The sequence below is a fragment of the Liolophura sinensis genome, chromosome 10 (genome assembly GCF_032854445.1).
Source record: "Liolophura sinensis isolate JHLJ2023 chromosome 10, CUHK_Ljap_v2, whole genome shotgun sequence".
Classification (NCBI taxonomy): domain Eukaryota; kingdom Metazoa; phylum Mollusca; class Polyplacophora; order Chitonida; family Chitonidae; genus Liolophura; species Liolophura sinensis.
In genome coordinates, this window is record NC_088304.1 from 34,519,551 (window position 1) to 34,660,016 (window position 140,466).

General features: G+C 40.7%; 7 protein-coding genes across 8 annotated transcripts; 4 read left to right on the forward strand and 3 right to left on the reverse strand.

Moving 5' to 3' along the window:
• Positions 1-5,176: 5,176 nt before the first annotated feature.
• Positions 5,177-20,967, forward strand: LOC135476811 (thiosulfate sulfurtransferase-like). Its single transcript, XM_064756942.1, has 7 exons — positions 5,177-5,285; positions 7,013-7,144; positions 8,018-8,222; positions 8,827-8,922; positions 10,314-10,539; positions 19,678-19,802; positions 20,471-20,967. Exons 2-7 carry the CDS (start codon positions 7,017-7,019, stop codon positions 20,522-20,524), a joined length of 834 nt encoding a protein of 277 aa, XP_064613012.1. The 5' UTR covers positions 5,177-5,285; positions 7,013-7,016; the 3' UTR covers positions 20,525-20,967.
• A 2,592-nt stretch (positions 20,968-23,559) lies between these two features.
• LOC135476348 (elongation factor Tu, mitochondrial-like) lies at positions 23,560-34,780 on the forward strand. The gene is made up of 12 exons (XM_064756346.1): positions 23,560-23,603; positions 23,855-23,901; positions 24,531-24,681; positions 25,184-25,350; positions 26,800-26,904; positions 28,503-28,571; positions 29,444-29,536; positions 30,290-30,422; positions 31,068-31,172; positions 32,182-32,333; positions 33,103-33,276; positions 34,136-34,780. Exons 1-12 carry the CDS (start codon positions 23,564-23,566, stop codon positions 34,289-34,291), a joined length of 1,392 nt encoding a protein of 463 aa, XP_064612416.1. The 5' UTR covers positions 23,560-23,563; the 3' UTR covers positions 34,292-34,780.
• A 1,011-nt stretch (positions 34,781-35,791) lies between these two features.
• Positions 35,792-44,191, reverse strand: LOC135476709 (protein N-terminal glutamine amidohydrolase-like). Of its 2 annotated transcripts, XM_064756822.1 has the most exons (6): positions 44,142-44,191; positions 42,819-42,918; positions 41,077-41,130; positions 40,112-40,260; positions 39,304-39,428; positions 35,792-37,170 (listed from the first exon to the last, which is right to left on the reverse strand). In XM_064756822.1, the coding sequence occupies exons 2-6, from the start codon at positions 42,873-42,875 to the stop codon at positions 37,067-37,069; spliced, it is 489 nt and encodes a 162-aa protein (XP_064612892.1). In that variant the 5' UTR covers positions 42,876-42,918; positions 44,142-44,191; the 3' UTR covers positions 35,792-37,066. The 2 variants fall into 2 exon arrangements, with proteins under 2 accessions (XP_064612892.1, XP_064612891.1); XM_064756821.1 differs by lacking the exons at positions 42,819-42,918; positions 44,142-44,191 and having other exon boundaries at positions 41,077-41,661.
• Positions 44,192-44,343: 152 nt separating this feature from the next.
• LOC135476525 (isochorismatase domain-containing protein 1-like) lies at positions 44,344-49,374 on the forward strand. The gene is made up of 5 exons (XM_064756572.1): positions 44,344-44,566; positions 45,138-45,185; positions 45,719-45,880; positions 46,636-46,752; positions 47,747-49,374. Exons 1-5 carry the CDS (start codon positions 44,429-44,431, stop codon positions 47,891-47,893), a joined length of 612 nt encoding a protein of 203 aa, XP_064612642.1. The 5' UTR covers positions 44,344-44,428; the 3' UTR covers positions 47,894-49,374.
• Positions 49,375-52,415: 3,041 nt separating this feature from the next.
• LOC135477149 (solute carrier family 13 member 2-like) lies at positions 52,416-63,866 on the reverse strand. Its single transcript, XM_064757305.1, has 11 exons — positions 63,701-63,866; positions 62,675-62,810; positions 61,536-61,694; positions 61,027-61,155; positions 60,008-60,094; positions 57,294-57,398; positions 55,333-55,433; positions 54,593-54,720; positions 54,003-54,164; positions 53,410-53,547; positions 52,416-52,776 (listed from the first exon to the last, which is right to left on the reverse strand). The coding sequence occupies exons 1-11, from the start codon at positions 63,864-63,866 to the stop codon at positions 52,621-52,623; spliced, it is 1,467 nt and encodes a 488-aa protein (XP_064613375.1). The 3' UTR covers positions 52,416-52,620.
• Positions 63,867-88,491: 24,625 nt separating this feature from the next.
• On the reverse strand, positions 88,492-102,967 carry LOC135477150 (solute carrier family 13 member 2-like). The gene is made up of 15 exons (XM_064757306.1): positions 102,668-102,967; positions 97,499-97,648; positions 96,902-97,017; positions 96,028-96,161; positions 95,133-95,265; positions 94,698-94,832; positions 94,072-94,212; positions 93,638-93,766; positions 92,958-93,041; positions 92,586-92,690; positions 91,748-91,845; positions 91,237-91,352; positions 90,781-90,942; positions 90,416-90,553; positions 88,492-89,572 (listed from the first exon to the last, which is right to left on the reverse strand). Exons 1-15 carry the CDS (start codon positions 102,785-102,787, stop codon positions 89,423-89,425), a joined length of 1,911 nt encoding a protein of 636 aa, XP_064613376.1. The 5' UTR covers positions 102,788-102,967; the 3' UTR covers positions 88,492-89,422.
• Positions 102,968-123,865: 20,898 nt separating this feature from the next.
• Positions 123,866-133,290, forward strand: LOC135476523 (beta-1,3-galactosyltransferase 1-like). Its single transcript, XM_064756569.1, has 2 exons — positions 123,866-123,945; positions 130,129-133,290. Exon 2 carries the CDS (start codon positions 130,146-130,148, stop codon positions 131,334-131,336), a length of 1,191 nt encoding a protein of 396 aa, XP_064612639.1. The 5' UTR covers positions 123,866-123,945; positions 130,129-130,145; the 3' UTR covers positions 131,337-133,290.
• Positions 133,291-140,466: the final 7,176 nt, after the last annotated feature.

The following is a 140,466-nucleotide window of genomic DNA, read 5'->3' on the forward strand; positions in this document are numbered from 1 at the left end:
CAATGGGCACCGTGCTGTCCAAGTTTCACTATCATTTACAGAAGAAGTGCTGATTGAAACTGACAAAACCTTGATCATTCGAGATGAACTGATAACAATTGTTCGTCCTGTGACAGATGGCATTAATCAGTTTGGAGGGAAGGAAAATTAATCCCAAACAGAAAATGACTACTTACCCCGGCGTTCAAGTGTATTGGGACCAGTGTGACCATCTGTAGGCTTACCGCTATCGATGTTTATATCTAGTTCGACTGTTTACAATTGTGTAGCTATAAGATCATTGAACAGGTATTCCACATGAGCCGCTAGCCACCTTGGACCGTTTTGTTGTAGCGCAACCCTGAGAGCAGAAGTGAAAAGGAAATCCAAAGTATGGTATTGTGTGCGCACAATGGCAGTTTAGTCTAACCTTTGTGTAAAGACCGAGGACGTTCTGTGTCAGCGACAGAATCATGTTTGAGCCCCGCGTAGCCGTTGACGACGAAAGTGTGTCGGTTTACAGTGAAGGACAACTCACTCTCAGAGTTACAAGCTACTACTTGCTCTTGATACACGCACACCTGTCTCACGGTACTTGAGTCTGAGTTGCGTGTCCATCCGTTCATGCTCTGACGGAATTGATATGTACACGCCTTATCTGCGTTTATATACTGTCAATGTCCAACACAATGTATTGACACGTACGTTCAGTCTGATACTGATGGTGTACATGACTTCCGTCTAAGTCTTATAAACAGATTTGATGACTTCGTTCCCTTACTCTTGAAATGTGTCCTTCCGTTTTTGATCCAAAACTGAATTGATATCCACGATTGATACATGAACTTCAGTCTGTTTTCAAAGCGGAATTTTATACCTTCGACTGTTTCATGTAAGCCTGTTCATGCACAATACGGAATGGATACGTTTAACTAAGCAATTTATAATTGTACTTTCGTCTTTATATCCCACTGCTGCTTTTAAAACATGAACTTTTTGGGGTGTTTAAAAATGCTCCTACCATTGACGTAGGATATACTTCAATCTGTTCGCAAAACAGAGTTGATAAAGAGTATCTACCACAGATACCTTTGCTTCCGTCTAAATGATACGTCCATGTATCATTCCAGTGCCTTGGGTGTACGAGACGCATTAGGTGCCGGTTCGATCCCAGTATTGGACAGGAAATTTGTAGATTTCTCGGCTGTCCCTGATCTTAAGACCTTGGTGACAATAAACGATGACATCGTGTGTGGGGCCGTTAACCAGTTTTTACTTAAAAACATCAAGCGGAAAAACATCACTGTCAAGGCAGACTACAAAGCTAAAGCGGAAAAACAGTTAACCGGCCACAGCGGTTTCGTCCACTCATAAGACTGACCGGCATCATACAAGTGGAAGATCATTTAATATTGCAGTAAACAACAATTAAACAAGGACATGCTCCTACGATTGATACATACGGGCTTTTTGTGTCCATCGAGGAAATGTTAAGACTCATACACGGTGTTCCGTGTGTGTTGCAAGTTGGCTTAGGTTTTTTTCTAGGTTTGGACAAAGTATGTACAATGCCATATATCAGCTGGTTTGGCTGCACTGGTAATATGTTTATTTGCCGATGACTGACGCTTTGAATTAACAGTTATCAGTTGTAGAAACGAACGGAATTATATCATGGCGTGAGTGCGCTTACACGCTGAGGATTTGAACCACAGAAGTCTTAGATTCCATTCCACACTTTTATCATGATACAGACTCAATGGAAATTCCCTCTATTTATTTATTTGATTGATGTTTTACGCCGTACTCAAGAATATTTCACTTATACGACGGCGGCCAGCATTATGGTGGGTAGAAACCGAGCAGAGCCCGGGGGAAACCCACGACCATCCGCAGGTTGCTTCCAGACCTTCCCACTTACAGCCGGAGAGGAAGCCAGCATGAGGCCCCGAAATTCCCTCCACCGCGTACGTATATAGGTATACGCTTATATCCTACAATGAGAAGACATGCCGGGATATATTGAGTATATGGTCAGCAGACATTTCTACGATTTATTACACTGTGTTGTAAGTTTTTTTTATTTGTCTGCTGAAACAATGTAGATGTCAGTTCTAGTCCTTGATTTATTTACTTATAGATCATTCATGTATGGGCTAACAAATGTTGACTTTTTACTCGTGCTCTATTAAATGAGCCAATGATTTACTGATAACAAAAATCCATTTCGATCAGAAACACATAATATAACACAGTAAAGATAGCATTCTTTCTTTGACAGCTTTTAATATCGTAAACAATATTTAATCTTTACTCTTGATGTGAAACATTGCATTTCATGATTTGTTGGCTTGTTTGTTTGATTGATTGATTGATTGGCTGATTGATCGATTGACGTTCTGACTGGGGGATGTATTGTATAGACGGATTCATGATTGAACGATTGGTTGACTTGCAAGATTATGACGTCGTGCGCAAGAATTTTTCACTCAAAATAGGCCACAAAATACACTTGTGCTTTATGAACACAAACTTGTCTTATTTTCAACAAATGTCTTGTATCATATTTAAACAAGTCTATCTTGTGTTGAATTAAGGCAAGGCCTTGAGTTGAAAGAATAAACATAAGCTGTGTTGGACGTTTTACAAAATACTTGTTACATTTTTTTATTGCATAAATTCCCTCATTTGGTTTCAACACAAGTTTAGTTTTATTATTTTGTAACACAAACATGTGCACTTCACATTTATTGAACACCTGTTTGTGTTGGGGTAACATATTTCTAAGAGGTACTCAAGAATATTTCACTTATATAGGGGGCTACGACGGCTGCGAGGAAACCGAGCCCAGCCCGGGGGAAACCCACGACCATCGGCAGGTTTGAGACAAGCCCATTTCTGTGTTGAATGAAAACAACACAAGGTGTTGTGTTAGATCTCAACAGAAGAGGTTTTTGTGTGCGTGTAACACAGGTTCCGTGTGTCCGGTTTCTGATTGAGCATACACTCTCCGCGGATGACTGACACATGTCTGTGCCTGTCAAATACCTTCCCATTTAACAAGTCTGACCCAAATATTCCGACGTACACCATACAGTCCACTTTCTCACAGTGTTGCTTTCTCCACCTTTTCATGGACACGAAGATCTGATAGTTTAACCTCTGACTTGACCCCTCGGGTACCTTTATTACCTCACAGGTTACTTGTCGTTTGTATACGAGGCATTACCACGTATACACACTTACTATATACTATGCCTTCATGCATACAACCAAATGTGTAAACTTCGCTAAATTCTATACATGTAGCCTCTACATAGCTATAGTACATCCGCATGTCTATATTGCATAACGCTTGAACATATGGGGTTAAACGTACAAACAAATTTGGCAAGCACACTAAAGGGTTACATGTGAGGGCAACGCATACAAGGTTTGCCAATCTGAGTAAACAGTGTAAGATAGAAATAAAGGGATCGAGTGAATGAGTGAGTGAGTGAGTGCTTGGGGTTTAACGTCGTACTTAGAAATTTTTCAGTCATATTACGACGAAGGAATCCGTAGAATGCATGTAATGTGCCTCCTTGTTGCAAGACGGATTTCCACCGCTCCTGTCTAGTCCTGCTTCACTGAGAGGCCTTACCGAAGGCAAGTATGGGGCCCCGCCCAAGCCACTATACTGATATGGGTCAACCATCCTGTATCACTATCCACTGTCCCTTTCATGCTGAACGGCAAGCAAGGAAGTTACAACTTCCTCTTTTAAGGTCTTAGGGGTGACTCCAAAAAAGGATTGACCCTGGATCAACCGCTCCCGAAGCGGACGCTCTACCCAGAGTGCTATCAGGGCCGGTCAATAAAGGGATTGAAGGGCTCTTAACGTCGGTACCATGAAACAGGTGCTATATGTTTATTTATTTATTTCTTTGTTGTTTAACATCATACTCAAGATTGTTTCATTTATACGATGGGTGGAAGAAACCGGAGCGCATGGGGATAAACCACAAAATTGCTTACCGAAATAATGGCCAGTTACTGACGCACATCAACATCGTCAACCGCTTCTTAACACCACCGTCTGTTAAGAAGTGAGAGCGGAGGAGTCCAAGGCTAGGTTTGAACCCTCACTTAGAGTGCCATAGCGAATGAATGACAAGCAACGTTAACTTCTAGAAACCCCATAAAATATTGATCTGATATATCATTACATCATTAATCAAGAAACCAGTCGTGATGCGGACAGCTACAATATACACAGCGTACTTAACAATCCATTGCGGTGTAATACTAGTCTTATCTGATGGCAAAATCCAGGAAAAAATCCTGCTGATCGATTCAAATGTTGAAATTCTGGAATTTTTTTGTTTACTTCTGATCAACATGGCTTTCAATGTTAATTTTTAAATATCATTACGGTATTTCCTTGCAGCAGCTCAGAGCCAATGCCGAGATATAATAATGCTGTCTCTCCAGAATACTGTACCGAGGATATATGTGCCAGACCAAGCCAACGCGTTCAATCTCGTCACAGTACACTGTGCGCTGAGCTACGTAGAATTAATGATTGATTGAATGTTGTTTAATATAAAAGACTGCGGCATAAAGAGCAAAACCAGCGGCGGTCATGTGAAAAACGGAAAATCTACCTTTTCCACATATGACGGGCGTCATGCTGGTAATTGCGTGGCGTCCAGTGAACGTCATGCAACGGTGCCACCAAGGTACCGTGATGAGTGGAAGCTGGGAAATCTTGAAAAATCCCTGTCCGTGAAATTGATTGGAGTGGATTTTTTTTCTTTTCAAACTTCTCAGCTAACCAGTTTCTGATACTGATGCTTTACGTTTTAGAACAAAAATATTAGGCATTGTTCATAGGCTGGTGCAAACCATGCGTATTCGAATCTGCATCCCGAAGCTAAACGGTAGTATATAATAAATAACGGGGTAAAAAATGGGAAAACCCACCAAACCATGTTGTATTTTACTTTTAAGTATTGTTAGAACAATGATTGTGATAATTCAAGAGAGGATTGCCATCGTCTTTTTTTTATATTTATTTATTTATTTCTCTTTCTTTCTTTTTTTAGCCCTGGACGAACCACTAGGCATTTATTGTTTGTGGGTGGAAGAAGCTACACATGAAGGAAGAGTTACCTCCCGTTGCTTAGACCTGTATTCTCTTTCCCTGAAAGTAGGTTATGTCTAACGCTACAAACTTTTCTAAATGGTGTGCTAAGCAGTTGTAATAGTAACGGATCGGGAAGTTCTCGGAGGTCAGACACTACACTTTGCACCTGGAAGACCAGGTAATAGAAAACATCAAAAAAGAGGTAGAATAACCCACGGAATGATCTGTTTTACACCTGTAGAGGTAAAGTCTAGCCCCCTTGCTCGGCAGCGGACGGGCGAAGGTATATTAAACAGTGTTCATAACTTATACAAACACTGTGGTGAAACTATGCTATATTATAGTCTATCTTGTGCTACTTGGGATATAACACTGCAGGTGAAGTGATTTACCCGGAGCTGGATTATGCGGTGCTTATCTACATGTGAACCACACTGCTCTTTACACCGTGTAGCAGATTCTCATATGCGACACGTTTGGGATACGGTAACATTGTTCCGCTTGACTGCCTATAGACAGTAGAGCTAGACCAGAGCTAGGACTGCGCCAACAGTCTCTGGAGTGTCGTCCACCGCTCACTGTTATGCAACAAGGCCTCACAAACAGTGAGAGCGTAGCAAAATTCAAATTCCCTGTCGAAGGCCGGTTTTGAAAGCCGTGCCTCAGGGGTTCCGGTGATCAAAAGGTTAGGACTACTAGACCATGGAACGTTTCCCATTTTGATGAAACCGTAGGTACACGACCGTATCTCGGTAAACATAAGCTCCACGTGTATGTTTCTGCTCCATAAGACAGTCATTTACACCTTTGATTTAGCATAAGTAGCTGCACAAAATCATTGCATTCTATGCATTATAACGGATGTAATAATGATAAATGTAACCGAAAATAAATTATTAAAACATAAATTTTTTTTCTGTCCGCTATTGATTTCAGTTATGAATGAAGTCAATCATACAAACGGTAGGCGCATATGTATGTAAATTAAAGCAGAGAAAAAATATGGAATATTTCGTCATCACGTCTATCTATCTCCCTGTGAGCATGACATTGCATACATATCACACGTATGAAAAGATAGTTCTGTAGCTTGACACGTTCAGATAAGTTCAGCGGACTGGCGTGGCTGAGTCGTCGGTGTTTGTATTCCAGCCGGCATGACTAGGACACAAGTTGTGTTAATGCCGCTTCTCCCGGTAGTGTATTCATAATGTTGAATAAGGGCAGCTGAGATAGAGGCCGATATATTTTTATTAATGACCCAAGGCTCAGATTCACAAAGATCTTCTACGTGTACGATAATCGCACATATAGGACAGTGGCAATAGTGACGTACAAAACATCGTACGACAAATGTACGATATAAAAAAAATGGCATCTGTCGCTGTGAGAAGCTGGGCCTAGGAACTCAACATGATCGATACACCTCATGAACATTTGATTTAATTCATTCGCTTAGAATATACCTTGTGTCTTTGTGTCATCACTGAAAACTATTGTCACCTTCTCTTTTCTTGAGTCCGTCCTAATTTCTTACTTTCTTAAGGTATATTGTAGGCCTACAGTGATTTGTGTTGGACGTTGTGTTGGAAATTGGTCTTTCTCTTATTTTCCGGAACGTCCAGTATGGCGGATGGTTGGTGAACAAATGTCTGTTTCCACTCCTAGATTCTGGTCAACATTTAGCAGAGGCCTTCATCGAGAGGGAATCTTTTTAATCAATTGTTAATTCAAGGCCCAAAATCTTCGTTTTGAGTAATTATCAGGATGAAATCCCTGTATGGCGAAATCACACTTTAGAGTGAGATTTGTGTTCACGTGTGAATCTTATCATTTTGAAGACGATTCACGTGGAGAAACGGAGTTTCACATTAAATGAACGATATTCCTAATTATGACTTCCAGCAATATGTCTGTTAGCGAGCTTGTATCGTGTGAGTGGCTGGCTGAGCGGTTGGAAAGGGGAGACCACTCTGATATCCTTGTCGTCGACGTGTCCTGGTTCAGTAACAAAGATGGCAGAGGAGAATATCTGAGGTATGTTTTGGTTGATATCTGTTTAGATTGGGTTATCCTATCACAGCTTCCAGCGCGCTGAATTTTGAGGTATGTAACATTATGACATCAACCACTCGTTAAAAACAGTTTTATTTTAAAAGTTTAAATCATTTGAATAGTCACTGTCACAGACGTTAAAACATAGATAAACCAGTTAGAACGCCGTGACACGCCGTGGTATTTTGTTCAGAGAAAACACCACGGTGAAAAAGCTTTAAAGCCTTTCATCGTGGGGTAAAACCTTCCCTTTTTACATTTTTTAATCTTTCCACCGTGAGAAAAAATTTTATTCTTTGTTAATATTTCGTTATAATATCTCTGTAGGCCTATGTATGCTTGGGGCTTAACGTCGTACTTAGCCAACTTTCATTCATATGACGACGAGGAATCATTTGGTGCGTGTACATATACCGTGTCACTGAGCCAACCAGTCACGTTTCCTTGCCTAACCCCTCAGTGCTGAGTGCTAAAACGAGGTAGCAATAGGTACCATTTTTAAAGTCTTTGGTTTGACCCGATCTGGGTTTGATCCCGCGAGTATCTCGATATTGAGGTGAACGCGCAAATCATCATACCTGTTTCGATGGAATAATTTACATCAATGCTCCTATAAAATTCCAAATTGTTTCAATGTGAAACATTTCCCTCCCAAAATAAGTCTGGTCTAGGCTACTTTTATGCACATTCTTGTCTATTAATTGTTGATTTTTACATGTCATCCTGGCTGCGAACCGAGTCGCCATTGTGGAGGAAAAGTATTGCCTCTGTTAAAAGTCAAGCGACATTAAACATGCTTAAATTAATGAGCATGTAAGTCTACTCATAAAATATATATGTTGATATTGTATGCAGAGAGCACATCCCAGGCGCTGTGTATCTGAACGTGATGGAAGGAGCCGAACACAGTCACGTGTACCCACGGAATCTCCCGACCCCCGAGGTGTTTCAGGCCAATGTGCGGGCAGTGGGCGTGGCCTCTGACACCCATGTGATCTTGTACAGCCGTACGGACAAGCTTGGCTTCATGGCGTCTGGTCGGGCTTGGTGGATGTTTAAGGTAGGAAAACTATTGGAGACAGCGTACATCCGGGCGGTTTATTTGCGCCTACAGGCAATAAACGCGCAAATGCGGAGATGGAAATATTATCTAAATAAGCTGGGAGTTAAAACGACACTCCACTTCAAGACAACATAACTAAAACTACGCTTTAAAAAAAAAAACCAGGAAACCAAAATTAAAAAAAGACTGGTGTTTTACGCCGTACTTAAGAATATTTCACTTATTCGACGGCGGCCAGCCTTATGACGGGAAGAAGCCAGACAAAGCCCGGGGGAAACCCACGACCATCCACAGGTTGCTGTCAGACCCTCCCACGCACGGCGAGAGGGGAAGCCAGCATGAGCTGATGGACTTTAACTCACAGCGACTGCATTGGTGAGAGGCTTCTGGACCATTGCGCCGTGCTGGCACGCTAACCACCTTGGCCACGGAGGCCCCCTGCGATTACTGTATGACTGTGCTACTTCACTGTGCGCTTATATATAAATTTCCTTGTAGAAACTTCAGTATGACAGGATGAACATGAATTGAATCCATATTGACAGTATAGGTCTATATACATGTATAATGGTCACCATGAAACCTGTCTTTTCCCCCACAGTATTTTGGACATGATAAGGTGTCTGTTCTGAACGGTGGCTGGCAGAAATGGTGCTTGGACGGTCATCCCAAAACCTCGGAGTTACCATATGTAAAGGTAAAATCTAAACTGCAAACAAAAGTACAAGTAAACAATTATGGTGTTATATTTAAAGATCAGTCCTTCGGTATCTTCTACCTCTCCAGCTTTCAGATATAATGTTCAAACAAAGAATTTTATATAAATGTACATATAACGTTTGTTTCAAATTAAGGCAAACTGTGGAAACACTACGCATTAAACCACAACAAGTCGAAAGCCTCCTGTCGGCTTAGAACTTAAGTGCTGGCTTATTACGACAATCCGACAATGAGGGCGTGTGTTCGAATCCAGTTCTCATTGCGTCAACCACGGCTTTAAGTCAGGCTTCTCAGGAGAGGTGTTTTTTCTCCCGGCACACTGGGGTCCTCCTTCCAGTAACCTCACTGTCGTCATTTAACTGAATATTCTTGCGTAAATTTTTAATAAAATAAATAAGTAAAATAAATTATAAAACTTTTTCATCACTGAATCCTAACACGTTTATCTTGGTTACGGATGCATTCTGTGCATGTGGCACATCAGGTTTTTCGTTCTTAACTCTCTATTTTGAGAATCTCAATGGCTGACAGCGTAATTTGTGAAATTTGGTAACTCTATCGATCAATGCACTTGCGGTAGTTTCGGAGAGAAACAGCGCTTAATGTGTCGGATTTACTTACTGCTGTTCACGCGCACATTAAGACTTAAACGGCGTTTAACCGTTTATTCCTACAAATGAACTAACCTGTTAATTTTTAGATATCCTAACCAAAAACTATCAATGTCAATCACAAACATTGTTGAATCGGAGTTATGATTGGGAATCAGGTTTTGATGCGTGTGTGAAAAACGGTTGATGTTCCTTATCGTATAAATCCGACACATTTTGGGCTGTTTCTCTCCGTAACACTCGCAATTACGTTGTCAAATGAGAGTCACCCCATGCACTTCGCAACTAACTTGAGCGTTGTTGTTGAAAGTCACAGTCAATCAGCCCATTATATGGTCGCTGCAAGACTCGAGTTCAGCTCTCGCTAAATGTGTTGCGGCTCATAGTCAGGATTTTTTTTTCAGCTAAATTGGGGCGGCTTAGTTTGGCCAATACGTTTCTTTTTACCCCTAGACCTAACCGCCTTAAGTTTAATATAGGTGAAACAGTTTTGAGTCTAGCGTTAGGTACTACCAACAAATCAACTGAAAAAAGTCAGTATAGACATGTATTGCCGGTAACCTGGGGATGGTGGTGGGCTACCCCCGGGCTTTGCCCGACTTCTTCCCGTCATAATGCTGGCCGCCGTCGAAAAAGTGAAATATTCTTGAGTACGGCGTAAAACACCAGTGAAATAAATAAATGAATCAGAATAGGCCTGTATGTATTTCTCTGCATTTGTTTTTATTGGGTTCGTTGTTTTACTTTCTGGTGACAGGAGGGTAATTTCACCGCACATGTGCAAAAGAAGTACCGGCGGGAATATGACGAGTTGAAGGTGTTATCCGTCTCTCCGCCCGATTCTTCATCCGCACAGATTATCGACACCCGGCCGTCCGCAGCATTTCTGGCAGGTCACCTTCCAGGAGCGATCAACATACCCGCCGATTCACTGATGGATACCGGGAGATCAGAAATGAGGGACAAAGACAGTCTAATAGCGCGTTAGTCCATTATGTGTCCATAGTTGCCTTAATTCATATCGGTATCAGGTACCTACATATAGGTATAGTCCAAGGGCCTCCTGCACAGAACGATCGTATAGCTTAAGTCCACTGTAACTTTGGAAACATATGGTTTTACGACGTGTCGCCATAATATAGTTACCGTCAACTTAGCGTAAGATTGCTTTGTACTAGAGACCCCAAGTTCTCATCTTGCAATCTCAAGGACACGCGAGATGCGGCTTCAACGTCAACCTTGAACAGGGGATTTCCACATTACCTGCAGCTTTCATGTATTGAGTGGGGCCTTAGGGACAATGAGTGATCAACAGTACACTCGTGTGACCGCTTGTGTAGTCTAAAGTTCATTGAAGATCAGTTGTCTTTCACCAGTGTGCCGTGCACATCTGTACCACACACGTGTGAAAGTTCGTCAGTAAGTTGCCAAAGGTCGCAGGTTTACCCCGGATACTCCGATTTCTTCCACCAATAATACTTACCGCACATAAAACTAGAAGGGGAAAATCAAAATATGCATATGTGTATGCTTAGGGCTTTACGTCGATCGTAGTGAACAATTTTTCAGTCTTGTGACGACGAGGAGTCGTTAGGTATGTATGGACGCTTGGGGTTTTACGTCGTACTTAACAAATTTTCAGTCATGTGACGACGAGGAGTCGTTAGGTATGTATGGATGCTTGGGGTTTTACGTCGTACGTAACGATTTTTCAGTCATGTGACGACGAGGGAACGCATTAGGTATCCATGTGGGCTTGGGGTTTAACGTTGTGTTGCCCTTCCTATGGTCTGGCGCAATGTAAGGCTGTAACACAGACGAGATGAGACAAATTATTTAGATGGCACAGAACTTTTAATGGAAGATGGCGGACAACCAGTCTCATCCTCCCAATCAACCAATCAGAACGATCGTTTTACTCAGCGTCAACGCACATGTTGGGAATTCCCCTCCTGTGTAACACCTAAGAGTTATATCCCTTAGAACAACATTGCTAATTACCTACGATCGCTACACTCTCCTTCTCTAAATAAATGTCGTCCCGACATTAGCTACGTTCATGGCTCATCCACACTTCAACTGATTCCACCAAATCTATCGCTACATCACCGATGAGATAATAACCTAGGCATATTCAACGCAAAATTTTATTAGATGGCCAGTCTAACAAAATCCATGTCAAATTTCTGTTCTCAACAGATTCATGTGATGCTACTTCTACTCTTAGGTAGGAAGATTACATTACCTTGCCTGTTTTCCAATCTTTCCTAAAACTGTATTGAAAACAGCAACATTTCAGTGGATCACGTCTAAAGTCTCGTGCCCTTGTACTACTCAACAGCTGAATCAACTATAACTGACCATCACTTCTACTAAAATTCAACAATCCCAATGTCCTGGGTCAGTTCAAAATTTAAACAGCAAAATCTACAAAGGAAATGTTATTTAACACTTAACTGCCAGAGTTCACAGTCCCAAACAATCAAGTCTTCAATTTACTGACACACTGGTTACAATGGGGTCCACAACATCGGAAATGGTGAACCTATCCCCAGGGGAAAAAACTGCCATGGCCACGCCACGGTTACTCCGTCACAATTTACTGTCCTCAAACAAGGCGGCGATCGGTACTCAGTGACATTTCCCATTGTGTCGTAAGTCAGCCGGGACGGTGGTTTGATTGTCCTCTTGGATCGTTGTCTCCGTCGCACAGTTCCATTATCTTCGTTGTCACAATCGGAACTGGAATGAACACTATCACTGGCCACATCCGATCCACTGTAGAGAGTGTCCTCGTGTTGTGTCACTTCAGTTCTCGGAATGAAAGACTCAGCCTGAGGGTTAAGCTTGAATGGACTCTGTCGTTGTTCTACAAACCACTCTTGCCAATCAAGATCAGTATCCGAATCAGTCTCTGGGTGTTCCACAGTGTCGCGCTTCCCTTTTTTCTTCACTTTTCGAGGTATTTCTGATTTTGCACGAGTAGGCTTTGGCAGCTCCAATGGAAGATTATCACAAGGCAGGAGTAAATTTTAATCTCCGAACTTTGCCAGTTCCATCCTCAGTTTTCACTTGATAGACAGGACTGTCATCGCCTAGGCGCTGAAGGACGACATGCACCTTGTCTTCCCACCACGATCTCAGTTTTCCAGGTCCACCTCGTTCTGATAAATTCCGGACAAGAACCCTGTCATTTGGCTGAAGGATGTTTGACATCATTTTGCTGTCGTAGTTCTTCTTGCCCCTTGCTGCTGATTTTGCTGCTGTTTCAGAAGCCAGTCTGTACGCTTGTTTCATATTTGTTTCCCACTCATGGACGTACTGTTTGTGAGTCTTGGCATTTTTCGGTGTCTGAATGTCAAACAAGATGTCCACAGGAAGACGAGGAGATCGTCCGAACAATAGGAAAAACGGCGAATAACCTGTAGAATCATTCTTCGTACAGTTGTAGGCGTGTACAAGTTTGCTCACGTGTTCTTTCCAGTTAGGCTTCTCTCTAGACGACAAGGTTTTTAACATGGTTAAAATTGTTCGATTAAACCGTTCTGCTTTCCCGTTTCCTTGTGGGTGGTAGGGGGTTGTTCTCGAGCTAACCATGCCACAAAGTTTCTGTAGGTGACAAAACAACTCGTTCTGGAATTCCCCACCCTGATCGTGGTGAAGACGTGCCGGAAATCGGAAACGGGGAATAAAGTCACTAAAAATCCGTTCAGCCGCAGTTTTCCCAGCCTTATTCCTTGTGGGGTACACTTGCGCAAAGCGAGTAAAGTGGTCAACAACTACTAGCTTTTAGATGGACAAAGTCAATGCACACCAGTTCGAACGGTGAGCTGGTCACAATTGGTTGGAGAGGTGTTCGAGTAGCTTTGGTTGGCACCTTGTCCTTGAGACACCCACACTCACTGTTGACGTAATGTTCTACCTCAGCCGTCATCTTAGGCCAATAGAAGCGCTCTCGTATCAGTGAGATCACTCGTTCAGCGCCCATGTGTCCCATATTGTCATGCAGTTCTTTAATAACAAGTATTCGCCACTTCTTTGGAAGCACAATCTGAGTACGTTCTGTTCCTCCAGGTAATGTGTTCTTCTTCACGAGCACACCATTTCCGTCGAAGCTCAGCTTGCTGAATTCTTTCAGCAGTTGTAAGGGTACTTTCGTCTGTTTGAATGAAGGGCGCTTGCCAGTTTTGACATGCGGTATCACAACACCAATGTCTTCATCGCCCTCCTGCGCTTTAATAATCTCTTGCAAGGGTATTCTTTGCAACGGTGTAGCACAGTCGGTCACCTTGAACTCTGCCATAAGGTTTACATCACTAGACACCGAAGCAATTAGAACATTGTCCGGACGGGTTGCAGTATTTACACCACTAATGATAGCTTGCAAGGCATCCTGAACAATGACCTCTGGGTGCTGTTTCCTGGCTTCATTGATATCAAGAGGCATCCTTGAAAGCCCATCGGCATCACAGTTTGTTTTACCTGGTTTATACCTTATTGTGAATTCAAAGTCCGACAATTCGGCAACCCATCTGTGCCGTGTACTGTCCAGTTTGGCACTTGTTAAGATATAGGTCAATGGGTTGTTGTCACTAAAAACCTCAAATCCAGGAGAGTAATATAGGTAATCACGAAATCTCTCGCAGATCGCCCATTTCAGGGCTAGGAACTCTAATTTCCCCGAATGCAGGTAATACTTCTCTTCTGCAGGAGTTAACGTCCTCGACCCATAGGCAACCATAGCGAACTGTCCATTGTCCCTCGTTTGGTATAACACAGTTCCAAAGCCCTTCTGCGCTGCATCCACATGAAGAATGAACTTCTTACCAAAATCTGGGTACGCCATGACATGTTCGGACAGCAGATCATCAACCAGTTCATCTAGTGTTTCTTGATGTTCTGCAGTCCACTGGATAGTTTGTTTAGGATTTACTTGGGCGTACTTGGACTTTTTACACAGTTTTGACTTCTGAGGGGGATCTTTCCTTTTCAAGAGATCATACAGCAGTTTTACTCGTCTAGAAAAGTTGGCCAAGTATTTCCGGTAATATCCGAGGAAGCCTAACATCTGCCTCAGCTGTCCTACCGTCTGTGGAGGAGTGTCTTTGAGTTTTCGCACAGGCTCTTTCTCAGCCGGGTCCATCCGATAGCCATCCCTTGACACCAGGTGGCCAAGATATCGAACCTCCTCTCGAAACATCTCACACTTCTTTGGTTTCAGTTTTATCCCTCTGCCCCTGAGACGGCGAGGCACTTTTCTAGTGTGCTGGAGGTGGTCGTCGAAGGTATCGCTGAATACGAGTACATCGTCCAAGTAGGGAATACAGATCTTGTCCCGCATGTCACTAAGGATTTCCTCCATAAAGGATTGAAAGACGCCTGGCCCACCTGAAAGGCCGAAGGGAATCCTATTCCATTCGTACAGTCCCCAAGGACTAATAAATGCTGTCATGTGCCGACACTCTTCTTTTACAAACCCTTGATGGTAGGCTTTCCCTTGATCCAGTAGGGGAAACCAGCATTTTCCACCTAAAGTGTTCAAGGCATCCTGGATTCTTGGGATTGGCAGCCTCGCCGGAACAGTCTTCCGATTTAGCTTCCGGTAGTCTATACAAAGACGCAGAGAGCCGTCCTTTTTCCGGACGCAAACCATTGGGCTAGAAAACTATGATTTACTTTTCCTTACCCACTCATTCTCGATCAGCGTTATTAAATAGTCTTTGACTTCCTGGTAGAGAGGAACTGGCACGGATATGCAGTTCTGCTGAACTGGTGAATCATCTGTTAACTTAATGTCTAACTGCAGGTCTGGGGCAAAGCCAATGTCATTTTCATCCCTTGCAAACACGGAAGATTCTTCATACAACATTTGCCTGACTTTACATTTCTGTTCTTCTGTTAGACAACTGTTTGTTAAGTCGATTGGCGGATGCCACAGTTCCTTTCCATGATTATGTGTAACACCTGACTGTGAAGTTTCTACAGACTTTACAACATTTATGGGAATGACCGTTTGAATTTGATGCAATGTGCCAACATGGCAACCCCCTTTAATACTAACTTCTTGTGTTAACCCATTTGTTACAATTACATCAACAGCCACTCTGGTCCCTCTGTTAACAGTCCCCAATGAACCATAAACCTGTACACCTTCAGGCCACAACTGCTCCACATTTGGCTCAAACATTACATCTGAACGATCATCGACTCTGGCTCTTGAGAAACATTTCACTACAACAGTCTCTCTGGCTGGCACTTTGTAGCTTTTTCTACCTGTAGTTACCAAACCCAATTCTGTGTTTGTTTTCTGATTAATTAAGTTAACCACAGCAGTTAATGTTCTCTTATCTATAGTGGGTAAACCTGACTGAATCAAATTAACCTTAAAGTCAAGTCCAGTTTCACTACTGTTGTCCAGATAGAATTTGATCACATTGTATCCTATAATAGGCTCACTCATGCCCTTTACATCGGACACCAGGAATGGGACACTAAGTTCCTGACTACTACTGTCTCCTAGTAAACGGAAGTTTATTGGGATCCAACCCTTGAATGGGATATTGATCCCATTAGCTGCTGATACTGTTAAATTACTGTCTCCAAGGATATCTGCTATTGGTTTTATTTCCGATTGAGGTAAGTGTTCTTTAACCCAGTGAATTGGCAAGAGACACACCTGTGCCCCAGTGTCCCACAAAACTTCAGTTTTTATTCCCTCTAAAGTACACAGCATTTTACACCTGTTGCCAACTAAATTTATCATCTGTACTTGAGTTCTGGTTGTTCGTTCTGGCCGTAAACAATCTCGTGGTTTTCCAGTTGTTGAATGGCTGAACACACATATTTATGACTTGGCCAATGTACTGTTTGACAGTCTATTGAACAGTATGCAACGGAATTACATCCGGTACACTGCAACGCCTTTGTCAGCATTTTGCCACACTGAACGCAGCCTGGTGGAGATTCATTCCTGGCCATCACTCTCCCCTCTGTGGTGACCTGTTGTCGTTTCCCGAACGGTTTCCTTTCCCCACGCGTTTCCTAGCTTTACATCCAGCCTTGAAATGTTCCTCTGATCCACAAATAAAACAGTGGTTACATTTCTCTGCACCAGATTTTCTGCAATTTTGACAGCCCCCTTTTGTCTGACGCTTGGCTAGTTCTTCTCTCATAGCCATAACCTCTGTTTTTAAGTCACGAACAAGAGCAGTCACGTTGTCTACTGTATCATCCCTTGTTTCTCTATCTACCTGTGCTGAGTGTACTCCGGCCTTCTTGATTTTTACTGTCCCACTTTTTGTTTGTCTCTCCTCATACGCAGACATGGACTTTGTAACTGCATCAACAATTTCTTCATCTGTTGGATTTCCCTCCAACAACTCCTTCATGTCCTGACTGACAGCCATATCCCTCAGGCCAGTATGGATAGAACGCAATGTCCTTCTTCGCACTAACAGAGGGTCATACATTAACCCGGAATCATCTTCTCGTGACGCAAAAACAACTTTTTGTCCCAGGTCCAGAATTCTCAAGGTGAAGTCTAAGGTGTCTTCTTTGGTGTTTTGTGATGCTTCACACAACAGTTTATACAGGTCTGTAGCTGAATCTTCTTTGAAGTATCGTCGGAGCAATTTCCTTAACACAGGCAAGTCCAGATCTGTTTTCCCCTCGAGATAACTTCGAAGGCGCTGTGATGGGTGGACTGCTGTCACGACTGCATCAAGAATCTCTGCTTCACTGTACCCCTTCAGTTCTGCGGTTTGTAGCTGACGTATCACATTAGCAAAACTGATACCAGCTGATCCATTTATTTGTCCAGTGAATTTCAAGTCCTTTTTGAAAACCTTGTGGTTGTCTGCTGACTTCTCATCAGCGTGAACTTGTTTGCTACCTTTCATGGCTGTGTCCAAAGTTTTGAGTAGCTGGTCTAGACGTGGTGGTCCATCTTCCTCATCTGCAGAGCATACGGCTATGTATTTTTCGATAGCGCGTAGCCACTCAGTTTTCCCACTGTCTTCTAATTTCACCGGAATCTTCAACTTATTGATGGTATCAAGTAGTTTCTCTGGGGCCTGCTGGTACAATAACGCCTTAATCTCGAACTCGGTCTCCACAGAACCCATTGCCGCACTACCGCTGACTGGCACACATTCGTCTTATCCTGGCAAGCTCGCCAAAATGTTGCCCTTCCTATAGTCTGGCGCAATGTAAGGCTGTAACACAGACGAGACGAGACAAATTATTTAGATGGCACAGAACTTTTAATGGAAGATGGCGGACAACCAGTCTCATCCTCCCAATCAACCAATCAGAACGATCGTTTTACTCAGCGTCAACGCACATGTTGGGAATTCCCCTCCTGTGTAACACCTAAGAGTTATGTCCCTTAGAACAACATTGCTAATTACCTACGATGGCTACAGTTGTACTTAAAAATTTTTCATTCATAAGACGACGAGGAGTCATTAGGTGTGTAAATATATATTGTGGTTCCTCGTGGCAGGGCGAGTCCATGCTGCCGAAGTGCTGCCACCACTGAAGTGTCATGCCGAAGTACACCAGACACGATACCCTACATGTACCATGTCACATTATACTGACACCGAGGCAAGCAGTTCTTTTACCTTCTTCTGACCTCCCTGTGCTGCGCGCCAAGGAAGACATCAACAATTAAGTACCATTTTTAAAGACTTTGGTATGACCCGACCTTGTTTGGTTCTAAATCTCCAGGACTTTGAGGCGAACGCTGTAGTAATTAAGCCACCCAAACGGTCCAACATTCAAATATTTTCTTAGCATGTGCACATAAGGTGTACATATGAAGTGTATCATTTGAGATGCGTAAAGAACTTTTCTGGGTATTCATCAGTCAAAATATAGGGGTTTTTCCAAAAGACTTTTTTATTTATTATTTGATTGGTGTCTTACACAATACTCAGGAATATTTCACTGATACGACGGCGGCCAGCATTGTATGGTGAGAGAAATCCGGAGAGTGCCAGGGGCAAACCCACAACTATCTGCCCGTTGCTTCCTGACTTCCTGACACACCACCAGAGGAGAAGTCAGCATCGAGCTTGACTAGACCTCACAGCAACAGCATAAGTGAGAAGCTACTGAGTCCTTATGCTACGCTATCACGCTAATCACTCGGCCACGGAGGCCGAAAAAAAAAACAAACAAAAAAAAAAAATCCTTGACCAATGGGGTTTTATATATAGCTTACCTGAAACCAGTAAGTGTGTTAGGCGGGTTTGGAGGTACGAGCTTACCTGAAACCAGTAAGTGTGTTAGGCGGGTTTGGATGTACGAGCTTACCTGAAACCAGTAAGTGTGTTAGGCGGGTTTGGAAGTACGAGCTTAGCTGAAACCAGTAAGTGTGTTAAGCGGGTTTGAAGGTACGAGCTTACCTTAAACCAGTAAGTGTGTTAGGCGGGTTTGGAAGTACGAGCTTACCTGAAACCAGTAAGTGTGTTAAGCGGGTTTGGAAGTACGAGCTTACCTGAAACCAGTAAGTGTGTTAGGCGGGTTTGGATGTACGAGCTTAGCTGAAACCAGCAAGTGTGTTAGGCGGGTTTGGATGTACGGGCTTACCTGAAACCAGTAAGTGTTGTAGGCGGGTTTGGATGTACGAGCTTGGCTGAAACCAGTAAGTGTTGTAGGCGGGTTTGGATGTACGAGCTTAGCTGAAACCAGTAAGTGTGTTAAGCGGGTTTGGATGTACGAGCTTACCTGAAACCAATAAGTGTGTTAGGCGGGTTTGGAGGTACGAGCTTAGCTGAAACCAGTAAGTGTTGTAGGCGGGTTTGGATGTACGAGCTTAGCTGAAACCAGTAAGTGTTGTAGGCGGGTTTGGATGTACGAGCTTAGCTGAAACCAGTAATTGTGTTAAGCGGGTTTGGAAGTACGAGCTTACCTGTTAAGCGAGTTTGGATGTACGGGCTCACCTGAGACCAGTAAGTGTTGTAGGCGGGTGTTGAAGTACGGTGCTTCTTCTTGAGCATAGGTAAATAGAAGTATTATATTTTCCGTGACGCAAGTATGAAATATCATATAAATAAGGACTTAGGTTTGGTACACTAACGTACGTCTATATATAGGAAGAGTGGCGTTTGTTACAGTGTACCGTCAGGCAGGGGTTGATCTGGAGAAACCCGTGGTTTCACACTGTAACAGTGGGATGTCCTCTTGTACCATGGCTCTGGCGTTAAGTGAGTGTGGGTATCAGCTCTGGGCTGTGTACATGGTAAGTGGTCTTCAATGATCTCTTTAAGCCACAGAAGAGCAGTTTCAAAAGATTTCAACATAATAGTTAAAGATCTCCGACTAACAATTTCCTATCATTTGGTTTTCTTCAATATTTTAGTTTGAGTAAATTCTGGTCCTATAAATCATTTCGACACAAACCAAACGGGGAACCCCGCCTTAAGTAACCCGTGTCCAAGCTGTATAGACTGTTGTTCATTTCTACCTTTGCGATGACGTATATTCTGAGTTTCGTCATAGCAGACCAGTGATCTGTATATTCAGTGATTTAATTTATTTATTCGATTGTTCTTTCAAGTCATACGAATTGTTTGCTTACAGTTCTGTTTCGCTTCTTTCGGAAAACGTTAACAAACAACTCGCGTCATTTAACATTGGCATTTTAATTTTTTGGAGTTATCATTTTCTTCTTATTTTTTAATCGAGTTTTAATGCTCATGTCTAATTCCCAGGCACTATAGCTCCTGTTTTCTTCACCCAGAAAAGTGACTACCGTTTCGAAAAGTCAAAGTGGGTACTTAATATGTAAACAATCAATCAGTCGGTCAATCGTATACATGTATATAGATATGGGGTCTATATCTACACGAGAAAGAGTCACCACGCAGAGGCACTGACATATAAGACTTTTTGTTCTTCACATTTCAGGGTGGTTACAAGGAATGGCAGCACAAAAACACAACAGACGGCAACAAAGAGTGATTGAATAAAATCTCTATCAAGGAAATGGAGCTTTTGGTCGGCGTGTGATAACTGTGTGATAACTGTGTGATAACAGTTATGCACGAATTTGGATGAAAGTTGGTGCAGAGATTAGCCTTCGGCTAAGGATTGTATTACAGGATATTTTAATGGTTACCTGCGTCTAGGAATTATTTAAACAATTCTTCATTATTGCATGTTAGGCAACAGACACTATGCCAAGCAATTTATTGTCCCATTGTTGGATCTCGTCGTGCGTTTTTTTTTTTTTTGTTTTTATTTGTACATATAATTGTGGCGAAAGTATTGCACTCATGGGAATGCAGAAATTTGCACTCTGGAATGCGATAGAGGTTTTCACTCCTCGTTTGTCTTCTGGTTGTAGATGTAGCATTGAGTTGACCCTGATTAAAAGCTGTACACGTTACCTATCGTGACGTTCCTGGTGGCATATGCTGTATTGTCTTCATTATCTTCTATGGACACCTTATTCCATGCTAAGACAAGCTGTTTGAATTTTCATCATGCGTTGAGAGCCTCGTGTGTATATTTCTTGAAGCTGACATGCACAGGAAGTAGGTGGATATATATTCCACAATGGGAATTAAGTTGTGAGTAGGTCCACATTTAAGAACATTCGACTATGTGTAGGCATATATTTATTTATTTATTTATTTGATGTTTTACACCATACTCAAGAATATTTCACTTAAACGACGACGGCCATCAGCGGCAGAGCCCGGTGGAAACCTACGACCATCCGCAGGTTGCCGGAAGACCTTCTCGCATGGAGAAGAAGCCAGCATGAAACGGACTTGAACTCACAGAGACCGCATTGATGAGAGGCTTCTGGGTCATTACGCTGCGCTAGCGCGCTAACCAACTGGGCCACGGAGGTCCCCTGTACGTATATACACTACACTACAAGTTAGCCACCCTAGATATACTAGTATACATGCAGATGTAAATTTCTTTCCTTGATATTCAGCTGAAACCCATATTTCCCATTTTTCAAGTGAAATTCTCCAAAAAAATTACATGTACTAGAAATCATGTAAGTATTTATATGTTCTATATTTATTCCGATTATAAACAGAAAGTTAAGACTGAAAATGCTTTTTGCATATAAATATAAAAAAAGAACAGGTCTACAGTGCCCACCTGTAGCCAGTTATCGTTCTGTCTAACATTGCTTGAAGATCACTTGCCCTCCACCAATAATTATGGTGTACAAATCTGTCCGTTATCCCTAAAGTTCGTAAGTGACTTGCCAAAGGTTGCTGTTTTACAACGGGTTATCTAATTTTCTCCATCCATAAAACTGACTGTCAGCGTATAAGTGAACATTTCTTGTGTAAGGCGTTGAGGACAATTATCTTAAAAAAAGAGACAATAATCTATTAAACCTAACATCAGCTCTTAAGGATGAATTAGATACATGCTGTATAGTGTGTTTTGTCATTGCAGCAGATTACTCTGTTAAATATACAATGCATGCCTATAGTGTTATAGCACTGGCGTGTAAACCCCTTTTGGCCACGAAGGCACCCAGCATAAAGGTTGCATCACACTAACATGATATTATGTTGAATTTGACATAATATAATTATGCTATAATAACAGAGTACATTCTAGCATCATTCAGACAGGAAGCTTTAAAATTAACCGATTATTATTATTATTTGAGAGTGTCCTTCGTACATCGATCTGTATTGGCGTCTCAACTGGGCCGAATTCTTAATATAATATGACTTTATACCGGTACCAGGATTAGAACAACCGGATCTTGAGCCCCAGACCTTGTACTGGGTGCGTTAAGGGAAATTCGTCGGAGATATAACGTATCTTCTAACAGTTATTTAGTGACCGTCAAGAAGTGAGTGGAACCAACTGTTCCCAAACATTGTATACTTCTAGGTGTGGATCTAAGTAGTCACATAGGTCTCGGAAGCTCCGTGACTATATATTGCCGTAGACGAGATCTCATCCGTTTTATGGCACCGAGAGATGATGACTGAAGAGTAAAGAGGTGTAAAGATGACATGGCGGACTTCGTTTTTTAAAGATTAAAAGTCGCGGACTAGAAATGTCAACTTGAGCACATTAGGAGAGGGCTCAGGGGCTACATATGCCTACATCAAAATAAGCTCCGCGACCCTAGACTAATTTTGATAATTCACCAAACAAGTAAAAAGTGAGGCCACAACACTTGATATATGTGGAAGGGGGCTTAGCCTCTAGCTAGCTCTACCGATTCCGACGTCACTGATGTTTCTTTTCTCTTCTTCCCATGTTACTTTTACGGCTCCATAAGAGCCTTTGGTTGGCTGAAAATAATAACAAGACTCTGAGTTTGAGTAGGCCTGCTTTCTTACTCCAGGTTATATTGGCTAAAGCTCGCATGCGCGGAAGCTAGTGGTACTATAACTTATAGCCGTGAAACCATGATCGGTTAGCGCCGTAGGAACACACACACACACACACATATAAACCATTCGCCAAGGTCCCAATGCTAACGCGGAAGCTGAATTGTACCATTTTACTCCTTGCGGAGCTGCCGAATATCTGCATGTAGTTTGAATTAATGCGCTCGATAGGCCTGCGTTAAAAGAGTGTGTTCACATGAAAAACTCTTCAACGCCGGAACATTTTTAACGATCAAATGACTGATACTACAGCCTCCTCGTGTTAGTTAACGCACCACAAAGGCCTAGATACATATTTGTTTATCTATAAACGTGTACATATTGGGGCCTACATGTAGGCCTACATGTTGATAGTTACGATACAATGCTGTAGCTTCGTTGAACTCAAAATAACAGAAAAAAAATGTTTAATATGGCAGGTTTGCATAATAATAGAAAGGTTATTGTATCACAATCTCAGTTCTAGTCATTTCATATTTCCTTCTTCTTTTCTTTAATCATTTGACGATATCACATGTTGGGATACATGTGTTTTAAGTTGTATTGCGGCCAACAGCATTTCAACCAATCAAATTAGCTTATTCTCGAAAGCCCTTACCCTCAAGTTTGCATCATGGCTTCCTCCGTTATTCGACAGTTCTGCATCGGGCAAGGTAATTTTGTAGTAAATACATAGGCATGGCTTTTTATTTCGTCACGCTGTATCTCAGTTTCATTGATTCTTATTCTGCGTGACTCGGTGCATGTGAATCACTGATCGTCTACAAGGTGATATGGCGTTTCAAGCCGGTAAAACACGTGCCCGCTGCAACAACAACGTCACTGACTGAGACTGTCAGTTGCTGTCAGTTGCTGAGTGATTTAATGGAACCGTTGTTTGATTTTTTTTTTCTTTTTTTTATAGTAAACAAGACATTACTGAAGAATATCTTACGAGATTGCTTGTATCAAGTAAGTACCATGCATACCCTGCCTGAAAGTCACACTTGGTTGTCTCCCCTAATTGAGTTCGAGGCGATTTCTTTCGACGTAATTTATTCTCGTCAGTCTCAGAACCTAAATACACCCTTTTCCTTTAGTTCATTTATATTAACTCACAGGGAATTAATTTTGTTTCTCAACAGCTTGTTGCCAGGTCCAAAGGACAGTTGTAAAGACTAGGTTGATGTATTTGTTAGTCATTGAACCCCTTCAAACCATATTTCAAACCATTCTGAAACCTGGTTTGTCTATGAATTGATGTCACCCTACACCCCCCCCCCCCACACACACACACCTCCCCCCCACCTCATCCCAATTCAGAATATACATTGTTTCACACTGAGCTATGAGCATGAAATCCTTCAATCCTATTTGCTTTTAAACCTTGACTTGGAGCAACTGCTTGGTGGTTTTAGATTTGAACTTGATTCTGGTGCATTCCTGCGAATTGAATGAAAGAATAATGACCTATAGTAACATGCATCTATTCAAGTACATCTACATACGGAATGTCCATCTCTCAGCGATGTGCATTATTAAAGCCATAATCCTTCATTCATTCCATCTCCCTGACATTCACGTCTGAGTTGTTGTTGCAGCAAAGTCGATGCCTGAGTTTATCAGCTTGCCGAGCAGCTCAACCTGTAGCACAGAAAAAAACGTTCACAAGGGACAAACCACATGTCAACATCGGCACAATAGGCCATGTGGACCACGGCAAAACAACCCTGACAGCTGCTATCACAAAAGGTGTGTATGCTTGGGGTTTTATGTTATACTTTGCCAATTTTTAAATCATATGACAACGAGAAGTTGTTAGGTGTGTGTACATGCACGTATATGTAAGCTGTGTCTTCTTATGGCAGAGTGAGTCCATGTCGCCAAAGCGCTGCCGCCACTGAAGTATCATGCTGCAGACACCAGACATGACACCACACCAAGTCACTTTATACTTACAATGGCTGACCAATCCAGTTTCCTTACTCTAACCTCTCAGTGCTGAGCACCAAGCTGAAGCGAGGCAGCAAGAAGTACCATTTTTTAAAATCTACTGTGAGACCAGTCCAGGGTTTGATCTCCTAACTTCGAGGCTGACGTTCTAACCATTAGGCCACTGAGGCAGTCATGTTAATGTTGCAGCTGTATGAAGTGCATATTTGAATGACAGCTATATTACATACTTGATCAGTTGACTAAACAAAGGAGCATATGATTGTATCCTTTTGTAGAAAGGTTCATGGTTTTGTTACAGTTCTAGCCAGTGAAAAGAAAGCTAACTTTAAGGAGTATGCTGAGATTGACAATGCTCCAGAGGAGAGAGCGCGCGGAATCACGATCAATGCTGCCATTGTGGAGTACTCAACGGAAAACAGACACTACGGTCACGTGGATTGCCCAGGGCATGCTGATTATATCAAGGTAAGGCCACCATTAAAGGTATTGTGGTTGGTTGTAACAAGATGGACAGGGTTACATTGAGATATATAATATATTTCATATATTCCATGATAATTTCTTTAAAATCACTGATGACCTTTCCCCTTGTGCCAGAATAAAAAAAGAAAGGACTTCCATGCAGCCAGGCCCTTTTTTTCTGATAGGGTTGTCAACCGGCCCGGATAGCACAGTTGGTAGAGCGTCTGCTTCGGGACCGGTAGATCCAGGATCAATCCTTGATCGAGTCACAGCTAAGACTTTAGACGCTTGACGCTTGGTGTCAGCATGAAGGGGATAGTGCAACAACGGGTTGACCTGTATCAGTATAATGGCTCGGGCGGGGCGGCTTACTTGCCTTCGGTAAGTCGTCTCAGTGAAGCAGCACTAAATAAAAGAGCGGTGGAAATCCGTCCTGCAACAAGGAGGCACATTACACGTACATGCACTTTAAGGATTCCTTCGTCGTCATATGACTGAAAAATTGTTGAGTACGACGTTAAACCCCAAGCACTCACTCACTCACTCTGATAGGGTCAGGTGCCCTAAAAGAAATTTTTTAAGGATCGCCAAAGTCACTGCTTGAAAAAAGATGTTTGACAGTGATGGACTCTCATCCACACTCAACATGGCCGCAGTCTTACATGTACAACTGTAAAACTGTTGAAAACGGCCAGGTGCTAAAATCCAGCTGTCTCTAGTTAAGCTGTTATCCTTATATCAGTGACTTTGGTTCTCACCAACGTAGTTGCTATGACTAAAATCCAAGTCATAAAATTGTTTCATCATCAAATCACAACTCATTTATCTTGGTGGTTAGTGATGTCTTCTGTACTAAGCATATCAGATTTTTTGTTATTTCTCTATTCTGAGTTCGTCCAGCTCATGCTGACTTCCTCTCCGGCCATATGTGGGAAGGCCTGCTGGCAACCTGCGGATGGTCGTGGGTTTCTTCTGGACTCTGCCTGGTTTCCTCCTACCATAATGCTGTCGTATAAGTGAAATAATCTTGAGTATGGCATTAAACACCAATCAAACAAATAAATAAATAAATAAATATTTCTCTATTCTCCGGTCAAATCCAGCTCATGCTGGATTCCTCTCCATTGGAAGATCTTCCAGCAACCTGCGGCTGGTCATGGATACCACCACAGTTCTGCTCGGTTTTACTTCGACCATAATGCAGGCTGCTATCATATGAGTGAAATATTCCTGAGTGCAGTGTAAAACACCAGTCAAATAAATATAGCATATAATAGCATGTAAAAGGTTAGGTACCTTAGAGCTGATTTTAGATCAGCTAAACAAAGATAAAAGACCACAGTTTTTAATTACCATGGAACCCCATCAATGAAATAAATATGACAGCGGAATTACCCCACAAGCTTAGCCAATTTGACACATCGTATCAAAACATGAAAACTTGCCCTTCAGAACATGATCACAGGAACAACCCAGATGGAGGGAGCTATCTTGGTCGTTGCGGCTACTGACGGTGCCATGCCTCAGACGAGGGAACACATTCTGCTTGCCAAACAGGTACGTACATGAATTTGTTCTCTGCATGCCTGTCATGTTTATCCCTACATGGATGCCCCTGTCCTATATCCCTGTTATATCCAATCTTGTCATGTTCATCCCTACATGGATGCCCCTGTCCTGTATCCCTGTTATATCCAATCTTGTCATGTTCATCCCTACATGGATGCCCCTGTCCTGTATCCCTGTTATATCCAATCTTGTCATGCTCATCCCTACATGGATGCCTCTGCCCTGTATCCCTGTTATATCCAATCCTGTCATGTTCATCCCTACATGGACGCCCCTGCCCTGTATCCCTGTTATATCCAATCCTGTCATGTTCATCCCTACATGGACGCCCCTGCCCTGGATCCCTGTTATATCCAATCCTGTCATGTTCATCCCTACATGGACGCCCCTGCCCTGTATCCCTGTTATATCCAAACTTGTCATGTTCATCCCTACATGGATGCCTTTGTCCTGTATCCCTGTTATATCCAATCCTGTCATGTTCATCCCTACATGGATGCCTCTGTCCTGTATCCCTGTTATATCCAATCTTGTCATGTTCATCCCTACATGGACGCCTCTGTCCTGTATCCCTGTTATATCCAATCTTGTCATGTTCATCCCTACATGGACGCCCCTGCCCTGTATCCCTGTTATATCCAAACTTGTCATGTTCATCCCTATATGGATGCCCCTGTCCAGTATCCCTGTTATATCCAATCCTGTCATGTTCATCCCTACATGGATGCCTCTGTCCTATATCCCTGTTATATCCAATCTTGCCATGTTCATCCCTACATGGACGCCCATGTCCTATATCCCTGTTATATCCAGTCTTGCCATGTTCATCCCTACATGGACGCCCATGTCCTATATCCCTATTATATCCAGTCTTGCCATGTTCATCCCTACATGAACGCCCATGTCCTATATCCCTATTATATCCAGTCTTGCCATGTTCATCCCTACATGGACGCCCCTGTCCTATATCCCTGTTACATCCAATCTTGCTCTGTGTATTGTGAGTTCCATGTAACTTGTCCACTGATGTTGAGTTTTAAACTTGTATCCTTATAAATGCCATACAGTTTGAAAGATGATTACAGTTTGAATGATTAAGAGTTCCATAAATGGATACAGGAATGTTTCTTTAAGTGTTTCACAGTGGCTGGTATTGAGATTGATGATTTCAGTAAATTCACTGAAAATCACAGACCAGTGATTGGACACATGTGGATATATTTGCCACAGAGTTAGTCTCCTGGTGTAGATTTTCCTGTGCAGTGGTTGACAGACAGACACACAGATCAGTACAGACAGACAGACAGACCAGTACAGACAGGCAGATGGGTGCAGACTGACAGACTGGTACCGACAGACAGACAGACCGGTACAGACAGACAGACCGACTGGTACCGACAGACAGACAGACTGGTACTGACAGACTGGTACAGACAGACAGACAGACTGGTACAGACAGACCGATTCAGACAGACAGACCGATTCAGACAGACAGACAGACAGACTGGTACAGCAGACATTCTTTGGTGTAGGTAATAAATAAGTAGTGTGTTTTAACTGTTAAGCAGCATGTTTATGTGTTTCAGATTGGGATCTCAAGCCTGGTGGTGTTCGTAAACAAGGCAGATGCCGCAGACAAGGAAATGTTGGAGCTAGTAAGATAATCAGTAACCTTCACTCTACATGTTGTCACATCATGAACAGTTTAGGCCACCATTGAAAATATGTTTGTTCAGGTTAACTCAATCCTCTAAAACAGACCCTATCACAAGGGATTTTGGTGGAATTTCTTTTTATTTTACTCTTAATGTTAGCTTCTTCAAATTAGCCAGTAAAAATTAGTCTTCTTCAAATTAGTCTTTTTCATTAGCCGAAATGAAACAGAAATATTTCCCTAGTGACTGATCTACTGTATTTTTCTCTGATAGAGCTGTGTTAGCAGCAAAAAAGCTTTTTTTGAAAACTAGCCTTAAGTAAAATTATTCCAAACTGTGAGAATTTTGTATTAAATGTCCAAAGGCTTTTGAAGACATAGATACATCTCTGGCAATTTCTCAGCTCGGGATGACTGCTATTTGGTAATTATAGTGTGGAGGGATGAGCAGTTGTTTCAAAAGTCTGGTAACATGTACACGTACGTACACATGTTTATCACAGGTTGTTGTTGATATCTGCTGAGTCATTATAATGTAGTACTCGTCTGAGTCCACTGCACGGATATCATCCATTTATGACAACGAATTCAGTTACACTCATCTTTGTATTGTTTATAATACACTTCCTTAGTTCAAGTAGGGGGCCTACTTAATAATAGTTGAAGCAATGTAGTAAGCTGTAGGATTCACTCAGTCAGTGTATTTACCATGTCCCAATTGACCCTTTAACAGTTTTGTGTCAGAGGCCCCAGTTTCCTGGAAACTGTTTTAATGGTCTTTCACCCGATGTATGCTTCATTTTAGTGTTTTCTTTGCCTTTAAACTCTATTTTGATAATTCACAGTACTGACTCTCTGTTCGTTATGTTTCAGGTGGAGATGGAAATCCGAGAGTTGCTGACAGAGTTTGGGTTCGATGGTGATAATACACCCATTATAATCGGCTCCGCCTTAAATGCCTTAGAGGTGAATGAGAGAGATCGGGGGCCAGATTCATGAAACCTGTGTTACAATGCGAACATGTAACTGCTATGGCAACGTAATGTCAACAGTCCTGGTTGCCATTGTATACCCTAATTCAACCTTTTCTCGTAGGAAAGAGCAACTTTCAGTGCAATTTGTGCACATTTTTAATTTCATTTTGGAGACCAAACTACATTGGTTGGATTGGCCAGTTTCAGGACTTCACACAAAGTTTAGTTTTATCAGTCAACAAAGAATAATGTTTTCAGAATAGGCTTGAATAAACATCTTGCAAACATGCGAAAATTACAGTCATAGATTAGTCATAAATTATAGACATAGTTGCGTGCATGTAACTCCGCAAATGCTTCACGAGACCTACATGTACCCCTGGGGTCCATTGTACAGTGCCTCCCTTACGGGTTAGAACCTGACAAAAGACGGTCTTGATTCCTCACGTGAACACTTGACATAAAACTAACTGCGTTATTCCACTTAATGAACTTTTCCAGTGGAAAAGGAAAAAAGTAGTAGAAATAAAATGGCTTATTTGATGTCGTTTTAATTTCATTTTTGGAGCATACTGGAACCCAAATCCTGAGTAGAAAAATTAACTCATTCTTGTTTTTCTTTCATACAAACTGTGGATCTATATATATATATGTATATATATTGTGTATATACATGTACACTTAACTTAGTTGACCAGGTGGTTGATATTTTTTTAACAGTGCCTCAAACCCATGTTACTTTCAGGATAAAACCCCAGAACTAGGCGTGGAGAAGATTAGGGAGCTTTTGGCCGCTGTTGACACTCACATCCCCACCCCGGTCAGAGAGCTGGACAAGCCCTTCTACCTGCCGATAGAGGGCGTCTGCAGCATTCCAGGTAATCTAACAAAATACTACACAGTCATGTTTGTGTAAACCTTCTGTTCCACTGATTAGTTTGACGTAATATGGGAGTAGTGTAACTCTGAAAAATGAAAGGCTCAGTTTGACTCGATATTTCAGCACATTATTTAGCCATTATCAGGAGAGCTATTTGAAGTTTTCCTGATGTTGGCAAAATGAGCAAAAATATCGAGTCAAAATGAGACTTTTCTGCATTCTGGGTAATGATAGTATATCATCTGTATTCCAGGTAAATGGAAACATTTCAACGGTTAGAGCGTCTTCCTCGATGTTAGGAGACCTGGAATAAAACCCAGATCGGGTCATAGCAAAGACTTTAAAAATGATACTTGTTGCTGCCTCACTTGGCGCCTAGCACTGAGAGGTTAAAGCAAAGACACAGGACTAGTTGGCTGGGTATCAGTATAATATGACTGGGTTGGGTGTCATGTCTGGTGTCATGTCTCGTGGCGTCAGCACTTTGGAAGCGTGCCTGTACTTGACCTGCCATAACTTACAAGAAGACACAGTATACATGTTTATACACAAATCGAAGGAATCTTTGTCGTCATTTGACTGAAAATTGTACAAGTACAACGGAAACACCCAAGCATACATTTTCATGGTTTTATTTTTGCAGGGAGGGGGACAGTAGTCACAGGTAAACTGGAGCGTGGCATCCTGAAGAAAGGAGACGAATGTGAAATTCTGGGCCACAACAAATCCCTAAAATCCATAGTCACTGGTAAGGTTGCAAGTGTTTTGCATTTTGTGAAGTTGGTGATGACCAAGTGAAGATCAGAAAGGTCTTGTTTAGTGCTCGTTGTATCAGTTAAGAATACTCATTATAATGAGACACATAAAACTTTCAGTAAATATCAGGGATCTGTTTACCATATCATATGTGTATGTTGTATGCTCTACATGTGTATGTGGATATGTGATGTATGCTGTACACACAGGTGTGGGGATGTGTTGTAATGTTGTATGCTGTACACACAGGTGTGGGGATGTGTTGTAATGTTGTATGCTGTACACACAGGTGTGAAGATGTGTTGTAATGTTGTATGCTGTACACACAGGTGTGGAGATGTATTGTAATGTTGTGTGCTGTACACACAGATGTGGTGATGTGTTGTAATGTTGTATGCTGTACACACAGGTGTGGAGATGTATTGTAATGTTGTGTGCTGTTCGCACAGGTGTGGTGATGTGTTGTTATGTTGTGTGCTTTTCGCACAGGTGTGGAGACGTGTTGTAATGTTGTACGCTGTACACACAGGTGAGGAGATGTGTTGTAATGTTGTATGCAGTATACAGAGGTGTGGTGATGTGTTGTTATGTTGTGTGCTGTTCGCACAGGTGTGGAAATGTGTTGTAATGTTGTATGCTGTACACACAGGTGTGGTGATGTGTTGTTATGTTGTATGCTGTACGCACAGGTGTGAAGATGTGTTGTAATGTTGTATGCTGTACACACAGGTGTGGAGATGTGTTGTAATGTTGTATGCTGTACACACAGGTGTGGTGATGTGTTATGTTGTATGCTGTACACACAGGTGTGGAGATGTTTTGTAATGTATGCTGTACACAAGGTGTGGTGATGTGTTGTAATGTTGTACGCTGTACACACAGGTGTGGAGATGTGTTGTAATGTTGTATGCTGTATACACAGTGTGGTGATGTGTTGTAATGTTGTATTCTGTACACACAGGTGTGGTGATGTGTTGTAATGTTGTATTCTGTACACACAGGTGTGGAGATGTTCCATCAGCTGCTGGAGAGAGCGGAGGCTGGGGATCAGTTGGGGGCTCTCCTGAGGAACATCAAGAGAGATCAGGTCAGGAGAGGGATGGTTGTGACCAAGGCGGGGTCTGCGAGTATGCACAACAAGATAGAGGCACAGGTAATGAGTTAGGGTACCTGGATAACAACATAGAGGCACAGGCTATGACAAATCAGAGGGTGGATACATACACAAGATAGAGGCATAGGTCATGATAAATCAGAGGCACAGGTAAGGAGAGAGCATACATACACAAGATAGAGGCAAGGTCATGACAAATCAGAGGCACAGGTAAGGAGAGAAGATACATACACAAGATAGAGGCACAGGTAATGATTTAGGGTACCTGGATAACCACATAGAGGCACAGGCTATGACAAATCAGAGGGAGGATACATACACAAGATAGAGGCAAGGTCATGAAAAATCAGAGGCACAGGTAAGGAGGGGTGGATACATGCATAATTAGATAGAGGCACAGGGATGATACATACACAAGATAGACACACAGGGGATAACAGATCAGAGGCACAGATGATGAGGGATGATACATACCAAGGCACAGGCAATGGAGTAATGACACAGGTATGGTCAAACTGATGTGTGTTGTGTATTTCATAGGTGTATTTCCTTTTACAGCATGGTCAAACTGACGCATGTTGTGTATTTCATAGGTGTATTTCTTTTTATGGCATGGTCAAACTGACGCGTGTTGTGTATTTCATAGGTGTATTTCCTTTTATGGCATGGTCAAACTGACGCGTGTTGTGTATTTCATAGGTGTATTTCCTTTTATGGCATGGTCAAACTGACGCGTGTTGTGTATTTCATAGGTGTATTTCCGTTCTAGATCCTGCTCACAGTGATGTGTTGTGTGTGTATTTCACAGGTGTATTTCTTGAACAAGGATGAGGGAGGGCGCTCTAAGCCCATGGTGCCTCACTTCCAGACACAGGTGTACAGCCTCACCTGGGATTGCCCAGCCTTCATTGAAATCCCTGATAAAGACATGGTCATGCCTGGAGAAGATGCTAAAATTTTATTCAATTTGAAGAAGAAAATGGTAAATTATTTGGCCTTTTTATTGTTAAGTAAAAGCAATTGGCTATGACGAGCTGTTTGTATGAGGCTTTGCTGTCAGAGTAGAAGAGCAGATCAATCAATTTTTCACTTAAGATTTTAAACCTCAATATAACACAATTTTTTGGGGTATTTTTCTTAATGTAACACTGGTTAAGTGTTTCCAACTTCATCTCTCATCTCACATATCAGAATTGGTTACACAGTTGACAGTTGATGAAAATCTCTTCATCTATAAACTTGTAATGTTGATACAGAATACGATTTACTAAATGAAAAACTTCGATTCTCAGCAGGAAAATTCCCAGGTAGTGTATTTCACAAGCAGGCCACATTAAACTTTTTTCAATCTCAGTCAATCTGTCAGGATTAAATTAATTCCAGACAAATTGACTGAATAAAACTTGTATCAAAACTGAAGTTTTTTAATTGTATTTCTCTTGCATGGGGCTGAAAAAAGTGCACAAATTTTTTGTTTTACGGGTGAGCCAACGCAAAAAATCCAAAATTGGAATGAGAAGAAAATCAAGAATCCTCCTTTTTATGTTATTTGATCTTAATGTCTTTTTATGATTTCCCTGTTTTTCACGGCTTTCCACTCAAATAAATTTGTCTTTAACAGGAATAATTACTGGATCAGTGGGCAAAATTCCTGCGAATTTTTCAGCATTACTTCTATATTTACTCCTTTTGAAGAAAACAATTCATTCTGCCTGTAAAACAAAAATTTTAATTAGTGTGGCCTAAATTAATAAATAAATGTATATTTGTATGTACAAAGAATTTAAGGATGCATAGTGCACGGTTTATTCTGTTGCATTGATTGCTGTATTCTATACCAGGTGTTAGAGAAGGGCCAAAGGTTTACCATGCGTGATGGAGCTGGCACTTTGGGGTACGGGGTCGTGACCTCAGTTCTCCCGGACATCGACATGGCTGAGTACGAGGAGGATATCAGGAAAAAGAAGAAAGCTGCGATTAAAGAAGCGGAAAGCTGAGAATATTCCTGTGCAAACAGAAAGGTGTTTTACGATGGGGCAGTGATGCTTTGTGCAGGGGAAACTACATATATGTATGCTAGGGCTGCTTAGTTCTTCAGTATAGGAACTGGGATGGTTGTGTTCCCAGGTACAAATATTTCCCCTGCTTTATAAGACTGCGCCCTCGTGGATGTAAAAAAATAACAGACGTGGACAAACGCAGGTGTGAAGGATTCACCTGTTCAGGATGTACACCTGTGCATTTTGTGTGTGTCTCATTATGATGGGGAATTTACCTCAGGTGTGTTTCTTACCTGTGCTATTCTTTAGGATCATCTGCAGTGTGTTTAGAAAGTACATGAAAAATACGGGAGCTATCAGCATGGATGATTTGGAAAAGAATAATATAATACATCAGTCTGCTCACTGATGGGAGCGCATTCTTTTGTAGGTCAACCGACACCATTTATTTTGCTATAAGTGAGAATTAAAAAATATTAGAATGTATTTCCTCATGCATATTTGGTATTCTTTCTTCAGTAATGGTTGCCTCTTACAGTGCTTTTATCATCTGAAAAGTTGATCACCTGTTCATTTTGCAAGCACTAATGGCAAGATACTTATTTGCAAAGTAGGTCATCTCTTTGTTGCAGTTTTGTGTAATATGAAAATATATGGTTTTCTTCACCAAATCTTTGTGTTTTTGTTCCTCAAGATTCTCCTTAAGGATGCACCTCGTGATTTACCACCTTTTGATCATGATGAGGTGGCATACTGGAATCCATGTCAAACTTGCACCTCCACTTTACTGCAGCTCTAGCATGTTTAACTGTGGGGAGATTTGCTTGGGAGGATGTGACTTTGGACACTGGGTTCTTCAAATCACGCTTGTGGCAGCCATTTTATAAGCGATAAATCATGGAGTATATTGTTAAACACCAATGAAATACATGTAAACAAGAAAAATGATGGATCTGTCTTCCAAAGCAGAAAATGCTGTGAGAGCAGGGGAATCTACAAAATTCCCTGTCCAAGTCCGGGTTTGAACCGGTGGTAAGAGGAGTATGGTGTGTGTTACTGGTCCTGTTAATCATACATGTATCTAATAAAACAGATTTTAAAATTCTGACGCGAGATACGTCAACATAAGACAAGTGAATATTTTCTTGAAAATTCACACAGACTGCTTCGGTGGCCTAATGGTGAGAGCGTCCACCTCGAAGTCAGGAGAGCCGGTATCAAAACTGGGTCGGGTCATACCAAAGAAGGAAAATTGGTTGGCCCGGTGTCAATATAATGTGATTTGGTGGGATGTAATGTCTGGTGTCTTCGGTGTGATGTTTCAGTGGAGGCAGCACTTTGGCCGCATGAATTTGCCTTGCACAAGAAGACACAATACATGCACACACACCTAATGACTCCATATGACTAAAAAATTGTTAAGTGCGACGTTAAACTCCAAGCATACATACATACGTGTTCAGACATATTTATTTCACACAAGGACACTTGTGTACTTATCTACATGTATTTTCTATGTGTTCTCCCTTAAATGTTCTTGCCAAATGTATTTATTTATTTCATGTATGTGTTTTACGCCGTACTGAAGAATATTTCACATATAAGATGGTGGGAGGAAACTGAGCAGAGCCCGGGGGAAACACGACCATTGGCAGGTTGCTGGAAGACCTTCCCACACATGGCCGGAGAGGAAGCCAGCATGAGCTGGACTTGAACTCACAGCTACTGCATTGGTGGGAGGCTTCTGGGTCATTGCGTTGTGGTGACGTGCTAACTCCTCGACCACGAAGACCCCCTGCTAAATGTATGGCTTGGTTCATAAATGCACTACTGCAAACAGCACAGTGCCCTCTGATTAACATGGTCCAGAGTTCAATTCCTTGGGTCGTCAGCAGATTTACATCATGTCCAGTTTCACTCAACCTTTTTTCCCCAATAGTCCAATATGGAGATTTTCTTGAAAAAACTTTATAATCAGTCAAATACTGGACTGAACTTTGGTGAAATTTTATGTAAACTGACACAAGTACGATATTCATTTAGATTGTTTTCACCGACTTGTCATGCACTCTCTAAATTCAACATATACATATTTTAAATGACTCAAATACATATAAATATATAAGTAACAAAATACAACTGTCATCACAAAATGGACACATAACCACAAAATTTAAGCAGGCAGTCTAGCATTTAAAAATGGTCAATAAACTGATGATTTTTATAATCATTATGATAAAAAATGGACCACTAAAATGAGGACGGAGTGTAAAATATAGCGCAGCGTAAACTCAGAATGACGGATAAGTCCCTCAGTGAGGTGTGTAGCTGGTGTCAAGATGGTAGAAACCCCCTTGTGAATTCACCGTGTGATAACACAGTCCCTCAGTGAGGTGTGTAGCTGGTGTCAAGATGGTAGAAACCCCCTTGTGAATTCACAATGTGATAACACAGTCCCTCAGTGAGGTGTGTAGCTGGTGTCAAGATGGTAGAAACCCCCTTGTGAATTCACCGTGTAATAACACAGTCCCTCAGTGAGGTGTGTAGCTGGTGTCAAGATGGTAGAAACCCCCTTGTGAATTCACCATGTGATAACACAGTCCCTCAGTGAGGTGTGTAGCTGATGTCAAGATGGTAGAAACCCCCTTGTGAATTCACCATGTTATAACACAGTCCCTCAGTGAGGTGCGTAGCTGGTGTCAAGATGGTAGAAACCCCCTTGTGAATTCACCATGTTATAACACAGTCCCTCAGTGAGGTGCGTAGCTGGTGTCAAGACGGTAGGAACCTCCTTGTGAATTCACCGTGTGATAACACAGTCCCCCAGCCAACTGACGGATCCATGCTGATGAAATCGGCAATGTTGTTGTTTGACTCTGAAAAACAGAAGTTTGGGGTTTGTATACAGGGATAAGGTGAAGGTGTTATAATTACACATACCTGGGGTTTGTATACAGGGATAAGGTGAAGGTGTTATAATTACACATACCTGGGGTTTATTCCGGCATACAGGGATAAGGTGGCGGTGTTTTCAGTTACATTACCTGGGGATTGTATACAGGAATTGGCTGGAGGTGTTTTACTTACACATACCTGGGGATTGTATACAGGGATAAGGTGGAGGTGTGTTACTTACACATACCTGGGGTTTATTCCGGCATACAGGGATAAGGTGGCGGTGTTTTCAGTTACATTACCTGGGGATTGTATACAGGAATTGGCTGGAGGTGTTTTACTTACACATACCTGGGGATTGTATACAGGGATAAGGTGGAGGTGTGTTACTTACACATACCAGGGGTTTGTGTACAGGGATAAGGCAGAACTGTTTTACTTACACATACCTGGGGACTGTATACAGGGATAAGGTGGAGGTGTTTTCAGTTACATTACCTGGGGATTGTATACAGGAATTGGCTGGAGGTGTTTTACTTAGACATACCTGGGGATTGTATACAGGGATAAGGTGGAGGTGTGTTACTTACACATACCGGGGGTTTGTGTACAGGGATAAGGCAGAACTGTTTTACTTACACATACCTGGGCATTGTGTACAAGGATAAGGCGGAGGTGTTTTACTTACACATACCTGGGGATTGTATACAAGGATAAGGCGGAGGTGTTTACTTACACATACCTGGGGACTGTGTAGAAGGATAAGGCGGAGGTGTTTTACTTACACATACCTGGGGATTGTATACAGGGATAAGGTGGAGGTGTTTTACTTACACATACCTGGGGATTGTATACAAGGATAAGGTGGAGGTGTTTTACTTACACATACCTGGGGATTGTATACAGGGATAAGGTGGAGGTGTTTTACTTACACATACCTGGGGATTGTATACAAGGATAAGACGGAGGTGTTTTACTTACACATACCTGGGGATTGTATACAAGGATAAGGTGGAGGTGTTTTACTTACACATACCTGGGGATTGTATACAAGGATAAGGTGGAGGTGTTTTACTTACACATACCTGGGGATTGTATACAAGGATAAGGCGGAGGTGTTTTACTTACACATACCTGGGGATTGTATACAGGGATAAGGTGGAGGTGTTTTACTTACACATATCTAGGGATTGTATACAGCGATAAGGTGAAGGTGTTTTACTTACACATACCTGGGGATGGTATACAGACATAAGGTGGAAGTGTTTTACTTACACATACCTGGGGATTGTGTACAAGGATAAGGTGGAGGTGTTTTACTTACACATACCGGGGGATTGTATACAAGGATAAGGCGGAGGTGTTTTACTTACACATACCTGGGGATTGTATACAAGGATAAGGCGGAGGTGTTTTACTTACACATACCTGGGGATTGTATACAGGGATAAGGTGGAGGTGTTTTACTTACACATATCTAGGGATTGTATACAGCGATAAGGTGAAGGTGTTTTACTTACACATACCTGGGGATGGTATACAGACATAAGGTGGAAGTGTTTTACTTACACATACCTGGAAATTGTGTACAAGGATAAGGTGGAGGTGTTTTACTTACACATACCGGGGGTTTGTATACAAGGATAAGGTGAAGGTGTTTTACTTACACATACCTGGGGTTTGTATACAAGGATAAGGTGAAGGTGTTTTACTTACACATACCTGGGGATTGTATACAAGGATAAGGTGGAGGTGTTTTACTTACACATACCTGGGGATTGTATACAGGGATAAGGTGGAGGTGTTTTACTTACACATACCTGGGGATTGTATACAGGGATAAGGTGGAGGTGTTTTACTTACACATACCTGGGGTTTGTATACAGGGATAAGGTGGAGGTGTTTTACTTACACATACCGGGGGTTTGTGTACAGGGATAAGGTGGAGGTGTTTTACTTACACATACCTGGGGTTTGTATACAGGGATAAGGTGGAGGTGTTTTACTTACACATACCTGGGGTTTGTATACAGGGATAAGGTGGAGGTGTTTTACTTACACATACCGGGGGTTTGTGTACAGGGATAAGGTGGAGGTGTTTTACTTACACATACCTGGGGTTTGTATACAAGGATAAGGTGGAGGTGTTTTCTGCCAGCTCCCATCCTCGCCCAACATATGGGTTCTGTCAGATGCAAAGTGACGCAGATATGTTTCAGCAGAAATCACTCGAAAGTACCTTAGAAGACAAATAACAGGACAACGAGCTTTTGATAAATTCACGATAGTTAGCGAAACAAAATCGCACTGCAAAGATGCAAATATCAGAGCTGTTTAAAAGTTGGTTTCCTTGTGTCTTGCCGGTGTGGAACATAGTTCAATCAGACCCTGGTGGTATGTTGTTGTGGTTTCAAAGCTCAATACACGAATTTGATAAAATGCTGCCTTGTTTAAGGCAGAGTGATAGGTTCCATTGGTGTCTTATGTTGTATATAAAGATTTCATTGATGATACCAGTGGGGGGGCCTCCATGGCTGAGATGGTTAGGATCTTCTGACTAATGCGGATGTTGGGAGTTCAAGTCCAGCTCATGCTGGCTTCTTCTCCGGACATATGTGAAAAGGTCTGCCAGCAATCTGCACACGGACATGGTTATCCCTAGGCTCTGCCAGGTTTACTCCCACCATAATGGTGACCGTTGTCGTATAAACGAAACATTCTTGCATATGGCGTAAAAACATCAATCAAATAAATAAATATTTTCAGTACCAGTAATCCACACACAACTTCATGGGATATTTTAACTCCTTATCCTTGTATATTACAGTTTGATCAACACTATGCTTAGTTCATTAAAAACTTTATAACAATATTGGTGATTTACTACCATATTCTGACTGCGCATGCTTGATGGAACTGTACCGTTTATATTCTGGTTTCAGGAAGTCCTCAGAGTGTATGGCCTGCTGAGCGTATCTCCGGAATGAACAGGGAAATGTCAGCCGCGTATCCAGGTCGTACACCTGGACAACTGAGCTGCTCTGACGATGTAGCAGGATCACATGGTAATCCTGAAAACATATAGAATGCTGGGATATGTTCCTGTTAGAATTATTTTTTTTGTGCCAAGCTGAATAATTTTTCACTTACATGATGCCGGCCAGTATACTATTTATCTAATTATTGTTCAATACCATTATCAAGTACACATGTCGTTCATTTATACGATGGCAGCCAGTATGCTATTCATAAAAGATGGGGGAAACTGGAGTGTTGGGAATAAAACCACCAGCCTTTGGCAAGTGTATACAACAGGAGCACTTCGACGTGTGGTCCTAGCATGTGTGGTAGTGGTGGAAGGCAAGTGTCCTGTGACCTTCATGCACAACCACAACCACAGAGCACTCTGTACAACTTATTGCCTCTAAGGCCCAGAGAACAAGGGAAATTTCTCTGTTAATATAGTTACTGAGAAAAGTATTGAACCGTTAATCACATCTCAAGTAAATACTGTTTTTTTCTGTCTTGACAATGTCAGAAAATGACAGCAACCTATTAATACTGATAATTCTTCAAGGTTTTATCCAGCTACTGATGTAACAGGAGCAGATTTCCAGTACTTATACTGGCAGAGGATAGAAGGAATTGTCCCTTTTGTACAATTGGTAGATGTAGATTTGTTTGTTTGATTGATTTACTAGGCTTTAACATTGCTTTCAACATTACTCCATCATCAAGCCTGACTGGAGTGCCATGCCAAAAACATCAGACAAGATGGCTCACCCATTGATTATGGCAGTGGAATAAGTGTAAAAGTAGATGTATTTATACGCCTAAAAGGGGAGACCTCAAAAATATGGTCAAGGAGATGGAGTTATCCCCCTTACCCAAACAACTGGCTGATCCACAGACTTTGCCTGCTTCTGATTCCACAGTGGTACCTGCCGAGAAAATGTCACTGTCATGATAATGATCAGGTTTCTATGGTAACTGGAGACTGCAGACATCCGAGCACATCACTCCCATGAGGCAGCGGCAAACAGATGACAAGGTGAAAGATAACAAGGGAGGGTACAGGGAAATTAACAACATTGGACGATATTCACGAAGTAAGGCTGATAATCACCAGACCTGTATGCAAGACAACAGAACTATGTCCACACCATATATAAATTATAAACATTAACACAACCTGGTTTTGAACTTATGAAGCTGTGAAGCAGTTTTGTATTAAAGGAGAAGAAAATTTAAATATCAAACAAATACCATTGAAAAGAGTACGCATTTCCTAGCAGGTGCATGCCATATAAAAATTCTATTACATACCTCAAGATGATAAATTATAAATAAAGTCAGCGCCAAAATCCGCTGTGGGCGACTCCATTTTGCCTAAGAACTAGTCCTGAATTCTTCTGTGTTAGAAGGAGAACTGCCGTCAGCAACCGCTGAAGTGCAGTTCATACATTTCTGGTAGAACTCTTCTTCCCACAAGGTAGCAAACAGTACAGTTTGTTTTCCGCTTGACAATCAAGAAACCAGAATGTTGAACTAGCTTCCAAGTTTACACTAACAAGCCAGCAGTTTTAACAACTCACATTGACTGAGGGGCAACACACCCTCAGCATAAATTACAAGGTGTTAAAAATGGAGGACGTTGAGAGTTTAAGTCATGCTGGCTTCCTCTTCAGCCATAACTGGGAAGGTCTGCCAGCAACCTGCGGATGGTCGTGGGTTTCTCCCAGGCTCTGCCCGGTTTCCTCCCACCATAATGCTGAAATATCCTTGAATACGGCATAAAACACCAATTAAATAAATAAATAAATAAAAATGGAGGATGCGATGGACTCAGCGATTTATGCCAGCTTTGCCGTTTTCAGGTTTTATGTGTATGGCGAGAAAAAATCCCAGAATTATTGCAACAGGCACCACCAGATAGAAAAAATGTGCTCTTTTCGGCCAATAGTGTCATGTTTTTAAGTTTTCTTCTCCTTTAACTCCCATGCTATATGGACAGTGTTTTCACAGCTGTGTGATTGAGTATGCATGAACACTGATGTGAGTAAAATGGTAAATGCCCTGATGTCCACGGTCTTGAATAAGGAAACAAAACACAATCAAGAATATATCATGGCATCTTACATAATCTTACTGAAGTGAGATCAAGTAGAAACCATTAAACCCCTAGGGTTTATAATAGGTACTTCTCTTGGAAAAAAAAATGTACTTGCTATGGTCCCACATCAAGAGTCAAAGCCTTAGATATTTATTTCATTATCTTATTGGTATTAATACCTATTGGAATATTTCACCAGCTACATGTACCAATGTTGTCAGATTTGTGTGAGGAGGAAACCATGTAGATACCTGAGGAAACCTGCGTGCCTGAGGAAACCTCCACACCTCACCAGCTACCTTATAAACCTCCTGACGTAAAATCAAAGCTGAACCAACAGACGCTGGATCTGAACTCACGGTCATTGGACAACAAACTGGGCAGATAGTTATGCATGACTTGGACAGTCAGGGTTCCAAAACAAAATAAAGGTACGTGTTAAATTGATATTTTCCGCGATGACTGCACTAGAACGTGATCGTTGTTCTCTATATATTAATACTGCAATATACTTACTGCCAGGCTGTTGTTTGAAATGAACACCACCCAGCAGCTGGCCAGCTCAGAGGGCATTTCCTGCTGCACATTTTCACACAATTTCCAAATATTTTCTTCGCTGTCCAATAATAAAAAGAAACCAAGGGAAATATTTTAATATAGGGCCAAAAGTTCTCCTCATATCTGATTTCTCCCTTTGCAAAATATTAAAATATTGTTAATGCAGAATTTTAAGTTTTAACTTCATACATAATTACATCTGTGTCTCTGGTTGATTATTGTGTATTCCAGCATGGTCAGAAAATAAATAGATGAAAAACTTCTGAACAAATTTAAGCTGCTGGGGCAGATTTCACAAAGTCATTTATTAAGACTAAAATGAAAATCTGAAACACAATTTCCAGTGCTTAATTTCATTTCGTATAGATAAAAAAAATTTTAAAATCCTCATAAATGTTATTAAACAAATGTGTCAAATTTTCAACACCACAACAAATCATTGTGATGACAGTACAAAAGAGTTAATCTGAGCATTAGGAATCAGTGTAAAGGCAGAAATAGGAGATGATACAAAACTGTGAGCTTTGCAGTGGAGTTTCACAAATGCCAGTGACAGTTGCACAACTATCAGTGAGGATGAAAGCCTCACTTGTATTTCAAGAAAGCAGTGTCCAGAGCATTTTGCCTCTCAGTCCAAGTTGTAACACTAGCAGTCCAAGTTTGTTCTGATATTAGGTATGGCAAAATTCTATTAGGCCAAGGATAGCCCAAAGTAATGTCAGAGGGTGCTACAATTAAAAAACTTGATGAAAACATTTGTTACCTACCCTCATACAACATGTCGAGGGTGGCGGTATGGTGGGCACCTTTTGAGCAGTACCAAAGAATCTTGGCATGGCACGGCTTTTAAAATTGACTTTAAACGCCGTGGCAAACTGCTTCACCAACAGTATCAGGTTTTTAAATGAAGCACGGTCTAGCGTTGGTTTGGGACCATGCTTGGCTGAACAATATTTTGCCAAATTTAACATCTGAGCAAATCTCGGGCTATAACTTTATCAGAGTTGTAACTACATGTAGACACACCGACAAACTGATGGGCTAATAAGGGTCCAGTTGATTCGACAGTATGACGATGATTGCCTTGTGTAAGATTATGAATCTTTAATGACAAATAAACTGCCGAAAACTGGACCCTTTCTCGCACCATTGGTAATGAGCTAGGAGAAAACTGTCTGTAAGATGCATAACACGAAACATTATTTCTCTGAAAACGATTAGGTTTGGCTGATACACAAAGCGAATGGGCATAGAATCTTTAGACATTAGCGCATGGATTACCAGAAAAATGCTGTATATGCAGAACTGTCATAACTAGCCAATGCTTGAGGTTCCGCTGTCATATCTTCCATGGGCGCTGCCATGTTGGAATCCTCGCGAAATTCTCCGAGATGTGTCGAAATGTCTTTTCTATTTTTGTAGCAGGCTCAAAATGCCACACCTTGGATACGTTTAGTTCGCATGTTGTGGATAAAGAAACTTTTCCAGCGACGATAAGGGGTACGATGGCACAGGAAGTTCTGTGAAACAACAAGAGTTTACAGGTCACATGACCTGGCTGTCACAGAATGGACAAAAATGGCGGTGTCCGAAAATTAGGAAATATTGTCCTGGATCAAACGGCATTTTTCTTGTGTGACATGCAGGAAAAATTCCGACCTGCCATCAAATACTTTCCAGATATACTAGAAGTCTCAAAACGCATGGTATGACTAAAATTTATCAGGTTTTCTGGATAATGAATGTTTTTTTGAGCCACTTTAGGACGGTGACGCGTGTGATTCTGAAAATCGCCGGCCGGCAACATCGAGTACAGTGATACACGATGATCCCTGGGAACGTAATGCAGACTAAGTCCGCTGCTCATTATGGCAGCTCTGCGTGAGACCGTATTTAATCATTTAGTCGATAACTGCTATATAAACTAGTACTGGTATTATGAGCCAGTTTTACTCCATTCCATGGGATATGCATCGTTAAAAACATAGGATTATATACATTGCAGCTTCATAAAGAAGATAAAGTGATAGGTTTTAATAATGGTTCAGTTGTTTACGATTTTGAGTTACAGAGTAGACCAGAACTGTCTGATGAGTGAAGCATCGTCGAATGAATGACAAGTTTCTAAGTACTCCTTGGGTTGTCATTTTCATGTTTTTTTTTTTTTAATTTCCCGAAGGTACATAGTATCACAAACTTATAAACATGTTTGTTATGACTGTAAATGATACATATCCGTATCGTACCTAATACCATTGTTTCTTTGTCTTAATTTAGGTCCAAGCATCAACAATCCTCCAAATCCCACTTGTTGTCACAGAACAGGTATAAATTTTGATGGTTTAAACTTTAATTGTTGTGATGTGGCCGTTAAATGTAAGATCATCATATATTGCAACAATCGAATTTCAGTTTAATTGACCTAAAGGTTTGATAGCCATGTTATAATCTTTTCATGCATGATTCCATTTCTTGACATTAAAATTCTGTGCAGTGTGTACAATTTATTTCATTGTCTACAGTTAAGATCTTTTTGTGGATATGTTTTTTATTTGAGACCAGTAGCCAATGTAAAATGATGTATTGTATGTGTCTGCTCTTGGAATAGAAATTACATTTTTATTTCAATGAAAGCAAATCTGAATTTGCGGTTTTGTGTGAAGAAAAGGTTTTAAGATGAGAAAAATATTTTACGTGTATTTAAATAAAGCTTAGGGAGGCATAGTTCACTCATTTAACTGACAAAAACAAAAAACGTAACCTATTTTAAAATGAGCCATGCCAAAACAAAACATGTTTGCTGATTTTGACTTCGAGTTACTTGAATTATAGTTGGGTCTCTAACCCTTTTTATTCAGTATCCAAAAGGCCTTGGCAGTACAGTGACTGAGCTGGATGTCTCCACTGCTGTTGTTGTTGCTCCTAAAACAAAGTTCAGCATGCTTGTGCCCGAAGTTGAGGAGAAGATGAAGATACTGTGCAATGGAGATGTGCAGCACGTTGTTCTCTTTGGAATCGAGGTATTTATTGTTGTGCAGTCGTGGGCCCTTGTGTTCACTGTCTGACCCTTTTTTGAGGACATAGACTGTCTGAAAATGTTATGTGTATCAGGAGATTGTCTTTCTACACTAACCTTGGACAGATTTCCCACTCTCGACTGTTCACTGGGCCGTAGAGATAAAATGGTCACAAGGCTATATAGTTTAAGCATTTTTTATTGAAGTTCATTTGAAATAAGTTGCTTTCCACCAATACAGCATACACCATGAGTTTGCAATGCAGTTGAAAGTAAGTGTGACATGGATTGGAAAGTACGTGAGTTGCCTGCCAAAGGTTGGTGATTTTATTACATACTTTCACGCCTTGTGTGAATATCAGTGACTCTGGGTAATGTTAGAATGCTTGATCACATGCACCCATTAAAATTAGACAAAATTGTAATTGTTATGCGAAAGTTTGTTGTCAGGCTGTGGTATATTTGCAGAAGGGTCTTATCTTTCAATTTCTAGGACACAACAGGTGAAGGTTCAAACCCAGCCTTGGGCAAGGGCTTTGTAGATTCGTGGTGATGATAAGTAGAGTCATTAATGCTCGTTTGGCCATTGACACAGTATAACATTTATTGAAGACTACTAGTCTTCAAAGTTTGTCAATTACTTTCCAAAGATCAATGGTTTTCCGCTGGACACTGCAGTGAAAACTTGCTGACTATCATGTCTAGCAATAATCCAGTAACTAAGTAAGTAAATTTTATTTTTCTTTACCTATAATACAGACTCATGTATGCATACAACAGACAGCGATTGACCTTCTAGCCAGGAACATTGAGGTCCATGTTGTGGCTGATGCGTGCTCATCTCGTAGTCAGATGGACAGAGTTTTTGCCCTGGAGGTAAATTTGATTGTAATTAGTATTTTTATCTTTTTAATATGGACAATTGAAGAGTTCTGTGACATTTTTTGAGCTCTTCTTTGGTATTGTCTACAGAGTCTACAGGAGGACTATCCCAGACATAAACATTACAGATTATTCTGTATTTGCATTTCTTTATAATTTGCCGTTCCTAATTTTCTCATGGAAACTTAAGTGAAAATGAATGCAAGTGTCATTATATAATACATTATAGGCCTGTACTTTTTGTTTCTTTATTATCTGACCCATGGTTGGCAGCACAGAACAAGGGGAGGTAACTCTTCAGGCTACTTCTCATGTGTACTTGGTGATCCCCATAACCAGGAAGGTTGTCAGGTACCTGGTGAAGTGTGGTGGTTTGTCTCCCACCCATGAACCTCACTGCCATTGACAGGGCTGTATGTGTAAACATTCTTGAATAATGGTACAGCGTAAAACACCAATTAAACACATGCACAAATACAATAATATGAACTCAAAAACTTTTAAAGATACTATTTTGATGTAATGGGGACCTCAAAAACTCCTTCCTGCCTGTGTCAAGAACTCGTGAATTCTTTCCTTTATTTCATTACACTTATCGATGTATGTGTGCTTATGAAACGTTTATGTTGTATGGGGCACTGCATGTAATGTCACAGAAGAAAACGATGCATTGTGCTGTCATTTGAACCTTCTGTGTAGCTTATCCTCGAGTCTCCCATTGAAAATTCACTAACTGTGTATTGGTGGTGGAGTGAGTGGTCAAATATGTTTTTCCTGAAGACCACAGACATCTTACCGATGACAGTGCAAGTTCAAACCCATCTGCTGCCCTGCCACAGGCAGGCCTACCTATAGGCAGTGTGTAGTGGCTACTATTAGAGTGTTGTGAAAATTGAGAATGACGCAGCACTGGTATAAAAATTTTATTGCCTAATCAGAAGTGATTAATTACATACAGTGTTAATTTTATTTCTGTACTCTGTTTTAGCGATTGCGTCAGATAGGGGCTGTAGTCACTACCAGTGAAGCCATCCTCCTGCAGCTGGTTGGAGACAAGGACCACCCAAAGTTCAAGGAGGTGCAGTCTCTGATCAAAGTCAGCGCCCCAGAGTCAGGGCTTGTGGCTCAACTGTGAACCAATGTGTGGGTGTATCTAGTGACAACATCTCTCGTGAACTGTGAACCACTGTGTTGTGGACTTCCATGTACCTGTTGATTGGACAGGTTGTGAAAACTCAGTTGGTGACTCCACGTTCCCTGTGACAAACTTGTCTGGTGATTCTTGGAGTGTTATGAACAATGAGCCCAATGCTTCAGAATGGAGCTGCATTTAAATCAGGGAAGGTGTACAGAATGGTGTTATGCTGGATGGTGCAGTGGTATTTGCAGCAACCTAGAAAACTTTCCACTGGTCCTGGAAATTATTGTACTAAAGTACATGAATTTCATTGTAAGATTTTCAAGGCCTTGGGAAGCCTGGAAGGAGAGTTTATTTTGGAATATGCCCTAAAGTGTACTTGATTTTTAAATGTTAAATATCATATTACAGTGTCTTTGAAATAAACAGATAAATAAACTACACATACAGGTAAGTTCTTAAACCTAATGGTTCGTGAAAATGTTGGTGAACAAAAATTATGAAATTCTTGGAAAAAATTCTTTCACCCATGGGGTGTAGATAGGGTGTAATTAATGGAGGTGTGAAACAGAATGAGCTTCAGGTCACTTTGTCTGCAACTCTGAGGTGGATGTCTTTATATTCAATAGATGTACATGTGCTGCGTCAAAGTTTTGCGAAATTTTTAAAAAATACATGCATAGTGTGGCTAAATTGTGAGTGATTGAAATATGAGTAGATCAAATACTCCAAAGCAACCATTAAAAAAGTCATAGAGCTCTTACACTTGAGGTGTAGATCACTTGAATGCTTCATGGTTTTGGATACACCTCAATTAATGTTTTGAGTTGCAGACCTCATGCTGCAACTATACTACACCACTTGACTGATGCACTTCTGACATTATTAATATAACTCAGTGTAGAACTCATGAAACGTGAAACAATATAAGATTGTGCTAAAATTGCAGAAATGCACATGTGTTTTTGAGAAAGTGTCATATTTATACTTATTGTAGCAAATGCAAGTCATTCATGGTGTCATACAGGTAATCTCTCTTCCCAGCATATTAGGAATACAGCTAAGTATATAAACACTTCATAATGTCTATTGTAGCCAGTATTTACTCTGTGTTGTAGTTCCTGTATGGCTTGGTGTATTCAAGAATACACCAGTCCTATGATGGCGGTTAGGTGTACCGGTGGAGGAAACCACTTCACCAAGGCAGGAACCTGGCATGTTTCCTGCCTTCAAGCAGGAACGGAACGAGCGAATGTCTGATTCAATTAAGAAGCAACCGTCATAGTACAGAAAGTCCACTTTCGCCAAATTACTTGGTTTAGGTCTGTACAGGCACGTAGTTTACGTCATATCCAGAGAGTCGGCGTCCAATAACATCAGAGCAGGCAATGCTAAAGAAATTGTTAGGGGTTGTATTTTAAAAAGCACTGCATGTATTGAGTTCAAGTTTTGCACACTTGTACAGCACAATAACACCAGAGGGATGTTATGTCGTTGATTCGCTGTGTACATAATGATATTTACGAATGTAAATTACATAACTCTTAATTACATATTTAGTGTATGTTATATACGAATCAGTGTTAAATAAATATAGGGGGTGGTATCTAAGAAAGTAGATTTAATTGAAGTTTTACATGCATATAAAGCACAATATCGCGAGGAGGACGTTCCATTGCTGATGCTATGTGTGCATATTAACTACCGTAAATTACCAAATTTACGACTTCAGTACTTTATGTGAAGTTTTGCATTCATGCGTCTCTTACAAGCCAGCTCTTTTGTAGCCTTGATACCAAATCTAAGTTAACACATAAATTAAGGATATCCTTATTTTGGATACAAGTGTAATGATCTATACAACAATATTTGCGATTCAGTGGCGGAGAAGTTATGGTCAGGTACTTTGCTTGTCAATCGCAATGAAACGCAAGATGTGAGGTTAACCCTTCCTCTCCGGCCGTACGTGGGAAGGTCTGTCAGCAACCTGCGGATCGTCGTGGGTTTCCTCCGGGCTTTACCCGGTTTCCTCCCACCATAATGCTAGCCGCCGTCGTATAAGTGAAATATTATTGAGTACGGCGTAAAAACACCAGTCAAATAAATAAATAATCAACTTAAGCTTCAGTCGCCCTGTGGCGATTCATTCAGCGAAAAACAAAGATAACCGTACGAAATTGGTACAATATTTTAGGCCAGAGATAATTTTAAATTTTCGAAAAATGTCCTCGGGTTTGCCAGATGAGAATTGAATCAACGGGACACAGTTGGAGACTCCGCTTGATTTAGCAACGAATTTAATAACAATGCAGTGCGAACTAGGACGCGGCAGTGGCACGTGTGAACGGAAGAAACACTAAGTAGGCGACAGCGTTTAATACAGCGCTGAAGATTTGAACACTCTTGTAGCGAACTCGATCGGCCAATCCAGACGATTTGCACAACGAGCCAAGAAAGTGTAGCAGGACAAGTACGAACTGGAAAGTTCAAACCTGTTTTTCTTCACTTAACGCCAGATCGTTGTGCTTCGCTAAAGATGGCACAGAGGCTTAAGCGATGTTTTTTCTGCAGCGCTCAGGCTTCCTCCGCCCATAAACCTGATCGCCCTTGAGGAAGTGAAACTTTCTTGAGTTCAGCGTTGAACATTAATTATACTAAGAATGCATCCCTTTAAAGTTCCACAATCATCCCATGGATGCCAATGACAAGCTATAGTTGCTCACAAGTCGGTCACCACAGAGAATTTTTAACGTAACTACGTATGCTAAACTGTGTAGATAATGTTCTCCAAAAATGTCACAGGATACCTAGAGTAAAGTTAAAGCACTGGGATCGTTGTATATTGTTCAGAACGGGAAAGGCACTGCCATGCAGCTCGAGACAGCACTCGTAGTTGTGAAAACTAGAGTTGTCAACAAAACAAGCATGTCTTAAAGGAGATAACGACTCTGAGGTAGCATACCACACATGTATCTGAGTATATGCAAGTCTATAGGTGTATGCTGGAGACTTATAGTTATCATCTTATGTGTGTAATCATTATATATATATAGACATTGATTAAAGCCTATTATTCAAATCTTGTACAAATTATAACTTGTCAATAATGAAAATATGTATCTCAGTCCAGCCTCGATTTCAGCTGTTCATAAATACAACATGGCGATCTAATTCAACACGATGAAAATAGAGCCCCGGGTTAAGTGTGTTCAGGCACAGTTATGAAGCAGAGTGCCAGAGATCCTGGACACTGTCCATATTAACATCCGCGAGGATCATACTCGTTCACAAACTCAAGAAACCTAAAGTGAAGGTGTTTGATGGAATAACCTTGACACACTAGTCAAGGCTTTCCAGTGATACGTGTCACTTTGATAACTCAGCACTGGAGCTAAGTGAATTGTTATTCCTGTGAAAACATGGGCCTATACATTTACTCATATCACGAGCGCCATAAACCATTTTATTATAAATATACATGAATATTTATAATAAACCCATATTACCTTAGACAGCCATGAAACTGTATAGATCGACAATCGTGCCTCTTATAATACATCACGTTAAAACTCAGACTTGAGAGTCTTGGTGATAAACCAATGTTAATATTTTATTGACCAATGGTAATATGAAAATACACATTTAATATTATGAGTGATATGTGTGTGCCTTGCTAATATGAAAATATACATTTATAATTATGAGTCTTATCTGTCAACCATTATATTATAAAACAGACCTGGAGAGTCTTTAACAGCCGTTGGTGGTCGCTCAGTGTTACATGACCACTGGTGAATCGTGCCTGGAATGGTGAGATGGAGTCTTGTATCAAAGCCATCGTTTTATATCACGGAATTGGAGAGTGTCTCCATACAACTCTTGATTGCCTCTCACAGTTACATGGCCTCTGTTGCACCGTGTCTGGAATGGTGATTTCGAGTCATGTGCCAAACCCATCGTGTTATGATACGGACTGTCTCTGTACAACCCTTGATGACCTCTACTGCATGGTGAGTGAAATGTTGAATATAAGTAATAGGCAATGCCATCATGGACATCATGGATTGTTGTTCACAGTTACATTAGTAATATTGCATCGTGTCAGTAAAGTTGAAAATGAGTGGTTTGCCAAAACCACCATAACGTGACATGGGCGTGGTAAATCCCTTTTCAGGACTTCGGGGTCGGTCCTAGTTACATAGTCCATTGCATCAAACCAGGAATGTTGAATATTGCCAAAAACCATTGTAATATAACATGGACGTGATAAGTCCATATTCAGTCCTTTATAGACGCTTCTGTTTGCATGGTCTCCATTACGTCTAACCAGTAATGTTGAATATGAGTTATATTGTTGAGCCATTTCTACGTACGTAGAAATTCTCGTTTCCATCATATACTGTAGTACCTCCGTTCCATGCGTTGGAAGGTCTCCCAGCAACCTGCGGATGGTCGTGGATTTCGTCTGGGCTATGCCCTGTTTCCTCCCACCATGATTCTGACCGCTGTATTGTAAGTGAAATATTCATGAGTACAGCGTAAAACACCAATCAAATAAATAAATAAATCCATCATATACAGTAGCATGACCTCTGACATTATGGCAGGAATGTTGAAGTTGAGTCATATATTTGTGAAGCATCACGATCTTGGTTACACGGCCTCTATTGCACGATGCCAGAGATGTTGAATACAGACTGCAGTCACAAGCCTTTGGGAATGCGTTAAGCCAGAAGTGACGTTGTATTCCGTGCCAGTGATGAATTCTGAAGCATCTGTTCTGGGAAGACGTCGAAGTTGAAGTAAGCATTCGCCCAGGTATTCGTGGCCAGGTTAAGCACCAAGACGCATACAATGTTTAACATGAAGCCAGCCGCCGCCTGAAACGTTATAAATGTCATTTATTCGGTTGCCGTTCGCCATGCTCAAAACTGTTCACTTATACAATTGCATGGGTGGAGTGAACAGGAGTGCCTGGGCTCATTTGACCCGCTTCATCAAGAGTAACGTAAAAGCTTGCTCACCATATTGGTGATGCGTATACCGATACGTACTGACCCCAAAAGTTGTGCTATTCTCACTTAACATCGAGTCGGAATCAAGTCAATACAAAGGGGAACTGGTCTAGAATTACTTTAAATGCTTTGTTGCCATAAACAATTATTAACATGAAAACGGTGCAAAAGGGCCCAAGCCTGGGGGATGATTAGTCCACTAGCAGAGTCCTTGTTTACGCAGGAATACAATGTAATATACAACAACATAGAGAGTAAAACCAGAGCATCGACAACCCTGCGATAAGTTGAAAAATGATCAAACAGTAACCGGTGAAATAACTTAACCCTGTCAGCGAGGGCACGGTTGTTTGTTGTACGAAATATACAGGCAGATATAGTAAAATAATGCAACGTATGGTGAACCAGAAACATATATAAAAGGTCAACTCCTGAAGGAAGCAGGGGGCAGGTTTTCATATACGCGGTAGATTTGCGGGACAGTGTCACTATACTCACCATATCCTTAACCTTAACGTGACCGTGTGAAAAGACAATGGCATTGGGCGGAGTGGCCACGGGCAACATGAAAGCGAAAGAGGTGGCAATGGCGGCTGGGAACATCAGGTACAAAGGGTTAACGCCCACCTGCAGACCCTGTAGGATAAACACACTGAAGATAACGTCACCTGTATGTTGTTTTCGAGCCGTTTGAGTACTAGCTGACGACAAACTTTAATAGTTGTTTAAAGACAGAATGTCATAAAACACTTTTACAGAGCCATATTTTCTCATGAACATCCACTGTATTAGGGTACCTATAGCTTGTACATGTATACTTTCAAGGGTTTCATGTATGTGGTTAACCGAGGAAATCAATGGTGAATTCGCCTAAGGAAATCGTACCACCTCAAGCCCATGCTCAAGTTCGAATCCCGCCCTGGCTAGTTTGGATTTTTTCAAGACGTGAGGTTTGTCAGATATCTGGCAGAGGCGTTTCCTCTGGCATTTAACTGAACGATATCTCATAAGTTCAAACATCTTGAGTGCAACCCAATCCAATGAATATATGAACCTCTGAGGAACGCTTTCAAAGCAATTAGATCGCTTACCAGTTCTCCGAGAATCGGCGTTATGATGGTGGTGATAGCTGTGTTACTGGTTACTTCAGTCACAGCGGCAGCAATGAACGTAATGATGAGCACCATCACCCAGGGCTGGAGATCCCCGAAAACAGTCAGTTGTTGGCCAATCCAAGAAGACAGTCCAGATTTCTGCAACACGAGGATATATCTTAAATTTGCAGTAATATATAGTCTGTCCTGTTATTTATGTACTTATTTATGTATTTGTTTATTTATCTATTTTTTACATCAGACTTAAATTAATCTCTGTTGGAGTATATGTTTACTTTCTTTGTATGTTAACGCAACCACAATTATTAATTCATTTTAATGATTATTAGCGGAAGATTTCACTGAAATCAGAGCCATGCAGCGAACGAAGCAAATCGGAAAATCATAGCAAATCATAACAGTGGAATTCATAGAAAAACATCTGATAGTAGACAATGTAAGAGATATCAAAAAGAGGTGCACAAATAAGGTGTCGGTGGGTTGCCTCCATAATCAGAAGTTTATGTCGCGCAACGGAGACTAACAACAAATGGGTAGCAGTAGGATTTCGACCCTGGGTGGTTTACCTGAGAGCCTGCTGCTAGGGCAAATCCTCCTCCCAAAAGCCAGACTATCATCCAGGGTAATCCGTGATGAACGTCTTTCCAAGTCAACAGAGGCTCAACTTTCTGTCCCTTTTCCGAATGGTCAAAATCTACCAAGAAAAACAGGCAAATCCATGAAACACTGAGAGGTTCGTTAAAGGAAGTCAAGTTTCCTCTATAGGCAATGTAGAGTTTCTACTTTGCGAAACGCCAAGTTCCTCTATAGGCAGTACCAGGTTTGCTAAAGACAATGTCTAAATATCTCAGTCAGTGCCGTGTTTTCTCCTTAAACAATTCCAAGTCGTCTTAAAAGGCAATATGATGTTTCCTCTACAGGCAGTGCTAAATTATACATCTAGACAATGCCAAACTCTCCAGACAATCAAACTCCAATGCAGACAAATGGACCATTGTACCAAATGACGGGAAATATAAAATAAAATAAGATGGCTTATAAACATAGATTATCGGCTAAGTGGTGTCATTGAAATGGAATATAGAATAAAGTAAAATAGAAATAAAATGAAATAAAGTGGGATATACACGTAAACATAGTTTATCGGCTCTAATGCTTTTAATGTACCAAATAAAAAGAATATAAAATAAAATAAATGGAATATAAAATAAAATAAATGGAATATAAATTATAGACTCATTTGCTCAAATAAAGCATTAAATAGAATGAAATGGAATATAAACATAGAAATACCATCGCCACTCACCATACTCCTTAGGTCCACAGCAGAAAACCCGGGGTAGTTTAGAAGGGAAAATGAACAGAATGCAAGCCACTAATATGGCAGCAGTGGAGTCCCCGACGTATCTGTCAACAGTCATTAGGTATGTTATCCTATATACCACAGTGAAAGTACGTATATATTGTCAATAGTAGAAACAATGCCGTAGGAAGAACTTATTAGTCTGTGGAAAATCATCACAATTGTCGTTTCTGACGATACTCTAAATTTTGAAACAATAATTTTTTTTTTTTTTTTTTGATTGGTGTTTTACGCCGTACTCAAGAATATTTCACTTATACGACGGCGGCCAGCATTATGGTGGGTGGAAACCAGGCAGAGCCCGGGGGAAACCCACGACCATCCGCAGGTTGCTGACAGACCTTCTCACGTACGGCCGCCAGCATGAGCTGGACTTGAACTCACAGCGACCGCATTGGTGAGAGACTCCTGGGTCATTACGCTGCGCTAGCGCTTTAACCGACTGAGCCACGGAGGCCCCTGAAACAATAATTAGACCGATTCCAATTTTAAAATTTGAGCCTAATCTCCCAGATAATTAAAATAGAGAAAAGTAGGCCTGTGATTAGGTGTGAAACAACAGCTGCTGTAAACTCACTATATGGAGACCGTAGAATATCTTGTCCTGCTGAAGATATAAATGATTCAGCAAGCTACACTGTAAGAAATTACACTGTAACTTTACAGTGAAAAGTGCTGGCAATTTTTCTTTTCACTGTAGATTTACAAGGTGTGCTGTTTTATATTTACACCCAAAATAGAAGTATATTAATATATATACCATTGTAAATAATCCGTCAACTCCATTGCAAATGAACAAAATCTACATATGTATCAAGGAAACCAGTGTATATTTACAGCAAAGTGCACTGTAAACGGTCAAGCCGTTACAGTTTTACAGACAATGCTGTAAACACACATCAACTAGAGTAAAATTACACCACATAGGTGCAGGATTGCGCTGGAAAATGGTGTAAAATATTTACATCTTGATTTACTGTAACAATATACAGTGCTTTAGGCTGTAAATTTGCATTCAATTCTTACAGTTTAAGTCTGAATACCATAAACATCAGTCGCCCCGATATGACTGAAATATTGCTAACGTCACATTCAGCCATAATCATTCAATACCAGAACCATTAATCTTATCGTACAAGAAAAGAATGGTTTGTGGTATTCAACTTTCACCTTATGGTGTTCTATTTATGATGAAGGGAGAAAAGGGAAAAGCGGGAGAAAATTTTTTTCCGAAAAACAAATTCGTGCCAAAGTTGTTCAATGTCTGAAGGAATGTATTTATTTGATTGGTGTTTCACGCTATACTTCAGAGTATTTTACTTATACGACGGCGGCCAGCATTATGGTGGGTGGAAACCCGACAGAAACCCACGGCAATCTACCGGTTGCTGCCAGACCTTCATACAGCTGTACGACCGGAGTGGAAGCCTGCATGAACTAGGCTTGAACTCACAGCAAGTTGGTTAAAGACCACTGTGCCATTGTGCTGCGCTAGCATACTAACGACTAGGCCAACATTTATTCTTTGCATAGATACTATTTTTCAACAAACCAAAACTCTAAGCCGTCATACTATCACATTCAATATTACTTTTTATGGTAAAAGGTATCCGGGGTTAAAAAACCTTCCAAATGTGTCAGAAAATTTACCTTAAATGAAACACAACAAATATTAAACCGACGTATCAACACCCGGATTAAATATAGGGAAATGTGTAGCAAATACTAAGTACAACATGTGCTAATCATCAAAAGATCGGAATGTAAGAAATGCGTTCTGGAATGTCTTGATACAAGAAATGCCTTGTTCTGTACGCAGGATACAGCCAGGAAGTGAACGCTAGAAACCAAGATGTTGGGTGTTGGTATTTAATCATGGCTCCGGTAATTGTCTCATCACTTACTTGGGAGGAAACAGGTCTCCCCATCCAGAAATAAACTGTGGCCTTCTGGTTAACCACAAAATGGCCACGATGATGAAATGAGCTAAAACAGCTGCTTCCGCAAATCTGAACAGAAACAGTAAAATGTGGTTAAGTAATCAGGTGTTGTGTTAACCGCAACAACTTGTGTAACACGTACAAGCGGGTGTAACGGTAAAGCCGCAAATATATATATATATATATATATATATATATATATGTACGAACCACACACCGATGTTCAAGAACAAAAATAGATGTCAGTTGTTGAGATGACATGAACGTTGCATTTACTTAATTAATTGCGTTTGTTATTGAACAAAGTTCCTGACACTAGACTTGGGGAATTCCTCACCTTTTGTACTGGTGACCCAAAAATACCTTGGACACCCCATAGTCAATGTTATGTAATGTACGCGTCTTTGTTTTACATTTAATCACGTCTTTGTTTTACATTTAATCGCGTCTTTGTTTTACATTTAATCGCGTCTTTGTTTTACATTTAATCGCGTCTTTGTTTTACATTTAATCGCGTTTTCACATAAACATGATACGTTGTTTTTTTAATGTTCTCTGATTTTTGCCACGAAACAGGGATGCTGGGTAGTCGTTATGTTTTGCTTTAACAGAGGTATTCATATATATAAGCATATATACGCTTACATTGGCTTGATCGTTCTGTCGTAAAATGTCATGTGCACATAACCACAAATGTCATATAACCACAAATTTGCAGACAAGCCCATGCAAAGACGGTTAAATCTTGTTAACATGTTATCAACCAAATCTATAGCTGTATATTACCGTGTAAATTACAAATACAAGCTTCGTCAGTTTATATTTTGTCTAACAACACATTTGCCTTTCTCTTAGTAAACACCAGGTAGAACTCCTGAGCTCAACTCAAGCCATTGGGCAACTAATGGGTATATAGTTTATTTTCACCAATCAAACGACTAACGTGTATATGCAACGGTCATCCTTTCACCCTGACTTCCGCTCGCATAATGTTATACATTTGGTTGTTCTTTGAATGACTTGTAGCTGCTACTCCATTTTTCTTTAAATTCATTTTCTACATCCCCGTTATTTTGGCAATATTCTCTTCTATTAGTGATTATCGATTTTCATTTTTTGTTTTTTGTACCCATTCAGGGTGGGAAACCAGCTGTTGATGAGATACACAACCGACGGTTCCACGAATCATTTTCTTATCAAGTGATTGCTGATCATGACGTTGAAAAATGTCAATCGACTCTTCTTTAACGGAGATTTCTCAGAGATGCAAACATAACGCTTGATGATATTCTCTAGATTGCTTGAGTTTTTGAAACATGAGACGTGCAGTCCCAGCACACCGAAACCAGTTCTGAACACGCCATCAACATTTTCCACTTTGTAGCAAACCGACGTGCACAACACGGAAACAATGTTGCAAATCGCCAGTCTAAGCCAAACCAAGTTACAAATTCGCCGAAAAACGACATCAGACACCAGAAACACAATGCAAACAACAGATCTAACAATATCTGTAGGAACTGCGGTGGAAACTGGCCACATAAAGGAAACCCTTGTCCAGCTAAAGGTCAGATATGCAGTAAATTAAACCATTTTTCAAAAGTATGTCATGGTGGACAAAACAAAAAACAAATGAATGAACAACATATGAATATGAAACAGAAATATGTAAATTACTTGGACACCACATATACAGTTGATGATTCCACATCTGAGAATGATACATCAGATAATGGCTACATCTTCACAGCCACAAACCACATTGGACATTTAAACTCTGCTACCAGAACACCTACAACAAATGTTTGTATAGGCGGTGCCACAGTGAAAGTGTAGATTGACAGTGGAGTATCAGTAAATGTAGTCAAGTCCAGCCCTATCTGACACGTCCTTAAACATACTTGGGACATTTCAAGCCATTGTGGAAAGTGAACACAATTCATGCAGTGTTGACTTTTACCTCGCTCACAAACCTTGCATATCGCTTCTTTGGTTTAACACAGCAACAGACTTAAACAGATTTCAAACAGCTAAGTGAACGCCACACCTAAACCAGACTTTCACAAGAACCTGTCTACACCAGACGTCAAGGAAGTTGTTCATGGAATCACTGACAGATTCCAAGGAGTTGGCTTGTTGAACGACTATCATGTGATCTATGATAATCCCCTTAGAGGCATTATGGGTAATACACATGAAGCGAGGAGTGAATGTGAGAGGACTAGAATGTACCTTTCTGTCATGTACAAACAGCTGTTGTGTGAAATCTCTTCATCAATATTACACAGACGAAAGCTTTTCAAATCGCTACAGAATGAAAGAAGCCTGTACCAGTCTGCGTCTAGGGAGCCACAATGGCATACTTGATTGACACTGTAGATATTGTGATTATGCTAGTCCCGGAAAATCTCGTACTATCTCGGGTTAACTGGCATCCGAGAGCCCTTTAAGGGGATATGCAAAATATCCCAAATTCCACCATATAGCATGCACTGAACTCTGAAAGGCCACTTTTACTTAAGCTGGAACGTCCAATCAAACTTCATGACTTCTTTTATATAGTAGTGCTGTGTTAGGCACTTATAAATAGTTTCGATACCAGCTTTTACACTGAATTTCATGGCAACACGGAACAGACGAGATTCTTCGAGATTATGCTTGAACTGTGTAATACTTACGTGATAGGTCCAAGTGCATCGTACTCCTTCCGAATAACAGCCTTGATGGCAGCACTTCTTCCAGATTTTGATCTTTTGAACAGGCAACTATAAGTACATGACCCAAATGAGTAAGAAGTCGTTTATTATACTGGATTCTGACGAGACGGCTTTTCCTGAGCGATATTGTTGTGTCTTGCGCAGTAATTACTGTTTTATAATGTAGGGCCTAAACATTCAGTGGTGGCTAAAGGCCTACCATCATGACAGTACTATAATTTAAGCCTTTGCTATGTGCTATGCCAGAATCTATCTAAATGTTTTTTTTTTTAGAACTAACGTCTATGACGTCCGTGATAAAATGTAATAAAAATGAATATTTAAATGGCAATAATTCTGGGTGTGGTTGGTTGTTTTCCTCTGACAATAATCTCACGGTGGTAACAAGAGAGCTACTAATAGTCAACTAATATTTGTTTACTTATTTGATTGGTGTTTAACGCTGCACTCGGTAATCAGTGTGTGGGTGGAGGCAACTGAAATGTCTGGCGTAAACTATACCGCCCTCTGACAGGCACGTGACAGTCCGGCTGACTCAAAGCCGCTGCCGAAAGAGCAGAGACAGCTGCATGGATTCGAACACACAACGGCATTGGTCAACAGCCGGCCAGATGCATGGCGATAGCACTCCAATCGCTTAACCGAATTAGGGAGGGATCATGTATCAATAAATAAATAAATACATTGGTTATTGATGTGCGATTTATAGGTTATACTATATGTAATTAATATCATTGTAAATTAAATGTGATGACAACACAACATTTTGAATAATTCCAGTGACGTTTTAATGAACTGCAATTAACATCACCGCATTCTTTTTACCAAATTCTGCTTAAGCCATGGTGCTAGGGGACACGAACAGTTGGAATAGTAACGCTAAGTACCGGATTTCACCGGTTAGGTGGGGACATTGGCATGTGGTCACTGCTCCACGTTTACTCCCTGTGCTTTACGTCATCTATGATAAGTGTGAATACCTGCAGCGGAGGAAGAATATCTGTAGCCATATCCAGGTAATGACCACACAAATTAAAGAGGTGGGAAATCCGAAAATCATCCAGCTTCCAAATGAGACTCCAGACTCAATTCCATACTTCTGGAAAAGTCTAGGTTTTTAACCAGACAAGAACAAAAACGAAAGGAAATAAGGATGGCGATTCATGGGATTGTGCTTTTACTGCCACAGATTTACTAAAAATAGTTTTAAATTGTTTTCGTACATTTATAATTTTTTCCATATCTGTATTATTCCATAATATCGAAAAACACAATTTAATATCAATTGAAACCATTATATCCAAAACACGCGAGAGTCTTCAGCACAACTTTTGTGTGTTTTGTGTGTAACTGGGTGTATATCAAAAGGAATTTCTGTTCATAAAGAGAATGGATGAAATGCTAACTGTTCATTTAGAGGCGCCTACATGTTTATAAGATCATTATCTGTTGAAACAATAAACATTTAAAGTAAATAAGGATGACCCACATTTCTGCTTGTCCTTGCAAAACGACATTCGGACCAGTTCCAATCAGCGTAGAAATTCCGCCAACGTTAGCTGCATATGCAATACACAGAGACATCCCTTTACACAGACGTGAGTACTCCCGGTCGCTGAAACCCTCGGTCGGAACATCGTCCGCTATTCTGTTGGGATAAACAAAACTTGAAGAGTACAGATAAAATGAACTGGAAAAACATACTGAAGAAAGAAGGAGCTTATAAACAAGACAATACCGTTTCACTGGTCTTACATCAATCATCCTTGGGCTTAAATCCTGAAGTCAGTTGAGTGAACGGTGTCGCTTTCACTATTTTAGGACAATCACTGAGGTACGTGTACCTTATTCCCGAACCGAGTGAACCAATGTTATCTTGTTATGTATTTATTTATTTGACTGGTGTTTTACGCCGTACTCAAGAATATTTTACTTATACGACGGCGGCCTACATTGTGGAGGGAGGAAACCTGGCAGGACCCGGTTACTAGCAAACCTTACACATACAGCCAAACCACCTCGGCCACGAAGGTCCCCTGCTAACTTGTAATACATGAGCAGGCTACTAAGTTAACTTACCAGTTTTGCCCACAAATCGTCAACGCAGGGATGAACAATACCCCACTCTGGTTGGGCCCGTATTACTTTAGGCAGGTACTCCCCTCCCTCCAGTGAACAGTTATACATGTTACTTTATATACCCGATCTTACAGCATCGGAGATATTAGATCTGTTAACGAACAACAAATGGCGTTTCCGTGTCGTACAGCCCCATTTTATATGTGTGCTATATTTGTACTTCGTTCGATGATGATTCTTTTGGGCATGGTGTTCGGGCATACAAGACGTTTCTACCGAAGCGTTTGCCTCAACAGTTAGAATAGAGCCCTCGCCCAGGTGAAGAGACGAGAGGACTGATTTCTTCTGTTACATGTGACCAGTTACCAACCCTCACATTGTCGTCGCTGCCTTGGTTTATATCTTCATACTGATGGCGTTTTGTATTGGAACCCCCTATTTTTGCTGTTGCCCCTTTCGTATTAATGTCATATTTAAACTAAGAACATTTTAATTGCAATCTTTGCGGCAATTCTGGGAAGAGTTGAAATTCAATTTATTTCGACTTACACCACCGTGTTTCCAATTTGAGTCATATCGTTGTCAATGGCGGGTTTCTCAGGGACGCCATTTGTCTGTTTCACGTCTTGGACGTCAGCCATTTCCAGAGACTGATTGTCCATGATCAGACCAGAATTATCCAAACCTGAAGCCAAAGAACTAAAGGTCAATGTTTAGAATGTCCAAACCTGAAGCCAAAGAACTAAAGGTCAATGTTTGGAATGTCCAAACCTGAAGCCAAAGAACTAAAGGTCAATGTTTGGAATGTCCAAACCTGAGGTCAAAGAACTAAAGGTCAATGTTTGGAATGTCCAAACCTGAGGTCAAAGAACTAAAGGTCAATGTTTGGAATGTCCAAACCTGAGGTTAAAGAACTAAAGGTCAATGTTTGGAATGTCCAAACCTGAGGTTAAAGAACTGAAAGGTAAATGTTTCGAATTTTCAAACCTGAAACGATAAGAACTAAAAATAAGTGATTTGAATATTCATCCGTGAAGCCAAAAAACTAAAGGTAAGTGTTTAGAATGTTTAAATCTGAAACCTAAAACCGTAAATTATGAGTTAAATGCTTTGAATTTCTGTCATGTTGTAACTATCTAAAGTGAACACGTCTTTATTTACATTGATGAGGCAGTAATCTATCTCCAACAATGGAGAACTCTCCCTGAATAATCATTCCGCTACGAAATACACATGATTTGATTCACGTCAATAGACGTGACAACAAAACATTATAATTTCCAAACCTAAAACCGTAAACCAAATGATAATTGTTTTAAATATCCGTCCTAAAACCGTAAACCATGGGGCATAAGAGCTATAAGGTCTAAATTCGAAACTGTGAGACAAAAGATAAGTACTTTGACCATTCACAACTAAAACCGTACACCAAGAGATTATTAATATTAAAACAAAAGATTCATAATTTATGTCTTATGGCGAAATAACAGGTTCCTTTTGTATGATAAGCGTTATGTTATATTAAAATTAAATCGCCGATAAAATTTATCTAATGTTCAACGTTTAAGCTCTGACCTTCAGTACTGGACTCACTGTCGACTTCCGGTCCCTCACCACTGCCATCTGTTGTCTCCTGTAGCTGGACGAGTATGGCCTGGACAATGGGAAGCATCATGGCAGTGGTGGCCGTGTTGCTGATCCACATGGACAAAAACCACGTGGGTAGCATCATGCCTAACATTAGCCTACAGAAAAACAACGGCTAGATATTTACATGTACTTACAAATAGCGGTTATAGATTTACAAGTGGAAGAAATAACGGGCCTTTCCATCGCACCTCAACAGGTTTCTGACAAAATGGAACACTACTCAGTAATAGTTAGAAAGCTTTGTGGAGTATTAAGGAATTTCAGTAGAAATATAGAGATTTAGATATATACGTCCAAATACCAGTGAGTTTCCGCGCCAAAAAACAGAAGAACCCTCAAGGCGATTCTTTTATGTAGATTCCAGCGTTCCACTGCGCATGCGACAATCAGACCCCCAACAAACAACATGGTGGATTCCTGTCAAGGCATAATTTCGATAATTTGGATATTTTGTACATTCACAGCCACCAAAAAACAACAACATCAGGATATAGGCAATATTACAAAATTGATAAGCGTGTAAATGTTTGAAAAACTCCTTGCCTTGGACTTTTAAACTTTCGTCATATTTTACCCATCTTGACTGACACAAAGTGATTTAATGTAATAACCATCTTAAAATCGTTCAATAGCGATATTTTAGAACATCTATATCAGAACAAATACCATTTTAAAGGTTCTTAATGTTCACTTTACAATACCAACAAATTACCGAGTATAAAGAAATAAATCTGAACATTTATGAATGTAGTGTTCACATTACAACACCACAAATGGGAATTAAAAGCCATGAGTATTGACCTTGATGTAATTGCCACAAGTGTCCCCGGCGGTCATCACTCCGAGAATCGGGAAGAGGATGATGGGAATGAGTGACGTCACAGATACCGGGATGATCTCCGTGGTCCAGAACACAGCCATGAGGAGCAAGACGTAGGCGCATCGTGCTTCCTGTTAAACAAATAGTCAGAATGAAACTTCAAGAATACACTCTTAAAAGACAAATCAGTTCAATTATGAACATTTTCTATACGTGTCAAAATGATACAAGATCATATAAATGCTGTAAAATGTGACTGACAACATCTTAAATCTTGTACGTCCACCTGATGATTTTTTGCAAAGTGTAACATTATGGTGGATTGCATGATTTTTTTTTTCATTTATAACGCTGCCCTACATGTTATTTTGGAAGCGGGTCGTTAGAAGCGATTGACATTCAAGCACTAGGACATATTAGTTGTGGGTTCAAACCACGTCCTAGACAGGGAATTTGTAGACTTCCCCGTTCCCCAATTACGATACTTCTGGAGCCGTTGCAGATAGTGTATAAACCTATGTTTAAATTGGACGATGTGCGCCCACGAGGTGCGACACGACACGAAATCCGCCGTACGTGGGAAGGTCTGACAGTAACCTGCGGATGGTCGTGGGTTTTCCCCTTGGCTCTGCCCGGTTTCCACCCACCATAATACTGGCCGCCGACGTATAAGTGAAATGTTCTTGAGTAAAATAGATCAAATAAATAAATAAATAAACGACACGAAATCCCACGTAGGATAAGAAGAAGTACATAATTGACAATGACAACAACAACAACGCCGTTCGCTTCGCTGCAGCGTATAACAGAACGGGCTTTGTACTGAACATCTTTTTGCCCCAAATAATAAAGACATACTGGTAGCCCGGATGATGTGAGTGCAATGTTTGGTGTCTGCGAGATGGCTTCCACAGAGTCAGCATATATGTATGCTTTGGGTTTAACGTGACATCTCACCCTGTCACATTATACTGACAGTCACAGTCCTGTTTCCCTGCTCTAACCTCTCAGTTCTGAGCGTCAAGCGAGACAACCTGAGTTGGACTCTTCACAAACAGTATTTTTTTTTACTGTTCTCTGGAATTTGTGCTATCTACACTCAGATCTTGTTACCTGCAACTGACAGCTCACATTTATTTATTTATTTGATTGGTGTTTTATGCCGTACTCAGGAATATTTCACTTATACGACGACGTCCAGCATTATGATGGGCGGAAACCGGGCTGAGCCCGGCGGAAACCCACGCTCATCCGCAGGTTGCTGACAGACCTTCTCACTAACGGCCGGAGAGGAAGCCAGCATGAGCTGGACTTCAACTCACAGCTCCTGGTTCATTACCCTCCGCAACTGAGCGGTAAAACAATAGGAAATTTCATAGTCTATCCATCGGGATCTACATACAAATAGCAGTAAGTTAACATCATTTTGCTGTAATGCTACAGTGTTTTTGTACTATCTAGGCTAAGTGTTTTATGAGCGGGAGTAGACCTAAAGGTGTGAGAAATGGTACAGAAAGATCAAGGTCTACAAATCTTTAGGCCGCATCGTTGACGGTGGGGAGGAGTTTATTGGGTTGGGGTTTTACATCGTACTCAAGAATATTTCACCTTTTCGACGGCGGCCACCATTTTGGTGAGAAAAAAACCGGGCAGTACAAAAGGTAAACCCATGACCATCCGTAGATTGCTGAAAGACATTGTCACGTACGACAGGAAAGAGCTTAAAAGAAAAGACAACTGATATAACCTAAGGTATTTCAGAAGAAGAGTAGAAAGATACCCAAACGGCTACAGAGTTTTTTCTTTCGTGTTTGGTAAATCCATAAATCAACATTTCATCTGGAATTCATACATGGTCCTGGAATACGACAAATTGTCGCTTCACTCGTAGACGTACCAACCCACCTCCCACCACCCAACCCCACCCAGCCCCCACCCCCAGCCCCCACACACATAGCTAAAAGGCAAAACGGGTTTCCCCTTCCACCAATATGGTGTGCATATCCTGTGTACGAACATTAACACAAGGAACATTAAACTCCACGGAAACAAGCAAAGGTGAATGAAATGCAAAATATATATATACGCTTGGCCATAATGCTCTTCCGTAGTTTTCAGCACTCCCATACTGTGTGGCGGTATATCAGTCATGTAACAAATACACCTCATTCAGCGCAAATAGCTCCTTTGTCACTACATATATTTTCCCGAGTTTCGCGCCGTACATAAAAGAAAACACAAAAAAAACATTTAAACAGCTTTAACTTATATGCTTTGAAGGACCGTGTACCTTGTAAAAATAAGATCTTACAGACTAGGTATACACTGTTACATTTGACCGGGGCTATTGCTAACATGCTGTAAGACAAGAAAACTTATGAAGCACGGATCAAGGCCCGTCAAACGTTATGCCAATAACATCACTGTTTATCAGAGTCTGGATAAAAAATGGGAAAGAACGCTGATGTTATAATCGGTTTGATGCATGTATCTTTAAAATCTTTTCCTTACTCCATCATTTTTATTCTTTCGGAAAGCTCCACAAAAACATAACATCTGACGTCCCACCTTGTTAAGAAAAGCAAGGCTCGTCATGTTTTGGTTGTAAAAACTACCGATTGAAACAAGCATCTAAGTCACATGACCCCCTTGTTCGTGAGTACTGACGTCACGCTTCTGTGTAAACTGTGTCGACAATGTGGGTCGCAGCACGCGCTGGCTTGTAATCCGCCAGGTGGACATGGCCCTCACGCGGTCACGCGGATTACCAAGCCTACTTCACACAAAAACTGACAACGTCCATCTGCCACCAAACCACAATGTGGAAAACTGGTCAGCACTCAGAGTAAACTTCCTGAACCGGTGCTAAAATGATAATTCATGATTATATTTGCGAAATATGTGTGTGATTTATTCAGAAGTTCTTTAAAATGTTTTAGTAACGGCTTCAAAGCTACGATACAGCCCTAACCATTAGTTTACCTTGCATCTAGAAAACATCTATACATAGCGTCCATAATTATAAGACATTATTATTGTTTATTTGATTGGTGATTACGCCGTACTTAAAAATATTTCACTTATACGACGGCGGCCAGCATTATGGTGGGAGGAAACCGGGTACACCCGGAGGGAAACTCACGTCTATGCGCACGTTGCTGCAAGACCTTTCACGTATGGCTGGAGAGGAACTCACAGCGACTGCACTGGCGGAAGACTCCTGGATCATTGCTGGAGTGCTAAGCTCCTCGGCCACGGACGCCCCCCCCCCCCCCCCCCCCCTCCCCACCCCCTATGAAGTAAGCAAATAAACAAATTGATGACAAAGATCCGTGTGCGCGTACAGACGTATAGCTAAGCCCTGGGGAGCCCTGCGGGTAAGCTTCATGAAGTTGCTTGTATTTTATCAGAGTGAAGTCACCGTTAATCAAAAATGAAGCGAACTCAGCATGAGTAGTATCGGCTCTTCTGTAATCAGAGCCAGGTACATATAGCCAGTGCCGTGTACAATATTTTTGCGCCAGTATGTACAGCTTAGCTACAACAAGCAGCTCTGTTATAAAGTAGCTCTGTGTGTTGCCAGTCGTGTCAACATTTGGACATCCTAATCTTGCACAGGCAAAGGATACAATAACGTACATATATCAGATGAAATACCATTAAACCATAAAAGAAAAAAAAACAATGGTTCGATTTATTTTTTCAGAATTTTTGCAACCAAGTAAAATGCATCTGAAAGTTTGAATTCTACGATGGCATTTTCTGATCATATTGGGACCATTGACGTCACAGCAGGGTTTTGTCACTTGACGTACATAGACGTTTCATCAAGCCAAATGGACCTTGAAACGAGCTATTCCAGCAAAAAATATGAATGACGCCACTGAAACCCTGGCCTCGATGATGCTTAGTCGATCAATAGAATCCAGGTTTATTCAGGAATACAATATAGAAGACTTACAGCATGGAGAAATCGGATATTTCGCGCTCTGAGCAGTAGTGTAAACAGCCCTTCCAGTAGACTGCACGTATAGCAGTAATGCATGTTTACTACAACGTAACAATTTCTACCTACAGATGAGTGTACCTATACAAAGGATAAAAAACTCCATGGTTATTTAGGGCTGTAGGCCTATCTTTGTACATACATGTATATCTCATTAACCTCACTAAATTGACTAGAAATCATACGGTTCCAGTTTGGATTAATTTATTTATTTATTTGATTTGCGTTTTTTCGCTGAACTCAAGAATATATCACTTATACGGCGGAGGTCAGCATTATGGTGACAGGAAACCCGGCAGTGCCCGGGTTAAACCCACAACCATCCGCAGGTTGCTGGAGGCCCTTCCCACGAACGCCCGGCGACCTCACAGCGACCTCATTCTGTGTCATCGCGCCGCGCTAACCATCTCGGCCACAGAGTCCTCCTTCGGTTTTGGAAGAGACGAACTAAATATCAGTTTCGTTTGCTTTTTTGTATTGCGTTGAACAGTTTATGTTTGCTCTACAAGAAATATTGCCAAAAATTTGGTTGAGCTGTTTATATCTCAAGGAACTTGAAATAAATTTACCCGCTGTAACCTCTCCGAAATATCATAGATGTACATACACACATTTATTCTTGCTCTGCTGTGTAAGAAACGTCGCAAAACACTTTAAAATGAGACGAGGTCGTTAACCTTCGGCAGATGGCAACTTTCACAACGATATCAGAATGCTGTCACAACTCATTTTGGTACAGATAAACTATACATACAGTATAAGCAATTTGCTTGTGTTATTTCCACACTTAAGAGTGGAAAACGAGAGATTCCATTTATGGCGATACCAAAATGATAACTCTGAGATCACTTAGCCAGGTTCCCAACGCTTCTTCTACAATAAGCGTTGTGAATTGTTATCTTTACTAACTTGGAATCATATGGATTCGTCTGTGTTGTCCTTTTTGTTCAAACGTTATTCGCCACAATAAAAATATAACAGGTTTATGAAGAAATTCTGACATCACATGAGCGTGAATAATACAGACCAGAACACGACAGTTACTGGCGCATCGACTCGCTCAGGACACACCAGTTTAACTAACAGTTATTTTCAATCACGTGACAAGGTTGGCAGGCTGATTGCACCTCTTCATTATTAAAAGAATAATCAGTCAAGACTCAGTTCAGACACTAGGCACAATACTGTATCAAATATATATAGTCTATCTTATATAGTCTATCGCTAATTTAATGATCAACATCTAATTAGTTTAAATCCATACGTTCCACGAGATGTGTCCTTTTCCCAACCCACTCATTTCTAAAATGTGATGTGACATTTCATTTATTTTCAGATTGAACTCTTTTGTAGCCAAAGGTACAAAACGTTTTACTATATCACGTGACTCGTCAAAAATGTTAAGCATCCATTTTTGATATAAATTTACTGATTACATATCTCACCGTATTCCAGGGGCACAAATGACATCTCTTTCCTTCAAGAGCTTGTTCAGTTCACAGACACTCACCCCCTCAATTTTCTCCATCGTTCATTTAATCCTAATAACTGTGTGTGAAACCGTTTTCAGAGGTCCATGTTATAGTGTAGCTAATTAAAAGTAGTTGACTAACATCTAGGATAGATTACATGTTACAGTAGAATTTTATTACCGTTTGCTACATAAGAGATCGAACCCAAAAGCACCCTATTGTGATGTTATGTTTTTTTTTTCATTATTCACAAATAATTATAGGTGACATGAAGTCAGAATTTCTTCAGGATTGTGGGAAACCAATTTTCGTAGCGTGTAATTTTGACATGTCGAGTACAGCACTTTCGACAAGGACCAAGTTTCAGGTTATTGGACTGAGGAGTAGACAGATGTGTTTTTGTGAAATATGGTGGGAAGCGTGATTGTTAGCATTACTGTATTACTTCATGAATGACAAATAAAGTGGCCTGTTTGAAAAAACACCCGCCACAACACCCCAGCTTATATAGGTGCGTATCTGTCACGGTACGCTTTAAACATGTTCTGTAACAACTGCTTGAAGATTGCATTTCTAGAGGTCAGAATAGCTCCGAACACATTTCCATCAGCTCTCAAAATCTGAAAAAGAGTAACTTAGACATGAACGAATTTCTGGGTCAGATACGGTATGCTTGTCACACCATCTCTCTGATAGCTAGGTAAACGTATCCACTTGGTGAGTGTTTCTTTGAGTAAAGGCTGTACGAATACTGACCCGGAACCACATAGAAAATTGCTTTCCCTACAACACACTGAAAGGAGATATTCTATAAGGCTCTGCATAAATGACTAAGCATAAACATGCCCAAGTTATGCCTGATACCGACACTCCTGACTTCGTCTCCTCAAACTCGTGTATTTGTAGTGTATTCGTATGAACAATAACGATTACTTGGGAACCTTTACATTTTTAGCTTTTACATCTAGCCTTTAAAGTTTCAAATCAATCAAAGGTTTGGCATGAGGGGGGAGGGGAGGGGAGTGCAAGTTTTGCAAGTGGGCTTTTTGCAGGTTATCGCCTAACTTATGTTACACCTGGCGTTCTCAGAGTTAAATGGGGGTAGCAGTACCGGTAACGTAACGCTAGTTTAAAGTTGTTACAAACAAGTGAGTTCGACGAGAACAGTCGTAACAAACAAGTGAGTTCGACGAGAACAGTTGTAACCAACAACTGAGTTCGACGAGAACAGAAGGCCTAATCATCCAGGTTTATACAATAGACTTTAATTTAGAATAGCTGTGGAACGGGCGAGAGTTGTATTCGAGCATGCGACGTCTTTGGCAAAAGATAAGTCGGCAGTGGCGAGACCAACTCTTCTGTCAAATGAGCTAGCGAGGACATTGGGATGTAGCATTGAAAGTATGCAATCGAATAAAAGTGTTTGTGAGTTAAAAAAGTGGTGATATATGTATCTTAATGGACAAGAAAAATCACACTATAGGCTGAAAAGGGCACATTTTTTCTATCTGTAGCATAATTTTGACAAGTACAAAACTGGCATAAATCGTTGAGTCCATCGCGTCCTCCATCTTAAACACCCTGTTATTTATGCTAACAGTGTGTTGCCTCTCAGCCAGCGAGAGTCGTTAAAACTGCCGGTTTGTTCGTGTAAACTCGGAACCTACGTCCAACATTTCGTTTTCCCGATCGTCAAGCGGAAAACGAACTGTACTGTTCGCTACCTTGTGGGAAGAAGAGTTCTACCGGGAATGTACGAACTGCACTTCGACGGTTTCCGACGGCAATTCTCCTTCTAACACAGAGGACTTCAGGACTAGTTCTTAGGCAAAATGGAGTCGCCAACAGCTGATTTTAGCGCTGACTTTATTTATATTTATTTACTTATTTGATTGCTGTTTAACGCCGTTTCACTTATACGTGAGATGGACTCACATCGACCGCATTGGTGAGAGACTCTTGGTTCATTATGCTAGGCTAGCGCGCTAACCAACTGATGACTTTATTTATAATTTATCAACTTGAGGTACATATTAGAATATTTTTATGGCATGCACCTACAAAGAAGTGCATACTCTTTTCAATGGTATTTGACTGATATTTAAATTTTCTTTCTCCTTTAATGTGCAACCTTTGGCTCTTATCTGATGCTTGGATACGGGAAAAATATTACCATTCTCTTATCAACAGATAGCATGTATATAAAACAGTGCAACCACTCTTATAAACATTTGTCAAAGAAAGAAAACCGAACAAATAAATCTATGGAATAAAATGGATTTCAAACCACGTGATGACTGACTTTGCGTGATATATTCGTGGCAATAGAGACAATAGTATATCAAATATGTGCCTTGAGAGGCACCGCGGGAGTACACCCTTAATGTTAACACAAGAACCGTACATGTACATATATATATATTAATAATAAAGCATGCAGTAACAAATGAAAGCTTGTAAACTTACGTCCGTTGACACGATTATTGGCAGAGGCAGGAGTAAGACAGGCACCAGGATAAAAACGATGATTGAACGCAGAGCCCACAAATCACGAAAAAACCTGGCAGCCATGATCAGTAGAATTTAGAAACACTGAGGAAATTTCACTGGGAAACGTTCAGAGAGCGACAAGAAGTCAAATACGGCGTGTAGTCCTGGTGCATATCATAGATATCATAGAGCGGTATCTGAAACTCAAAGAGTTCACCCCTGAGGTGATGAGACTTGTATATATATACTGGCTTCCTGATTGTATGAACACGGACGATCTAAGCTTGTCTCGACGTCGATCCACTTAATAACGGGACTGTCACCTAGGGATCACTTCCCTCGGCGTATCTCGAGCATGTTTTGTGTGACGACAACTGTGAGTAGACTTTATACGACATGCCCCACGTAGCCCGGAGCGTAAACAAGATCTTGGCTAAACGGGCTTTCAGCAGGAGATTTTGTTCACCTTTGACAACGGGTTTATTGAGTAGAAAGCTGTAACAACTGCATCAGCTAATGTAGCAGACGCTGTCTTATTGCTTGAGTTACAACTCGACCATGTGGTGTCAGTAGTTTGTGGAGGAACCAGCCTGTTTTTCCTCCAGTTTAGAAGCCAGATCTGCATGTATTATAACGCATGTTAATTTACGTAACCTTTGCATTTTTGGGCGCTATATTTACCCAACAATTGTATTTAACAGCTGGTTTGTGTGGAAGGATACACAGCTAGTGAGTTACACGTGTGATGTATCACTCCGCACACAGCAGAGATAAACTAAAAGTATGTCCATTATTTTGTGTTGTCCCAACTGCGCTCGGCATTGGAACAACTTACATGAAGTACAAGCCTTTAGATTCTCTATACCTGTAACAGCAGAAAAGGGTTCCAACGCCGCTTTCATGTTAATGACACAATAAAGTATATGGAGTTAACATATAGGTCACACAAGATCTATGTCAGTGTACCAGATCTACAACAGGCGCTGTTCGACGGAAAGGCATGGAATGAAAGTCCTGTAACGAGCGGTACGGTAAACTGGCTTTGTGAAAACACACCTGACACTGAGATCGTGGAAATGCGCGGTAAAACTGGCTTGTTATGATTAGTTAACTGTTTGTACCATTATAATCATACTCTTGGCACCATTACTGCACCCTTTTGTCGCCAAGACAGCAACAGAGTAATACCCAAGTAGTGTAACTGCGAAAAAACGAAAGCTTCGTTCAGCATTTTATTTTGCCATCATCAGGAGTGATAAAGTGCTGAAATACTGAGTTAATACTTGTGTATTATGTGAAGCTTATCAGTGGATCTACTGAATTTCAGAAATACAGTGCTTCATGCATTTATTCAGGAGTAAATAAAATCTTAGCACTTCACTTCTGTCCAAGTTGTTATGACCAAATTGTTAATTGTTAACATTTAATTGTCTCTTATCCAAACAGTTTCTCTATACCACTGGTACATCTCTTGAAGGAAACGAGACGGACAAGTTTTAGGCGTGATTTGATAGGTCACATTATGGAAACTGACTTTTTTCTATATCACTGATAAATCTCGTGCAGGAAAAGATATATGCGAACAGTTATTAGGCGTGATTCAATTGGTCGGATTTATGGAAATTGACTGTCAGACAGATGAATACGAAATGCGTCGCTATCAGATTCAGGCGCATCCCACGCAAATCCTCAGCGATGTACATAGGTATATATGATTTGACAATATCATAATATGTCATGAACAGGCTGATTGTATTCCTCACTTGTTCCCATTTATTTATTTATTTATTTATTTATTTAGTGTTTTGCGCCGTACTCAAGAATATTTCACTTATAGGACGGATGTATGTATGTATGCATGTATGTATGTGTGTATGCTTGGGGTTTACCATACAATCGCACATGTATGTATTTATGTATTTATGTATGTATGTATGTATGTATGTATGTATATATATATATATGTATGTATGCTTGGGGTTTAATATACAATCGTACTTTTGAGAAGTATAAATATGAAGTGGAATGTCACCTACTTCTTAAACAGTATAGTAGTATTAAACAGTATAGTAGTATTAAACAGTATAGTAGTATTTAAGGCCTGTATATGACTATGGTTAGGTAGAGCTACCAGTAAAGTGGTGGTTGCTCTTTGTGGGTAAAACAAGGACATCGAGAACAATGGAAAAAATACAATTCATCTTAACCACATATTCCAGGAAGGTCATGTACCAAAAGTAAAACTTACAACCGTGAATAGATACCAGGTAGAGAAGTAAGACAAAAGGCAGAACAGAGAGAGTTCCGTGTACGCGTATGAAGTGGTTCACACAGAAATCCTTTAGCACCATGTCAATGGGTCACATGTACTGTTTTCTTTCTTTTGTTGTGTTCTGGCTGAGATTCACCCACTTTCACTGTCCGTAGTGGCCTTGGTGACATAACTTAGTCGACTACGATCGTAGGTCAATTTGCGCAATTTAAAGCTCATTGAAGATCAGTTTCCTCTGAAACAGTAACACACCTACCCACACCCCTTACTTGCTTGATATAGTTCAAGGTCAATTCGGTGAAAGCATTCATCGATCTTTATGTAGGTGCATTCTGAGTGATGAAATTTAGCAATCTCTGTGTGTACAGTTACAAAAACCAAATATGACGTCATTGGTTCCAGTGTGGTCAGAAAATGCTACGGTAAAGTTTCACATGCATTTTATTGAGTTGCAAATATTCTAAAAACAGAAATCGGACTATTTTTAAGGACAATGTTTAATGATCATTCATATAACATATACTTAACCTAAGTGTTTTCTTTGCCCCTATCTCCGTGAACTCCGACTTTCCCATCTAAACTTGTGACCACCATCGTATAAGTGATTTTGTAAATGATTAAATATCAACAACAACCAATCAATCAATTAATATTACTTTGGACTACATGGTCCATGCTTATCAGAGTAAAAATATGGCATCACGAAGGATAGGTTAGAGTTGGGCATGCGAATCTCGGGGGGGGGGGGGGGATAACATTATCGCCGGCAACAAACACGAAGAATGTACCAGACAGTATGAAAGCTGGACGAGGACATCCCGTGCACCTCGCGAGGCGCGGAAAGCGATACGAGGACGTACTATTCACGCGCGATTTGCACTGTCCTCGTTTTCTCGAGTCTGGACTCGCGAGGAGCGGGGCGTGATGTCCTCGTTCGACTTTCATATAGGACACGAATTTAAAAGTGTGTACCATTATTTTACCGGGTTAACCTTGGCTCTGTCTCAAATTTCTATAACCGATCATCAGGCCCGGCATCATTTATAACGATCCACTATTCATCTATAGTGGAAGTTTCGAAAATATTACACGAATAAAACATTTATACATTTATTTAACTATTTATTTCATCTGTTGATGAATATCATATACTCAAGAAATTTTCACATATACGATGACGATAAGTTTAAGTTTGAGGAACCACGGGCCTTTGGGAAAATAATGTTAATTACCTGTTAAAGTTATATGCAACATTATAGTCCATTTCTTTTAGAGAGTAGCCTATAGCCAGCTCTCTGTAAAATCAGTTATATTCGCTACCAAAATTACCTTTAGACAGAGACAAGTAACAACCAAAGCTCTACACACCGATACGTTGGATGTTATTACAAATAAATTGCAGTTAGAATACTTTTTCTAATTCATAATATTAAACTCCAAAAGCTTAGTTTCGACATCAAGAGCTCATTGTTTTATATGACGTCATAATTATTAAAAAAAAAAGTTGCATGCTGGATAATGGGCGTGGAGAGTAACTTCTTTTACAATGGCTGCACCAGCAGGCGGTTAGAACAAACTCCATGCAATGACACAGCCTACACTACTGTCTCTGAGAATAACTAGATTGCTTTAATTTCCTAATATCCACCTCTAAAATTATACTGCCGTGAGCTCGCATACTACAAGAGATAATGTAAAATTCATTTATTAAGGTTATATTATATTAAAACGTGCGAATGATTTCAAATATGGCAGTGTCAGAAACAGGGTTTACAGTATAGTCGAGAGCCCTTAATGTAACTGGTGTCACCCTACTTAAAATAATGCTGAACTCCGGCCAATACCAAGCATAACACTGGTTTTTTTAATAATTATGACGTCACCCGAAGCAATTAGTTTCTGCGGTCGAAACCGAGCTTATGAGGAAAAGTGTTCTAACTTCATTTTCCTGGCAAGAATATGAACTTCAGACTTATTCATGTGTAGAGCTTGTGTTGTTACGAGTCACTGACTGAAGGCAATTTTGGTAGCAAGTATGAGTGATTTTACAGAAAGCTGACTATAGGCCACTCTCTATAAGAAAATAGACTATACGCTGCATATAACTTTAACACGCAATTAACATTGCCCCAGTCACAAACGTCCAATTAACTCTAATTCGTATTACTGAGACAAAGGACTGTGTCAGTGGGGGTCATGCCTTAACGCTGTTTAACGATATTCCTTGTAGCAAATTTACGTGTGCGAGGCCATCTTAAAGGACAAGAACACATTATCATTTTGAGGAGAATGCTCAAGGGAATGCCTCAACAATTTCACACCCCAGACAAAGGTCATGATTCTCCTCTAGTTTTAATACATGAGCGGAGCGCTATACCACGAGCTCTTGAAAAAGCAATAGATATATACCCCGGTTTTTTTTAACAAAAGGTACAAGTATAATCCGATAACCGTTCACCAACGAAGTGAGGAAAGACACAACGTAGTAAAACAAATCACACTAAAATTTATTTATATATCTAATATCCATTTGATTGTTACTCACAAATTTTTCAACAATACAAAGACCGTCAATTTCATAGGTGGAGCAGCCTGAGTGTACGACGAAAACCACTGACCTTTGACAAGCTACTGACGAACATTCCGACGTACAGATATGTGTACCACATATGGCGTACAGGTAAGTAAACCACATAGATTATGACGTACACATATGTGTACGAGCGTTCTCGACTGAATAATGGCACGCAGGCCCCAAAAACAGTGACACCGAACACAACAAAACTATGTACCTTCTTGTAAACAGACAGTGTTGTCCATTATTGCAATCCTTTTCCTTGCAGACTGATTCTTTCTTCATTATGCAATTTTAGTAACGTTTGTGAAAAATAGAGTACAAACAACCAGAGTGTGAACGGAAATTGCTTTCAGGAAAAGATTTAGCGAACCGTTACATTTCGTAGAAGTGATGCTTCCACTGAGTGGGATATTAACATCGCACAACTGACTCCTTTCCGTCCTCATGAAAAATATGGTTTTACCTGGACGACGATGTAACACACACTGTATTGTGACGTCATCGTTTTGTGCATATCATCCTACGATTGCTTATCGTTCTGGCCCATCAACTGAAGATCAACAAATAACAAGCGAGGCGAATAGAAAATGAGCAATATGAACGGTACATTTTTTGTTGCATGCATATAATTGTCATTAAACCACAAATTTACACGTAAGTAGCCATGCACCAATGCTAGAGCGCGGAGGTACATTCCTAGATCGTTGAACTTGACCGGCTAATGGGACACCGCAATGGCGGACTTGGGTCCACATGTCTCGTATCGTCCACATGTAATGTATGAGTAACACATGCACTACATTCCAAGTTGATACTAAAATCGTCATTGCAAAAGGCAGGAATAAACAACAGAGGCCACTAGCACAAAGGGACCGTAGATTTAAGTTGATTGTAGTCATTAAGAACTCGACTGTAGCCTTAGTTACAATCGACACCCTCTTGTACAAAGGCATTGTAAGGTACGATAATTGTAACTTACAATCAAAATTTACAATTCGGTCGACCCCGTTTTTAGATATTTACCATCGCCCCAAAAGTAAAGCTAAGTACAAATAATTGCCTTAGATAGACCTATTAGTTACCTCGTTTTGCAAATATGTGCAATGTTGTTGTCTCAAAATGATGTTAGGGGCATTTTTGCATATGTCGTTTTTAGTTCATTATGAGGTTGGAACTCTTTGAAAATGAAGGCTAGAAAATATAATTTACCGGCACATCGTTGAGTTGTGCAGGCCATCTTAATTGTTGTCAACGGTCGCGATTGGAGCTTCAAAAATGAACAATCGCCTTACAATTTTTTTTTTATGCCAGCGGCGCAACTTATTTATACAATCATTAGTAAACTCAACTGTAGGGTCTACAATCGGCTGTAGCTGCAATCTCTTTGTGCAAGCGGACCCATGACGCACACACTGGGCCGAAATATTTCAGGCGGAAATGTTCACTATTTCTTCAATTGTGTATGCTATATTTTTGCCGGCACTTATTTCCTGTGACCCTGTCTTACTTTTTTTTGTCTATTGAAGACGGAATCATCAGAGGAAGAGCATGTTAATTACGAGGCAAATTCGTTAAAAAAGCACTGATATTAGGTTTACACAGTCTAACCACTTCCGGTAACAACGTGATATGATCAGCGCATATTGTTATTATCCATGGAAATTCAGTTAGTTTTAATTGCCTAGTCACTGACTACAGTCTGAAAATATATCCTGAAAGCTGTTTACAAATCTGGTTTAATATAAAAATAAATGTATAACATTACAAATGAGTGAGGTTTTGTTAGGCGACGCTGTAATCTTGGAGATGCCAGTAATGTTTGTACAGAATGTCTGTTACTGCCAGAGCGTATCTTCCTGCTTGCACGTGTCCGGGTCACCTCAGTAATCGTACATCGTATCATGAAGTTCAAGCTTACATGAGCGATAAAATTTGCTACCTGATTAATAAAATGTTTATCAAACCGTACAACTAAAAAAAAAAAAACACAGATTAAGTAGATTTTAATGTCAACACACTAGGCCAGCTTAGGTCCGGTTGCTCTAAATAGTGCGGTACAAAACGTTAATTCAGAATTTATCTTCTAATGCTAATGTTCTTCTGACAAAAACCTAATAGGGATTTATTAGTTCATGTATAACATCCAAAAGTAAAGCCGACATACGTCTATTACTCGTAAACAATGAAATCGATAACAGCAATAATAAAATCTCAAAGGAATGTGCAAAAATGTAATATGAAATAGTACCTAAAGCTGTTAGCATCTAGGAGAAAAGCAGATATCACTTATCAGGGATGCAGGGAAGGCAGTGGATATTTTAGGCACGACATTCAATTCAAATTTCAAATGGATTATGTCGTCAGTTGAGTATTCAATAAAGTAGACCATAGGCATGTCAAAAGCGCTTTGATTGCATCTGTTCGTAAAACCCTTCTGTTAACATACATGCTTGGACACCCCTAAGGTTAAAATCGATACATAGCTAAGCAGCAACAACCGGCTTCAGGTGAAATCAGTTCAATTCCAGGAAGTGAACTGATTTTACCTGAGTATTGAGTAAATGTCTTGTGATCATTTTTTGTTAGTTGGTGTCTGTAGCAGGCCAAATAGGCCCACGGGCATCACACAGAAAAATGTACGGGCAACTGAATAAATGTCACAACCACATTGGCAACACACCTGATAGCCCAGTGGGAGGGTATCAGCCACACCGGCAGCATATCACATAGCCTAGTGGGAGGGTATCAGCCACACCGGCAACACATCTGATAGCCTAGTGGGAGGGTATCAGCCACATCGACAACACATCTGATAACCTCGCGGGAGGGTATCAGCCACACCGACAACACATCTGAGAGCCTTGTGGGAGGGTATCAGCCACACCGACAACACATCTGATAGCCAAGTGGGAGGGTATCAGCCACACCGACAACACATCACATAGCCGACTGGGAGGGTATGGGTCACACCGACAACGCATCTGATAGCCTTGCGGGAGGGTATCAGCCACACCGACAACACATCTTGTGGGAGGGTATCAGCCACACCGGCAACACATCTGATAGCCTAGTAGGAGGATATCAGCCCTATCGGCAACACATCTGATAGCCTTGTGGGAGGGTATCAGCCACACCGACAACACATCTGATAATCTTGTGGGAGGGTATCAGCCACACAGACAACAGATCTGATAGCCTTGTGGAAGGGTAGCAGCCACACCGACAACACATTTGATAGTCTTGTGGGAGGGTATCAGCCACAACGGCAACACATCACATAGCCTAGTGGAAGGGAATCAGCCACACCGACAACACATCACATAGCCGACTGGGAGGGTATGGGTCACACCGACAACGCATCTGATAGCCTTGCGGGAGGGTATCAGCCACACCGACAACACATCTGATAGCCTTGTGGGAGGGTATCAGCCACACCGGCAACACATCTGATAGCCTAGTAGGAGGATATCAGCCCTATCGGCAACACATCTGATAGCCTTGTGGGAGGGTATCAGCCACACCGACAACACATCTGATAATCTTGTGGGAGGGTATCAGCCACACAGACAACACATCTGATAGCCTTGTGGAAGGGTAGCAGCCACACCGGCAACACATCTGATAGTCTTGTGGGAGGGTATCAGTCACACAGACAACACATTTGATAGCCTTGTGGGAGGGTATCAGCCACACAGACAACACATTTGATAGCCTTGTGGGAGGGTATCAGCCACACAGACAACACATCTGATAGGCTTGTGGGAGGGTATCAGCCACACCGACAACACATTTGATAGCCTAGTGGGAGGGTATCAGCCACACCGACAACACATCGCATAGCCAAGTGGGAGGGTATCAGCCACAACGGCAACACATCACATAGACTTGTGGTAGGGTATCGTTCATACCGGCAACACATCTGATAGCCTTGTGGGAGGATATCGGCCACACCGACAACAAATCTGATAGTCTTGTGGAAGGGTAGCAGCCACACCGACAACACATCTGATATCCTAGTGGGAGGGTATCAGCCACACCGACAACACATCTGAGAGCCTTGTGGGAGGGTATCAGCCACACAGACAACACATCTGATAGCCTAGTGGGAGGGTATCAGTCGCACCGACAACACATCTGATAGCCTAGTGGGAGGGTATCAGCCACACCGACAACGCATCTGATAGTCTTGTGGGAGGGTATCAGTCACACCGACAACACATCTGGTAGCCTAGTGGTAGGGTATCAGTCACACCGACAACACATCTGATAGCCTAGTGGGAGGGTATCAGTCACACCGACAACACATCTGATAGCCTTGTGGGAGGGTATCAGCCACACAGACAACACATTTGATAGCCTAGTGGGAGGGTATCAGCCACACCGACAACACATCATATAGCCTAGTGGAAGGGTATTAGCCACACCGACAACATTTGTGTGTGTGTGTGTGTATCTGTCTAGGTGTCTGAGTGTCTGTCTGTCTGAATGTCTGTCTGTTTGTGTCTGTCAGTCGATTTTGTGTATCAGTGTATATTGGCATCCCATCGTTTAATAAAGGCTATCCACTTACTAAGATGCCAAGGTAAAAAAAATACTCAGCCATTGTCACTTTGCAGTCCTTTATGTTTTAATGACGACTAACGCCACTTTAAAATTTACCTTTACATGGCCGGAGTCAGGTTTAAGGCTGCAGAAAATCCCCATGGGGTCAAGTGTCGCACCATCGCTCTATCTCTGACTTAAAACCACAACAGAGAGAGCTTGGCTTTGAAAGACAGTATCATGAGCACAATTCATTGAAGTTTTCATTTTATCCTGACAAGGTTTTGCCTTAACGATATCGGCAACATATGAAAGTTATAGCTTTATCAGCGTAGAACATGTGACCTTAAAATATTCCACAAACATTTGACAGATGAGAGAATTGCTCATACTTGTGAGACGTTACTCGAGAATATGTCACATAATAAATAAGCTGCTCCGAGGCCATTATTTACCGATTGTAAACTGAACTGATAAATATGAAACAAACTGCAGTCAAAGTCAACGCACAAGTCTAACACATTTACACGCCAACATACTAAACGTTTGTTAATTCTCTTCGTAAAAGTCTCAAGTGAACAATCACGCTTATCAATTTACAAACGTTTACATATAATCCAGTTTCTATAGCGTCTTCGGTACGTAGATGTTAAAACTAAGTGGACATCGATTATACTATGCAGGAAGTGTGTCTGATGTGACGGGGAGATGCTATGCAGATTTTCGATTAAATTTAAACCAGGTCGGGTCAAAGCTAGAATAAATGACCCTTCAACTTTTGGGATTTAACAATGTTACACCGAGCTGAACAAATCTTACGTGAGTACAGGTTTGAAATGCACTAGATATTATCTTTGTAGAAGTCTGAAAAAAAAATGTATCACAAACTCCATCAAGATATATAGGCCTTATACGTTATATAGGCCTAAGTTGTACGTTTTAGTGAAAGAACCCGGTCTCGCCATCAACAGTGCAGTATGGTGGATAGGCAATTTCTTAGCGGGTACGATTATTGATGTTGGTATCGTTTACACATTCCATCAACCATTTACATCACGTATTCTCCATCTGCTACCGTGACTTCTTCATTTTATGACTCCTCTGTGTGTAAATGTGTGTCCAGAATGTCGGTCACTCTGCGTCATAATTGCGCCTGATTCCCTTTAACCCCTCGACTACGGGAGTATACACTCAAACAATTACTCTGTGGATATTAAAGGAAAGTCTGTTGTCTGAGTGATGCTAGAATGTATTCTGCTAATGCATCAGATCACGCTGTTAAATGTGTAACACGCATACTCTATTAATTCCACGTAATGATTCTATCGGGGCCTCCTTGGCTCAGTTGGTTAGCGCGCTAGCCCAGCGTAATGACCCAGGAATCTCTCACCAATGCGGTTGCTGTGAGTTCAAGTCCAGCTCATGCTGGCTTTCTCTCCGGCCGTACGTGGGAAGGTCTGACAGTAACCTGCGGATGGTCGTTGCTCTGTCCGGTTTCCACCCACCATAATGCTGGACGCCGTCGTATAAGTGAAATATTCTTGAGTACGGCATAAAACACCAATCAAATAAATAAATAATGATTCTATCAGACTAACAGGATATTATATAACAGCATATTCAGACTAACTGAATATGACACAGTATTATGTTATAATAACAATACGTTCTGGCATTTCTCAGACAAGAGACTTTATGTTAAAATTAACAGCTCAAGTTTTGGAGTACATATATCGTGAGGAACAAAATCTCCTCGATTGATATATCAATATCTAAATCAAGGAAAAACTGAAATAACTATATTAGAGTAACATCCTGGTTTAAGATCAGGATGTCGGTGAATTTAAAGTTACTTGCGTGTTTACAATATCACTGACAACTGTAGACGGCAATTGTCCCTTTACGCGGTTCCAGCCTAACTTGGTAATTTACATTCTTTGTGATGAATGTTGTTTTGGAAATTGGTTTAGCGATTATTTCCCTGAGACTTCCATTATGAGGTAAACATTAGTACAGAAATATCTACATTCAGTCAATAACTTCGTTAACAAAACTGAAATGGTTGTAAAGGCATATGTTTAACCCTTAGCAAAGCGAGTAATATATAAATGTTATATATTGTTATTTATGGTTTTATTTGAAACTTTGACAGATGCACACAATGAGGTACGTGTACTCTATCTTGCATAGTGACGATTCAGGTCCAAGTTGGATGGATCACCGTACTCTTGTAATGCATGTGTAAAGAAACATCTAGGCTCTTAAATTTTTCACTTGGAACCATAAAGTCTCCACAACTTAGACAGTCATTCTCTTGCGACATGATTGATGGACATAAACACAAACAGTCCATTGTAATCTGAAATGTAACAGAATGGATTGACATGTTCATTTTCAGACGGTCTTGTTCAATATAGTTGTTCGATATAAAAAACAACATCGGGAACATGCTAAGCCAGGCGCTCAAATTCCTGTGGGTGATTTGAGGCTTGGCCGCCGGAGCGACACGATGATGTTAGAGTCACGTACTACCGCCCTCTATTGACGAGAAAATACGAGAAGACATCAAGCCGTGCATGTTGTAACAATTGCTTGTCTTCCCCGTACGATATTCTGAGAGGGTCAGATTGTGTATGTATAACCTGTTTATAATTGGTGTATCGTGACATTTCGGCATCTGACACATCAATGTGCGGGTATCTCATCATGATAAATTATAACTCAACAATTAATCGGTGTGACTGAGTGAGTGCTTGGGGTTTAACGTCGTACTTAGCAATTTTTCAGTCATATGACGACGAAGGAATCCTTACAATGCGTGTAATGCGTCTCCTTGTTCCAGGACTAGTGCTGCTTCACTGAGACGCCTTACCGAGGGCAAGTAAGCTGGCCGACCCATTATACTGATAGGGGTCAACCAGTAGATGCACTATCCCCTTTATGCTGAACGCGAAGCGAGGAAGCTGCAACTTTCTCCCAAAGCGGACGCTAGCGGGGGCCGGTAAATTAATCGATGTGATTAATCGGCGTCATATTTTCATTCTCGCCGTCTCCGGTACTGTTTATATTTAAACTTTGTGAGCACTACCCTTAGAATCAAGGGTCCAACAGAAAGAACATATAAACCATTCTAGTCATATACATATCTAAGTCTTACAAGTACACCTCTACACTTCATACTTAGCAGAATCGGGTTGGTTCTAAATGAGGCACACTAGTCTGTCCGGTGGCAGTATAGTGTGAATGCTTGTTCGTGCCATGTATAATGCCACCTTACAATAGGATGGACACCGCTGCCATCGTGAGATCCCCACATGACCATATCGTTCATGACCATATCGTTCTCCCAAATGAGTGGTTTCCGAGTGTCTGGCTTCCGGTCACCGCCTAAACACAAAAGCCTACTTTTTATCTGATCGAGTTGGACACCGTTGCAACTCAAGTTTAGTGATACCTCGATATGTCACGCAAAGCGATTTGGTCTCTTGCAACACTGGACATATTGGGGCACCGTATTTACTGGATCGTTACAGAAAAGAAACATTGTTTTATGGCCAGCACAATATTTTTAAGGATATTGATAAGAAATTTCGTGTCCAAGCTAAAGTAAGATTTATGTAACTGTTATTTATATCAAACATGATGTAAACTTTTCGCTACCATTGTTTCCGGGAAATTGTTGACAGTACGTGGTCATATGGCCGTATTGTTGAATACCACTTGTCGCCTACAAATAAGGTGTGCATATATATATTAGTTACCTGTAGGTAAGTTTTTCAGTAACTTGCCAAAGGTCGGCGTTTTGACCTGGTATGTGTCCCCTCTTTCCACCAACCACAATAATCACTGCCGTCTTGTTAGTAAAAATTCAGCGAGGGTGGCGTTAAATAAGAATCAACAAATACATGGCAAGTGATGCATGACAGATGCATACAAGGCAGCAGCCATACGTTATTAAATCAAGCCATTTTTGTAACTAGCATTTAAAGCTTTTTGGTCTTGACTTTTCTAGTTTTCTGCCTTTTGATATGTGTCACGTTTGCGGACAGACTTAGAAAATTACTGTCAGAGGTATTTTGATTGTTTTACTTGAAACTTTGGCAGATGTACACAGTGAGGTACATTTGTATTATATCTTGCGTAATGGCTCTTCAGGTCCAAGTAATATTGACAGTTGTTCTGTTGAAGTGCATGAGTAGGCCTAATACGTTAATTACCGCCTTACCCAACAAATCGCCAGGTGAAGGATTTTACCAACATGTCCTGTTAAGATTTTCACTAGTAGTGTCTCCCACAGTGAAGCCAGAAGGGTTCAAAGCTTATAAATTTAGGAACTGCTCGACAGCACTGTGTCCGCTGTCACAAAGCGATCATCGGCTAAAACTGAATTTAACTACCATGGCGAGACATGTAAAATGCCTATGTTACTATGGTAATTACAGTCAACTTGGGCTACAATTGCTTTGTGCTATACGTCCTGGGGTGCCTTGCACAAACCTATCATAGGCTAGCCTGATTGTGACTACCATAACAACATATGGTTTTGACATTTGTCATCATGCTGGTTACAATTAACTTATCCTATAATCGCTTTGTGCCAGCGGCCCCAGAATGTGAATGCAGTAACGTTGTGTCGGTACGCCTACCTATTCTGTCAAGCGATTCAGTCTGGTTTACCAGCTTTCGACCAGTTAGGTCGGGAGGTGTAACCAATCCTAACGGCAACCTTTCGTCAGAAGGTTTGCTATGTGTCCGACGTGCGATGGCCTTTCACACATGATGTCCAGTGTCTTGACACTCCATAATAACTTGCCCCACGTAATAAAAGCGGCATGGTCTTGTGACAAATAATGCCAAGAAGGGACATAGCTAAGGAAAGTTTAATTTGAAATCATTTATTCACAAGTTCTCTCCCATTAACACGGAGACTAACATGTGAAAGCCTGAATGCAATGCCATACATATCCCTATAGTTATTGTCTTATACGTACACACAGGCAAGACTAAGTCTCCAAATTCACAGATTTATCAACTCGACGCCTGGAGTGAACTGTCATAGCTTACATGTTTACAATGCAAAGATTGTTAGGTCTGTGTGAAGGGTAAGTATTTAGAAAAAAAACCTGTTATATTTACATGTAGATGACCCTTGTATGCTTGGCCGGCTGTACAGTGTATATACACAGGTAGCCTATATATATATGAAATACTGCGTCGCCTGCAATATGTACGTAAATCATGTTTTATTTACAAAGTTGATTTTTCAGATGTTATGTGAACTTACAAGTCCAAGTGTAAAAATATGCGCTTCTAATACGTCCAAATGTCCGCATAAATAAATTGATGAGCAAAACCACAGGCTACCAGCAAAGCGTATGAGATGTACCCGTATCATGCACTATGATTCTATATGTTTTGCATGCTCATTAACACCAGGTAGTTATCAGAAACTCCTCACGCAGTGTAAAATGGACGGCTGATTCAGGGTTAACGTCAAATTGACAGTATTTCAGTCATATCAAGGCGGTGTACGAATTACATGGGATGGATTTGGTCTTCAGCCAAAAAAACACATTGCCAGTGTCAGGTAAGAGTACAGGTCATTTGAGGGCATTTGACACGTAGCTTATCATAAGTAGTTTCCCACGACACCACAGGTCAAATGTTATCATCCACAGAATGTATGCCTCGAAACAGACATTCGTATACAAGCCGTCAACCACGTCGATAATCGAAAGAATGCACAAATAAATGATTCCTCAAGGAAAACTCATTACCATAAAAAGATGCACATCTATATATAGTCCTACTGACACTACGTAATAATGACCTATTTTCGCATTAGTCTAATTTCACATCGAGGAAGTGGTGTGCACTGGGGACCCTCGATAAGGATTAAAATGTAGAAGCCTCGGCATGCTGGTTAAACTTTCTCGCGGAATGTCTGAACAAGGGAGATAACTATATGCAGCCACTTTCTTCCAAGGAGTATTTCACACCACAGTGAATTTGCAACAATACATATGTCTTCAATGTGATCTAATCGGCAAACGAAGCCTTTCTGACGATCTACAAGAATATAGTTTGCATGCATGTATTCCCAGAAAAGCCCAGCTTTTAGATGTTTAAACTATTAGCTATTCAGTATATATCACAAACACTCTTATGTTAATACAGCAACCTGCGGATGGTCGTGGGCTTCTCCCTGGCGGTGTACGGTTTCCTCCCACCATAATGCTGGCTGCCGTCCTATAAGTGAAATTTTCTGGACTACGGCGCAAATACCAATCAAATAAATCAATAAACAAAATAAGACGCAGGTGCAGAGCGCACGGATGTTGTTACAATCATCTTCAGTTCAAGGCCACGCTTGTAAATTATTTCTGGGTAAATCCTCTACGATATTTATTCCAAACAACAGAGACAATACGACCTGAAAGGCACACGCCATCCCATCCTGTCAGGAGCATATGTATGCTCTTAACAGTATGACCAGGGGTATATTTTGGATATACTTCATGTAATGCAAAATCCCGCTTCTCGACCTGAGTTTCCCTTCAAACTTGACGTCCATCCGTAGGTTGCTGGCAGACATCCCGCGTACAACCGGTGACGGAGCTAGCCTGAGCTGGACTTGAACTCACAACCGAGGACATTTAGACCTTGTGACATCATGAGGAATGGAGACCTATAGAATGGTAAACTATCACAAAAATGTGTTAACACATCCATTATTCCTATCATTTTCACGAGCTACAGCTTGATAGCTTGATATACAATGTGATTGCTTTTGTATCTCTTCGTATCAACACATCTTGTGATAAACTGGTCCCTTAGAGCCCGTGGGTGTATGGCTTTGTTATCACGGAATCTTCCGGCATGATTTCGCCAACAGTGGATTGACAAGAGCTCAACAGCAATCATAGTACACATACCTTCTGATATCACCGAATGAATTTTTATTCACAGATGTTTTAATATAACTGCATGTCTTTCTCTTCATGATATCCATTTGTGAAACTTGAATCCCTGTTGAATCCAGTATAATGATATCACCACTGACTTTCTTTTTGCTCCATTATATCCATCAACATGATCGAAATCCCTCTTTGTTATCGGACTTTATGACATCCATTATTATAGTTGAATCCATCATTATTATTGGATCTCAAGTATCCCCTTGTTGTCGTGTGATGACCAACACATCATGGCATTACAACATTGCTTGCAATGAACATGGCCCATAGTTGAGTCTGCACCACTGAAGTCACTGAAACCATTGATGTCATCGTAACCATTGATTTCATCAAAATCATCGGTGTTATTGAAATCATTGATGTCATCGAAATCATCGATATCATCGAAACCACTGATCTCATCGAAACCACTGATCTCATCGAAGCAATTCAAATTACCGTATGGCGTCCCTTGACATAACCGCGCCCCTATAGGATCACCCCACCGGGACTACACAGGAGGGGTGGACAGAGTGGAGTTGGGTAACTCCTGGAATATGTCGGGTTGGACATGCAGATCAAAGTAAGCATTTGCCCAGGTGTTGATGGCCAGGTTCAGTAGAAGAATAGATAGAATGTTCATGACAAAGCCGGCACTGGCCTGAAACAGAAACGAAGAGAATTCAGCGTAATCTAAATCATTCTCTATTGATTACAAATCCTAATTTTTATGTATTTTTGCGTGGGGCAAAATGGGTTTTATTTTTTTCCCGGCGTTTGTCTGTCTTGGCTGAATGTAAGAAGCTTTACACAAAAATGGTTTAGATAAAATTTTGTGCACAGACTGACCATGGGATAAGGACCAAATCGTTAAAAATTGGTGGTTTTGGATCGGTACATGGGTACCGGATTTGCGTCAAGCGCTTCTTCACTACTTCAATATTCACATGACACAGAATTGTGGATCATTGTCCCTCTGTTTGTAGAGTGGGAATTTCTCCGTACACGAACATGAACCTGGGTCCGAGGTTCCCACTCCCCAAGCCCTCTCCTGCTGATTGTTGTTTCACGCCGTAATCAAGAATACATGAACCTGGGTCAGAGGTTCCCACTCCCCAAGCCCTCTCCTGCTGATTGTTGTTTCACGCCGTAATCAAGAATATTTCACTTACATGGCAGTGGCTTGGTTTATGGTACACGTGACTTACACATTTCCTGCCATAAGGCTTGATGACAAATACATTCGTGAATCGGGTTAATGTATGGGCCTACAGCTTCTATTCTAATTCATAGTATTTATTCGAGAAAACATATGCAATCTTACCTAAATGAAAATGAAAAAGCAAAAAAGTGATTGAAAATGTACATTTCTGCCAATAAGGAATAAAATATTAGTTGCCGAAGGCATAAATCAATTCGTTTACTGTCTATATACTTAAACAGAGATCATGAAACTGTGATAAATGCAATTTACTCTGTAATGTAATTCGTTTGCTCTACCCACCATGTCAGTGACCTTGAGGTGACCATGAGAAAAAACTATGGCGTTCGGAGGGGTAGCAACAGGCAACATAAAGGCAAAGGAAGTGGCAACAACGGCGGACATCATAAAATACAATGGGTTCAATCCTAACACAAGGGCCTGGAAAAAAAGTAAAAATATTAATCAAATTAGACACACAGTAAATACCGATAGTAAAATTAGCAGTAGGCTTTGGATAAAGTGATCTGTAAGATTGACGACATCGGTCTAGCTCAGTATCATCGGGTTCTTTTTTGAATGGAATAGAAATGGTATTTAGGATGGCAATGTTTGGGAGGTTGCTTAGCAACATGCTCTCTTGGTAATTTTCAGGGAATTGTACGTACCAAATCCGCTAAGATAGGCAATAGTAGAGTGGCCGTTGCCAGGTTACTGGTGAACTCTGTTGCCATGCCAACAATGAACGTTAGGATGAGATTTGTGACCCAGGGGTCAAGGTTACTTAGTCCGGCCAGCTGATCTCCGACCCACCGTGATAAACCGGATTTCTGTGAGAAGGGGAAAAGTACACGATTCCTGAAGTATGACATAAATGTCAGTGTGAAATCAATTCACTTTTTCCAAATTGCAAGGTATGAGTGATTGACATTTAACATCGTACTCGAAAACAATTCAATACAACTTCATTCATTTTCATGGATGGAGAAGAAAGCGGTTCTTGGAGGGAAGCTCAAGAAACTGAGGGCATGTGGCGCCAAAATTTTCATCCGCTGACAGTTCTGGATATGTGTTTCATATATGTGAAAAGCCAGTGATCTCTCCGAACGGTCCTATACACTTACCTGACAACCATCGGCTAGAGCAAACCCCCCACCGAACAACAGAATAATGCCCCACGGCATTTTCTGGGTAACTGTGTTCCAGTCTAGTATAGGAGAATAGTCAGCTTCTGGACGACCTGATTACCGGTGGGCAAATAAAAAAAATACAACAATTCGTGTCTCAATCAAACTTGTGAAATCGGTTGTGATATTTTTTTAATTTAAGAAGATATACCGGAGATTTTTTGGGGGCACAATCAAACCAAGTTTTCTGTAGCTACCAAGAATTTACTTTCGAGATATATATCAAATTATCAAATTCGTACCTGTATATATTTTAGTGTTAAAATGATCTTAAAGCCACATGCATATAAGTTTTAGGAACTTTATTACCGATGTTAATTCAGTTGGATTTGCGCTGATCGATATCTTGTCGAAACTATCCGATTTATTGTCATATGTACAGCAAAATGATTCATCAGCAACTTTGATAAATTACTGTTATTCTATGTTAATCCATCAAAAAGATTACCTCGTGATTTTCTGCAGAAAAGGACTCTGGGAAACTGGTTGGGGAGGATGAAGAGAAGCAGAGCAACAAACATGGCTGGAGTTGAATCTTTGACATATCTATATGCAACAGAAAAGTGGATAACGTTGGCAAATGTTGTTCACTACATTGTTCATACTGTACAAGACGTGATATGAAAGGAAACAAAAAATAACAGATGACACCGAATAAAAATAAGCAAGCAAACGTTCAACAGTATGACACTGAATTGTAAAATTTGATTAGGCCTATACGCAGATGAGTGTAAAAGTTAAAAAGGCCACACGTATTTGTTTCAGAGATACAGTACATTTATGTATAAATGGTACCTGTATTTAAATCATGAAATCAGTTAAGTGTATCTATGTATGCTAATGGTTTTACGTCATACATTACAACTTTTCAGTTATAATGACAACGATGAATCATTTGCTGTGTGCGCATACTCTGTTTCTTCTTGTTGGTGCTCTCGCCTTTGATGTATCATGCCGAACGCATCAGACACGAATCCACCCCCTACCTGCCATTTACATTATACTGACACCAGGCCATCAAGTCATGTTTTCTTGATCTAACCTCTTGCTGGTTAAGCCTGGCAAGCAAGCGTGGAAACAAATCCCCTGACACAAAGCCTGGGCCGTAATGTTGCACTTGGTCCAGCTAATATTACTGGCCAAAGGACTATGATCTGGAGCGTAGCGCTTCATGAACACACCGCCAACAGACAAGGTCCACACGTGCAACGTATGTCCAACATATACATTGCCACTGAGAATTATTTGTTTGATCTAAAGAACCAACAGAAAAAAATCAGTCTTACCCGTCCTTGAAGAGTGCTCCCCATCCCGGGATAAAGACGGGATTTCTCGTTAACCAGAGAAGAGCGAGCAAGATGAATAGCACAAGGACTGTGATCTCGGCAGACCTGAATGGGAGGGAAAATGTGTATCAATTATCCACAGAGCATTTCTAATAAAAAAAACCCTACAGCATGGAGAAGAAACCCAGAGCAGAGTCGACAGTGTGATAGCTGGTAAATGGTCACACGTAACCAGTGAAATACGGCCTTTTGTCAATTTACAAGCAGGACTAAATATAAAAAAATAAAATTACTTTCAATATTTTAGATGTCACTGGTCTACAATTACTCGAAATACGAACCTATTGTAGCCAAATCATAAAAGATATTTACGTCATTGTCCCAAGCTTCTGATACTCTCCACGTATGATCCTTTTGACCTTTTGTCTTTGGTCCACTGAGACTTTGCGCCAGAACCTAAAGGCAACAGAAAAAAAAAATGTTTTACCCTCGTTTTGGTTTAATCTTGACCTGAATCTTATTGAATTTCTCGCTTGATCCTTAATCCACTGGACGTCTCGGTTGTACTTTTAAGCAGATTCGGGTGATTAAGTACATAAAGGTTAATTTCATTTTATTTCGGGACAAGCATTATGATGGAAAGAAACCGGGTAGAGGGAAAACCACGACCATCCGCAGATGGCTGACTGACCTTCCCACGTACATACAGGTTAATTCACCTACGTTTTACCGTGACATTTCTTCCCATGCCGTTCATCCAGTTTCTTGTATAATTTCCTATCAAAAAGACACGAGACATGACACCCCATCCAGTCATATTATACTGGCACCAAGCCAACCACTCTAGCCCACACCGAGCCAACCAGTCCGGTTTCCTTATTCTAAACACTCAGTGCTTAGCGCAAAGCGAGGCAGCGACAACTACCCGACCGGGATTTGTCTTCGAATCAAGTGCTTTAAGCAGTCGGGTGCTCTAAGCATTAGGCCTCCAAAGCGGTCCAGTATATGTATATATCTGTATATGCCCTGTAATGTCCGAACCACTGACGAACCTTTTGCGAAGAAAGAAAAGCAATATCCAGATCCAGGTGCAGAAGAAACAGAGGATTGACAACGGCAAAGCGAAGATCATCCAGTTTGTGTAGGTGATGGGCGATTGGGAACCGTACTTCTTAAATACTCTGTGTTCACAGAAGAAAATATATGGATGATGTGAGTGAAACAAGAAATATATGCAGCTCATATTGGTTGGAGATAAATTAATGGGTCATCACCAAACACTAGATGGTGCAAACGACCACACGAGCTTCGTCAATCACTTAGTGTCATCAGGGCATTGGGAGTAAGAGAAGCGGATTCTGCCAATGGCGAACTTCTAGAGTTTTAACTGAATTGAATTTTTTTTTCAAACTTTATGTAACTACAAGGTGTGTCAAGATCAAATCTTACAAAAAGTCATGACACAGCAGTCGCGTTCAGTACTCACATGTCAGCCTGCCCTTGGAGAACGAGGTTTGGTGGCGTCCCAGTCAGAGTGGCCAACCCTCCGACATTGGCGGCATAAGCTATCGATAACATCATCGCCTTACAGAGCCTTGGGTATTCCTCGTCTTCAGGGGTCAAGGAGCTGAAAGCGGACAGGGAAGATTTAAACTGTCCTCGAATCGAACTAGCGATTTTTTATGCACACCAGGGATATAATGTCCTTTTAAAATATTTTATTTCAACATTCATTTACAAATGCAAGGTGATAATAGTTTAGATGGAGTGTGATGATTTGGTGTTGGCAAGTGATATGGAAATATGGAATAAGACGAAGGAAAAAAATGTAATCTTCTTTTAAACATTTGTCAGAAATTGCCAACATGTTTTGATGTTGGCAAGTGATATGGAAATATGGAATAAGACGAAGGAAAAGAATTGAATCTTCTTTTAAACATTTGTAACAAATAGTCTGAATCTCATTTGAAAAATAGATATTTGGTAGAGATTCAAACAGCCATGTGCATAATCTCAGTTATAAGTGGATTATCTAAAACCATGCAGACAGATACAAATTAACACAATCGTTGGAGGTACATGTATTCGGTTATTTTTTCACCATTACTCAACCCTGAAGTCGCATTGGAAGTGTTCTGTCTCACGCCTATCCTGATAGTCTCACAAGATGCGTTGTTTCCGCGTGAGTTGTTGGACACTGTTGAGTTCTCATGCGACGCTAGCAAGTTGTTAGATATTACGAAAGTCCTATTCGAAGAAAAGTCACCATGTTAGAACTTAGATCTTGTGTTATTCAAAAAAAAAAAACATGCACAGGCACCAGTTATGATTGTATTAGCTGTATTAAAGAGCTGAGGTAAAATAAAATAAGTCCAGTATTAAACACGAAGCTATTATGTCATTCCAAACACAAAAATTTGCCTAAAATTAATTACAACACGTGAACAGAGCTGAAGCATACAGTATAAGTGGTGAAGTAAACGACAAAATATTCATTCAAGATTAGTAAAATGCATTTATAGCAGAGAAAGCATTATGCATGATTACCCATAATTGTCAGATTTCTCCTGCGTTTTTTCAGTATCGGAGTTATTCCCGGACTTCTGAAGTTCAGTGTCTGCATTCGTACCCTGGACTTCACCCAAAAGCGTATTGTTAACTTCGGGATCTAAAGCGGTACCTGAAAGATGCATCCAATACGTTCTTATTCCTCCCACCATAATCCTCGACGTCAATGTGGCGGTAACCATAATCATTCCTTCGTAATGATGACCGCCGTTGTATCAGTCCGTACGGCGTAAAACAACAATCAAATTAATAAGTACACAAATGAATAATTTCTCACTGCTTCCATTATTTCCAGCAAGTATCGTTCGTCGGCTCTGTCATGTGCGCTCTTACATGGAGTTCCCTGCAAACCGCATTGCTCCAGCCGGTATAACGTATGCCACAATTCATTGGGAAAAAAATGACTTGTTGTGAAAACATTCTGATTAAGTTTATTTCTTTTATTTATTTGATTGGTGTTTTACGCTATACTCAAGAATATTACACTTATAAGACGGCGGCCAACATTATGGCGGGAGGAAACCGCTCAAAGCCCGGACGAAACGCACGACCATCCGCAGGTTCTTGGAAGACCATCCCAAATGCGGTCAGAGAGGAAGCCAGCATGAGCTGGACTTGAACTCACAGCGACCGCATTGGTGAGAGGCTTCTGGGTCATTACGCTGCGCTAGCGCGCTAACCAACAGAGTCACGGAGGCCCCTTCATAAATAAAAGTTTATTTAAAAAGTTACTAAGCACCTCAGAAAAAATTTTATGGCCATTAATAAGTCTATGTTAACCCCTCTTCGGAAATAACTCAAGTTCCATTATCTGTTGTCTTTTCTTTTAAGTAGAATTTAAAAAAAGCAACAAAGCAGGCCCTTCGATACGTACCCCTGACTGAGCTTTGGTTGGCACGCAGCTCCATGAGGACAGCACTGGCGATAGGCACCATCATAGCGGAAGTTGCCGTGTTACTGATCCACATGGACAAGAGCCACGTGGGTAGCATCATACCCATTACTAACCTGTCAAGGGAAATGTCAGCCATTGAATGCATGATTCGTACTTAACAATTTTTCAGTCATATGACAAAGAAGAGTCATTAGATGTGTATACATAGACTGTGTCTTCTTGTGGCAGCTGCCGCAATGAAGTATCATGCCGAAGACACCAGACATGACACCCCACTCAGCTACATTATACAGACACTGGTATAATGTTTCCTATTCCTTTGTTTTAACCTCTCAGTGCTGAGCACTGCAAGAAGTACCACTTTTACAGCCTCTGGTATGACCCGACTCGATTCTGATCCCGGGTCTCTCGACTTCGAGGCAGACTTTAACCATTAGGCTACCGAAGTGGTGTCAACCACTGACGATTAGCAACTGTAGTCATATACATGTACATGACATGCATTAATTACCTCGGCATCAATTCCAACTTCCTTTCGGGTCATAGTGGGAAGGTCTGTCAGCAACTTGCGGATGGTCGTGGGTTTCCCTGGTCTTTTCCAGTTTCCTCCCTCTAAAATGCTGTCCGCCATCGTGTAAGTGAAATATTCTTGAGTGCGGCGTAAAACACCAGTCAAATAAATAAATAAATGATTTGCCAATATAAAGATCCGTGGCCTTAAGACAGAACTATCACCTTACAGTCACGTCATATGCCAATAATATCTGTTACATTTTATAGTTATTTCCCGGTAAGATCAAAGGTAAAATCCTGACGCCGCTAGTCGCCACCACATATTTTCAGGTTTACATACCATTTAGGATCAGCCCCAAAAACCATCAAAACGCGCAAGGCGATTCTTTTGTGAAGATTCAGCTTCTCTATTGCAATTGCCACCAATAATCCACCCAAATACAGCATAGATGTGTCCTTAGCGAATGTAAAAGAAAGGACAACACTTTACCAAATGACTTATTATGGCCATATTTAATAATATCCCGCATTAAATTTAAAAAGCATACTGATACCTATTTATTTTATCGATGCTATATATAACCGGGATATACCCCAAGTCAGTTTATTTAATTGTTTGTTTGACGTCGTATTCAACAATATTTCACTTATATGACGGCTGCCATTATTATGGCCTGGAGGAAACCGTCAGGGTCCGGGGAAAACCCAGTTCAAAGTAAGCAAAATCCCGCACACTGAAAACTTTGAGTGCTCCTCCGTCTTATACTTTTTAACCAAAGCTGAAACTACAACTGTTTCCGCTGTCGTTACATAAACCCTGCTTTGCCTTTCAGCAATGATTTAGCTTATTGCTTGCGAGAACCACAAAGATCTCGAACAAAACTACAGCCCTTCTGTTCATACTTCAACTGTATACCTCACTAAATGATTTTCTCACCTTGATATAGTTTCTGCAGACGTCCCCAGCGCTCATCACTCCCAGCAGCGGGAAGAGGATGGCCGGCAGAAGAGCAGTGGCCGCAAGAGGGATCATCTCTGATGTCCAGTACACGGCCATCAGCAACACCACGAACGCACAGCTGGCTTCCTGACAACACAGAATAAATGACTGGGACATAAGGCTATATATTATTTCAGATATCATGGCAAGAGGGAGTTTTATCTTGATTTGACTGATTCTTGAATAACTTCACACCAAAGAGGTTTTAACTTTTACTCAATGGCGGTCATTTTCATGAGTGGAGCGATTGAAAAACTTTTCCCATAAGTGACAAATGTGATATGCACATCTTGCTAGTGGAACTGTCACACAGGCGGCTGGTCAATGACGAAGGACCCCTTTCAACTCTTTTGACGAACTTTCCCACGTGACAAGTGGTCTTAACAAATGTTAGAGAAGGCAACTCGCCCAACTGACCGCCTATTGCCATCCAACACCACACAAGCAGTAAGACATGGGAATGTTTAATTTCCACTCAGAAAAGGCCTGGTTTGATTGATTGATTTATTTGGTTGTTGTTTTACGCCGTACTCAAGAATATTTCACTTATACGACGGCGGCCAGCATTATGATGGGAGAAAACCGGGCACAGCCCGGTGGAAACGCACGACCATCCGCAGTGAGAGGCTCCTGGGTCATTGCGCTGCGCGGCATGGTTTGAGCCCGGGTCCGTTGTGTCCTTGCAATCACAAGGGAATGGCCTTTAATCTCTCGATCACGACCAGGTTACAAAGACCTAAGTACTTATACAACTTGGCCTAGAAGAAAATAAATGTATGTACCATGATATTTAGTTAGTACAGTATTTGGCCTAAAATAAAATAAATGTGTGTTCTATGATATTTAATTAGTACAGTATTTGGCCTAAAATAAAATAAATGTGTGTACTATGATATTTAATTAGTACAGTATTTGGCCTAAAATAAAATTAATGTATGTACTATGATATTTAATTTGTATAGTATTTTTCACTATGTTTGTGCCATCATTAAGGATCCTTTTTTGCTCTATATGTATACCTAATTATCTTATTGCCTGTGCTTCTTGCAATTAATAACTCATATATAGGCCTAGTGCGCTTGCGCAGAACTCGCCACACGCGAGGTTAATCACATGACCATTTTCTCTTAGGCTACCAAAGCTTGCCCACATCCCAGATTATAACTCAGCTATAGGATTGAGCCTATGTATAATATTAGGTGTCACGAAGACCTACATAAAATTGACAAAACTTGTTGAAGTGTTTGTGACTGCCGAGGGTTTCAGTGTTTTAAAATAGTCACCTGGACTTGTTTGTCCCGCAGCAAAGAATTACCAGTCACGCGCACTTGACGTAGCTACATGTTTATATGTGACAACCGCCCTCTCATTTTATACCATGTAAAACCTGTTCGTAAATTCCTGTACCCATTGATACTATATAAGACTCTACTGTCACTTCTGTACGTTTATCACTGATTATAACACTAATGTAATGAAAGCAGACAATACTTTACGAATATCAGCAGGAGCCGCTCGCACAAAAGGATTGTGGCATAAGTTGATTGTAAATACAAGCGTCATGTCCGACATTCGTCCGACACTGTGCGGTGTTAGTGCGATGCGACAATAACGCTGGCAGCTGTCGTATACTAATAAGTGAGATATTCTTGACTTAGGCGTAAAACACCAATCAAATAAATAGTGCAATGTGTCGAACGACAAATAAACATCACCAGGGTATAAACAAGACGCCGGATTTCACCGGTTTTGTGTGACCATTTGCCAGGTTTGTCATGGCCTGATCGCCACTCTAATTTTGATCTCCATACTGCAGTATTTTACACTGTAAAAATACGGTATATAATAAACACAGGGAATAATCGTTACATACAATCCTGTAACAAATGACAACTGAAACCCACTTTAACCTTATTTGATTGCTGTTTTACTACTTTTACTTTCCGTCGACAATTTGTTTAACACCACAACAAATTAATTAAATGCCTCCATTTCGCTCGAACTTTGTATGTGACTTAGGTAAATGAAGGCGATATATTTATACAGGATGCACCAAGTTAAGCGAAACCTCCACGGAAAACGTATTTGTCGTCACGTTTGCTGAGATAAATACGGATCCAATACAGTTCCCTTCTAGGATGCATTCTATGTGTCCGTTGTTTCTATATATTTCAGATTAACGTTGTTTAAAACCCCGAAATATACATATAATAAGAACATGCTAGGCCTCTGAGTTGCCACTTTGTACTACTGTACTATACTTTAATAAGCTATTTATTTATTTGATTGTTGTTTAAACCAAACTTCAAAAATTTTCACTTATATTTTGATGACGGCCATTCTATGCCCGTGATAAACTGTTGTCCTTTGGCAAGTTACGGTTGAACTTTCCTACATGTGACGTACAGCCATTAACATCATTTAGATAAACGTAATGACCTAGGAGCCTCTCACAAATGCGGTCGTTGTGAGTTCAAGTCCAGCTCATGCTGGACTTCCTATCCGGCCATATGTGGGGAGGTCTGCCACAACCTGCGGATGGTCGTTCGCTGGCGCCGTATAAGCGAATCATACGAATAAAATAAATATAAATAAAAGACAAATGATCTTCAACAAACACTAGACTGCGCTATCAGCCACACAAGCATGGTTGTCCGCTTATTGTCGCCAAGCCCCCACAACTACAGCAAACATTCAGTGACGATCACACTAAGTTCATGTAAATAACGATGTCTTTTTGGTGCCATTCCATTTCATTTGAATTTTTTGGCAGTTTTCTGTATATGTTTGCTTGTTAGGCAACTTGTCAAACTGTTTATCAGAAAAGTTAGTTGATCGGTTTACACAGAAAATTAGTTTTTAGCGAAGAAAATTCTTTTTCACAATCGTAGGTTGTCATGGTAATGAAATGGGGATTTCCAACGCGGTGCAAAATAATTTCCTCGTAAACCACGATTTCCTATGTAAAAATATAATTTCCTTGTGAAAATTGATTTCCTTTGTGAAAAATATGACCACAAAACTGGAAAGGAATTTTCCTCTCTCACAAGTAATTTTCTGCGTAAACCAATCAACTAACTTTACTGCTAAACAGCTTGTTAAGCGGTCTAACTAGCAAGGAAATATATAGAAAACTGTCGAAGATTTCAAATGAAATTGCATAGGCTACCGTACGTAGTACATATATGACTATGTTATTATGAAATAAATGAGGTCATCTTATGTCATATCTGACCAGCCACACAAGGAACTCCACAAAGTAACCAGTCAGAGCTGTCTGTCATCAGTGCTTGGCAACCCGAGAGCAGTATACTGACATTTGCGACACATGTTAGCGACACGCGTCGTGTTTTCATGGTTACATCGGAGATCATAGTGGAAACAGATGTCGGCGCGTTCACCGATGAAAAAAAAATAATGTAGAAAATGTTATGACTTGGTAATGAGATACATATACTCGTACATCAGGCTTGCTCTATAGTATGTAAGCTCTGTCCTAGATTCGGCGCAACAGAAAGCCGGCTGTACAGGCATTGGGGAAACTCACACGAACCACCGCTGAAAGATATGTTGAAACAAAGAAGATATAAACACAGCGTCTGTTGAGAAATTCTAAAGCACGACTATAAGTGTGAGGTAACATTAAACGGTGAAAAATCTACAAGGTATCGCAAAATTAGCCAGTATGTGTCCTGTAGATACTAAATGGACGTCAGTAACGTTTGGGTACGTTGATAGCAGGGAGATTATCACTAAAAACTGTTCTATTGGGTTGAATCACTCTTGTGTATTTACGTAATGTTCTATACAGCAATGAATGCTGTAGCTTTAACATAACATTTTTTCTGGGAGGCTCAAGTCTTGATTGTTAGTGCAACACAGTCTTATTTTATGGAAATCCCTAAAAATAACAAGTTTTTTTTTTCAGGACGCTTTTAATGATATGAAGTATATCGTTTTTTGTTGCTATATGTGATGATATACGTCTCCTTGCGTCAAACGACGAAGTTTTCACCGACATTGCGCTCTGGTTGATTGGCCTAATAAAACGGCTTGTCTTGAGTCAGGCTGCTAGGATATTTTTACGTGTTTGTCTCAAGATTGTGTCACGTTTAGATAAACAATCTGTGTAAACAGGACCGAATTTTCTTATATGCTTACTTACGCGAAATCAAGCAAACCACTGTGATCATCCTTTGCGATGAAAACTGTTATCATCCTGTGGTGTAACCTAGCGCGTACAAGGAGATGATGCATTGCTGATTTCAAAAAGGTTTCATTGTTCGCATTGTAAAAAGCGTGTACTTAAAAAAAGCACATCATATCAAAATGACAGTATGTAGATGTACTTATACTTGCATCCAGTGAGTTGTGCCATAAAATAAACTCGACAACTTGCTAATTAAGATGGACACGCGGTAAATCAAACAAAATCTTTTTGAGTGTTTCAAAAGGTTTTCGTCAGCATTTCTACAATATTCTACCAAATGTGGTGGAAAAAGGTGTTCTAGAATGGTACACAAAAAGTTTCACAACAGGTTACAAAGATTTGTTCTACTTCACATAAATTACAGAAAAAGGTTACACCGAATGCCCCATGAGTTTCGCTGAATGTCAGAAGAAAAGCTTTCCCTGAATGGCATGCTAAACGGTTGCAAAGAATGTCTGAATAAAAAGTTTCACAAAACTGCAAAATGGTTTCACATGTCACACGGAGATATTTCACAAAATGTCGCACGTAAAAATTTCACACAAGGTGAAACCAAACCAAATATTACACAAGAAAGAGTTGTACAAAATGTGAAACAAGAGACGGTTCACAAGGTATTGCACAAAACCTTTCACAAGATGTCACAAACATGTGAGAAGATGTTGCACCGAAATGTAAATTACAGAACACCATCATTAAGGTTTTGCGGCATGCCCCTGGATAAGGGTTCTCAGGTATCGGATATACGATATTACAGGAAAAAGTATCTTCCTGGAAACTGAAATACATACGACGGCTGACCCAGTACTTATATATCAGAAGTCTGATAAATACTATATATACTGGTTGAATGGTAACCAATGAACTCTTTGAGACAAGAAAATGAAATCTCTTACTGATGTCTGGATGGTAAGTAGAATGGGTAACAGCACCAGGGGCGTGAAGACGATGACAATGGGTGCTCGGAGATACCAGAGGTCCTGAACGACCGTCCTCCATCTGCTCTCCTCCGCCATGATGGGTAGCGGGATGACTACGACCGACACATCAACCTGGAGAACGTAGGTTAGGTAGGACCAGTTAGCCTGTCACTCACAGACTATCACGCTGTAATACAGAACACTGTACAGAAGTGCTTACATATATGTACCTATATACAACATGCTTCTGGCTTAAACAGTGGGAAAACGCGGACTCAAAGCCTGACCTGGTTAAATTTCGTCTGACGGCCGTGACAGTCTGGAAAGATTCATGTGGTTCAAAGTGAACTTTATAAAGTCTGCCATCAAATCACGAACAACTGTTGTAGTCTGTGCCTGGGCAGGTCGTATACGCATCACCATCCAGGGTTTCGAAAGTTTCAAATCGAAGGTAGGCCCTATATACTGGCTCAAATAGGATATATGTACATGTATAGACCCTTACTGACCGGCTCAAGGAGAGAGTACATTTTATATACCATCACAAACATGGTGGATGTTCTCGTTCATTTCGACTGTATATACAGGTTTAAAGGGGGTGACAATGGCCGATTGGTTCAGCAAAGCCATATATACTAAATCAAACCTGATGGGTGTAATTGTTTTGCTATGGTGCATGTACTGGACGGTCCATGATGCATGCATTCATGCCCAAAGACGACACATTTACTAGCTGAAATAATGGATATCTGCAAGGCTCAGATAGGGTGGAGATTCCACTTAAAATAGGGTATAGTATTCCGCAAATTTTCCAACGAAATAAAAGGCTTGAATGTTGGAATATGGACTTACATGTATCTATCATCAGTTGCAGTATGCGTTTCATTTCATATCACCTTCCTTTCATATCATCCGTAAACGGGCTTCACGCTTCGCTTAGGCTGATCAGTCATCCGTGGAGAAGGGGGATCGAATTATATGCCTCTGATATCTAACGCCACAACGTTGTTTGTAGCACTCAGTAGCAGGAGCTAAAACATGTTAGGATGTGAGGAAAATTTCCCAGAGATTGTTGTTATGAGTATTGATAACTTCAGCATGGAAATCTGCACAGACTCAGCATGGGAATCTGCACAACCTCAGCGTGGGAGTCTGTACAGCCTCAGTGTGGGAATCTGCACAATCTCATCGTGGGAATCTGCACAACCTCAGCGTGGGCAACTGCACAACCTCACCGTAGGAATCTGTAAAACCTCAGTGTGGGAATCTGCACAACCTCACCGTAGGAATCTGTAAAGCCTCAGTGTGGGAATCTGCATAACCTCACCGTAGGAATCTGTAAAGCCTCAGTGTGGGAATCTGCACAACCTCACCGTAGGAATCTGTAAAGCCTCAGTGTGGGAATCTGCGCAACCTTAGCGTAGGAATCTGCAAAGTCTCAGTATGGGAACCTGCACAGCCTCGCCGTAGGAATCTGTAAAGCCTCAGTGTGGGAATCTGCACAACCTCACCGTAGGAATCTGTAAAGCCTCAGTGTGGGAATCTGTACAACTTCGCCGTAGGAATCTGTAAAGCCTCAGTGTGGGAATCTGTACAACCATAGTGTGGAATCTGCACAATGTCATCGTGGAAATCTGCACAACTTCAGTGTGGGAATCTGCACAACCTCACCGTAGGAATCTGTAAAGCCTCAGTGTGGGAATCTGCACAACCTTAGAGTGGAATCTGCACAATCTCATCGTGGGAACCTGCACAACTTCAGTGTGGGAATCTACACAACCTCACCGTAGGAATCTGTAAAGCCTCAGTGTGGGAATCTGCACAACCTTAGCGTGGAATCTGCACAATCTCATCGTGGGAATCTGCACAACTTCAGCGTGGGCAACTGCACAACCTCACCGTAGGAATCTGTAAAGCCTCAGTGTGGGAATCTGCACAACCTCACCGTAGGAATCTGCACAATCTCATCGTGGGAATCTGCACAGACTCAGCATGGGAATCTGCACAACCTCGCTGTAGGAATCTTTAAAGCCTCAGTGTGGGAATCTGCACAACCTTAGCGTGGAATCTGCACAACCTCAGCTTTGGATCACCATTCAGCAAAAACGTTTTTCGGAGTTGACTCCCTTGAATTAAGAATGTTTTTAATGTGATCTCTTGTGTGTTATCAGTAGATCAAACCTCGAATAAATTCAGCACATGCACACATAAAAAGTCCCATTTCAGTTATCGCGACGTCTGACAGTTCAAGAGAAATAAATTTCTATTCTATCAGCAAAATGTTCTCCAAAATTCCGCCCTCTGAACCACGATATCTTTTTAAACATTTGTTAATGCCCCCCCCCCCCCCCCCATCCCGCCCCAAACACACACACACACCCACACACACACACACACACACACGCACACACACACACACACACACACACACACAAAGCAGCAAAAAAACTCAAGTTGTCTTTTGTAAGTGTCAAGATTATATCAGCGTTCATTTAACTGGAGGACTGTCAACAATTTTACAAAAAAACTTCATTCTCGGATTTGGAAGGAATTACGTGCGCTGACTGATATTGGGCTAATGGACCAAACAATTAGAGTTTTCGGCTGGTCCGAATCATGACCCGGACTCGGGTGGTTTTCAAACATTGCTTCACTGTTGGTAGATAACAAAGAATTTGTCTCTTTGTATTGGTCGAAGAATTTACACACTTAGATGGAAATTGTCCTCTCTGAGTGCCTTCTATTGTTTTAATGCTACTGAATGTAAAATGTAATGAATGTAAAATGTAATGAATGTAAAGTAATGTAAAATGTAATGAATGTTAAATGTAATGACAACACAGCATTTTGAGTAATTCTAAACCAGTGACGTGTTAAACTGTAATTAACATCACTGCATTTATTAAACCTTATTGTGTTTAAGCTATGGTGTGAGGGGCGTGTACTTTGTTGCTGTGTTAGATCTGCATCCACCCTTCATCCGAAACAACTAAATTATTTGTTTTCTTTTCTGTCGAAGTCTCATGTATGACACGTATCGGGATAAAGGCCCCGATGTACCGTATATGAGGACGAACAATAGAGGCGGATAGCCATTACCACGCATGGCCGATTCCGGATGGTTCAACTCTGTGCAGTTGTTGGGCTTTGTTGTAGGAAAGGCTCCATCCAACACACAGCATGCAGGCTCATTGACGCCTGCCTGTTTTCTGCGAGACCTACACATCATGGCTGGACAAGACAAGCTTCCTGGGACACAGTTCGTGGAATGCAAAATCCCGCTTTTCAACTTGAATGTTCGTGAAAATTATAGAACTGACCCGTGAACACGAGTCTATATAATAATGTGCAGATCTCGCTCTATTGCGTGATTTCGCCTTACATGAATTACCTCCAGAGTAACTTCTTCAATTATGGGGGCATCAGGCAGCCAGGCCGACGTGTTGCAGGGTGGTGGTGTTATCGTTCAGCTGCTAGCCCACAGACTAGATGTCTCCTCGAGGATGATTAAGAAGGGGAGAGTGGATTCTGAATCAGATTCTACACCTGATCGATTTGTTTGTCGGTTGCCAGGGGTTCGAGCCACACAACAACCGCTGTCTTCGTTGGAGATTCCCGCATTGCAAGTAGGTCTTTTATGCACATATGATGTCTTTGCAGTCAAAGCGTAAGTAAGATACATATTTTATTATGGGCACTTTTTATATTCTCATGGTGTACACGGATTGAATACTGATTTCACTCATTCGCCTGGAACATGCCTGGCTCATTTCTGCATCATTGAAAACTGTGGACCTCTTCTCTTTGCATGTTTTCGTCCTAATTTCGTACTTTATACACTACCTTAGTTCTTTGGTGGTTTTCGCTAAACGATGTTTTGGGAATTGGCCGATAATAGTTAACGGCTGGTATAGGAATATCTGTTCCGTGCACAGATTTGTTAACATTTTGGTGTAATAATCTAGTTTTGCTTTTATAGGAACCATAAACGCGTTCAGGTATTCAGTCAAGAGCATTTATGCCGCTTTAAAAATTACGCTCTATTGCTTTTTTTGTCGTCCTGCAGTGCAGAATGATAACTATTGTGTGTTTCTTTCAACTGGTCGCTTTTTCTCAATTATCCAAATCATTCATACTCACTACTAAAATTGCTTTTGGCCAGCGACACGTAACACCACAAGCTTTACACATTGGTATGTTGGACGTCCACATTATTGCTCAGAAAATGCAGTTAGAATATGTTTTCTCGTTAATATTGTTATACACCACCCACCTGTTTTCCGGGTGACGTCATCGTTATTTAAAAAAATGGATGCTGGATAATGAGCCAGTAAGATCTCACGGAGAGGGACATTTATTACCTAGTGTCTAATGGATTTCACGTTGAAGGCAAAGAAAACACTAAAGTGAAGTATGTAGCAGATGAAAGATCATTAAAAACTCGAATATATAGTAGCATATATAATATCTATGTAATAGTCGAATATATATTTTTTAAAATTTATCCTAGTAAAATGCGCTTGAATATTTTATTCTATAGTGGCCTTTTCTGAACACAATGGCACCAGTGACGTCACATAAGGTTTTTGCTACTTAACACACATTAAACTGCTACATTTCAACATTCAAAATGCATATAGATCTATGAATGCAATCGCCAATTTAAAAAAAAAAACAATTATTTTCCTAGAAACTTTTTCATGGTTTTTCATCTGATATACACTTCATCTTATAGTGGTTTTTGCTTTTAAAGGACAAGGCTAAAACATATTTTTATGGAAAGCAGGATACTGGAGTAAAATACTTTATTATTTTAATGAGATTTCATCGAATAACAGGTAGAACAAAATGACAATACTGTCAATTGGCTGATGTGAGTCGAGGCAGCCATCGTAAGAATTTTATCCAATCAAACACATTGCTATCAGATTGTGCGGCTTAAGCTATGACGTAGCCTTTACCCATTCACTCCATGAAGAGATATATGATAACACAGAGCTACTGCATAAGACATCATTTTGAGATCGTTAACAACCATTTAGCTACGTGTAATCGAATGGCCATTTCACAAAGTGTTGTGCACGTCTTTATCATTTACAGACCACCACACACGTAAAATCAGTTGATTTACAAGCCATGTAATATTCAACGAAGGGATCACAAATTATGTCAGACAATAGCATCCCGTCTCCACCAAAACCGCATTAATCTCCCCAAATACATTTTTGTCGTTGATTTTGGAGTTCAGTCAGCAGTTTCTAAATAACGAGTATCAGAGTCAGCGCCAAATTCCTGATGGAGGCCCAAGGTTTATAGGACTGAGAAGACGGTATCTCACCGGAGAAAGGTTAAAATTAATATAAATCTTGTGAAATAATTTATTTTTTTCTTAATTTATTATAACAATAATTCATGCAGTGGATATTTTCTCTGTTTTCTTTTGTAAAATACAGTAAAGTTATTGAAACGCCGTGTTCAAGCCAAGGTGCTTTCTCTGACGACGTAGGTCAGCACTACTTCATCTCAAAGCCACCGCTACAAAATTGAAGCATAAAATCCAGTGACGCTAGAATGTCTAGGTCAGCCACAGTGGTGCCTAGATTTACTTTCATTTGTTTCAGAATTGAGCATCAACCTAGCTGTACAACAAACCTATTGTAATTTTGTAAAGATTTAATAGGGATCAAAATCACCAGCACGACCGTTCCAGAGACTACGACCCGGCCGTGGGTCTGTAGCTTGTCTATTTAAACAGGGTGGCTGGAGCTCCCTAAAAATGATATAGTAGGCCTTCTGTATGAACATTTCAAGCAGTGGAAGAAATATTCTTCCAGTATGTCCAGTTTCAGAGAAAACTATATTTATCACTTGGGTCTCCATCGGCGAAGTCCACACCTGCTATCTGCCATAGGCTACTCCTTAAAATATTATACTGAAAATAACTGTGCCGTTAGAGAGCTAGAGTAAACATGGCGTCACCTTGCCCTAGACAGTGGAGACATGCTGAAGCTCTGTCAAGACCAAGTTTCACAAAACTTACTGTGGTAAAAAAAATCTACAAAAATATTTAAAGCCGGTTAAAGATACTTTGAATGGTAGTCTTTCAGTGGACATAAACAGGTGCTGTCTGTCACTTTTAGCCCTGTATGTCACACTGCCATGCTTTAAGTGGTTTTCAAGGTTTTGTATGCAAGTGGAGTATAACCTTAATGAACCAAATTTATTTTATCTCTAAAGCCACATGGTCTCACGACAGTACGGCTTCAGACTTCGATATTTGGAAATTTTGTTGAAAAAGGAACATACTGTATATTCGCAGGGACAATAAAGAAGGCGCTTTTTCCAGCGTTGAGTTTGTTCTAATTGTTTGCCGGGCTGCTTTTGAAAAACAGATTACTCTCCACGCCCAGTTTCCAGCGTACCACTTATTTTTGAATAATTATGATGACACTCGAGAGTTTAAAGTAAAAGAAAACTAAAATATGAAGTAAGGTTCATTATACAAAGAATTTAAAACTATGCATAAATATACTTTTATTTATATTTTTAGGTTTTTGTGAAGAGAGTTAAAGTCGTTTAAACCTTTGAATTCTACGGTGGGCTTTATCGGTCATACTATCAGAATTTAGGAACCCTGACGTCACAGAAAGTTTTTCCAACTTTAATCACGAATTACACGAATGTTGTAATAAATTTTTTCACCCATGAGTAAAAGATTACTGAAATAATTTTCCCCAAAATTCCTTCCTTCTGGTGAACATGAGGAAAAAAGGTGATGTGAGGTCAGAGTTCCTAAATACTGTCATTACGGACCATAAAACTTACCATAGAATTCAAATATTTGAATGCCTTTCAACACTCTTTAAAAACATCTAGAAAAATATATCTAAAGAAAAATTATTTTTACACATAGTTTTCAGTTGTTTGTATGATGAATCTTACTTCATATTTTAGCTTTCTTTTACATAATGGATTAGAAAACGTATTCTACATATACTGAGCAATAATAAGGACGTCTAACATATCAATGCATGCGTACAGCTTGTGGTGTTACGCGGCACTAACGAAAGGCAGTTGTGGTTGTGCGTGTGAGGGACTTCAGAGATAGCTGAGCATAGGCGACAAGTTAAAGGAAGCAGACTATAGTTTGGATTTTATGAAATAAATACTCATTGTCAAATGGCTATGATTTTACGTAATGGGGCTTTCTACTGCTAGTCATGGTGGGGAATGCACACCAGTTACAAATCTAAACAAGTGACGGAAGCATCGTTAGCCCTAGCCCTGAACATCAGTCAGTTAGAGATATATAGATTGATTTTACACAAGAATTTACGCTGTACTCAAGAATATTTCACTTATACAACGGCTGTCATCATTATGGTGGGAGCCCTGGGTGAAACCCACGACCATCTGCAGGTTGATGTCAGAATTTCCCACGCAGGGCCGGGGAGCCAGCATGAACTGGACTTGAACTCACATCGACTGCATTGGCGATAGGCTCGTGAGTCATTGCGCCGTGCTGGCGTGCTAACGACCGCCAAAAGGCAATACCCTGCCCTGTGAAATCGCCTCTGATTGTTGCGTGAGGTACAGGTAGCAATGTAAAAGTTTTGTAATAGCTATAGTGATATACATTTACTGTGTGATCAGGCTGAAGGAAAGCATAATATTTCGCCTATATATTAATCATAAAAAGAAATCTAACACGTGAACAAGTTCAAATCCATTCATTTGCACTAATAAACAGCAAAGAGGAGCATTACTTGGGGAGGTAAACGTACCAGCCGGTATGTTCCCTATGAAATATCCGATTTGTTTGAAAGGTCCTCCGTATTTATTACGTATATTTGCGCACGGTCCAAAACTGACAGCGAGGTAGGATACATATCGCATATATACATCTCGCTCTGAGGTTTCTTAGAGACACAGTGGTCGCAGTACAAAATATTACAGCATAGAGAGTAAGACCAGAGCAGCTACGACAATGTGATGGCTGGCAAATGGTCGCATGCAACCGGTGAAGTACGGCCTCTTGTGAAATAGCACGCGACTATTTCTGACGCATATCAGAAAACGGTGTTTTTAATTTTGTTGGGACCTCTATATACCGGCCGCTAAAGCACTCATTCGGCATGAGTATGAGTACCGAATTGCAGCTGAATGGGGAAAAGGTACGGATCAAAACGCCTTTCGCTTTCGGTTGGGGAAAACCATGCATGGAGACAGTCAAAGCTCACGTTTATTGATTTTAGCTCCAGCGCCCTTTGTAAAATTAGAAAGCGGAAAATAAAAAATGACAAATAGCTATACAACAGTACTCTTGTTGGATAGGGTTTAGTCTGCATATTGTGACTAAAACTTGCATGCTGTTATTTGTCTTGTTCTATTACTTGAAAATTTGGAGTAAAACCCTAACTGAGGTAAACTGACAAGAGGCCGTATTTCACCGGTAACGTGTGGCCATTTGCCAACTGTCACATTTCCGTCGGTGTTCTGGTTTTGCTCTCTGTGCATTTTATATTGCATTTTGTGTATTTTATATTGTCATACAGGAACCTCCCTGACACCAATTAAAAATCCCCACTTGGCGGGATGATGTGCTGAATCTTTGTCTTTTCTATATCAAAACAAGTTTTAGATGCCAAGGCACAATTGAAGTCACTTTTACATGTATCTATCTCATGGATATGGCAGTCATGGCATCTTTGTCAAAACAAATCGAGAGGAACAGCACTCCTTACCAAAACAACACTCCTTACCAAAACAATACACATGTATCAACATACGTCTTTACGACAACAGGTTGATGTGCCTTTGCGACATGCGGGGGGTGGGGGGTGGGGGGGTACCATGGGATCAGTTTGCCAAGTGATATGGGGCGGTATCTAGGATACAGAAAGTTAATGAACTATCAACTTTCACACGCTCTAACACAATGGCTTAAAAATATACAGTGATTAAGAACAACTAGTTTATAATTCTTCAAAATGCTGTCTTCTCGTCACATTTCACAATCGTTAACTAAAGTTTCAAGAATTTTTAAATAATGTTTAAGCTGTGAAACGCATCGCAAATTTTCAGTTTACTGCTAAGATAGGGTTATAATTTTCTTAGCACCTTTTTAAAATGTTCAACTTCTAACAGTTGAGAAGTTTTTGATTTAATGTCATAATAGCTTTCTTTCTTCCACCTCTGCCAGTATGCTGGAATCGACATTATGAAAGCTATGTGTAACCTCTCACAGCGTGTGTGCCTTATTGATGGCTTAGTACAGATAGATATGTCTGGTGCCAGTCGTCCCTGTGCTAGTATACTGTGATAAGTTATCGTATGAGTGTGGTAATATCCGTAAACCTGTGCATGGGTGGTATGGTCAGAATTGGCACAGCCTGATAAGATATCGACATGTAGCCATATGACATGTTCGGCAATATTTATACCATCAAATATGAACGATTACAGCATGGTAAAATATAGTGAACAAAAAATAAACTTCATATTTGGAGGAATGAATTATACTGAAAATTGGTAGTTCATTGTAGTTAATATGGAAGAATACCACATTCGGACCATTGCAATTGTGGTGAAACACGCGGGGTTCAAGCAGCCCGCTGATCTGTGAAAACGCCACCCTGCACTTGTGCTAGGTCAACACAATTTCATGTGGCTGAGCACCACGACGTGTGCACAATTTGATGGTCATTAGGAAAAAACAGGCGAACAATCCTTGAGAGATAAGCAATTTTCATGCAACGCCTTACAAGTTTTGAACGTGATCGTGCTGTTGGGGCTATCAGGTGTCGTACCCGTTTTATGCACACGTGTCCTCAGGTTGTGAACTGACCATCTGAAGCACTGGTTCACAACCTGAGGACACGTGTGCATAAAACGGGTACGACACCTGATAGCCCCAAGTCGATCAAAATCGGCTACGTCCTTTGCTTGTTAGTTTTACGATCACAACCTCAACCAGTAACGCACTGTTTAGGTTTCGCGTAACAGCACAGACAATATGAAACCGATTGCGCGCTGTCCATCTTCGTGCATGACGTCCTTTTGTTTGTGCAATTCAGTTACATCGCAATGAAGGTATTCGCTAAGCGCAGTTTCACCTACGCTGTTACCAGAGACAGTGGAATACAGTTGTGCTTAGCGGGAATTGACATCATGGAGAGAACATCAAAATGGCCATCGAACACGTATGGGATACTCTTGAAAGAAACCTTCGTGCCTTGAGACGTCAGCACCTGATTGTTCAAGAGCTGGGTACCCTGTTGGTACTGACATGTTGGCGCAGGTTGCTCATAATGCTGTGTTTACAGTCAATGAGCTCTCGTTTGCTTGCTGCTCTGAATGTAAGAGTGGAGCATACCCGGAACTGAACACATTCCAGTACGGATGGCTAGACCTGCTAGAATAAAAAAAGTGACACCATCATGCTACTGTGGACTGTGGAGGGTGCATACAATTCTGCGTACGCTCATTACGTCCATAAAACCAGATTTATCCATGAGTAACTTTGTTTTACATGGTTATGTTTGGAATATGTGAAGTTTCTTTCTTGCTCAGCGTACCCTTGAGTAGGGCTTGAAATATAAATCAGACAAATAAATAAACGAGTAGTCAAAACATGTAGCCTATATTTTTATGGTTTTACTCCCGTCTCAAGATATTTAAGTTTGAAGAAAATGGATTGAGCCGGGAAAAAACTGCGACTATGACCGGCCCTAGACAACCTTCCTGCCTTTCAGTCGCGGAAAGTTAAGATCACGCATGTATAATATATAAGACTATAGCAAAGAAAGTAAAACCAGCAGTGTCGACAGTGTGATACTCGTAAATGGTCACACGTGACCTATGAAATACAGCTTTTTATCTACCAACCTGTCAGGGTTTTATTCTAGATTAATCACCCACCCCACGCTCCATGGTTAAAGCAGAATTAACTAAAAATAAATTGCCCGGATGCTGGTCGCAATTTATTTAACATTACTGGTCAAGAATTTATCAGAATCCTATGTTTGTCATACCTGTACACTGTCACAATAAAACAGTTGTGCAAAGGGATCAGGCCTCGGAAAGCCTTGTCCAGTGGTAGAATCCTGCTCTAAGCAGGACGGACCGGTCACACTGGTATAGCCTTTCCTCTTATCCTGCTAATAGTAGATATGTATGCAAGAACGTCCATTGTGGCATAGTTCTGGTCCTAAAGATTACTAAATGTTTACCCGGCGAATTAATGTCAAACCTACATGTTTATTATCTAGATAGTATAAGTGAGCACAGAACTATCCTTGACTAAACTGTCTGTCCAGCCCAGGTAATGTTGCATTTGGTTCCGGAAGTACCGTGTAGTTCTAGGAGCGCGCCACTTAACTCACAGATAACTCAGTTCTCTGTAAGGTTTTGATTGGCTAGAGCAACACAGCAAGAGTCAGCAAGAACCCTTTTTCTATGGTTAAGGATGTCATGAGTGTCATATAGTTTATATCTACGATACGCGTTTAACTTGTCAAAGCCGTTCAAAAGCGGATCAAGCAGACGCTGACAAAAAAGACCAGTTAGAATTGGTTAGGCTACTATGTTCTATTTAATCTCACTATGGATTTGTTGTGGGGCATTATGCGAATTTGATTTCTCAGTATTGAAACCCCCGTATCCCAGGTTTTTGAGAGTGTATGCACCCTGGATTTGTTTGATAAGCGCATCTGAGATACACTTTCCATTACAGACCACTTATAAACTAACTTACTACACCATTTAGGTATTGATTTAATTTATTCGTCTAAACATTGCTTGCGTCTTTCCATCTTCATTGATATGAGTGCTTTTTGAATGCATGAATCGTTCCTAACTTCTTCTTTTTTAAATGATGGACTGTAGGAGGGGCGGCGCATTCGTCTTGCTGGTTATGACCGGAACGTCCATTTTGGTTGACGGCTGGTCTACGAATGACGCATCAGTTAACACGACTAGAGTTATTTTTTATTTAATGGTCTTTGCCATACAGTATTAAAATCCGAATGGAAGTTACAGAATAGAAATCGTGTTCCTGTGATGGGTGTGGAACATACAAGCGATATTCAGTATATAAGGTGGTTAAATACGCCTGGCAGCTGTACTATTCTAAATTGTTCCTCCTTTTTCAAAATTACTGCCCGCGACGTATACCATTCAAAGGTTCAATGATGTCATCGTCCTTAATATAGTCAATCCTGGGTCGAGTCACACCTAAGACTTTGGCGCTTGGCGTTCAGCATGAAAGGGATAGTGCAACGACTGGTTGACCCGTATAATATAATGGCTCGGGCGGGGCTACGACGTTAAACCCCAACCACTCACTCACTTACTTTAATATATTACTCGCAACTAGATGCATTTTCCTAAAATAATTACTCAGTAATGATTGGAATTAAAAACCTTTGAATTGCTACGCAAGCATCAAATTTATTATCCAGTTAACTTCAAACAACTGTTCAAACGTTAATTAAAATATATACATTTAAATTTCATGTCTGGAATCTTTTAATTCCAGTTGATGTTCCACAAGTTAAAACTGACTCGCTTACATTTCTAAAACTTATCACAAACCGATGCCAAGTCCTGTGGCGAATGTTCTTCTGGGGGCCGAAACGTGAAATTTCCTACAAAACGCTTGGACAAACTCAGCGACAAAGTCTCTAACTATGTGCCAGTTTTCTTTCAACGACACTTGGAGAAGAATCTCATGACCCCCCCTGGGTGTAAGAATCCACTAACTACAGCTGTACGTACATTGTTTGGAGTAGCCAGACAACCAGACAGTTGAGTCATTAAAAGCAGGAAACAAAACATGTTCCTGAATATAAGGTATAAAATACAACAGCACAGAGAGTAAAACCAGAGCAGCCACGACAGTGTGATAGACGTACATCATAGAGAGTAAGACCAGAGACGCGACGACAGTGTGATAGACGTACAGCATAGAGAGTAAAATCAGGTCGGCGACGACAGTGTGATAGTTGGCAAGTGGCCACATGTAACCGGTGACATTCGTCCTCTTGTCAGTTTTAGTTAGGTTTTTATTCTAAAGAGTTATTGTTCTTAATCATACATATCCTTACTTAGGAAACTGTGCCCGTTAACATCGGGTACGGCGTAAAAAGATGACTCTCAGAAGCACAGCGGTGAGAAGGGTGGGTATGCTCTGCCTTATGGCATGATTATATACTGAGTCCCGGGTAGCATCAGGTACGGAATATAAAGATGACGCTCAGAAGCACAGCGGTGAGAAGGCTGGGTATGTTCTGCCTTATGGCACGATTATATACTGAGTCCCGGGTAGCATCAGGTACGGAATATAAAGATGACGCTCAGAAGCACAGCGGTGAGAAGGCTGCCTACGTTCTGCTTTATGGCTACTGTTCCGCACATCGGTGGTAGAGTGACGGTGTGAAGGGCGTCAAAAATGTCACCAATGCCGTCCCCACAATACTGCCTGTACCGACTTTGACATTTCTTCAGTTCAACCTGATATGCACAAACCATCGTACGCTCTTGCTGTACTAACCATTTTTGTCCCTTATCGTAAGCTTCTTCGTTTGTAGTAAACTCTTGGGATTTAAAACGCCTGAGTTGATCTTCAGCGCATCGATTTACTCCTTGTTGCTGTTTACCGATACACGTCATGTTTGATATAAGCGTATCTATGTTTTCAGTCCTACACACTACACCTATAGCTTCGCGCATCCCATTAGGGTTCACGAATTCGTCGAAGTGTCTGCTGATCTCCGAGGTCGTCCTTCTGCAATTATCGTTAAATCTGTCAATGCATTTCACCTCTTGATCAGCGCCAGTAGCGCAGTAAGCTTCAATAGCGCTTGCGGATGTTTTAGTAAAGTCCGTGACTTGAATAAACCGTGGAAAACACGCCTGTATCTGCTGGAGACCCTCGTCAACTGATGACGGACATGCGCCTGTAACAAGCCGAGAAACATCCATCCAGTGGACAATCACCATTAAAGCGAGGCCAGTCTGGCGTGATCCCATGCTGAATTTCTCGTTGACCAGCCTTCGTAGAGACTCGTGTCGCTGTTTAGGACGTGGAAGATGCTGTCCAACTTTTGTCTATCTCTTAGGCTGTTTAACCGCATTCTGATTCCGAAGCTATAGTCAGCAGAGTTTGTACTGTTATCCTTTGCTTGATTAGGGGATGACCTTAGATAGAGGTACACAATCCTTCACTTCCTCCTTTACCACAGGTTGCTCTTATGTATAGGTTTACACATGACTCGCACTGGTGCACGTGTTCGTTGCATACGTATACACATACTGCCAACGTCGTTAGAAACGGTTGACTGCTTCTACTCCCATTTATAACCAGAGGGCTTCTCCTTAAACAAAACATCTTTGTGAACATACAGTACGTCAACAGCTGCCACAAGTATGCATAATCCTATGGTCATGAACACATTTCGCAATGCACACAACACAGTGAAGACTTACAGCATATAGACAGGAAATTGTCATGTAAGACCATCACTCAAGACAATACCGTCTGCCTTTTCTATGCAGTTTGTATATGGGAACTGATTGCAAAAAGAGGTGCTAATAATAGGTACACTATTGTGAGTTTAACTCAGGTTTTATTTTAACTGTTTATGCAGTTTCAATTTATTCGTCCGCACTGGTCTACAATCACTCAGAATAATGGGTTTTCATCGCATTTAACAATAACATTAAAAATCTCAAACCTATAATCTAATAAAGAAATCTAGGAACAGATAGCGAAAATTGAACTGACAATTGTTAGATTCAGTCATGTCTGGGAAATTAAAGTATTTTCTTTAAAGTTTATCTCCTAAGACACATATGCAAAGAGTATCAGTCGAGCGTAACACGGACAGATCTTTCAAAAAGCTGAAATGTAGACTGGGATATAGCAGCTTTACGACAACAGTGCACTCGTTTGCACGAGCATGTCCAGGGATATACCAGCTTTACGACGACAGTGCACTCGTTTGCATGTGCATGTCCTTGGATATACTAGCTTTACGATGACAGTGCACTCGTTTGCACGTGCATGTCCTGGGATATACCAGCTTTACGACGACAGTGCACGCGTTTCACGTGCATATCCTTGCACATTAGTTGTATGAGGCCGTATTTCACAGGTTACGTGTGACCATTTGCCAGCTTGGGGCCTCCGTGACCGAGGTGATTAGCCTTCTACCGCGGCCCAAAGACCCAAGAGCCTCCCACCAATGCGGCTGATGTGAGTTTAAGTTCAGCTCGTGCTGGCTTCCTTTCCGGCCATAGGTATGTATGCATGTATGCATGTATGCTAGGGGTTTAACGTCGTACTGAACAATTTTTCAGTCATTAGGTGTGGGTACATATACTGCGTCTTCTTGTGGCATGCAGGACGATACCATGCCCCCAAAGTGATGCCGCGACTGAAATATCATGCCTAAGACATGTGAAATACGTTAAACTGATACAAAAAAAGTGTAAAGCTTTATGTAAACGAATAAGTGTATTTGTGTGGATTGTTAGTAGGCTAGTAGCTATCGTTCCCGCCTAGAGGCTAGAAAGATTACGTGAAGTCTCCCAATGTTTCCCTCTGCTTCTCAATCTTTATGTTAATTTTAACCGCGGTAAAAAGTTTAATAACCATATTTTGAACCAACATGAAATAGGAGTTTGTTCTTATAAACGAATGTTTGCAATCGACAGTATTTAGTAAACTCTTAACCACTCCCACTCGGTTAAGTAGTGGCGTGCCACACGAATCTATATTCGGTCTTTCGCTGTTTATTAGACACATTGATGATATGAGAAAATAATCGGATGAGCTAGATATAATATCGAGTTCTGTACCACGCGCGCACATCTGGGTTATCTAGCTGTCCTGCATTGGCTATACAGGATCGCCTGGGGCTACAAGCGGGTTCACTAGTACAGCACAATCAGGCGGTGGTTCAGGGTCCACAGTGCCTGTACAAAAATATTTCATGGGACGTCTATATATAGCCTCAACAACAAGCCACACAGTGTTTGATTGCATGTACTGACACACTTTAAAACCTCCAAACGTATTTGGAGTGTAGTATCTGCCCGGTGTCCTCCCACTATACCGCTGGCCACCGTTGTATACGTGAAATATTCTTATGGGGTAAAGCTCCAATCAAACATAATTAAAAGGTTTGTTTATCCCTGGGTAATTCGCTTCCATAACGTATAAATGTTTCTGTCATAGACAGAAAAAACCCACTGAGTTTGAAACCCACGACTATCTGCATTTTCTATCATACCCAGAGAGGATTTGAACTCACAGCGAGGGGTGGTAAGAGGCGGCTTCCGAGTGATCAGTATAGGCTAGCACGTTAACTAACCACTCTTACTGGGTAATCAATACTACCCTTGCAGTTGGTCTATACATCCCCTGGGTATATGATGTAGTCCTTCCATTATTATGAAGGCACTTTGTAATTGCTTCAATAATCAATCAATGGTAGAAAAAAGAACAGATAAGAGAGACAATAGACAATAGTTTGTACACAATAGACAGAATAGTCTAGACACATTAGACAGAATGGACAATACCCTGTACACAATGGACAGAATAGACAATAGCCTGCACACCGTAGATAGAATAGAACTGTAGACAACAGTCTGTGCACAATAGACAGAATAAACAACAGCCTGTACACAATAGACAGAATAAACAACAGCCTCTACACAATAGACAGGATAAACAGTAGGAAATAGTCTACACAATAGACAGAATAGACAATAGTCTGGACACAATGGACAGAATAGACAATAGTCTGTACACAATGGACAGAATAACAGTAGACAATAGTCTGCACAGAATAGACAGAATAGACAATAGCCTGTACACAATACACAGAATAGACAATAGAGTGTACACAATGGGCAGAACAGACAATACCCTGTACAGAATAGCAAGAATAACAGTACACAACACTTTCTACACAATAGACAAAATAGAAAATAGTCTGTACACAATAGACAGAATAACAGCAAACAGTAGTCTTTGCACAGTAGACAGAATAGACAATCGTCTGTACACAATGGACAGAATAACAGTAGACAATATTCTGCACACAACAGACAAAATAGACAATAGCCTGTACACAATAGACAGAATAGACAATCGTCTGTACACAATGGACAGAGTCACAGGAGACAACCTATAGACAACAGACAGAATAGAGTGAGTGTGTGAGTGAGTGAGTGAGTGAGTGCTTGGGGTTTAACGTAGTACTTAATTTATCAGTCATATGACGACGAAGGCATCCTTAGAGTGCATGTAACGTGCTTGCTTGTTGCAGGACGGATTTCCACCACCTTTGTATTTAGTGCTGTTTCACGAAAATAGTCTGTAAACAATAGACACAATAAACAATAATCTGTACAGAATAGACAGAGTAGACAGTAGTCTGTACACAGTCAGTGTCACTCACAGTGTGTTCGTGTCCCAATGCGCACACATTGTAACTGCTCTGAGTCATAAAACTGTCAATTAATGATGGTGGGAACAATAAAATGCGGATTAGGTCTAAGGGTCAGGTGTCAAGTGTCACTGTGCAAGGTTTTCGGTGATCATTGCTCAGACACAGGGCACACGGCCAGCTGGCTATTGAGGTAACGGCTATTCTGACTAATGGCATCAAAGTGTCATCTTGGGCACAGCTGACTTTACACGAAGATGATGAAATTGTCGTAATAAATTGTATACCTTCTCTGTGTTGTTATGAAGATTTTGATTGCTTACCACATATAGACTGCATTATGATAAAATATTCATCAATTATAATAGGGCCTAATGACCGGATGAAAAACCCCGATAGATAGCAGAAAGAATAAGAGGGTACCAATTAAGGCGGATATATATGCTGATTGCCAGAAAACTATCCCATAAATCGAACCAAACTCAACAGATTCGGAAAGAGGAGATTCTCAGATATCGATACAGGCTAAATTTATATCATTAACAATTCCGTTGTCACACTTATCTTGACCGGACGGGAGTTGGTCGACGCCAACTCATGGCGAAGACTGCCCTACTGCGTGATCACCAGTTTAAGGGGAGATAATCTATGTTTATGTTTAGCTTTACTCTTTATTATTTTAATCGATTATTTACTTAATCACTACTACATCATCTATTTTTATTCTCGTATTTTGATCTGCATGTATTTTAAATGTAGATCGTTAAAATTTCATATCTTCCGTCTGTAATAGATCTAGAAAGTAATCCCCATGTAAATTAAATGTTGAGTTTGGCTTGTAATTGATAACTGCAATCATATAAAGTGTACATCTAAGCTGAAATTCCTATTTAACTTTAATTAAAAAATAATAAATCAAATGTATAGGTAGTTCACAGTATTTTCTTTGATGTCATTAACAGATTGATGAAAATATCTGAGTGTATTTTAAATTTATATGGCCATGATTATTCACTTTGAAGTTGAAGCTGACATAGTTTATAAAGTTTGACATTCCTAATTTATTTCCCTAAATACTAATATTTATTGACACCTAAAGACCCTATTGATGAACCGACTGTTATTACCTGGATATTGTACGTATGTTTCCGTATTAAACAATTTCGTAGATTATTTAGGCCTGCTTTAATAAAGAACTGCTCATGGTTGGCGACCTCTTGCAGGCTTCATCTCCGGACGTACGTGGGAAGGTCTTGCTGTAACCTGCGGATGGTCGTGGGTTTCCCCCGGCCACCGCCCGGTTCACTCCCACCGTAATGCTGACCGCTGCCGTGTAAGTGAAATCTTCTTGAGAACGGCGTAAAACACCAATCAAATAAAATAAAAGAAGTCAAATAATGATTGGTGACCACTCGATACTCTAAGTTTTGTTATGCCAAACTACCGTACTTTCTGTGTTAGGCAAGGTGCTACTTGCATATTTTGTCACCATGCTAAATGTGTTCATATTTTAAATGTTTACAATCCTTGTAATAGAATGCGCTCTGCGGTCATCTTCACTCGGTTGTCATTCTGTGATTCCCTGTTCTTGTTTTGTACAGATTTAAATTCGTTACTCGAATGCAAACAATAAGTGTATAGTGAGGTACAGAAAAGGCGTATGGTATGGTCGTGTGCACTAGGTTACTCATTAAACTTAATGAGATATTGAAAATACGGGTGAAATTTTCAGATGAGTGAAAAGATGTTTGTCAGATTATTTTTCACAATTAGTATGTTAAACCTGGGTCTAATCCCAGGTTAAGCGCAGTACCCCAATGGAGAGTTATCTCCCTTACCCTATTCAACATATACGAATGACGGAACGTCCTCAATAACCCCGAAATAATTTTCATACTTGTTTCCAGATAACCAGCTCACGTGGTTCCTCCATCCATAGTAATGTTAACATTGTTAATAAATGTGTACATCAATAGCTCATGGACATTACCATGTGGGTTTTTGATCTTAATGTATCTCGTGTAAAATATCAAATGTTTTTAAGCTAGAGCCTAGGGGTTATATTAGGTGGAAAGGTGGCTTAGAAACCCCACATCGAAGATCTCGTTAGTACGTACATGACAAAAGGATATCAATCTATTAAAATGAACATCGTCACATTGTTCAGCATGGGGTGTTGATAAGGAACCCATGTTAATGTTACAGGGTGCTGAGATCACTGCCGATGCTAGGCCTCCTGGGAGGTGCCCCGGTTTGACGTGTCATTTTCACGCCCTACCACCAAAGAAAAAAAAAATCCCATTCACTGGGCGTGGTGACAATCTGCTAAAGCTACACCCAGGTGTCTGCCCCAGCAGGTCCTTTGTCCCACTGTCTCCAACTTGAATGCTGATTAAACCGGATGTTCCAGTCATATTAAAATACGTATGTTATTATAAACGTGTTCCCGTTGCTTTTAGTATTGAAAGCTTAAACGTTAGCTGGGATGTATATATCTTTATATTCGTCACAGATGTTATAGCTGGGTATACTCAGTCCTACGGTGCAATCATTATGGGAATTTGCCTGTTCAGATTTGCAGTTACCGTTATTGCATAGGAAAATATCTATTTTTGAATCGCTCTCAGCGATTTTGTATCCGTTGGATTTGTATAATTTTCAGCTTTCCAGATAGTCTGAGTATTTCTGCAGAGCTTTCGTGACGTTATTTTGTACAACTAGGCCTTACTTGTCGCTAGCGAAGTGGCAAAAAGTGACCATTTCCTCAGTGCTTTAACACTGGGTGGCCACTTTGTTATTAACGCGATAGGGTGGTCACGTGACCTCTAACTCCCGACCCGTCTTACAGAATATCCCACTTATAGGCCCCTACGGTATCACAAATGAGTTGTTATTCTGATATCAGGCTTTAAACACTGGTGCAGCTTTAAAGTCTGCCAGAAGGCTAGATCTTTTGTGCTAGACGAAGCACTGATAGGGCGTCGGTTTTTACTGCAACACGTGGGAATCTAGGCTCACTAATGGCATTGGGTAACTTCAATTGGTCTCATTCTTCTCCTTTGTTATGTGCCATCCTAAACACACTATGACAACGCTGTTCTGTACGGGTCTCGTGTCTTTTTGAACGAGTTCCCAGTCATTGAGGTGGAAATGGATCGGCTGACCATTACTATTGAAAGCATAGTCATTAGCACTATGTAGAGTTAAGTCTTATAGTGTGTTCCAAGTGTGACGATATAATACCCAGTCATTGGTAATGTTCCATTTTCAACCTACCATCGAAGAAAGCCGACGTTTTAATTTGACAAAGGCTTTCAGACCATACTTTCCTGTAGTTCTGTATATTTGTTATACAACAGCTCTCGTATGACTTGCAGCATTTACCTGTCAGCCTTCATTTGAAAATAGATCTGCCAGCAACCTGCAGATGGTCGTTGATTTCTCCACGGGCTCTGCCCGGTTTCCTCTCACCATAATGCTGGCCGCCGTCGTACAGGGCCTATGAGAGAAGCACGTTCTCTGGAGTTCCGCTTGGGGGCGCTCGCGCATATACCGACATTTCGTGTTAAATTACATGTTTAGCCCTCTGCTTGTGTGTGTTACGTTGCACGTGGTAACAGACTGCGTGTGACAGGTGTAAACCCCCAGGTCAGATTGCCGAATCCAGGCCAGATCTGCTCTGGGTTTTCACCAGTAAGCCAGACAGTCACCACGCCTTACGCTTGTTGTGGGCCGAGCGGTCAGGACGTGTTTTACCAAGATCACAGCCAGTCTTTGTTGATACATTTCACCCAGGTAGGAATCTAACACTTGTGGTCTCAGAACATTTCCCTAAACTGATTTATGTAATTTTTGTTACATATGTACTTCACTGACTTTGCCATATACGACATATTTAGCCAAGTATCTCGGCTGTGATCTTTTGATGGGGGTTAGGCATATATCACAGCCCAGGAGTCGTCCAGGTTAAAATAGTGGTAGTGTCGTGGGTTTCCCCCGGGCTGTGCCCGGTTTCCACTCACCATAATGCTGGCCGTCGTCGTATAAGTGAAATATTCTTGAGTACGGCGTAAAACACCAATCAAATAAATAAATAAATAAATAAAATAGTGGTGTGGTAAAACGGCCTAGCGCTGAGAAACTACGCGCAACAAAAATCCTTGCAAAATGTACCAATACATGCATTAACACGACAAAACCCCAATGAATTATGTTCACCGAGTCATCCTCTGTTTCTCTGCCAAATTTTCCCACATTCTGTAACCTGCTCCCTGCGCTTGCGCATCCGTGGTTGACCTTTCATCAAGTTACTGTCTTTTGATCAGCTGAGTGTCAGTTCTGACAGGCACAAAAAGCCATGTGACTGAGGAGACGCGAATTTGACAGAAGGCTATTGCGCAAAATGACGGAGCCTACAGTTTATGCAAACTTTCAGATCAAATTCGCAGTGAAAAAGGGGGGTTACCTTCGACATCCATTCCATTCAAAATTGGGTACCAAAGGAATTACGGTGCGTGAAGGCCGCGATAGTTTTTGGCCGAAGGATGTTGCATGTACGCCAGAAACAACATGGAGGACAATCCATGTGCCCTGACTGTTAAAATTTGCTGTTGAAAGCAACAGTTGGCAAGTCGTCAGAGTGTCAACTTGAATTAAAAAGAAAGACAACCAGTACGTTGTCGACGCCAGCGAAGAGCCTCTACATGCGGAAAAGAAGAAAAGTGATGCGGCACGTAAAAGAAAAAAGTTGGGCGTGTATAAATTATAATTGATAAAATCCATTATGAAGTGATTGAAGACATAGATAATGCTGCTGCGCATGTGCGCGTCGCTGACCCAGATTTTAAAAACATCCCAGTGGGTGACGACCTGCCACAGGAGAATGGGGATGTAAATGCGAGCTTTCAGAAATGGCGTGCTTTATGTGTATTCAGGACGAATCTAAAGCGCATGCATCGGAACTGAACGGGGTGGGGGGTTGGGGTGGGGTGGGGTGGGAGTAGCTCTTTGTAAACATTATACCGAAATCGGGCGCAGACAACTCAGTATACATAAGCCACCCTTAGATCGAGGTCTCGGGCTAAGGATGTATTATGCACACCTTTTTAAGTAATTTAAGTTATTACTTCTGTTAACCATTCAGGAGTTTGCGTGGTTAGCCACCCAGGATTTAGTGGGAGATACATCCAGGATTTAGTGAGAGATACACACATTCTAAAACGATTGGCTAAATAGATCTCAGGAATTTACACTAAGAAACAGCTGAGTTTCTCCCATCAACCTGTTTACAGTGAAAATATTTGGTTAGCTGTGTTAGTTTGGGGTAAACTTCCACATTGAAGCTATTACCCCATTAAAGTTTACTAGTTCTAAAAAGTGACCACTGTTATTAACGTAATCGGGAAAAGAAGGATTATATGTATCAACGTCTAGCTTCTGTCTGTGTTTAACTAGATAGGCCATCCCCCAAAGCAGATAGTTCATCTTACATTGGTTAAGACATGGTCAAGCCTAATTCCTTTGTTTGAGCTGACCATGCCAGCCTCCAGTACCTACAGGCATGTGTATTGCCTCAGTGTATCTAAGCTAGGTGGCAGCACATCTGGTATGGATTAACTTCTCTTTGGCATCTAATGCCCTTGATGACCCCTGCTGGTTAATCCCATCCTAGCACCCCAGCCTCTATCAGGTGGCTAAATAAGATGGCTGCACCAGCAGTACACACTCCAAATGAAAACAAACTTAGTACAACAGCAACTGCTTGTAACTGTTCTTGTGTTGAGTTATGCATCAGTGAATTGCCCCAGTGAATGGCCTAACATAACACAATCCTCAGAAATTATATATCACTGGAACTTATCACACCTTTGGAGATTTTTTTGAGTCATGTGCACACGTTCTCTATGGCCAGTCAGTAAGCATTTGTTGTTATTGTTGATATATATATAGAGAGAGAGATTTATAGATCTGTAGATCTGATTATTATTGCATACATTAGTCTACACTCTTGATTAGTCACGTGTGTGTTAAATGATCGAAAGAGTAATTTAGGAATGTTATGTTTTGGTTGGAGGTGAAGGTCAGCTGGCATAGACTAGCATGCCTTGTTATATATGAGATATGACCTGGCACCATGAAATGCATTTGTACCCCATCATGTGGATACACTAGGCCATCTAAATTTCTAATGTGAACCTGGCCCTTTGTAAGTCTCGCAACGTACTCGACATTATGTTTACATGCCTCTCTTAAACAGGATACCGGTAACCCTATGACCTTTGGCCTTTCTAGTATTGACTATACTACAATCATTGTTAGCATGATGTCACTTGGTTTCTAGATGCCACGCTTAAACGTTACATGCATTATGGCTTGACTATCAGACTAACCTCTCAACTCCAACCTGCCTTGAACTACATGTATGTGTACAGGTCGCTGTGTATACAAGACCAAGATCACAGCCAGTCTTTGTTGATATATTTCACCCAGGTGCTGTACCGTCAGATCAACGACGGCTTCCACATGGACGCCTGTCCACTTAGCCTGAGGAGAACATTATAAAGAATCTAGCCTACACATACGTCTCACAAAATAACGGCTTTCTAGATTATCCTAATAAAATTTCTATCTGAACTGGGTTGTTGATGCACTATAGATGTCTCCACTCTCAGTTAATACCTTGTAATTTGTTTCTTTTGGGTATAATTTTGTTCTTTTGCTTTTTATACAGTGTAACTATACTCACATCCGCGGAGGTTACCAAGGTAACAAAAAGCTGTGACTTCACTTCTGGCAATAACAAATCAAAACAGTGATCAGGTAAGGATTTTTTGATACATTGTAGAAGAAAGTGAAAGCTGTATGTGATGTTATGGTTCGGTACCACGTAAATGTTAGGGTATATATATTTTGAGGGTTAAAAATTGAGAAATTGAGGCCAATGTAGCCTGTAGAAAATAGGTATGAATTCACGTCATTATTGTGATCGTTATATACGATGGCTCACCAATCTGACATCCCGCCCTCTTGTCAGTCAATCTCCTAGAACCTATTCTACTTGATTTTTCAATTTTCATTTATACAGGTTTTTGGTAATTGTAAGATCACCAAAACTTTTACGATGTATATAGAGCGACTTAAGTTGTTTTTATCCAATTATTCTCAAACAAATGCATTACACAATTACCTACTGGTATTCTGTTTCATGCAAAATGACTAAAAAACAAAAATTAGGTCGATAGTGTGTTTAAAATAGGCCTGCATGTGCACAACAACGATAAACAAACGTTTTCGCAGAAAATAAATTTAACCCTCTTTTATATTCCTGAGTGGGCTCCCAGATACAGCCCAGAAAGATTTATTTTCGCCCTGAGCCATATAGTGCTTGGCGTAAGTACCAGATGAATACAAAAAACTTTGGTCACACATGCACAATACGTGCAGTTGAAGTCCTCCAAACTGAAAATTGCTGGGACACGAATTTGCCCCAGGGATCTGCCCCAGAATGAATAAATGAATGGTTGGAGTTTAACGTCGTACTTCAGGAATGAATTTGCCCATTACTACCCAAGGTGACAAAATGCTAAGACTTCACTTCCAGCAACAAGAAAACAATAGTGGTCATTCTAGGTTATTTTTTTGATATGTTGTACATAAAAGTGAAATCTGCATGTGGTGGTATTTTACTTTCTTACTATTGCTGCCACATGAAAGGGCAAATTCACTACATAAATAATAAGCCGTAAATCGAGCGAAGGGCGCTGCCCATGCGCTTTGAGTATGACCGTTGTGATATCCCCACTTGAGACTCCCCCCCACCACCAACCTCAAAAATAAATATTTATAAATTTCGAGTGGTACTATGCCATACATTCACATGCAGCTTGCATTTTCTCTACAACGTATCAAAGTATCAGCCTAGTGAAGTCATAATATTTTGCTATCTTAGTAACCTCCTAGGGGTGGTAATAACACCGGGCAAACAATTTTCTGTTCTGCCTAAAACAAACCAAATTCTGAAATATTATAACTAGTTGCAAAATAGCGGTGCAAAAATTTACAGGGTATCAAGAACCTAAAATGTCTCTGTGGCATTATCCAACCATCAGTCCGTCACACTTCAGTTCGGAGGCAAATCTTGGAACCCAATTTCTCGAAATACTCGCCTGTAACTTCAACCCTGCTGTGCACGGAATCTCTGCTTGTGGTGTCTTGTATTGTCATTTATGTGAAACGCCGGCTTTATTGTAGGACAAACCCACTTGAAATAAAGCTCAGTTCACACGGCCTGTTACAATGCAGCGGCAGTGTGCTTTATACCTTTCTTCACTGTCGTAAGTACTCATTTGATCCATCGCGTTACACTGTTAACTGAACTGACAAAAAAATTGCCTTCTGTGTAAGTTAACGATTTTTTTTGTTATAGCTCCTTGGTGTACTCCAGGCGATACTTTCTGTGTATTTCTATACCTCTACGAGACCGACAAGTCGATATGTAAATGTGCACAGGTTATTGATCTTGTATTGAAGGTTAACGTGTCATAACGGCGAAGGCAACCTTCAACATTAGGCTTAGGTATTGCGCCGATTTGGTGGATAGATCTCCCGATTGACAGGTGGTGTACCTTCAAGATTCTGTTGATCTCTTGTTTTATTTTGGCGTTTTTTCACATGTCAAAGTGGTTTCCGTTGTGTTTAATTCGTTTCTCGTGTTTTTTTTATTTATTGCTTGGTGTTTACCTCCAATTTTTCGTTCTTGCCTGCATCGTGTTTCTGGGTAGAGGAAACCGGACTTGAGGGAGTGAATCACAGACTGCATTAAGCTATGATGAACAGATGTATGGGGCGTGTTGGTTGTGCTGGTCTGCTTCATGCTCTTGATAGTGGGCTGCATTTTTTGCTCACCATTACGAAGTATGACGAGGTAGTGTGTGAGTGGAGGACCGTGGCGTCAATGTCTGAGAAAACTTTTTGGGTTAAAGTCATCTATTCAGCTAAATGAACTCCCTACCGGCCCTGATAGCAGTTAGAATGTTAGGGCGCTTGCTTGAGGAGCGGTAGATCGAGGGTCAATCCCTCGAGTCCTAGGATCAAGTCCCAGGAAGTTGTAACTTCTTCGCTTGGCGTTCAGCATGAAGGGGATAGTGCAACAAATGGTTGACCCTATCAGTACAATGGCTCGCGCGGGGCGGCATACTTGCCTTCGGAAAGGCGTCTTAATGAAGCAGCACTAGATAGAAGAGCGGTGGAAATCCGTCCTGTAACAATGAGGTACATTACATACACTCTAAGTATTCCCTCGTCGTCATATGACTGACAAATGGTTAAATACGACGTTAAACCCCAACCACTCACTCACTCACTCACTACATAAAGTCGAAAAGTAAAGCTTTTTTGGCTTGTGCTCAGTTTGACGATGATGCTCTGAAGGTCTAGACATCTTAATTCTGAGATTATGTATGCATTTGTTTTAAAAAGCTTTCAGGTGTTAAACTTTACCAAGTTTTATACCCGTTGCCTCAGAGCAATGTGTTGTGTTTGGGCCAGACTTAGTCTCACAGTTTTTACTACATCTTCATGAAACCTAATGAACATTATGAATGTACTTTGATTTATTTATGTATTTATTTTATTGGTGTTTTACGCCGTAGTTAAGAATATTTCAGCATTATGGTGGGAGGAAACAGGGCAGAGCCCGGGGGAAAGCCACGACCATCCGTAAGATTTTTTCAGACCTTCCCATATACGGCCGAAGAGGAAGAATGTACTTGAAAGATGCAGATCTAATAATTCTGAAAGGGTGTGTACCTTTTCTTGAAATTAAGCTAGAACAAGCTGATTTCATTTTTAAACACATAGTGAAGTTTTATGCTTGGGTCACGAATGGTGTTACGGTTCTTTCGCATTTCGTGTTACTGCTTCCTTAGTGTAATGACAACAGCGTTTGAGTAATTCTAGCCATTTCGTTTTTTCTTTCAGTTTTGTCCTTGGACCACATGAATTTCACATTTCACTGGACATGCTGTGGCGTATCTTATGCGTACTTCTTGGTCGAAATGAAGTCAAAGGTGCTGTTCCGTGTTCTCAGACGACACAATTTCCTGACAGGAAAGATAAGACTGGTACTGTTTCGTATTTTTAGGCGACATAGACTAAGGGGTTTCATTGGATTGTCTATCTTGGCGATCATTATTTTACTTTCCATAGTAAAACTCAAACACAAAGTAGGCGAAAACCAAAGCCTCTTGAAATTCCAAGAAATGAACGGTCCCTTAGTGTTTAAGGTAAGTCAGCGATCTCAGTCGTGGGAGGTTTTCACGGAAGGCAACATCCGTCAAACAGGAGCTATTTTCCCGAGGAACTCGAAACCACCAATAACCACCAGGTCTCCTTATTTGATTCCCAACCAGAAGATTTGCTCAGGAATTCTTGCCTTAACTTATGTGATTGTAGTTCATTCTGCACCCAGAAATGTTGACAGGAGATTGAGCCTTCGTCGGACTTGGGCCAATCAGACCCTTTTCAAACACACCAAAAGTCGGACTGTGTTCCTTCTTGGGAGACCAGCAGACCACAGTCTCCAAAAAGGCATTTATGAAGAGAACAACAGGTTTGGTGACATCGTCCAAGGAACATTTACAGACGTCTACCAAAACTTAACATTAAAAGCAGTCCTGGGTTTGAGGTGGATCACGGAAAACTGCCGCCAGGCCAAATTTGTCATCAAAGCCGACGATGACGTGTTTATCAACATCCCTGAGGCCATGGTTCACGTGTTCCCTATATTGGCCCAAAACCAAAGGGAGATAATCTGCCTGGTAGAGCCGCACGGGCCCATTGGCAGGTTACCTGGTCACAGATGGGCGGTATCGCATGAATACTTTAGCGGGCTTAGCGAATACCCAATGCCATTTTGCTACGGATTTGCTACATTTTATACGGTGCGAATGGCGATGGAATTGTTCGAGAGAGCTAAAATCACACCGTTCTACAAGATGGATGATGTTTATGTGTATGGAATCCTGGCCAGTCAGATAAAGGGCGTCACCTGGCGCAATGCCAGAGAAGTGTTCGTCAGAGGAGACTGGGAGCCCGCGTCCAATGTTTTCATCGTGTTCAGAACTGTTCTCGTGAGTTTGTTGCGTTCAGACGAAGACATGCATCAGTTATGGAACCGTTTTCTCTGAAATCAATATTCTAAATGCCCAAAAGCGCTTCACGACCACAAACCGATTTTGTATGGGTTTATATGTATTGTTTCTATACCCTTTTTTGCTCTATGGCAGGATATTGTGTATAATACTGACATGAAGCATGTTTAAACATAAAGTGCTGTGGACAACACTTTATGATATTACATATATTTTCCACGTTGTTTTGATGCTAACTGTAACTGCATATACGGGTAATTGTACCGGATGACGGCTTGAACTGTGTTCTGGACACTAGAGTTAACAGATTTCTGACACTAGAGCTAACCGGATTTACCATGAATAGTCTTCTGTTCTGCTGAATATTCTTCTGTTGGATATTTTTTTTTGTTCTGTTGGATATTCTTCTGTTCTGATGAATATTCTGTGTTCTGTTGAATATTTTTCTTTTGAATCTTCTTCTGTTTTGTTGAATATTCTTCTGTTTTAATGAATAGTCTTCTCTTCTGTGTAATATTCTTCCGTTCTGTTGAATATTCTCATTATTCAGGAGGCTTGCACCGAATAAACATTAAACAGTGTTTAGTATTTTCTGTTTATTTCACCATCGAAACATCGCCAAATGCGTGTGATGTCAGTAAAACTTTCTAGGGTTGATCATGGATCATGGGTTGATCATTGGTAGTACACAACATTACCTTATCAATGACACCACAGTCAATACTGCCAATAGGTTCGCCTTATCGTCACGAATTCGGTGTAATGTCACTTTAACATGTAATGACACTTTTACAGCGCTGTCGTAACACTAGATCTAACGCATTTACCATGGTAACCTATCTCTTACGTATATATCGTCACTATAATTACACCAAGCGTAATTTGTGACATCTGGGTAAAACAGTCCCAGAGAGTTAAACAGGAAACCAACAGCGTGTATTCACATTTATTTTGACAATCCTATGTTACGTGTTTGAGATACTTCCTTTTGCTTCCTCGCGACCTCCTGCTGCACACTGATAAATGTTGCAGACTGCACGCACTACTGCAGAGTAAGCATATGCATAATAGGCATATTTTTCATTCAGTAAATCTACCAGTTTATTGTATTTCCACGGCAGCGTTCGTTGTTGTTTTAGATAGGGTAGTGAGTGCATTCTGCTTTCTAGAGTTAAGTGTTTGTCTAGATATGTTTTGTATCATAAACAGGAGATATTTTCATTGAGTTTTGACTGAGAAGTTTGCAGAATGTGGTAATGAATTTATTTTCTTGTAATTCATTGACTTGGCTAAGCATATTGATTGAATGACTGGGGTGGTACAGTGATTTGAATGGTACATAGCGCTGTTGTATCATAATGTTAAGTAACGTGCTTTGATTATATAAGGTAAGAGTTGTTCCCCCTGAATTGACATTTTTCTGGTTAATCGAATTTGATTAAGCTACACGTATTTTATTACTTTCGTTAGTATGCTAGAAAATTTGAATGCTTGTTTTAGTGGACGATCTTCATGTTACATACCTTCACAAGATATGCGATATAATGACAGTATTTTTTTGTGTGATTGGTATTTAATGTAATATAATGGAGAAATTTCGTTGTTTATTTACATACATACATAATTTTCTTGGTATAATTGACTATTGTTTGATCTAACTACTTATTATATAGTACTGATGCGTACAATGTGCATTTGATTTAACTCCGTATCGCCGTTTTGATATACTGTATTTCTCCATTTTACAGAACTAATAACCAGCTGCCGAACTGATTAACGAACTCTCTGTCACGTCGCGCACGCCGAATAAACTGTTCCTGAAATATTCTCTCCTGAAATATTGGGCATTCAATTGCCCTTCGATTCCATTTTATTACATACAACGCAATGCTTGGCTCTATGCCAAGTGCACATTATCTAGGTCGTGAGATACCCCCATCACGAGAGAGAAAGCGTTTGACTTCTGGACGGGTCTATTGTAGTTCTATGGGTGGATAGAGGTTGTTGTTTACATTGAATAAGCAGACGACAAATATAAACAAAGAACAAAATGGCTATTTTTTCAGTCGGAGCGAACGTTTATTTCAAAGAAGAAAAGGATCAGGTTACAGATAAATTTAAAGGCCATAGGGACGTTTTGAATGCTACATAATAAGAGATAATCAATGGTTTCACGAAAATTTTTTTTTTTTACATACGGACCTGATAATTCTTCTGCGAGTCTTTCTTTCAGCGACCTCTCCTAATCGTCCAGTTGAACACAAATCATGGTAGGGCAATCAGGCCAGATGGGTCACAAAACCATCGGATCCATGATGTCTGATATTTCTCGCGATGCAAAACTTAACCGCCGGTACACGAATCACTGCGTCCGGGCTACGACAGCCACAGTTCTTGCCGATGCCGGGGTTTCTGTGATGGACGTTATGTCTGTGACAGGTCACCGCAATGAATCCAGTGTACGGAGTTATGTCTCCAAACTGGGTGAAACATGTGCACGGGGAACTTTGTAGGCTACAGATGGCGTCATTACAAATTTAAATTGTGTTAGCCATCCATTGTATTTCACAATACAGTAAACGCAAATCATATTCATCCTCATGATACCTTCAACATATAAATTATAATATATTTATTTGCTTACTTATAATAAGCATAAACACATATCTGTGATGTTTTTTATTGTTTTGTTATTTATCAACATTTGTTGAGAAATTAATATTGGATTGAAAATGTGAACTGAAGTGTTCCATTATTTCAACATTCGTTACCCAGTGTTTATGAATTTGATACAGAATGCAACACGACCGCAAAGTATTTACACAAGTAAACCAAATAAAATTCAGTATCAAACTATTGTTAACCTAATTTTGTGTGTTTCAATTATTTTTTTTCGTACTTAACTCAAACTTTAATTACGTTTTAAACAGTTGAGCTCCCCACTTTTGTTGTCGTTTTGCTGATGCCAGAGGTTTCCAGCTCCTTTAGCTCGTTGGACAAAGTTTGGGAAAACTTTTGATCTGCCTGAACTCTCGATGCCAGCAACGCGCGACCTCCCCGGCTCACTGTCAGTGTGGTCCCTGTTTGACACTGTGCCTGTCTTACTGAAGCCTACCCTGATAACAGCGTCTTAACTGAAATATGAAAGCAACCCTGCAGATGTTTTATTTTATAGTGCTATATTTTATAGTCGGAATTGTTTTCGAGAAACAAACGTATTCTTTTTATTATTCTATCCTAATCGTGAAGCACGTCCGTAATATTTAACATCGCATTTTAACAACCCCTGTAGAACACATCATGGTTTCGTCCAGAATTAGATCACGCCCCTATAGAACGTTCGGTTGGACGAAAACAACCTGTCAGGGAAAGTGGGGGCGTTTTTTGCAGTTAATCTGTAACGCAATGGCGTTTTTGTTATAATTACGAAAACATTTTGCTGCTACCAAGGTAATAGAATAGAAATAATGTTCGCGTCAGGGTAGTCTAACGGTAGTTTTACATCAAATCTATGTGGAAGAGTTTACAAATTTTATATTTTTTGTAAATTTTTACAAAATATAAACTCTTCCACATGGATTTGATGTAAAATTACCGTTAGACTACCCTGACGCGAACATTATTTCTTAATTTTATAGCAGTCAGGATTACCCGTCTCAACCATAACGTGCGGCGGGGAGGTATGCTAGGTTTTGGCCTACGCCCAAATCTGGTCCCTAGTTACCGCCCTTGTTCCAACGCTAAAACCAAACCGTTTCGGCAGCCTAATGGTTAGAGCGTCCGCCTCGGAAATCGGGAGACCCACGATGAAACCCGGATCGGGTCATACTAAAGGCTTTGAAAATTTTACTGAGTTGGTTCACAGCACTGAGAGGGTAAAGCAAGAAAGAAGAACTGGCTGGTCCATTGTCAGTATAATGTGACTGCATACCTAGTGTCTTCGACACGACACTTCAGTGGCTGGAGCACCGTGTCACACACCTAATTTTAATGTACGAAATAAACTCCCAAACATGCATATATACAAAACACTAGCCCTGTCCAAGATTTATCAAAAAAATTACTAAGCCTACAACCTGCTCAATAAGATGGCATTAGTATTACTTCTGGCATCTCAATATAAACAGGTAAGCGTAATTAGCTACTATTTAAAGTCAAATTATCCCTATTTGCTAGTTTTGTCACATTCCTTGTGAATTTGTTCTTATTACATGTTATTACATTACTTATTACATTTGATTAGTGCTATACACAATACTAAATTACATATAAGAATATGTAACTTACACGACGTCGGCCGGCATTATGGTAGGAGTTAATCGGATAGCGAGTTGAGAGTATCGAGGCCAAACTTGTTAAAGTTAACTGTGTGCGAGAGACTTACACTGAGGTGCACTGTGTCGGCTATTCGTGCTGTAAACAAGAGGAAATCCTGGTGAAAGTGGATTGAAGAGTTTTACACTAAAACCACGACCGCATCCTTTTTCCTGGAGTCAAGATCTTGTGAGACTTGAAGCTCTACGGGTCAAGCCAAAACCACTTCTGTGCCTAGAAGAAGTCCACATCAAGGTCTCCTAGAGAAGCATAGAGAATCCTCAGATCTTTGGGCAATTTATATTAAGAAAAGCAACAACATGCAAAATACCGGAGAAACAAATATACAAACTTGCTTGCAAATATCATTAAATAGATTAAAGGTGCATTTCGATAGTCACTTGTCTGAAAACGATATCAAGCTCACAAAGTGATTTAACCCATGACGTGAACCATCACGTTCACGATAATCACCTGTTTTAATTTACGTATCATTTAATTAGCGCCATGCTCAAGAATTTTCAACTTGGATGAAAGCGGCTGGGTATATGGGTAGATGAATTAGCAATGTAATCAAGTAAACCACAAACCTTCGGCAGGTACCTGACAAACCTTTTGACATAAATCTCCAGCCTCCCTCCGCCTCCTTCCCCCCAAAATGAAACAAAACAAGGCAGAAGATTGATTCGAGCACATTACCTAATTTGTCAATTCGAATAAAAATTGGCTTAATTTTTGCAGTGAGACAGAGCCAGGAAAAACCTGAGGCAGAGTCTCATCCTGCTATTGCTCGATGCGGGTTGCAAGCCGCTCTCACTGTTGGTGAGACTTGGTGAGACTTGGTGAGACTATCATACTATTGTCGCTGCTCTACTATATATTCCTACATAAACTAAAATTCTGCTGGTGAACTAAGCATCTCCACGGTCTTGTCCCTTTCCACTATGCATTAAACGTGATGACAACACAACATTTTGAGTCATTCTAGGCCAATGACGTCTAATAAATTGCAGTTAACATAATCGCACTTTTTAAAATCTAATTCTTTCTAAAGTTTGGAACTGTGGGTCGTGTAACTTGCTGCTACTTGTATTTAACATTTACTTGAGCTGTTAGAATAAAACCATAACAGAAAACTGAGAGGAGGCCGTACTTCGCTCGTTACGAGTGATCATTTTACCAATTATCACACTAGTGTCGTTGCTCTAGTTTTACTCTCTATGCTAAAGTGTTTTATATTATTCAAGCTCTACATTTAAATACCTAAATATCAGCAACTTGCAAGCCTCTTGCAGAGGGACTTTAACATAATTAAACGTTTAGAGTTACTGAAAATTCTGCGTTGTCATCACATTAAATGAATTACGTGGAGAATTGCGTTTAAGAAACGGACTGATGCACAGGAGGTTTAATGCGTAGATGTACAACATTGCCATTGGGATTAAGCTGGTACATGTACAACATTGCCATTGGGATTAAGCTGGTACATGTACAACATTGCCATTGTGATTAAGCTGGTACATGTACAACATTGCCATTGTGATTAAGCCGGTACATGTACAACACTGCCATTGGGATTAAGCAAAATTGTTTGGTCTCATGAAAATGGAAGATCTGCCTACAACCAGCAGATGGTCGTGGGTTTTTCCCCAGTTCCGCCCAGTTTCCTCTTACCATAATGTTGGCCGCCGTCGTACGGTGTAAAACACCAAATAAATAAATAAATAAATAAACAAATAAAAATAAATAAATAAATAAATAACAAATTGGAGAGACCTCCAACGTATAGGGAATGACCCCTTGAGTATGGCAGTAAACAACAACTAGTCAATCTATCAGTCAAAGTAGATGTTTATGTTACTGATTAGGTACCACTAAGGGACGAACTGGTTTACCCAGAATAAGCGATCAGTGGCGTTCCCTTGAAAGGTCATTTTCATGAAGCATAGTTAGTGTTAAGTAAACCTTAGCTGAGAGCACTTCATACATCTATTACAAGCGTCGTCATTATAGTTAAGGGCTTGCTTAGCTGAGTGACCTTCATGAATCGGGACCGGCCCATATAGCACTGTTGGTAGAGCGTCCGCTTCGGGAGCGGTAGATCCAGGGTCAATCCTGGGTCGATTCACACCTAAGACTTTAAAAGAGAAAGTTGTAACTTCCTCGCTTGGCGTTCAGCATACAGGGGATAGTCCAACGACTGGTTGAGCCTTATCAGTATAATGGCTCGGGCGGGGCGGCATACTTGCCTTCGGTAAGGCGTCTCAGTGAAGCAGCACTAGATAAAAGAGCGGTGGAAATCCGTCCTGCAACAAGGAGGCACATTACATGCACACAAAGGATTCCTTCGTCGTCAAATGACTGTAAAATTGTTAAGTACGACGGTAAACCCCAAGCACTCACTCAATCATTCAAGAAACCGGCCCTGTATTCTTACATGAAGTTTTTTGAAGACCATGACCTATCCGGCACCGCCATCGTGTGACTGGCAAATCCCTGTGTATGGCGATAAACAGTAACACGTTTGGAAGTGGAACACTTCCATCCCAGGGATACTAGGGGACTCTATTTGCAACAAACAGAACCATGAGATCGTCGTTCAAGGGATCTGAACAAATGTGATCAGAGGCTGACTGAAATATATTTGTGTTTAAATGCTAAACAATTATTTAAAGGCCTACGCTAAAGAAGCAGTAGTGAGTTTTAATAGAACTCGGAAAGACACGAACTGTTTCAGATCAACATTGTCATGTATTGTACCAGTATGAACAAGCGAACGTATATAGCCCGCTTTCAGGTGCGGTTCCTTGCACAAAGCAATTGTAGCCGAAGTTGATTGTAACTACCATGACAACATGTGTCTTTAACATGTGTCGCCGCGGTAGTTACAATCAACTTACCCTAGGATCGCTTTGTGCGAGCGGCCTCTGTAATATTCCCGAAACTGAACATTGTCCAAAAAGTACAACTGATATAGCAGTAAAGTTGACTTGATTGGTCAGTTTACGGACAGTGGTTATCATAGAAGCCCACAATCTAGCGTCTGAAAATCCTGATAATTTACCTATATAGAAGAATACAAATAGGGAAATGACGGACAAAACGCCGCCAAAATCTCTCAGTTTTACAGGACTTTCCAGCATTTCTGTTTGTTTTTTGGGGGAAATTAATTGCCATGCTTCCACATGCAGCTTGCACTTTTGTCTACAACATATAAAAAAATTAACCAAGCGCAACAACCATTTTTTTTTTTAGCTGAGATTGTGGGAAGTTAAGTCATAGCATTTTGTTACCTCGGTAACCTCCAGCGGATAGGAAGTAACGCTGGCATAAAAGTTTTCAGTTCTATCCAAAACATACAATATTCCGACATGTTTTAACTAGGCGCAAACTAACAGTACCGAATTTTATAGTGCATCAACAACCTGAAGTGTCTGTGTGGCAATATTATTCAATCAGTGCTCCTTCACTCTTCAGTTCGGCTGAGGGTTAACGAATATTTCTGCTTAGCCTATTCCATCAGCTACACCGGCTACCTAACAATTTCAACAGCCCTCGCGTCATTTCGGAGACGATCTGTCACTGTGAACAGGTTGGCAATCGATACGATTTCCCATCACGGTGTAAGGGGTTCTTTGCTACTTTTAACAATTTGCATGAAGAATTAGATTAAAACCGTGCCTGAGGTAAACTGACAAGAGACAGTGTTTCACCGGTTACGTGTGACAATTTGCCAGCCATCACACTGTCGTTGATGCTCAGAATTTTCTCACTATTCTGTACGTCTTAATTTCATTATATTATTCCATATTTAAAGAGGTTTACGTCTAAATGAGCGGAAGCTGACAGAAGTATATAAATACATACCATACCGTCTGATCCAAATATATTGCTGCAATATGTAAATTCTAACAAACACAGTGGAAATGATCATGCGGATATGTTTTAGATAAGGATTTAGATAAAGTGTTCTACATAATTTGAATGCTTTAAAATGGATGGGCAACTTATTATGCTGTAAATGAGTAATCGTGTCAAAAAACGGGGTTTACCTGCAAAGAACACATTAGATTTCTACTTAATTGTTCGTAAGTAGTATAGTCGCCAGCACCCATTTGGGCCGTAAGTGGGAAGGTCTGTCATCTACCTGCGGATGGTCTTGGGTTTCTCCGGGGCTTTGCCGGGTTTCTTCCCACCATAATGCTGGCTTCGCTCGTATAAGTGATATATTCTTGAGTACGGCGTAAAACAGAAATCAAATAGGTAAATAAGAACCCATTTTTGTCTGTAACCTCCATTGTATGCTGAAAGAGCGTTTAATGGGTTACAGGATGTAACGTACAGCAGTTTATAAGGAAATGAGCTGTACACGATGAAGTGCAAACTCGCTCTGTGAACACCGGATGTTCCCGGGGAGATGCAGCTACACATATATCCCTACCCCTGGCAGATAACAATGTTGGGCTAAACCCACAGCGCGTACACTTATACCTCAATGCGGTCTACTCTTAATATTTGAAGCTCTGACGCTTCAAGGATTTGTAAACAACCTTTATTGTTTACCCACGAGCGGTTTAATTAGTCTCTTGGAAATCAGTATTTCGCCTAATCGCCCTGAACGCCATTTACTCTTCTGTCCATACTGAAAACAATCACAGCTATGGCAAGACGACACAACATCGTGTCTGAGATTTCCAATGACTTTCTCACCTGCCACATTTGTTGGGAAACCTATCAAAAGCCGAAGACGCTTCCGTGTGGCCACTTCTTTTGTCGGGAATGCCTGTACAACTTCTGTTGCACAAGCAGTCGCCAACCAAGCATTTCCTCAATGCCAACGGGTTCCACCATG

What these genes read in the sequence shown, in the direction of transcription:
- LOC135476811 (XM_064756942.1), top strand. Translation starts at nt 7,017, where the DNA reads ATGTCTGTTAGCGAGCTTGTATCGTGTGAGTGGCTGGCTGAGCGGTTG. An exon ending in CAAAGACAGTCTAATAGCGC is followed by an intron (nt 10,540 to 19,677) that starts GTTAGTCCATTA and finishes CGTTTGTTACAG; the next exon opens with TGTACCGTCAGGCAGGGGTT. An exon ending in AGCTCTGGGCTGTGTACATG is followed by an intron (nt 19,803 to 20,470) that starts GTAAGTGGTCTT and finishes TTCACATTTCAG; the next exon opens with GGTGGTTACAAGGAATGGCA.
- LOC135476348 (XM_064756346.1), top strand. Translation starts at nt 23,564, where the DNA reads ATGGCTTCCTCCGTTATTCGACAGTTCTGCATCGGGCAAG. An exon ending in ACATTCTGCTTGCCAAACAG is followed by an intron (nt 26,905 to 28,502) that starts GTACGTACATGA and finishes TATGTGTTTCAG; the next exon opens with ATTGGGATCTCAAGCCTGGT. An exon ending in ACAAGGAAATGTTGGAGCTA is followed by an intron (nt 28,572 to 29,443) that starts GTAAGATAATCA and finishes GTTATGTTTCAG; the next exon opens with GTGGAGATGGAAATCCGAGA.
- LOC135476709 (XM_064756821.1), bottom strand. Translation starts at nt 41,196, where the DNA reads ATGTCTGCAGTCTCCAGTTACCATAGAAACCTGATCATTATCATGACA. An exon ending in TGGATCAGCCAGTTGTTTGG is followed by an intron (nt 40,261 to 41,076) that starts GTAAGGGGGATA and finishes ATATGTTTTCAG; the next exon opens with GATTACCATGTGATCCTGCT. An exon ending in TCCTTGTATACAAACCCCAG is followed by an intron (nt 37,171 to 39,303) that starts GTATGTGTAAGT and finishes TCTGTTTTTCAG; the next exon opens with AGTCAAACAACAACATTGCC.
- LOC135476525 (XM_064756572.1), top strand. Translation starts at nt 44,429, where the DNA reads ATGGACAAAAATGGCGGTGTCCGAAAATTAGGAAATATTGTCCTGGAT. An exon ending in CACTTGTTGTCACAGAACAG is followed by an intron (nt 45,186 to 45,718) that starts GTATAAATTTTG and finishes CTTTTTATTCAG; the next exon opens with TATCCAAAAGGCCTTGGCAG. An exon ending in TTGTTCTCTTTGGAATCGAG is followed by an intron (nt 45,881 to 46,635) that starts GTATTTATTGTT and finishes CCTATAATACAG; the next exon opens with ACTCATGTATGCATACAACA.
- LOC135477149 (XM_064757305.1), bottom strand. Translation starts at nt 63,866, where the DNA reads ATGTTAGGCATGATGCTACCCACGTGGTTTTTGTCCATGTGGATCAGC. An exon ending in ATATTCTTCCTCCGCTGCAG is followed by an intron (nt 60,095 to 61,026) that starts GTATTCACACTT and finishes ATGTACTTATAG; the next exon opens with TTGCCTGTTCAAAAGATCAA. An exon ending in GGAGACCTGTTTCCTCCCAA is followed by an intron (nt 55,434 to 57,293) that starts GTAAGTGATGAG and finishes GACTGTTGACAG; the next exon opens with ATACGTCGGGGACTCCACTG.
- LOC135477150 (XM_064757306.1), bottom strand. Translation starts at nt 102,787, where the DNA reads ATGGCGGAGGAGAGCAGATGGAGGACGGTCGTTCAGGACCTCTGGTAT. An exon ending in TACTTACCATCCAGACATCA is followed by an intron (nt 97,649 to 102,667) that starts GTAAGAGATTTC and finishes CTGTGTTGTCAG; the next exon opens with GAAGCCAGCTGTGCGTTCGT. An exon ending in CTTTTCTTTCTTCGCAAAAG is followed by an intron (nt 93,042 to 93,637) that starts GTTCGTCAGTGG and finishes TGTTGCCTTTAG; the next exon opens with GTTCTGGCGCAAAGTCTCAG.
- LOC135476523 (XM_064756569.1), top strand. Translation starts at nt 130,146, where the DNA reads ATGAATTTCACATTTCACTGGACATGCTGTGGCGTATCTTATGCGTAC.